The following is a 144,179-nucleotide window of genomic DNA, read 5'->3' as shown; positions in this document are numbered from 1 at the left end:
TGACAAGTATAGAGGAACCCCTTACCCTAAATGCTTCCGCAAGAATAATCTCTCTATGGTTTGATAATGGCATGCCTGTGTATCATGATCAATTTCTAGCTTTTTCTTCTCATTAACCACGAAATGGTATTCTTTTCTCCATTTGTTACCCTTTTGAAGAGCCGTGGTATTTTGTAACACACACACACACACACACACACATAGTTTATATTTACCCTTAGTAGATGGAATCTTTCTGCCTCATTCCAAGTTCTTGTTTGGAATCCCTATCCTGTATTTTCATTATGATTATCTTTGACAAGGGTTGGTAGCCCATACCCATTTCCGTTCTTGTTCCATGTTTAAAATTTCCCCCGGTGGATCTTATGACAAAGATGCCAAAGTTTTCTCTCATTATCTACTCCTCTTGCCACATGGTCCGACAGTATTGATCACATGCATTCCGTTTGTCCCAAATCGGGTGCATGGCACCTCTTAAATTGCGTATAAAGCATGATATACTTGTACAAATACACATTTTGTTAACCTGCACTTAACTCATTGCATGTGCACTCATTTCTTGATCATTTGGCATATGAATACTAGAGACTAATACTATGCCGATTTTACAATTTCTCTCATCCACCGTATTAACCTCCCGCGGATGCCTTCATCACTGGAACATGCAAATTTGGTGCCGAGTTTATGTGGCTACCCTATCTACACACATATGCAAAAATGTGTTCCCGCATGGCTCAACTGCCGTAGATACATTTTACTTGCTCACTTACTTAACCGACCCTAGGAATTTCAGAGACCGCCGTCTCTACTCACCTAACTAGCTCAAAGATGATGCATGAGGATAATTCAGCACGCGTGCACACATACACATACACACACACACACACACACACACACACACACACACACACACACACACACACACACACACACAAACACACCCATTCCTGCTCAAAGAGGACCCGAAACAAGGTCAGGATGTAACATTTAATGGTCTAGTAACTTGTTCATAGCGAAAAATAGCATAAACATAGTGAGCATTTCATTAGAATAGATTCCTAATGAGCATAGAAAGAGTGCTTGGATGGAGGGAGCAACAAAAGCATAACACCTACTTAGATAGGCATGAACAATACTTCAAAAAGAGAGAGAGCAATTAAGCTATTGACAATAGTTGAGGACCGGATTTTCATGGAGCTGATCCCCCTTCCAAAAGGCTTTGTATTATAGGTTTCCCCCATCAAGGGAGACATTTTACAATACAATATTTTGTGTTCCTTCAGTAACTTGCTGGTGCAATGAAGATGGAAGATTCAAGCACCAAGATCACACTTGTAAAATACAACATCAATTCCCTCACGGTCTCAGACCCAAGATCTCACACACCTTCGAAGATGGTGAGAGCTAGCGGGGTATGGGAGTGGATCGAGAGGAAGAAGGAGTATTCTTATGAGAAAGAAGTATGTCTCCTCACATAATCACTCATAATAGCTTAGCATAGCTGAGTAATTAGCATGGTAGAGGAGATGAGCATGCATTAGAGCTTGGCTCTTGGTTGGATTTGCATCACAAAGCCAAGAGTTGTTGGTGTAGGTCTCCCTTCTCACAAGCTTGGAGTAGATGATGAGCTTTCCATTGAATCTTGAGGAGAGAGAGTCTTCTTTACTTCACACATGAGATTGTGTGTGTGTGTGTGTGTGTGTGTGTGTGTGATAATACCTTGCCAAAATCAGCCCCCCTCTCTCTCTTGGTCGATCCCTCTTGCTCTTTACTCATGCTGGCATTCCATTGGACCATGCAAAGCTTAGCCAATTATAATTAAGAAGCATAAGTGATAGCCTTGTGACATGTGTACCCCTTTCCCCTTTTGTGAGAGCTTTAGGTAATTAATTAATGCAGTTAAACTCTCATTGGACCCCTTAGTCTTCTGGCCAATAGGAATCAGGCAAGTCATTGGGCTGTTGAATGCTCATTGGACCCCTTGGGAGACTGTCCAATAGTCTTCTAGAGAGCCTAATTTCTATTGGTTTTTTTATCAAGTGCTTTAAAATGAATTAAACTAGATTTACTCTAGCCTAATTCTCATTGGTCCACCTCTATGGCCATCCAATAGGATTTGAATGCACCTTGGGGGCAACTGGCCTAGGGAGCTGACATTTGTTCACTATGCCCTTTGTGTAAAGGGGCTTGCAAGAGTGTGTGTGTGCGTTTGTCTCTCATCCCCTACTAAAAGGGCTCGCCCCCTCAAGGATAGGGATGTGGGAAGACTTTTGAGTCTTCCCACAAGCATCCAATTTACCCTAAGTTTGACCATTGGACACAACCTTTGAATTTTGGAACCTTAGCATTTTGGAAGTCTTAATGGGCTGAACGTTAGGGTCTTTGAAGCCCATTGATTCACATTGCTCTTTTGCAGATGCCCGCCCCCCATTGGATCCCTATTTTCCCTCCTTTGGATCCCTACTATGACCGGTCTGCCAACCTAACCAATATTCTAGCTTATTCTCCCCTGGTACTTCCTCATATTAAATGATCAGTTTAACATGACAAAATCATTTAGGAGAATTAGATATTAGTTATTATGACACAAAACCATAACTCTCACATTTCTACAAATACTCAAGCACGCTCACACAATCTTTGGATTGGTGGATAGATGTCTTTGTCAAAGGAGGCTTTATTAAACCCATGTAAAGGTACTTTTTTTGGTGTTAGTTGCTCAATTGTACATATTGATGATATCTCACAAGGGCCAATAGTTTGGTTATCTCCTCACCACATGTTTTAAAAAAAAAGGCTTGCACATAAGCCTGATCTCAGCACACGCAGTGTCATTTTCTGCTACTCACTTGCACAGTGAGCATCCTCTGCACTCATCACATCCGTCCTCACGGCTCACGCCATGCGAAGAGTGTTGACACACACACACACACACACACACACACAAGCAACATGCTTTTGAAAGTTTGCACTCCACATTCACACACACACACACACACGTTGTAGCTCTCTCTCTCTCTCTCTCTCTCTCTCTCTCTCTCTCTCTCTCTCACGGGCGCGCGCTCACACGCGCACACATTCATACACTTGATCTCTTGTGCTAGAGATGATGCAGGGGAGAATGAGTTCACACACACATACACACACACACACACACACACATCCTCTCCAGATTATGCAACTGTGAGGTAGGCACTTAGCCGTCTTCACATGGGACAGAAGGCAACCATTCGTGATCTCTTGATGGTGCACTATAATCAAATCCCCAATCTTCTCGGCTATGAACAACATCATGACAGGTAGGTGCCCTTGCACCTATTCGGAAAACACACACACACACACACACACACACACACACACACACACACACACACACACACACACACACAAAGGTAGATACATGATACAAATACTCGGTTTTTTAATACGTTATTTCTTATGTCTATTTCGTTAATTTGTTCATATGGAGATGCTTTTTATCCAGGATTGGTACTTGGAGGTTGAGTATGACCTCTTTGTTGATATGGCACATGATTTACAGGCCTTTCGAACATGAATAATAATGGTCTTTTTTTGAAAATATATAATGAGCAAGCAAATTATTGCCATATTTTTGGGGTGGTAATTCATCTATCACTTGTTACTTAAGCTATAGATATTGTATGCCTTTCGGTGTTAAAATAACAGTTAAATCATGCGGTAACGATCATACATGAGGTTAAAAGGAGTGGCAACACTCATATGGTTATGGTTATTGTATTTGGATTTTATGAGGTTTCGCTTGTTGACTTCAAGCTGACCAGTAGGAAGAGAATGGGGTCTAAAAGGGCCTCTTTATTTGGCAGTTTAAGGAAGTCAAACCTTTAATATTAAGAAAGTAATCAAAGAACACTTGTGAATTCAAACAGGCAAAATGGCTAGTTTATTTGAATTCAAAGCTCCCCCCTAAAATGGAATTAAAATCTAACGGGTAAAACCATATCATGTGGCATATCTATGGAAAGAGCACAACGTGTAGATTACAGATCTATGATCTCCACTCAAATTGGATATCATATGTGGAAGTTATGGAAGTCTAAAAACCATAAAATTTTCCACCTCCTTTTTGGGGGAAAAAGTGCATCCTTCGACCACTCTTACACATCTCTTACACACCCACCATTCTTGCACACATGGCGTACACCTACTCGTCAAAATGTTAATCACCTCCATATGCTCACGGCGAATAAAGAGACCCTCCTACACCCCATCCTCTTCCTAATGCTAAGAACCTGACCAACATCATAAAGTTACTTTTGTATACATGGATCGAGACCCTAAACCTTAAAGAAAACTGTGAAATTCATTTTACTGAATGAGATTTAATAGCATGGTGTGAACTTATGCTTTTGGTGGTTGACAATACTTAGTTGATGGAAGGCAGGCCTTCTTTTCTATGACTCTTAAGTGCATCTCCATGGGAATGACATCATTGTTTGGGTTAAAAGAAACATCAAATGAACAAATGAAATTAGAATGTAATAATCATTATAAATGACTATGAGGAGGATCTCGACTTTGAGATAATCGACTCAGGGATTTCAGTTATGTACGTATCAATAGGTACGCATCAAATGATACACATCAGATTGCCATCTACAATTTGCCTCCTTGCGTTGTAGGGTAACATACATTACTCACAATTGCATGTGTACCATCGTTTGCCAATAGCATATACTTGCATATTTAGGAGATTTCTCTAGTTGTCTTACCTTTTCATCTCTTATGGGATCTGGTGGTGATTTCACCTAGTACGACAAATCAAATCCACATTGATAATATTGTAATAATAGGATATGGGATGTGCGTAGCTTATACAACATGAGTATGGCTCTTAACTTATTACATCGTAGGCATACAACTTCCATTGGGTTACCCCCATGGATTGCAGCTTGACACTCAGATTTGGTTTACATAGATAGGGTTAATTTTGAGTTTTTACTTACTAGCTTGAGGTATTATTGATCTTTTGAGCTCAATTAATTATATAGATATGCTTATGCCTCTGGTAAGGATCTTGGAAGAAGTGGTAATGATTGGTTTTTTTTGAAAATACAATCTGTATGTAAATAGCATGCTGCCCAACTTAAACATCTGCCTCGCAACATGGTTTTGGTAGACCTAATTTGGGGTTCCATTGGCACTGGTATTTGCCTAGGTTGCTAACTACATTAGTCATGTGATTAATGAAAGATCTTGAGCAAGACGTTACTACCTATTTCAAATGTCTTGTTACTGCATTTTTTTTGCAGTTGATGCCGACCTTTTTCACATTTATGATGGTAGGTGTATGACTATAGCTGTATGGCTGTAGCTGAGTGCATTTACTAAATATATTCACTTTAGTAAATTCAAAATTGGGAACTGCTTTTCAACAGTTTTCTCTTTGTTGAATAGATGCATAACTTTTGAAATTAGTGTTAGTGGTTTACTTTGAACATACTCCAATGTTTAAAAAAAAAGAGCCTTAATCCTCACATGAGGGTCTCGGATGAGATGGCATTGGACTGGACTTTTTGAAAATTGATTCAAATTACAGAGGAGATGATATCCAATTTTTTTTTGAATTAAATAATGTAAAAATTATCATAAATAAATGTCTCATTATTTAAACCTGAATTTGATCTATGTTATGGTGTTAGTTTTTGTTTTAGGTTTTGATACCAATAACAAGGGGAGGGAGTTGTTGACACATATATTCCCAAGTAATGTGAGTTCTGATAGGCTTGTGTTTCTTGGATGGTGACAGGTAAGAGATTCTTGCCTTGGGATTACAACAATAACTGCAGCAATAACAGAAGATCATCCACTGTTTGGTTATTTTTATTAGTAATAGAGACCCTTCTATATGATTCTTTGATAATAACATGTAATACACTTTTTGTCAGTATCAAGTTTAAAAGACAATTGTAGTCTTGACTTTATCTACTTGTTATCTAATGTATACATAAAGTTTGGTTATTTACACGTTGACTGGTCTCTAGTCCCATGGTATGGTTCAATAGTTTGTGAAATCAAACTATTGCTAGATAATCTTTCTTAAACACAAACACACACACACACACACACACACACACATTGACAGTCATTTTTCTGCTATCCGAAATTGCCATAGTTCGCTACCTCACCCTACCAAAATCACTCAAACACTCTGTTATCCTCACCCTGTCACTGTACATGGACGTGTGTGAGTTAGGGAACTTTTCCAATATCTTTAAAAAAAATCCTCAGTTAGCTAGCTAGTGATTGGGCTAGTTGAGCCAAAAATAAAAATAAAAAATAAAACAAAAAATATATTATGGCCCATTTGGGTGTAAATATCTCATGTATATAGGGCCTAAATATCGTTTTTTAAAATTATTTTGATATTTGTTTAAATATTTTTACCTAGGTGTGTGTTTTATTAGACCTATGTATTCCTTCTTTTATCCTCTTGCACCATAAGTATATTTTTGTTGCCAATGTGTATATTCTCTAATCTCATAAACATTTTTTTATTTTATACAAATTACCCACATTTTTATCCTCACCCTTGTGAAAACAAAAAAACCGACTTCTACTCTTAGTCACTTTTATTGTATAATTTTCATTTACTTGCATACTTTTTCCTCTTTCATCCAAAATAATACAAAAGAGAGACCATATCATATGATTCCCATATCTTTTTCCATATCCATAATTCTTTCATATCTTTTTATTAGGTACTCATCATTCTAACACCATGTGTTCATTGAGCTAAAATCCATGGATAGTCCATACACTAGTCCCACCATGTATATATTTATTTATTCACCAATGATTCTTCTTCATACATGTGTACAGATAACTTGGATGCTTTGTATCATAATATGACTCATGCAGGGACTCACTTTTGGATGCATTGTGCAAATTCAACAAAGGAGGGGACCACTAGAAGACTTTTGTACTAGGCATAAAAACAAACTTTGTGGTGAGATTTTTGGCGCTTATTTCCACTTGGAATTTGATGAAGTGACCAAAAGCCAAAATGTAGTACACAAGCTGAATGATCACCTCAAGTTTTTTTATAAATTTTGGAGCTACCATCTGTGAGATAAGAGTTTTATGGTGGACTCTAGTATGCCCACTTTTCTCACAAGTAACCCATGGTCTTCTCTCACCTCCTTTCCTATTTTCACACACACACACACACACACACACACACACTCATTTGTCTTTATTCCTCACTCAAACCTACAATTTCCATGGTTTTCTCTCACCCTCTTCACCATTAGCCTCCCCTCTCACACCCATAGCTCTCTTTTGAAGCTCTACCTACATCCACCATCTCCATATCTCTCTCTATTACTTCCATATTACAATTTTATTCTACCCTTTCAAGAATTCATAAAAAATCATCAACCTAGCCATACTTAATCTCGACAAAAATGGAGGTTTTTTAATCAACAAAACCCTCATTCTCTTTGTGATGATTCAACTATGGCGACGGCGTGAAAAGAAGAAGAAGAAGAAGGGCGATCACTTTTGACAATCTACGCAAGGGTGAGTCCAAGATTCCTTAAGGATTCATCATCTCAAGAATACACCCATCTCATTTACCCCTCTTTTCTCATCCTTCAAGTCATTTTACCCATTGTAAATATATTACTAACTTTTTCTAGTGGTTGCTAACACTAACTACTAACCTATTAATACAAACACCCATTAATCCAACTCTAAAAAGCACCTTCCCTCAAGACATGAACATATAATAAAGCTCTCTCTCTCTCTCTCTCTCTCTCTCTCTCTCTCTCTCTCTCCTTAAAACTTTACTTTCATCTTATGAGCATCTTATCTACCATCAATAATGTTCTCTTTGGAGCCCACATCCATGACTCAAACAAACAAAGAAGCTCCGTAATGTTTTGATATTCAGGAAAAATCATATTCCTGGTTTGTTATCTTGTAAATTAGGAATTTCAATAATCTTAATGAGGGGTCTCCAACCTCTAAGTAAGCCCCTCTCCTTCTTGTGAATCTATCACATAGCAGCCCAATACTATAGGCATGAGGAGAGACTTAGGTGTAGCAACCACTTTGTGAGCTTCACACTTGTGTGAGAGAAGCTTTGATGCTACACATTGCAAAGTGAGAGAGTGTGAGTGATCTATCTAAAACCACTATTGTGTATGCCCTTAAATTTTCAAAAAGTTGAGGTTTTGGTGCTTCAAAGGCGTGTATTGGTTCTAGAATCGTCATCCTTTCACTTGTGCCGCATGTTTGGTGAATGCAAAGTGACTCGTATATTTTAAGTTCTATCATTTGAGCTTGTTTGAGAAAGTGGTTAGTGTGTTTCCATTGCCAAGTTTCTTATTTATTATAAGAGGATTTTGTGGTGAGAGGTTTTGCACATCCTAAGACAATGTGTGTATGCTAGCAATGTTTACCATTCACTAATGATTGTTTTAGTTTATGAAAGATCCGTGATACTGTGATAGGATACCGCCTTACCTTGCAAGTTGTCAATCCGGTATTTGCATACACTCCATTTCATTTCTCTGTCTCTTCCCTTTTCTCTAGCTCTCTCTTGCTCCATTTGGTGTGTGTCTTGGTGTGACATTATTTGTGTGTGTTTTGTTGCACCTCCTCTTGGTCGTGACAAGATCTCTCTTGCATCCTAGTTCACATTAACTAGGTGGTGCCCCTTCAATTTTTTGGCTGTGGGTTTGTTGTTGTTGTTTCTTGATTCTGGTTGCCCCATCCCCAATTGAGCAGCACAGGAGCCTCGAGGGGTGTTTAGAGGTATCCTCTCTTGTTTCCCGCCCCGGACCGCCTCAATTTTGGTGCCCCCACTGAAGAGGGCTTGTGTATGTTGTTGTGAATACTCAGTCTTTAAAATAGTCAAGTAGTTTTCATGAATCACAAAAATTTGTATGACTTATTTGTTCCCATTGCAAGGCAAAAAGTGTATATCGTTGTAAGCACAAAATTACAATTTCAACAAGTAATTCATAGAATTCTGGGCCCTCTTAGGTTGGCCGGCATAAACGCTTCAATAAATCCTTTTATTTTGCCTCTCATTAGGTACGACCTTAGTTTGGATGTCTATATTTTGTTTTCTTTTTAAGCATTAGGACATACATAGACCATGGATAATGGCCCAAAAATAGAGGTTTTTTCCTTCCATTTCACTCCACACATTAGAATAAACGTTGCAATTAGTAGAAAAATCCATGTTTAGCAGCATATGGTGTCCATGTTTGGTGCTTAAAGAGTAGGAAAATTCTTGCCTCTTGTTGACTATCATAATTCATTTGATGTGCATATTTTTATTTTGTTGTAGAATAGATTGTAATTTAGAAAAAATTTAGTGCAAATATTTTCAATAAAGAAAAAAAGAAACAATTTGTCACTTTGAAAATGTTTGAATGGAGGCCCAATGCCAAATGTCAAGATATCCTCTCTTTTTTGGAGAGCCTGGCAAGGATGCCGAGCTATTTCTAGCAAATTTCAAAACGGCTTTCCGCATAAAAAGAGTGATAGGAGATGAGGAATGCTTAGAAATGTTTGAGGTAGTTCTAAGGAAGGATGCTAGTACTTGGTTTGACTCTCTATCTCAAGAGGATAAGGGAAACTATAAGGAAGTCATTCATCATTTCAATCAATACTTCTTTGACTCTTAAAACACTCAAAATCTATGGCAAGACATCATTTCCCACAAGCACAAAGACTTAGATGACTATTATATGTACAAACAAGAGTTTCTACGTCTATGGATTGTATGGGTGATAAATGTTGTCAACGCTAGTAATGGTGCAAAGTTCCTAAAAAAGGAGAGATTCATAGCCGATATCTTTCCCAAACTCAAGATAAAAGTCAAGGCTACCTTTGATGCAGCTGAAACTAGGGATGTTGAGAAGTATAGAAAACTCAAGTGCCTAAAAGGAGAGGTTCCAATAGAGGGTCCTAGACCCAAGGGAAACATGCAAGCACCAACATCTAGAGAGATTCCTGAGGTAACAGTTGAGGTGATTGAAAAATTAAATGAATCCTTAAGAAACTTGTCAATTCATCTTGCACAAGCTGTAGGTCCCAAGGGACAAACAAAGAAAGCTGAGAAGCAAGAGCCACGACCTAGGAAACTTTTGCAACGTTGAAATTGCGAGAATTCTGGGCATGGGATGTATAATTCTCCTTGGTCCCATGGGGAGCCAAGGAGACCTAACTTGAATTACTCAATGAGAAATGCAAGTAAAAGAACTAGTCAACAACCAATGCTTCTGCAAAGACCAAATGGGGCAAGACCACCTCCACAAGGTGTAGAAAGAGTTCCACCTTTCCCAAATCCAAATGTGCAATCGTAGAGGTGACAAATTCAAATGAGGTTGACATGGAAGCAAATGGTATTAAGTGTGGCCATGGAAAAGGTAAGTAGAAAGACGGAGTCTCATCATAGAGTGACCATGGACAAGGCAAGAAGGCAAAGGAGACGAAGGAAGCCAAGAGGACTTGACATCGTATCAACCTCTAAGAATTCCCTCTTGGACATGGTATGGCTCCATACAACTTGTTGGAAGACATGAGAGGTAAGGGTCCTGAAATCTCATGGCCTCAGTTTCTTACACTATGTCCACAAGTTATCTAACAAAGGTAGTTAGCACTAGGAGAAAGGTAAAAGAGAGTGTGACTATTGTAAAAATTGCACAAGCTGAAATGAATGAGGACATTGTATCGGTGCTAGATTGTTGCATCAAAGGAAGCTTAGTTAGGAAAGATCTAGTGGATGGAAGTGCACAAATTTGCATTATGATAGAGGGAATCATGCAGAGATTAGGCATGCACATCCATGAGACACCTAAAATCAAAGTAAAAATGGAAAACAATAGCAAGGCTAGGTGCGTAGGCATTTGTAAAAATGTTTTTGTGGAGGCCTTTGGCATTAAGAAGGGAGTGGATTTCTATGTTATGTCTACCAAAGGAAATGGTTACCCATTTATCCTAGGAAGACCATGGAGAATGAAAATGAGAGCTTTGTAGGATTGGGAGAGTGGAAAGTTAATTTGTAGGAATGACAATCATAAGAAGGTTGTCTTTGCCATGAAGGATCAACATTAAGAGGATCTCCATGAAGAATCATCTCAAAGTGAGACGAAGGAAAATTGGACCGATAAAACTTTAGAAGAAGAAAGTAGCGGTAGTATTACTGACGAGGAGTCTTCCATCAAAGTCATGGGGATAAGGTTTAAGCCAAGCAACCAAGAGACCTCTTGTTAAGGCTTGGAAGAAGTAGGTCCTCAAGAGAACCAAAATGTGCAAGATGAAGGAATGTTAGAAGGTATGTTATCTACAACACTTACAAAGAACGGAAGAGGGCAATTCAAATGTGTGCTAAGGAAGTATCCTAGAATTTTTGCTAAAGACTACACAAATGTGCATGGAGTAGATGCTGTTCAACACAAGATTGAGTTAAAGCTTCAGGACACACCTAAAGCTCAGAAGCTATGAAGGCTAGGAGTTATCAAGGAGAAAGCTCTACTCAAGGAGGTAAGAAAGATTCTAGCAGCACGTTTCATTTATCCAGTGGAGAATTAAAAGTGGGTGTCTTCCGTTGTTGTCACTCCCAAGAAGAACAACAAGTGGAGGGTGTGTGTGGATTACCGTCCATTGAATGAGGCAACAAAAAGGTATCACTTTCCCCTCCCATTTCAAGATAAGATATTAAACGAGGTAGATAGTCACGAGAAGTACATTGTGTGCGATGGCTACTTAGGTTACTTTCAAATATGTATTACATTGGAGGATCAGTTGAGAACAACCTTCATTACTCCTTGGGGTTGTTAGGTTGTTATGCTTTCAGAGTCATGCCATTTGGCCTGACAAATGCTCTTGCAACTTTCCAACGCTTCATGAACATGGTGTTTCAAACATTTTTTGGAAAGTCTATTAGGTTTTTTATTGTTGACTTTTGCATTTATAGTTCAAAATCATTGCATCTACAGAGGGTAGAAGAAGCTCTATGACATGGGAGGTCAACTCAACCCTGACAAGTGCCACATAGGTGAGGATGAAGTGATCTAGCTTGGTCACAAATTTTCTTACAAAGGCATGGACGTGGATCTTTCAAATGCAAAGGCTCTTATTGAGTTACCATCACCCAAGAATCTCAAAGAGGTCATCTCATTCATTCAAAAGGTGAAGTATATGTCACGCTTTATTCACTTAGCCTTAGAGTTACTTCACCTTTTGCAAAAGTTGACACAACAAGTAGAATTTTCATGGGCTGATGAGCTTGAAGAGTACTTATGTAACATCAAATTAATTTTGTCAGAGCTACTAACACTCATGCCTCCTTGTTGGGAGTATACATTCTTTGTTAGCTCTAGTATTGGGAAGGAAACAATTGGTGAAGTTTTATTACAACAAGATCCTCACAATATTACGATGCGACCCATCTACTTTGCTAGTAGGGTCATAAATGCTTTGCAGAGAGGCTACCCAGAAACAGAACTCATGATGCTTTCTCTCATGTTTGTGATGAGAAAGTTTAGATCCTACTTGCTACCAAAACCTTTTGTAATTCTCACTGTAGAAAATTTGTTCCCTTGGGTGTCATCTCAAATAAATCTTAGTACTAGGATCTCAAATAAATCTTAGTACTAGGATCTCAAAGTGGATTATGGAGTTGCAAGAGTTCCAATACTCTTTCAAAGTAGAAGATAGTGTGCGTGCACAATTGGCAGGGATTCTCACTTATAGCGTACATGACAAGGAGATTAAGGTGCCTGAAGTAAAGACCCTACAATTGCCACCACCAAAAAGTATTCCTAATTCTTTTACCTTGTTCTTTGATGGAGATTTTCAATGAGCCACATGAAAAGCAGGGGGAGGGTAGTGTTGCTCAACCCAAGTGGAGAGGTGGTCATAAAAGAGAAGGTCAATCTACTAGGTTCAACTAGCAACAATGAAGAAAAATACAACACACTATTTCATGGTTTAAATATGTGCATTGGCCAATGTATACAACGTCTCATGGTAAAGTGGGATGCACTTTTCATTGTGAAGTATATTTTAGGCATTTGGGCTTACAAGAATGAAAGCCTAAGGACAAAAGTTCATGCCATCCGTAGGTTGTTTAAGCAATTTGAAGAGGTGCAATTGTATCATATTCCTAGGAATCAAAATGAAGATGATGATTTACTTGCACAACAAGTAGTTACATATGTTGAGAAAGAAGTGCAGGGTATCATGGTGGCAGCAAATGTCAAGCAACTAAGGTACCAGGGAATGGAGTCATTAGCTCCCATTATTGCCTGCATTTTGGAGGGCGAGTTTCCACAAGGCTTAACAAAGACTCAAAAGAGGAGGCTCATAAAGAAGGCAAGCGTCTATCTCTTCCTAGAAGGATCCCTCTATCAAAGAGGAAAGGATCAAGTGTGCAGAAGAGTACCAACTATTGAGGAAATTCCAGCCATTACAAAAGGTTTGCATGAAGAGGCATGTGGTGGTCATTTTGCCCAAGAGTTAATTGTGAAGAAGATTTTGCTTGCGAGGTATGTTTGGCCAAGTCTGCATGTGGATGTCCAACATTGGTGTAAAAGTTATCACAATTGTCAAGTAAATGGAAATAGAAGATTGGTATATGGTCGAAGGCAAATTGTGCTTGCAAATGGACCCTTTGAAAAGTGGGGTATTGATGCTATGGGTCCTCTGCGTAGAACAAAAAATGGTAAACTCTACATTCTAGTGGCTTTAGATTACATGACTAGGTGGGTAGAGGCTCAAAGTGTGGCAAGGGTAAATGGAAAACAGTGAGCAGGTTTTTCTACACTAATATTTGTTGCAGATTTGGCACACCTCTAGAGATTGTTCTGATAATGGTCCAAGGTTTAGGAAGGGTTTACTCATGGAAGTTTGTGAAGAGCTTCACATTCTACATCGTCATAGCACACTCTACTACCCACAATCAAATGGTTTGGTTGAGAAGGTTAATGGTATCATTGCAGGCATCATTAGAAAGATGGTGCAAAACAAGACAAAGTTGTGGGATGACTTCTTGGATGGTGCCTTGTGGGCATATTGAACCACATATAGGGAAGCCATGGAGTTCACACCATTTCACTTGATCTATGGTCAAGAGGCTTTACAACCAATTGAGCTCAACATTCCAACTATGTAACTTCATGGCAAAGCATCACAAGATAATCAAGGAGCATGGATGGATTGACTTCTTACTTTACCTGAGCTTGAGTGGAAAAGAGAAGCAGCTTACGAGTGCTACAAGCGAAAAGCTACACTAGGAAAGGGAAAGCTTGACAAGTAACTCAAGGACAAAGGAATCAAGGAAGGAGATCTTGTGCTAAGGTATGACAATCGACTTGATAATTGGTTTGATGCCAAGTTTGAAGCTAGATGGCAAGGTCCATACATTGTGAAGAAAGCTTTAAGGTGTATGGATATCGGTTAAAACCCTACTTGAGTCGCATCCTACCATCGAAACTACAAAAGCAGGATCAAAGATCTACACCATCATGTAAGTATTGTCAATCGACACATGTGTGCACCTCAAGCAAAGATGATGATAGGATACAAAATAAAGATCTCAATAAGCCAACAAAGATCACCAAGATATTGGAACCACTTTCATTGGAAAAGATGCCTTTTGATGGTACATGAATGTACCATCATCTTGGGGGAGGATCAATGATAGCCATTTTTTGGCTATCTAGAATTTCCATAGTGAGCTACCTCACCCTACCAAAATCACTCAAACACTGTAGCTATCCTCACCCTTTCACTGTACATAGACGTGTGTGATTTAGGGGACTTTTCCATTATCTTTGAAAAAAACCCCCAGCTAGCTAGTCATTGGGCTAGTTGAGCCAAAAATTAAAATAAAAAATAAAACAAAAAAATATATTAGGCTCCATTTGGGTGTAAATATTTCATTGTATATAGGACCAAATATAGGGATTTTCTAATTATTTTGATGTTTATTTAAATATTTTTCCTTAGGTGTGTGTTTTATTAGACCTACGTATGCCTTCTTTTATCCTCTTGCACTATAAGTATATTTTTCTTGCCAATGTGTACAGTCTCTAATCTCATAAACATTTTTTTATTTTATACAAAACACCCTCACATTTTTATCTTCACCCTTGTGAAAACAAAAAAAACTGCTTCTACTCCCTTAGTCACTTTTATTATATTTCATTTATTTGCATACTTTTTCCTCTTTCATCCAAAATAATACAAAAGAGGGACCATATCATATGATTCCAATATCTTTTTCCATATGCATAACTCTTTCATATTTTTTTATTAGGTACTCATTATTCTAACACCATGTGCTCATTGAGCTAAAATCCATGATAGTCCATACACTAGTCCCACCAAGTATATATTTCTTTATTCACCAAAGATCCTCCTCCATACATGTGTAAAGATAACTTGGATGCTTTGTATCATGATATGACTCATGCAGGGGCTCACTCTTGGATGCATTGCGCAAATTCAACAAAGGAGGGGGGCACTAGAAGACTTTTGTAGGCATAAAAAACAAGCTTTGTGGTGAGATTTTTGGTGCTTATTTCCACTCAGAATTTGAAGAAGTGACCAAAAGCCAAAATGTAGTACACAAGCTGAATAATCACCTCAAGTTTTTTCATAACTGTTGGAGCTACCATCTGTGAGATAAGAGTTTTATGGTGGACTCTAGTCTGCCCACTTTTCTCACAAGTAACCCATGGTCTTCTCTCACCTCCTTTCCTATTTCCACACACACACACACACACACACACACACACACACACTCATTTCTCTCTATTCTTCACTCAAACCTCCAACTTCCATGGTTTTCTCTCACCCTCTTCACCATTAGCCTCCCCTCTCACACCCATAGCTCTCTTTTGAAGCTCTACCTACATCCACCATCCCCATATCTCTCTCTCTATTACTCCCATATTATAATTTTATTCTACCCTTTCAAGAATTCATAATTCACTTTGGTTTACGATGGAGGGACGTATTCTGTCCAATTTTCTTAAGCGACAATTTAGCGGTGTTGACATGTCAGAGCTGGTCTTTTGCTTTTGGTCAGTCATTTGCAGGTATTTTAGGGTGACATAATGCTTTGTATGGTGAATTCTGAACTACTTCTCATTCGTAACACTAAAAATGTGTGCTTGAAGGCATCACTGGACTCTTTTGGCTCTCTACATGAGTAGGAGAGCAAGGCTCCTCCGATTGCCTGGCAAGAAGCACTATCTGATTCATTTTGATTCCCTTAAGGGTTTGACAAACCCTTTTGAGTGCCTAGAGCAAGCGCAAAGGTTGGAGTTCATCATGTGATTGTTGTGCCCAACAGATGTGGTTACATTCAGCTAACCTGGTTTGTTGTATGGCTGCACCTTAGTGGCCTTCAAAGCCTGGCAGAATTTGTACATGACAACAAAATTCGACGTGCTTTGGTTGATTCCAAGGAAGAGATTGAGCTCAAAGTTGTGGATGTGCCTCAGCAGACAAATGCGATCGATTGCGGATTTTATGTCATGAGGATCATGAGGTGAGATCATGCTACACTATACAATAGTGTCAACAGGTTGTTAGGGAGGGTCATTGGATGGACTAACATAATGCATTTTCTGTAGGGAACTGATTGCAGGTGGATTGGAAGACCGGCCTGGGCGACATTGGCTTACAAAGGATTGGTTCGAGGACGTGGACATATGCACTCTGAGGGTTCAGTTTCATGATTGGTGCTTACGTTGTTTGGCGAAGGTCTAGAGACGCATGAGCAATAGCACACTTGGGGGCTGGTGTTTTGGGAGCATATCTATCATATGAACTCATTGACACTATACTTATACAACGGTGTACTTTATGGATTTTGAACCCTCTGTTTTGAGCGGATCTAAGTGAATGTTTTTTTTGTGGATGGCTTACCTAGCTACGCATTTATGCGCAATGTAGCACACCCTTTGGATGTTTTAAGTCTATGTAATGGTCAGCCTTATGTTTCAATCTCATTGTCAATTGATCGGTCATAGTGCTGTTACTTTGTCAATTTACAATTGCTCATTATGTGTTGTGGTATGTGTTGGTACCATTCGTGAGTGTGGTTAAGTTGAATCAACTGTAATGACCCGGCTTAGGTGTTGTAGTGGTGAGATGTTATTGGTGGTTGTTAGTATTGCTAAGGTGTTTGGAGCATGCATATACTCTATTTTTTAATCTCTTTAAGGGTGGTTGTTGGCTCAGATTGCGTTGTGGGTGTTGAGAAGCTCCATGAGTGGTGAGAGCGTGACATTGTCATAGCCTTTACTGTAGTCCAAGTGGGATGTTTGTTGAGTTTACACATATGGATTTCCTTTGCTTCAGATTTAGCAAGCGGGTTGAACACATTTTAAGCTCGTCGTAGCTAAGTTTTTTGTACATTAGTTGGAATCTCTTTCTTGTCAGAATGTCAGTGATTGAAACTCTCCCTCTCTCTTTGTAATGTTTTAATAATCTGATTGCTCATGGAGAATAGCAACTCTTAACTTCCAAATTTTATCTTTGGTAGATTTATGTATCCTCGGAAAAGCAAAGGTGCTTGTATTAAAAATGACAAACTGACAACCCTTTGTTGGCATACCATGTAGGCACATTGTGGTTGCAAACTTAAAGGACGATACATAGTATTTGCCTGCATTGGCAGAGCATTTATTTTGGTAAATGGATTAAATTGTCACCTGACCAAGCAAACAAATGCATGGCCATATCCCTTTATGAATATTAATTATACATACAAATAGTGCAACCAAGGAGTGAAGTTCGTCTCGCCAAGATGTTAGCGCTACAAGCCCATGATGCAGCACAAAGTTCATCTCGGCATGGCTGTGTGAAAAATGCATCATATAAATGCAAAGGCATTATTCACTACATGGTTATGACACAAACCCTAACAGAAAAACATCTCAAACCTTGCACCCTGAATGGTCAAAATATGGTGAAAGTATACGAAGGAGCCACTCTTCGCAAGGGTCTATGCTGCCCAATATAAGTCACTGCAGTAAGCATTCACTTTCTCCAGCCTCTTAAGCATGAACCGGCAAGAAACATGCCATAACGCTCACAAAATCTAGTGGGAAACCAGCCGCAGTGCTCAAGAATGGTCAAACAAGACATCAGCCTTCCATCCCCAGTAACGTAAATAGTCAGCGATCGATCGTAAATGTCTTGATCTCTGGTGCGGTAGACACCTCATATATGCGTGGCAAAACAACTCACTTGCATTCATGGCAAGAATCCAGAAAAGATCAAAAAATCAAAAAGGAAATCAACCCTCTAACCCAAAAACTGTACATTGTTGGATGCCATAAATGCTTGATCTAGGCAACAAAAATCACGACATGTGTGGCTGGCAAAACAATGCACTTGCATTTGGCAAAGCAGGTTCCATAATGCCCACAATAGATCAAACAAGTCATTGATGCTTGGGATACCAAAAATTGTAAATAATCCGATACCAAAAACGCTAAATGTTTGCAAGTGAAATCAGCTGAGAAATCAAATCATCCTCAATGCCATCCAATTAGGGCAGCCTTAGTGCTCAGAGATTGTACACAATCGGACAAGAAAAATTGGCTGGCAAAACAAGACATACATCTGGCAACAACCCATCCGTGACTCTCACAAAAGGTCAGTTTCAATGCCATCCACTTAGAGCAGCCGTAGTCCATGGAGATCGTACACAATTTATAGGAAAAATGTATCAAGTTGGTAAGCTGAAATGAGCTCATGACAGATTGACATAATAACTTTTCGAAACCCAGCCGTAACGCTCACGCACGATCAAGCAAGATGCCATCCAAAAAGATCGGCCTAATAGCCTAAACAAGGTAAATAGTAATCAGCCGAACATGTTGGAAGTCTACAGATGGAATCAGCTCATAGCTTGCTCCCAAAAAAACTCACAAAATCAGTCCAAAGATAGTTGCAAATGGGCTCACAAGTGACTGCCCAACGCTCATAAACTGGTCATCAGATCAGCCCAACAGATTGCATAAGGGAGAAAGAAGCTACATGTCTCTCATGTAGAGAGAACCATTCGCTGTTTGCTGGGACGCAAGGAATGCCTCGAGTACTGACCCATCAAGCAAGAAGATCATGAAGATTCTCTCTTATGTGGGAACCTTGCCAGCTTTGCAACAGACAATCATCCCTTTTTGGATGCTCTCACCAAAGAGGGTGACATGATGATTAAGCAAGCTCGACTCTGCTAGCATGTCTGAGCAATAACGGAAGGAGGGCATGGCATGTATGGCATGAAATGCTCTCCAATGGATTGAGCATGAGATTTTTGCTGCAACAATGAGGACAATGTATTCAAGGCTTTCTTTGAAAGCAGACTCGACTCCGTCCACGATGATGCTTGCGTCGCAAAACACCAGTAGTTGGAACTTTAGATGGTGGCAGGTCGGCCTCGAGAACCTGTTTCTTGCTGGCTCCACTTGATTCTACGGGCATCCCATGCCCGAGTCAAGTTAGAGTAACGTGAGCTTGGACTTGCTTGATCGAGCCCTTTGTTGGTAGCTCAATCTCCTTTGGGATGATCAAGGCGGTGAGACTATTTCGTGAAAGATTTAGTTGCATTAGTATGGCTGGCTTCAAAGAGCTATCACAGTGCACCAACTGATCTTCTAGACTCTGCAACATGCTTCTCATGTCATAGATGTAGCTACCAATCTCATTGTCTATGTTGTTGGCAACTATCTCAACTACATCAAAATTGTCATGCTCTAGTGCTATATTGTCTTCCCCTGCTCCAACTATGGGTTGTAGGCCCACATGGCTCAAAGCTTGAACACTATCTACGATGGGGAGAACTTCGTGAAGATGAGGAAAGTGCCTCTCAATTATCAGTCAAAGTCCATATAGATGCTTACATTCTGATCCCCAATCCGCACAATCGCAGTAGTTGGATTGCATGCTGACATGACCAGTTTGAGGCCGAAGTAGTGCTAAGGACTTTGAATCGCATGTGTCCTTCCTCTATCACTTCAAGGGTGCTTGGATCCACCTCAAATCGTTTAAGAATCGATTCGCCTGCTACTAGCTTGGCTGCATGTTGCTTGCTTGATCCAAAACGACTAAAACACTCGGAATCAGCTGAACGGTTGTCAAATTGAAACAACATGAGCTCAACATTTGGCAACAGCAAAGGCATACTCTCAAGTGAAAGAGAACCGCTCTTACCAATCTCTTGGTTTTGCTTGAAGAACTTGAGAAGAGTTCCCCCAATATATGTCCCATGCACTGAATCACCCACCAACACATTCAACAAGAACAAAAGAAACCTGTTTATCTGTGCATTAAGCAAGGTATACTTGACATATTTCCATAATTGCTCAACCAAGTTTGTAGTATCCACATTCCCATGTTGAAATAGACGACCGAATCTTGGCCAATAGCTTCGCCACATACATGTGATGCCACACCAGCCAGTGGATACATACCGTCGAATATTTTCATGTGCCTGATACACTTGCAATAGCTCATGGTACCTTGCATCAAATATATCCTCTCTAGTTGCATGCATCAAATTTGACATGCGATTGTACACATTATCGCGCTTGTCCTTAGGGACCTATGCACAACAACACCATGTGAGTACGACAGTCAATTCATAGACATGAGCTGACACAAAGAACACATCAAAGAATGACCTACTTGGGGCAAGAGGTTCTCAACCCATGCCTTCTTGACATGAAACCAGCATAGAAAAACTTTGCATGCGACTTGTTTCCACATTCCATCCTTGTCTTCTCTCCAGCAAAAAGAATCTTGATCCACAACCTTGAGGATGGCTTTGAGCTCTTGCTAGATCTTATCAATGACAATGGCTGCGGGCCGAACGTCACCTAACCTTGCAAAGATCATCTTGAACGTGAGCTCTAGGGCTGGCTAGTACCCACATCATTGCTGCATAACATCAGCCATACCGGAATCCCTATGCTGTTTTGGTTTGGCAAGAAAGCACCATAGAGCGGTAGACCATAAATGTTTGTCTTGAAAGTTCTATCCACGGCCCATGAGTTCCGACGAGAGAAACGAAAAGCGACTTGTAGCATCCACTCGTCTTGAATGAGGAGGATGAATGGCTGCTTGTTCTCATCAGGGTTTTGGGGACTGTAAGGCTGCACAAAGATTATCTGTCCATACGAGAAGTATACTTGAGGATGCATGCTCACCCATCCAGCTTAAGAAGTTGAGAATGTAGTATTACCTTCTCCAATTCTTGAAAACATAGAGCCTCTGCAAGCATCACACCCCATTCATTACCTACAAAGTTACCTACAATCAAAAGAAATGTTGGATCAAATGCTATCAAAAACTCAGCAAAGAAAAGGCTTCTTAGAAATTCCAATGGCAAGCTAAGTACCACCAGTGTGCATTTGATGAAACAGCATTTGCACCTCTTTTGGTATCATAAAAAATCTGTAGATTACACGATCTAGCTCAGATGCATTTACCATGTGAAACCTTTCCTTGGAGATCGACATCCCAACATCAAACAAATCATCCATACAGCATGCAACTACAGTTGAATGCATCGGCAAGTGGTAAAGGTCAGCACGTGAGCTAGGTATGTGCCTAGTGTGATCACCATGGATTGCGATAGTCACCCTATCACCATCATGACAGTGTTGAACCACCAGCCTAAACATGCACCCACCCCTCTTTGACTTTCGTTGTCACCGCTTATCCGCATCTCTCCGATCTATGATTCCACCTCGATGGCAAATGTATTCTTGTAGCCACTTATATGCTCTATGCTTCTTTGAAGATCTGACTAGGACTAGCCGTGTGTGATGCTTTATCATGATTCTTGTCAACCGTTGCTCGACTTGAGATGTTGTTGTCTCGATTGAGAGGTTGGGCAATTTGCGGTTCTGCTACTAATAGGCATCACAGCTACATCACGATCAACGATAAGCATCCACATGCAGTGATTGAGTCTTTTATGTAATCAAGAGGCAACCCATGTTGTCTCTTGTCTGTGCACCATTCCTTCTAGACAGACTTGAGAGAGGCAGCCACTCCAAGATGATTGTCATGTGTCAAAGGGCAATGGGCTGCATGAACAATGTGTGCCCAATCTTCCATAAAGGCAACCTTTAGGCCAGTAGATTTCAAGTGCAGGCAGCGTATTTCCAGCCATATACCTGGACAAAGCATCAAAGAGTCTTTTCATCCTATTCCACTTCTTTAAATCAAACAATCCCCGACCATCGAATCGCTTGAAGTATTGCTAGTGACATGGTCTCTGTCCCTCCCAAATCTTTGGCCATTAAGGAGTATGTCATCTCATCAAAGAAGAAAAATGTTTTTGATGTGTATGAAGACGGATCTAAGGCAACCCAAGAGCATTGTGAATGCCAACATGCGACTGAGCTGGAACTACCTCCATTGTTTTGTGGCCAGTAATCCATGCCATCATCCTCGTTGATGGGCCAGTCATCTGACGATTCTCCTTCAGTTGTTGTTTCACCATTAAAATATCTACTCAATGGCCGGTCTTCAATTACATTGATGGGAGGCATCTAATACACAACATCTCTCCCTCTCTCTCTCTCTCTCACACACACACACACACACACACACACACACACACACACACACACACACACACACACACACACACACACACACACACACACTACCTGGTTCAAATCCATGCTGCCTTTGAGCTTCCAATCTCCTATAGAGTCTTCATCTGATTCTTGTCTCAGATACCAGCCTCCCCTTCTCCTACTCTCATCTCACCTCCGATTACTCATTCTTGATCTAATCTCTGATTACCCTGCATTCCCACGAGGGAAATTTGAAAATGGGATGCCCGCGCAAGGCTCATGCCACGTTGGCCCACCATTTGCCACCTGGGACTCCACCTCAGCCCATTCGCGCCACGTTTCTAGTCCACGCCACCCTCTCGTCCGAGTTTACCTCCTGGCGTCCCCGTTTACCAAACCCTGTCCAAGTTTACTTTTTTAAGCCACGTGTAGCGTCCCAATGGCATCAATCACGACGCCCTACTTCTGCGCCCTTGATCCCACTGTTTGGGCTTCCTTAAAGCTCCCATGCCCCTTAGTGTTGAGGGTGGTGCCCGTTCACTTGTTTGGCTGTGCGTTTATTGTTGTTGTTTCTTGCTTGTGGTTGTCCGAGCCCCAATTGAGTAGCACGGGAGCCTTGACGGGTGTTTAGAGGTCGCCTCTCTTGTTGCCTGCCCTGGATTGCCTCAACACACACACGTGCATGTGCGTGCGCGCACACACACACACACACACACACACACACACACACACACACACACACACACACACACACACACACACACACACACACACACACACACACACACACACACATGCGATGTGCAATAGGATTGCATGGGATCATTACACAAATGGGGTCTGAAGGCTCATATGGAGAGTATCTATGCAAACAAGACAAAATCTGGGTGCTTACCTTTTTGAGTATATTATAGGCATCACTTGATCTTGAGGTACCCAAAAAGCTACACATAAAGAATGTAGCCTTTGGGAATACTTTCAAATAGATAGAAGAGTATGACACACAAGTGAACCTACTCAGTAAATTTTGGGTTTTCTTAAATTTTTTCTCTAATTTGTGTTATATGTAAAATATGAAATTGGATGTATGGATATACACACACATAAACTAGTTTTTCTGGTTCTCTCCTACTATACCCTCACATGAAGTAACAGGAAACCCATATAGTGACAATTATCTCACACCGAGAACCATGATGAGGAGGCTTGACAAAACTATCTGCATATCAAAATGCTAGCAGATTTTTCAAAGTTTTGTGGCTTCACATGTATACTCACATATGAAAATGAATGATAGATGATGATACTCTTTGAAATCTACTTGATCTTTTTAAGCCTAATAAGAAAATGCAGACGTCATGTTGCTTGATAGCACTCCTATCTAGCTACGATGCTAACCATAAAAGATCTTCAATAGATTTATAGAAATAAACTTTGATATGGTAGTTTATGGTGGGCTTTTAAATCCAATAAACTTTTTGGCTTTACATTTGCATGCCTTAAAACCTCGAATGAGGGTCTCTCAAGAGATGGAAATAAGTGGTTGAGGTGCTTTGGGATCTTGGATCATTTAAGTATAGCTAGGATAAATTACTGACTATGTCTGTATTTTCCGCATGACATAATGTCAACTAGTTTTTTTGATGGCTTTTTTTAATGGCTATCATCTTGTTTTTTTGGGTATTTCATATGCATTACAGTCGTTGGAAAACTAAGAACTACCTTTTGACAATTCAGATAAATGTTTCCATTTTTAATGCCTTGAATAGCTCATTTCTAGCTTGTACTCACATAGATATGGCATGTTTTTCACACTAAAATAGTGTAACCAACAATTCATATCTGGATAGGAATCACATAGTGGTAGCAGTTTTGCTGGGTAGCTCATGTTGTTGATAGGTAAACCTTTTTACTAGAGAGGTATATGGTTCATTGATTTTTTTTCTTGGTTGACCATGTGTTGAGAGTAACGTGTATGGTGGATGTATACATCATTATATTAGAGAATTATACTAATAAAGTTTTTTGAGATGTTGACTAGCTGTTTGTATTTGGCTCACACTCCCATAAGAAGGGATGCAATATGGTTTTCCACTTGTGCTCTAGATGGATCATTTCAAACTTTCTCACATAAGGTTTTGCAGTTACTAAATAGTTGGGCTGACATATCATTCGGATTGACCTTGCACGGTTTGTTTTGACAAAAAACACATAGTTTTTTGGACAAAAGGTTTTTTTTTTTTTGCTAAAACCAAGTTGGTTAGCTTTCAAACTAGTCCTCTGTTTGAGGACAGATTGAATGGGCAACCAACTCGTAGGACACCACATTTGTACTCTATTAGTTTTCCGAGCCAGTGTAGTAATACTGGGTGTAAATCCTGATTACAAAGTAGTGGATCAATCCCCTAAGTTGTAATGCTGTAATGATATTTGTAAAGGTCCGTGTGAGCCGGCCACTGGCCATTGAGAAATCCCTAGGTATAAAGGTCATAACCTTAATGTGAAAGGAAGACTTATCTTTAGAGAGAAGAAGGGAGCTCTGAAAACGTATGCTCAAGCTACGAAGTTGTTCCACCTTGTAATCATCGCAATTAATGAATGGGTAATCAGATTTTAGTTTTGAAACTTGCATTGTGTTTTGTGTTCCTCTTTCTTTGCTCTTCCATTCTAGTGTAAGCATTGTCAGTTTTGCTGTGGGTCACGACTACGTGTTAGTGAGCCTTAATTGAACATTTGAGTGCTTAAAACATTGTTTTTAGTCGTTTTGACCATAGGAGAGTGTTCTTAGACCATACGATGACCTTTTTGGACTGATCTATTGCAGTTTTCAAGACCTTTTTCATGATGAATCGTGATTTTGGTACCTTGTTGGATTGCGATAAGAGTTGGTAGGATAGTGCCCCTAGGTGTCCTAGGGGTCTAGGACACCTAGGGGCACTATCCTACCAACTCTTATCGCAATCCAACAAGGTACCAAAATCACGATTCATCATGAAAAAGGTCCTATAAACTGCAACAGATCAGTCCAAAAAGGTCACCGTATGGTCTAAGAACACTCTCCTATGGTCAAAACGACTAAAAACAGTGATTTAAGCACTCAAATGTTCAATTAAGGCTCACTAACACGTAGTCGCGAACCACAACAAAATTGACAATGCTTACATTAGAATGGAAGAGCAAAGAAAGAGGAACACAATGCAAGTTCCAAAATTGAAATATGATTACCCATTCATTAATTGCGATGATTACAAGGTGGAACAACTTCGTAGCTTGAGCATACGTTTCTCACAGCTCTAGGTCATCACGCCAATTTGGCACTCGAACGGACTCGAAATGCAACGAAACTTTAGGAGGAGGTCTAGGACACCTAGGGGCACTATCCTACCAACTCTGGTTGCAATACAACAGGGTACCAAAATCACAATCTATCATGAAAAAGGTCCTAAAAACTACAATGGATCAGTCCAAAAAGGTCGCCCTATGGTCTAAGAACACTCTCTCAAGGTCAAAATGACTAAAAAATAGTGATTTAAGCACTCAAATCTGCAATTAAGGCTCACTAACACGTAGTCGCAAACCACAACAAAACTGACTATGCTTACACTAGAATGGAAGAGCAAAGAAAGAGGAACACAAAACACAATGCAAGTTTCAAAACTAAAATCTGATTACCCATTCATTAGTTGCGATGATTATAAGGTGGAGCAGCTTCGTAGCTTGAGCGTATGTTTTCAGAGCTCCCTTCTTCTCTCTAAAGATAAGCCTTTCTTTCACATTAAGGTTATTGACTTTTATACCGAGGGATTTCTAAATGGCCAGTGGCTGGCTCACATAGACCTTTACAAATATCATTACAACATTACAACTCAGGGGATTGATCCACTACTCTGTAATCAAGATTTACACAGAGTATTACTACACTGGCTTGGAAAACTAATGGAGTACAAATGTGGTGTCCGGCTATGTGTCCAACTAGTTGGGCACCCGTTCAATCCGTCCTCAAACATTCCTTCCTAATTTGTGTCGTCCCTTGACATGACCTTGTGCAATCTTGTCATAGGGTTGTCTTTAGCTTTGTCTTCAGCTTGGGACATGCGTTGTCGTTAATGACGTTCCCCCTTCCTTGAGTGATGCGTAGCTGCCATGTTGTTGACACGTGATTTGATCTTTGATTTTTGAGGCAACTTTTCTTCTTGTTTCTTTGTTGCCAGCCTTGGCCACCATGAGGAAGGATTTTAATGTTTTTTAGTTTATAGAACCAATCCTCTTTTTGGAGTGGACTTTATGATGGGTATGCTTTCTATGTCCATTGTACTTTGAGTTGTCTGCAATAGGCCACCAATGTTGAAGCATTGTGTGGGCTACTTTTGATTGTTATTGATCACTCTCTCGTGGAATTTATCATTGCTTGTCATTGTAGGTCCTTTTTTTAACTTGCCATTTTTTTATGGAGCTATGTTGTTGCCCTTGAAGATAAAAGATGCTCTTGATAAGCATATGGAGACTTGCAATGTTTTCACCAAGTCGTTGTCGATTGATTTGGATAGCCATTTCCTTATTGTTGATGTATAAAAATATATACAAGAGTGTGGTGATGGGTGTCTCTAGATTAGGGTCTTAAAACCTGGATGACCAAAGGGAAAAACTAGTGGGAAAAAAGTGCCTTTGGTATACGCTCTTATTGGAGTTGAGCATTTGGACTTGAAATACTTGTCATGTAAGGTGAGTGTTTGGGAGAAACAAAGCAAGAGTGCCTAATGCAAGTGTCAATTATGGGATACTCTATATGCTTATGAGAAATTTTTCAAACAAAAGCATGTAGTGTAAGAGTTGGAGTTGATGGGTGCTTCAAGGAGCAAATGAAGCACATTGGACATCAAAGGACGTCTAAATAGTGAGGCGGTCCGGGGCAGGCAACGAGAAGAGCAACCTCTAGACACCCTTCAAGGCTCCCGTGCTGCTCAATGGGGCTGGGGCACAACACAACACAAACCAAAACAACGAACCCACAGCCAAATCCCAACTACACCAGGGGCACCACCTAGTTTAAGAGCGAACTAGGACGCAAAAGAGGAGAATCGTTAGAGCAACCCACAAACAAGCAAGGAATTTACACTAACCCTAACACCAATGGAACACTCTCACACACTAAAACACGAGAGAGAGAGAGAGAGAGAGAGAGAGAGAGAGAGAGAGAGAGAGAGAGAGAGAGAGAGAGAGAGATAGTGATGGTGCTCGGGCTGCTTTGAAACGTATCGGCAATGATCAAGCAAACACAACTATATATTTAAGAAAGAGAGAGAAAGGGGGAGGGGGTGCTTGTTGCATTAATACCTTCTCACAAATCTGTCATGAAAAATCAAAGTGAGATTAGTATTTGTTCAACATAGCTTGCGTAAATTTCACCACAACACATCACAAGAAAAGCCACCCCAATCACTGTCTTAAGGCCAGGGGAGTCCTCTCCACCCTGTTGCCCTCTTACAGTATGTGGGACTTATGGCTAGATTGATGACAACACCAGAGACAAGCTATCAAGAACTTAACAAAAAACACCAAGACACTTACACATCATTGTTGTCCATTACTTCACGTTGGAAGGGAGACAAAGTATCCAAGCTTAGTCCAAATCCACCCTCCTTGATTCAGCGAATGTTGGGCTTACACTAGTAGGAGAAATGATAGATTTCCTACTCTCAATTGAATGATCACTCTCTCTCTTACAATGGCATAGAGTTCCCTTGCTAATCCCCTATTACAACACATGCACATGCATAAGACAATGAGCTTCCACTCAAGAGCTCCTTCTAGAGAGGTTGAGCTTGGCTTCTCAAGCTATAGCATAGTGCTCTTGCTTATGGCTCCCCCTTTGTGCTAGCTACACCCTCCTTTTATAGCAATTTTGAAGGCTAGGGTTACTCCTCTAACCATGGTTGGGTTAGATTTTCAGCAATTTATCTAATTTCTTTTGCTTGGAATTATCAAGAAGTTGGTGAGGAAAGAGAGAGGAGAGAAATGGAGGTGATAGGACTTTTCATAGTGGGTTAGTGTTAGTAGTGTTAGTATTAATTTACAAATGGAATTGGATATTTACAATGGGAGTATCCATGTAGGATACAAATAAGGAAGAAAAAAACTCTTAAGAGGTAAGAAAAGGTGGCTTTCTTACAAGGTTGATGCTCCAAGTGTCTTGAGTAGGGCCGATTTTGACGCCTGTTGACGGTCCACTAGCTTTGACGGTACATTTTTTCTCCACTCTTGACCTTCCTTGAGAGACAAGGTAATTGAAGCTGAGTAATCAACCACCATGATGCTGTCTTTTAAGAGAAGAGGCTGAATTTTGTGGTTTTTTTGATAGATATGGGTAATTTGGAGGAGGAAAAATGAGACTAGGTGGTCAATTTTGGAATGGAATTGTGTGTGGGAGGTATGAGTTCACCATGGTTTCTCTTATTCTTCAAGGTTGAGGAGAAGGTGAGTAGTGTGCAGAGAGGAGTGGTGAGAGATGGGGATGATGAGTGGAGAAGTGTGTGTGAAAGAGGAAAATGATAAAGTGGAAGAGAGAGTGTGGCTGCATAGCATGGGAAAATTGAGGTCCACTAAAAAAATCATAGCTCACAGCTCGTAGCTCAAAAAAATATGAAAAAATTTGAGGCAAAATTTCAGCCCACGAGCTACAACTTTTGTTTGTATCACCTTTTCAAATTCGGAGAGCAAGTGAACTTTAAAAATTCAGCAAAACCGATCGTTTTTTTCCACTGCAAAGGTCCTTGTGGGGTCCTTCTTTGGATGATTCTTTTGAATACCTCCAAGAGTGAGCCCTCCATAGTGCATGTATGCATGCCACCTACCCTTGACCTTATTTGGTAGGTCTATAATTGAAGATATTGTTGAGATTAGGATATAAGTGAATAGTACAACTAAGAAAATCAAATATTGAGGGGTCTAAAAAATATGTACATGTCAAATATAAATAATATAAGTGGAAAAAATATAAAGGGGTCAAAAGAAATTTCTCTCATTATAAGGCTACCATAAAAAGATAAATATTTTTGGTGTTCTAATTTTTTAGAAAAAAACAAAATAGATGTAGGAAGGGAAAAATCAAAATAGTGAAAAAATATACACATAAATAAAACTAGTTTTTTTGGATTTTTGTTGGGGTGGAGTTACACCAAATATAAGAGAAGCTTACATGAAAATATTTCTATATGGAATAAAGAGTATGAAAAATGGTAAGAAAAAATTGTGGTAATGGTGAGGCAATGTACAGAGCATAAATAACACACACCTAGGTAGAAATATTTAAATAAATACCAAAATAATTATGAAAAAATCTTTTATTTAGGCCCTATATATAAAGAAATATTTACATACGCATAGGCCATAATATAATTATATATTTTATTATTTTTTTATTTTTTATTTTGGCTCAACTAGCCCAATGACTAGCTAATTGAGGGTTTTTTAAGAAGATATGGGAAAAGTCCCGTGACTCACGCACGCCTATGTACAGTGAAATGGTAGGGATAGCCACAGTGTTTGGGTGATTTTGGTAGGGTGAGGTAACTCACTGTGGTAATTACAAAGAGCCGAAAAAACGGCTATCATTAGCCCTCCCCCTGGATGATGGTATATTCATGTACCATCATAGAGCATCTTTTCCAAAGAGAGTGCTTCAGAGTCCTTGACGAGATCTTTATTGTTTGGCCCCTCAGAATTTTGGCTAGAGTTACACTCATGCTTCATGTAACAATACTTACATGAGACAGTGGCCTTTTGACAGATCCTTTGGTAGATCCTTTGGTAGATCCTTTGGTAGAAGGCGACTCAAATAGGGCTTCAAGCGATACCCGTTTACTTTCCTGGAGTGCTCTTTACCATTCAAGTCCATAAGCTGATAGTAACTTGAATTGAAAGCCTTCTTGACTATGTATGGCCCTTGCCATCTAGTTTCAAACTTGGCATCAAAACGATTATCGAGTCGATTGTCATACCTTAGCACCAGATCTCCTTCATTGATGCCTTTGTCCTTTAGTTTCTTGTCAAGCTTCTCCTTCGCCTGTGTAGCTTTCCTCTTGTAGCACTCGTATGCTGCTTCTCTTTTTCACTCAAGCTCAGCTAAGGTAAGAAGTCGATCCATCCATGCTTCTTGATCATCTTGTGCTGATTTGTCATGAAGTCGCATTGTTGGAATGTTTAGTTCAATTGGCTGTAAAGCCTCTTGACCATAGACCAAGTGAAATGGTGTGAACTCCGTGGCTTCCCTATATGTGGTTCGATACGCCTACAAGGCACCATCCAAGAAGTCATCCCACAACTTTGTCTTGTTTTGCACCATCTTTCTAATAATGCCTGCAATGACACCATTAGCTTTTTCTACCAAACCATTTGATTGAGGATAGTAGGGTGTACTGTGACGATGTAGAATGTGAAGTTCTTCACAGACTTCTGTGAGCAATCCCTTTCTAAACCCTAGACCATTATCAGAAACAATCTCCAAAGGTGTGCCAAATCTACAACAAATGTGAGTGTAGACGAATTTGCTCACTGTCCTCTCATTTACCTTTGCCACACTTTGTGCTTCCACCCACCTAGTCATATAGTCTACAGCCACTAGAATGTAGAGTTTACCATTTTTTGTCCTAGGCAGAGGACCCATAGCATCAATGCCCCACTTTTCAAACGGTCCATTTGCAAGCACGATTTGCCTTGGACCATAAACCAATCTTCTATTCCCATTTACCTGACAATTGTGACAACTTTTACACCAATGTTGGACATCCACATGCAGACTTGGCCAAACATACCCCGCAAGCAAAATCTTCTTCACAGTTAATTCTTGGGCAAAATGACCACCACATGCTTCTTCATGCAAACCTTTTAGAATGGCTGGAATTTCCTCAATAGTTGGTACTCTTCTGCATACTTGATCCCTCCCTCTTTGATAGAGGGGGCCTTCTAGGAAGAGATATGCGCTTGCCTTCTTCATGAGTCTCCTCTTTTGAGCCTTCGTGAAGTCTTGTGGAAACTCGCCCTCCAAAATGTAGCTAATAATGGGAGTCAATGACTCCAATCCCTGGTATCTCGGTTGCTTGACAGTTGCTGCCACCATGATGACCTGCACTTCTTTCTCAACACATGTAACTACTTGCTGTGCAAGTAAATCGGCATCTTCATTCTGTTTCCTAGGAATATGATATAGTTGCACTTCTTCAAATTGATTAAACATCTTACGAATGGCATGAACTTTTGTCCTTAAGCTCTCATTCTTGCATGCCCAAATGCCTAAAATCTGTTTAATAATGAGAAGTGCATCTCCCTTTACCATGAGACGTTTTATCCCTTGGCCAATGCACATCTTCAAACCATGAAGTAGAGTGTCATATTCTGCTTCATTGTTGCTAGCTGAACTTGGTAGATTGAACTTCTCTTTCATGACCACCTCTCCACTTGGGTTGAGCAACACTAGCCCTCCCCCTGCTTTTCCTGTGGCTCGACGAAAAGCTCCATCAAAGAACAAGGTAAAAGCATTAGGAATACTTTTTGGTGGTGGCAATGGTAGGGTCTTTACTTCAGGCACCTTAATCTCCTTTTCGTGCACCCTATAAGTGAGAATCCCTGCCAATTGTGCACGCACACTATCTTCTACCTTGAAAGAGTATTGAAACTCTTGCAACTCCATAATCTACTTTGAGATCCTAGTACTAAGATTCATTTGAGATGACACCCAAGGGAACAAATTTTCTGCAGTGAGAATTACAAAAGGTTTTGGTAGCAGGTAGGATCTAAACTTTCTCACCGCAAACATGAGAGAAAGCATCATGAGTTCTGCTTCTGTGTAGTCTCTCTCCAAAGCATTCATGACCCTACTAGCAAAGTAGATGGGTCGCATCCTTGTACTATGGGGATCTTGTTGTAGCAACAAAGCACCAATTGTTTCTTTCCCAGCACTAGAGCTAACAAAGAATGTGTACTCCCAACAAGGAGGCATGAGTGTTGGTAGCTCTGACAAAATGACTTTAATGTTACAAAAGTACTCTTCAAGCTCATCAGACCATGCAAATTCTACTTGTTGTGTCAACTTTTGCAAAGGGTGAAGTAACTCCGAGGCTAAGTGAATGAAGCGTGATATATACTTCACCTTTTGAATGAATGAGATGACCTCTTTAAGACTCTTGGGTGATGGTAGCTCAATAAGAGCCTTTGCCTTCGAAGGATCCACTTCAATGCCTTTGTAAGAAACTTTATGACCAAGCAAGATTACTTCATCCTCACCTATATGGCACTTGTTGGGGTTGAGTTGACCTCCCATGTCGTAGAGCTTCTTTAAACCTTCTTCTACCCTTTGTAGATGCAATGATTTTGAGCTATAAATGCAAAAATCATAAATAAAAACCCTAATGGACCTTCCAAAGAATGCTTGAAACACCATGTTCATGAAGCGTTGGAAAGTTGCAGGAGCATTTGTCAGGCCAAATGGCATGACTCTAAAAGCATAACAACCCCAAGGAGTGATAAAGGTTGTTTTCAATTGATCCTCCAATGCGATACCTATTTGAAAGTAACCCGAGTAGCCATCACACACAGTGTACTTCTCATGACCAGCTACTTCATTTAGTATCTCATCCTGAAATGGGAGGGGAAAGTGATCTCTTTTTGTTGCCTCATTAAGTGGACGATAATCCACACACACCCTCCACTTGCCGTTTTTCTTAGGAGTGACAACAACGGGAGAGACCCACTCTGAATTCTCCACTGGATAAATGAAACCTGCTGCTAGAAGCTTTCTTACCTCCTTGAGTAGAGCCTGCTCCTTAATGACTCCCAGCCTTCGTAGCTTTTGAGCCTTAGGTGTGGCCTCTGGCTTCAACTCAATCTTGTGTTGAACAACAGCTACTCCACGCACATCGGTGTAGTCTTTAGCAAAAAGCCTCGGAAATTTCCTTAGCACACATTTGAACTCCTCTCTTTCATCCTTTGTAAGTCTTGTAGACAACATACCTTCTAACATTCCTTCATCTTCTACCTTTTGGTTCTCTTGGGAACCTACCTCTTCCAAACCTCGAGAAGAGGTCTCCTGGTTGTTTGGCTTAAACCTTACCCCCATGACTTCAATGGAGGACTCCTCTTCAGTAATGCTGCCGCTACTTTCTTCTTCTGAAGTGTTTTCAGTCCAATCTTCTTCCGTCTCACTTCGAGATAATTCTTCATGGAGCTCCTCTTGGCGTTGCTTCTTCATGTCAAAGACAACCTTCTTGTGATTGTCATTCCTGCATATTAGCTTTCCACTCTCCCAATCCTGCAAAGCTCGCATTTTCATTAGCCATGGTCTTCCTAGGATAAATGGATAACCACTTCCCTTGGTCGACATAACATAAAAATCCACTGCCTTCTTAATGCCAAAGGCCTCCACAAAAACATTTTTACAAATGCCTACGCACCTAGCCTTGCTATTGTTTGCCATTTTCACCTTGATTTCAGGTGTCTCATGGATGTGCATGCCTAGTCTTTGCATGAGCCCTTCTGTCATGATGCAAATTTGTGCACCCCCATCCACTAGACCTTTCCTAACCAATCTTCCTTTTATGTAACAATCTAGCACAGGTGTAATATCCTCGTTCATTTCAGCATGTGCAATTTTTACAACAGGAAAACTCTCTTTTACCTTTCTCCTAGTGCTAACTGCCTTTGTTAAATCCCTCCTAACTTGTGGGCATAATGCAAGAAACTGAGGCCATGAGATATCAGGACCCTTACCTTGCATGTCTTCCAACAGGTTGTATGGAGCCATACCATGTCCAAGAGGGAAGTCTTGGAGATTGATATGACGTCGAGTCCTCTTAGCTTCCTTGGTCTCCTTTGCCTTCTTGCCTTGTCCATGGTCACTCTGTGATGGGACACCCTCTTTCTCTTTACCTTTTCCTCGGCCACGCTTAATGCCATTTGCTTCCATGTCAACCTCATTTGAGTTTGTCACCTCTACCACATGCACATTTGGATTTGGCAAATGTGGAACTCCTTCTACTCCTTGTGGAGGTGGTCTTGGTCCATTTGGTCTTTGTAGAAGCCTTGGTTGTTGACCAGTTCCTTCACCTGCATTCATCACTGGGTAATTCAAGTTAGGTCTCCCTGGCTCCCCACGGGGCCAAGGACAATTATACATCCCATGTCCAGACTCTCCGCAATTCCAACATTGCAAGACTCTCCTAGGTCGTGGATCTCGCTCTTCAGACTTCTTTGCTTGTCCCTTTGGACCTACAGCTTGTGCAAGGTGAATTGACAGGCTGCTTAAAGATTCGTTTAACTTCTCAATTACTTCCACCGTTACCTCAGGAATCTCCCTCGATGTTGATGCTTGTGACTTACCTTTGGGTCTAAGACCTTCTATTGGAACCTCTCCCCTTAAGCACTTGAGTTTCCTATATTTCTTAGCAGCCCTAGTTTCAGATGCATCAAAGGTAGCAGGTGCACTCGCCTCAACTTTTACCTTAAGGTCAGGAAAGAGTCCGGCTATGAACCTCTCCTTCTTTAGAAATTCTGCACCATCACCAGGGTTAGCAACATTTCGTATCCATAGAGCCCAAAGACGTAGAAACTCTTGCTTGTACAAGTAGTAGTCATCTAAGTCTTTTTGCTTATGAGAAACAATGTCTTGCCATAATTTTTGAGTGTTTTGGGGATCAAAGAAGTATTTCTTGAAACGATTCAAAACTTCTGTGTAATTCCCCTTAACTTCCTCAGGCAAAGAGTCAAACCAAGTACACGCATCTTTCCTAAGGACCACCTCAAACATTTCTACACGTTCTTGATCAGTTATTATCCTCTTGATACGGCAAGACATCTTGAAATTTGCTAAAAATAATTCTGCATCCTCTCTAGGCTCTCCAAAGAAAAGAGGATATCCAGACATTTGGCGTTGGCTCTCCATTGAATTGATTTCAAAGTGATGCGTTTTTGTTTTTTCTTTCTTTAAAAGATTTACACAATAATATTTTCTAAATTGCAATCTATTGTACAACAAAATAAAAATATTCACATCAAATGACCTATGATAATCAATAAGAGGTAGAATGACAGGGTTTAGTGACGCAAGAATTTCTCCTGCTCTTTGGGCACCAAACATGAATACCATACGTTGTTGAAAATGGATTTTTCTACTAATTGCAATGTTTACTCTAATGTGTGGAGTGAAATGAAAGGGAAAAACCTGTATTCCTGGGCCATTATCCATGGTCTATGCATGACCTCATTCTTAAAACAAAACAAAAATATAGACGTCCAAACTAAGGTCGTACCTAATGAGAGGCAAAATAAAAGGATTTACTGATGCGTTTATCTCTACCAACCTAAGAGGACCTAAAATTCTACGAATTACTCGCTGAAATTGCAACTTAGTACTAACAATTATGTGTACCTTTTGCCTTGCAATGGGAATGAAGGGATCATACAAATTCTCGTGATTCATGCAAGCTACTTGATTATGCTAAAGATTGAGCCTTCACAAAACATACACAAGCCTGTCCTCCGTGGGGGCACCAATTTGAGGCAGTCCGGGGCAGGCAACGAGAAGAGCAACCTCTAGACACCCTTCAAGGCTCCCGTGCTGCTCAATGGGGCTGGGGCACAACACAACACAAACCAAAACAACGAACCCACAGCCAAATCCCAACTACACCAGGGGCACCACCTAGTTTAAGAGCGAACTAGGACGCAAAAGAGGAGAATCGTTAGAGCAACCCACAAACAAGCAAGGAATTTACACTAACCCTAACACCAATGGAACACTCTCACACACTAAAACACGAGAGAGAGAGAGAGAGAGAGAGAGAGAGAGAGAGAGAGAGAGAGAGAGAGAGAGAGAGAGAGAGAGAGATAGTGATGGTGCTCGGGCTGCTTTGAAACGTATCGGCAATGATCAAGCAAACACAACTATATATTTAAGAAAGAGAGAGAAAGGGGGAGGGGGTGCTTGTTGCATTAATACCTTCTCACAAATCTGTCATGAAAAATCAAAGTGAGATTAGTATTTGTTCAACATAGCTTGCGTAAATTTCACCACAACACATCACAAGAAAAGCCACCCCAATCACTGTCTTAAGGCCAGGGGAGTCCTCTCCACCCTGTTGCCCTCTTACAGTATGTGGGACTTATGGCTAGATTGATGACAACACCAGAGACAAGCTATCAAGAACTTAACAAAAAACACCAAGACACTTACACATCATTGTTGTCCATTACTTCACGTTGGAAGGGAGACAAAGTATCCAAGCTTAGTCCAAATCCACCCTCCTTGATTCAGCGAATGTTGGGCTTACACTAGTAGGAGAAATGATAGATTTCCTACTCTCAATTGAATGATCACTCTCTCTCTTACAATGGCATAGAGTTCCCTTGCTAATCCCCTATTACAACACATGCACATGCATAAGACAATGAGCTTCCACTCAAGAGCTCCTTCTAGAGAGGTTGAGCTTGGCTTCTCAAGCTATAGCATAGTGCTCTTGCTTATGGCTCCCCCTTTGTGCTAGCTACACCCTCCTTTTATAGCAATTTTGAAGGCTAGGGTTACTCCTCTAACCATGGTTGGGTTAGATTTTCAGCAATTTATCTAATTTCTTTTGCTTGGAATTATCAAGAAGTTGGTGAGGAAAGAGAGAGGAGAGAAATGGAGGTGATAGGACTTTTCATAGTGGGTTAGTGTTAGTAGTGTTAGTATTAATTTACAAATGGAATTGGATATTTACAATGGGAGTATCCATGTAGGATACAAATAAGGAAGAAAAAAACTCTTAAGAGGTAAGAAAAGGTGGCTTTCTTACAAAGTTGATGCTCCAAGTGTCTTGAGTAGGGCCGATTTTGACGCCTGTTGACGGTCCACTAGCTTTGACGGTACATTTTTTCTCCACTCTTGACCTTCCTTGAGAGACAAGGTAATTGAAGCTGAGTAATCAACCACCATGATGCTGTCTTTTAAGAGAAGAGGCTGAATTTTGTGGTTTTTTTGATAGATATGGGTAATTTGGAGGAGGAAAAATGAGACTAGGTGGTCAATTTTGGAATGGAATTGTGTGTGGGAGGTATGAGTTCACCATGGTTTCTCTTATTCTTCAAGGTTGAGGAGAAGGTGAGTAGTGTGCAGAGAGGAGTGGTGAGAGATGGGGATGATGAGTGGAGAAGTGTGTGTGAAAGAGGAAAATGATAAAGTGGAAGAGAGAGTGTGGCTGCATAGCATGGGAAAATTGAGGTCCACTAAAAAAATCATAGCTCACAGCTCGTAGCTCAAAAAAATATGAAAAAATTTGAGGCAAAATTTCAGCCCACGAGCTACAACTTTTGTTTGTATCACCTTTTCAAATTCGGAGAGCAAGTGAACTTTAAAAATTCAGCAAAACCGATCGTTTTTTTCCACTGCAAAGGTCCTTGTGGGGTCCTTCTTTGGATGATTCTTTTGAATACCTCCAAGAGTGAGCCCTCCATAGTGCATGTATGCATGCCACCTACCCTTGACTTTATTTGGTAGGTCTATAATTGAAGATATTGTTGAGATTAGGATATAAGTGAATAGTACAACTAAGAAAATCAAATATTGAGGGGTCTAAAAAATATGTACATGTCAAATATAAATAATATAAGTGGAAAAAATATAAAGGGGTCAAAAGAAATCTCTCTCATTATGAGGCTACCATAAAAAGATAAATATTTTTGGTGTTCTAATTTTTTAGGAAAAAACAAAATAGATGTAGGAAGGGAAAAATCAAAATAGTGAAAAAATATACACATAAATAAAACTAGTTTTTTTGGATTTTTGTTGGGGTGGAGTTACACCAAATATAAGAGAAGCTTACATGAAAATATTTCTATATGGAATAAAGAGTATGAAAAATGGTAAGAAAAAATTGTGGTAATGGTGAGGCAATGTACAGAGCATAAATAACACACACCTAGGTAGAAATATTTAAATAAATACCAAAATAATTATGAAAAAATCTTTTATTTAGGCCCTATATATAAAGAAATATTTACATACGCATGGGCCATAATATACTTATATTTTTTTATTTTTTATTTTGGCTCAACTAGCCCAATGACTAGCTAATTGAGGGTTTTTTAAGAAGATATGGGAAAAGTCCCGTGACTCACGCACGCCTATGTACAGTGAAATGGTAGGGATAGCCACAGTGTTTGGGTGATTTTGGTAGGGTGAGGTAACTCACTGTGGTAATTACAAAGAGCCGAAAAAACGGCTATCAATAGCTTCCACATTTCGAAGAAGGGTTTTCAATGTAGAAGCTTGTCCATGCATACCTCACTATGCTAAGTGTGTGAGTGTCTTTTGGACTTCCTCCTTCACTTACCACTATACTACAATGACTTTGACTCTATGCTCACCTATATTAGCATGAGCGATTGTGAGTTCCCCACTCCGTCGTCTCAAACAAAACGTGGTGGCCACTAGATCTACATCGGAAGCAACAAAGTGGTTTATGGTTCATCTAGTGGACGATCTGTCATCACAAAGTGAGTTGAGTTCGAGCCTAGTAGCATCGAGATCTAGTTCCACCCCGCAAGGGAAGCGTGATTAACTTATCTAGCGATCCTAAGACCCACCTTCCAAAAGGAGAGAAGTCCCGAGTGCCTTTTTCCCCATGTTTTAGAGGCACGTACACTTGAGGCTTCACCGCTCTTGGGGCAATGAGTAATACTAGCGTCGATTTATAACACTATGGGGACGGAGAGTTCTTGACCAATCGGGACCACCCTTCTCATAGGCATTAACAACCCGAGCCAAGCCCCCACTTTCCACCCCATACTCACACTTCCTTTGTTACCTAATTACTACCACAATGGTTGTTCAACATATAAGTTCTTTGTTTATTTTTTCGATTCACAAGTTCTTTAATACAACCCTTCAACCAGTATTGCAAAGCGGCACCAAGACAGTAATTCTAGTAAAAATTCACTCAAAAACTCATTCATTTAAAGTTCCAATGTTCTGGGGGTACAACATCCCTCCCCTAGCGAGAGTTTACTCCTCCCGTTGTCCCCTAGTTGCCCATACAACTAGGTTGTCCACCGTTTAACCAGCAGTCGTGGACTTCCACCGCTTAACCAGTAGTCGTGGATATCCACCGCTTAACCAGCAGTCGTGGATTCAAGAGCCCTTAACCAGGAACTCTAGCTCCTGCGAATAACTTCGCGAGCTGCCCCCTGTGATCAAGAGGGGGTTCGGACTAGATCAACATTGGAATTGAGAATGAACTAGCTGAGCTATATTTTCCCTAGCAACCAATCTTTCCTACTTCAGACAGTATATTCCAAAGCATTCTTTCCTACTTGAATATAAAATACAATTAATTTAAATGCCGTGGTTTCCGTTGATTTCCAACATGTTGGGAAATGTGTTTTTCATCCTACCTTATCGAATGCAATGTTCCTTTAACAAACTTGAATTAAAACTTGACCTACCTCCACAATTTCCTCGTCATTGCTCTGTGAGATGGCTGGTACTTGGTCGACCATGGGAGCTTTTCCCTTTCCATTAGTGTTGCTTGTCCCCACCTCGCGGTCGTGGGAGCCACCGAAACGAGTTCTCTTTACCGGGGCCATTTTATACTCACTACTTAATTGAAAACTTGGAAAAAGAGAGCTAACATTCGACAGTAACATACAACCATGATGACGGATTAGTTTCAATAAGCAAATCCCCTTGTACGAGAGGTAGACTTACTTCAAGACATAGAGAATCCCGATAGCACCATACTTGTTCTATGGGAATAGGCCCTAAGGTTAATTACTTGACCTAGATAATTATGAAATTCAGAATTTTACTTAATTAGTTCTACTAGAGATGAAATAGACGTGCTTAATCACTTCTTAATGCAAGTAGAGAATTGCAGATTTACTGTATGCATAGATGAGAGGATTTCTCCCTTCCTAATGATTAATGATGGATTAATTTTCCCTAATTAAATCCTAATCCATGAGCAATTGATTCTAATTTAATTATTTACACATTATGGAGTAATAGAATGCAATGGACCATTCGCACCTCAAAGCTGACTTGATTTTTAATCACAACGGTGACTAGTGGATGATTCCTTAAACATGCATTAAACTATGATTAAGAGTGACTAATTGCTTGCATGATTCCTAATTAGATTAAGATTTATGCAATAGATCATGGATACAGAAAATTAGAGAGTATCTAATGAGTATTTTGACTATGATTATGCAATAGATCATGGATACGGAGAATTAGAGAGTATCTAATGAGTATTTTGACTATGATTATGCAATAGATCATGGATACAGAGAATTAGAGAGTATCTAATGAGTATTTTGACTATGATTATGCATACTAGATGCGGAATTAAGAGGATATTAGAGAGGGAATTAGAACAAGCATGGATTAAATAGAAAATTACCGAGGTTACGGCTGAATTCCTCTCAAAATTCTGATGCAAGGACCTCCTTGAGACGAGAAACGGGCAGCACCTTCCCTCCTAGCTCCTCTTCCAAAGACTATGTCTGCCGGCAGCACCTCCTCAAGGTGTGTGCATGTGTGTGTGTACTTAGTGTGTGTGTGAGCATATATGTGTGCTTGTGTGTGTGTGAGCATACATGTGTTCTTGTGTGTGTGTGAGCATGCTCTTATATAGGCTCACAAGGTGAAAAATCCAAATTTTCCTGCTATATGCATATGGAGGAGTACTCACTTCATGCATGGTAGCTCTAGTTGCATACTTACCAAGTGTCCCAACTTGCTCAAGAGCTCACTTAGTCTCTCTCTCTCTCTCTCTCTCTCTCTCTCTCTCTCTCTCTCTCTCTCTCTCTCTCTCTCTCTCTCTCTCTCTCTCTCTCTCTCTCTCTCTCGCATGGAAAGTAGCCCACGAGCCTTGTGAGTGTGTGAGGGTGCCCTCTTATGCCAAACTCAGTCTACAGTGGCCTGGAGCCAGTTCCCACACAGCCCCCGAGTCCCGGTGCCTCCCCGCACAACTTTAGGAAAATTTAATTTTAACCTAAGACGGGCAATACGAATCAGAATTTAATGCCGGAACTTTCTATACTAAGATCTAACTAAGGTGTATCAACCTGGGTACCTGCCATATTTAGCAGCCCCCTCGGCGTGCGAAAATGCATTTTTTTTCAAATTTGGGATACGGGTGCAGTTTTTCGAGACAGTCAAAACTGACGGGTCGGGTGACCAAAAACTTACTATTTTTGAAAATTTCCACAAAAATTATTTTAATTCACTTTTGGAAGCTTTATGACATTCTAAACATCATGGCATCGACAAATGTTCAAAAACTGCTAAAAATAGTAACTTTTTTCCATTATGATTGTTTCATGGTACAATGGTGTTCTTTTAGCTCGGGGTCGGCGGAGACCTTACAGCGATTCAACATAAATATGCTCGACTCTTCGAGCTTGAGCAATACCTAGAATAACTAAGACATTAGACCACATAGAATATTACATGAGTTTTGGGACTAACGCCTCACTCATTTAGTGGCTTAGTTGCTCGACTCTGACTTTTATGCCATGTATTTTTAATGTCGACTTGGACTTACCTGGTTAAGGCCAGAAACCCAATTCCATAAGTTCTGGAAATTTAGGCCTCTTCCATTGTGTTGGTCCTTGGATGCCACCATTTTATCGAGTAGGTTGGCATATTTTGGCTCCTCTTAACTTGCTTGTCGTATGTTGTCACTACTTTGTGAAACAAGTTCTTCAACTGTTGTAGAGACTGATGGAGCCTTTGCGTCTATTTCCATGAGAAGCAATTGTCGAGATGTGTGGGTTTTTTGTGATTGAGTTCCCACTAGAGATTTGGGAACCCATCTTGTTTCTGGTCCTTGTGTGACCGTCTTTTGTATTTGCTCCTTTTGCTTGTTGACTTGATGGACACTAGGCTTCGGTATCGAGATTTGATGATTTCCTTCGTAGAAGACTTGATTTTGGAATTGATGATGAGGTAACTATCTAGAGGTTGCAGCAGCTTTGGTTGCAATTGGTTTCCGTTGGATGTTGGTTGTCCTTGCTTGCTTTGGGGTAGAAGCTTGTGATGCATGATTTCTCTTGGTTGTTCCAGGTTGAGCTACAATTTTTGCGAACCATATTTGAGTGTTACCTTCATAAAATCCTTGTGCTTTGAGTAGCTTGACTGGAATCATCCGCCGCCGCTGCTTCATCTGTGTTTGTTGGGTAGCTTGGATAAGGTTTGACTTCAGCACCCATTCTTTTTGCATTGCCGTTTGGAAGGTCTTTTCGTTTGCCTTTTATTGTTCTTTCGCTTGCCTGAGCGTTTTGTATTCTGTTGATAGCTTGGTTCGCTCGTTGTAGAACTCTTTGGTTGAGGTGAGTAGATCCAGGCTATTACTTTAGGCTTTTTGGCTCAAGCATTAGCGTTTCCTTGGAAGTAGCCCTGAGCAGCGATTGACTCATTTGATGCTACCGATCCTATCACTTTTTGTTGTTAAAGTTGAACTTGACCAAACTGAATCTTTGACTTTGATCTGCTCTTTGGATACCAATACTTGGTTGACATTCTTCGGCTTCTTCTGGATGCTTCTTTGTGATGGAAACTTTGGTTGATAGACTTTTTGCTTTGGTTTCCATTGCATTGTCGATGGTGTAGCCCTTGAGGTAGAGGCTATGCGGGAAGTTTGATGGAGGCTCGTTGAAGGTAGAGTCATCTTGTAAGATTGATCTTCTTAGAGTTTACCTTAGCTTTACCTTTTTTCGTGATGGTTAGCAATTTCTTCTCCGCATGGATTTGAGAAGCTTCATGGAGTCTTATCATTGTCGTGGTTGAAGCTTTTGATTGTGGTTGAAAGAAGATGTTCCTCCAGCTTTCTATCAAGACTAGACTCTCCTTGATGTGATGGGATTCAATTATGTGGAAAGTATCCTTATACTCCTCGGTACTCAACTTGAGTACGGCTTCTGCTACGCCAATGCTAGGAATCACCGTTTTAGAACTTGTATACACTATCTCCTCTAGCTAGGTGATTGGCGGCTATCCCATCGTTATCCACGTATCATAAGACATTAGATTCTTTGCTGCTTCTGGATCTATCACTGTCGAACATGTGATTTTAAGACCTGTTTCTCCGCTTATGCTGAATTTGATCATTGTAGGAGACAATTGATCTTCTTCCTTGTCCCTGTTCTTCTTAGGATCTTCCATTTGCTGAACACTTGACGTTGAATTTGGAAACATTTTTCCTTCATTTGCTTTCATTTGCACTTTTTTTTGGAGTTGGCTTCTTTGAAATAGCTTTTGTTGATTCTTCAGGTATGTCAATGATGACATATTCTTGTGGTTGCTCTGCTTTCTTGCTTTTCATTTTTGCCTCATGCTCCATGATGTAGCTATCTATCTCACCTTTTGTGCTTTCACACTCATAAACCTCATTAGCTTCCTTCAACACCTTTATTGTAAATAAGGGAGTCATATCATAGCCATCTTCATCGCAAAATCTGGTAAACGTTACCTCATTTACACAGACATCAAGAGTTGCCAAATTTAACTTTTGGTTTAGTGCAAAAAAATCCATTTATCTGCACTTACACTCCCTCTTACTTTGGGCTTTATTTATAATTTACCCCTTGGCCTAGATGATTAAGCTACCCGATCTATTTTGTGTAACTTATCCCCTAAATTGGGCTTTTGTCCCATTTGTCGGACCTTTCTCTTAGAATATTATTGCTCACTCCTTTTGAATAGCTTCATATTCTCTTGTGTGGCATTAACTCATGCCCTCTTCCATGCGCTTACTTCTGGAAACTGTAGCTTTGTCTGCTTCTCCCTTCTACCCGTCGAGCGATCTTGCAAACCTATCGTCCTCTTGATATAATTTCCCCCCCCCCTCTCTCCCCCTTGCCCTCACATACAGGTGCACACATACTCCTTCTCTCCCCTATAACTTCTTGGATATTGGCTTTTGTTGCAGCTCTATAGATCATCTGATGCTTTAGTCCTTACAACCTTTGATTGCATCGGGATTTATCACTAGATATGTTGAATGCTTTGCAATCTTCAAGGCTATTGGAAGTTTATTGGCTCAACTAGTGCCTATATAAACAAGTGAGGGTTTTTTAATCCCTCACTTAGCCTTGATGTGTTGTATTATGATTACAATAGAGAGTGAGGGTCGTTGCATTTTTTGCATTCCTGAGTACTACAATATGGAACTTAATGAGAAAACTATTGGCTCTTAGGTGAGCATTCTATCTTTACTTAGAAATTGTTTGGCTTAGCTGCTATTTTCATTACTCAAGAACTTGGCTTCCTCTACTCGGTTGACCTGCACAACTTAGTAGTTTTTTGTATAGGATCATTGGAATGATGCCTCATTCTTATTATATTGCACAAAAATGAAATTAAATAGAGTTGTTTTTGTACAAATCTCTGTCTAGTTATCTAAAGTCAATTGAATTTTGGATGTTATGTTCTTTTGTGTATATGTATTAAGTTTAATACAACAACACACCCACACACCCACACACCCACAAAAGATTAGACTAATGCTGTACTACTGCAACTAACTTTTGAGTAGTTTTTGTGAAATATTAATATGGTTGCTATTTTTTTTGGTGGCAGTCTCTCATAGTGTTGATTGCACATATATGTGAACACACTTTTTTATCAATATGGAATGCGTAGCTAAACTCATTGGGTGCTTAATTTTGATCCTAGGCAAAGGTATTTAAAATAGATTCTATAATGTACGACATACCATTTGGGTCATTTATGCACACCTTGTTTTTTTTTTTTGCTAAAGAAGGCATATTTGTAAGGCCCCTGTTATGAGGAGAAGCCATCGTGCATGAGAAAAATCACTCATCAAAAAAACAAAAATTCACACCGTTGGAATATTCTTTTTCACCAAAATTTTATGGCCAAACAATGACCAAAAAATATTGAAAATTGACTGATTTGTTGGTTGATTGGCTAGTGGCCGGTAATCAATGGCCGGTGGCTGAATTCAATGGCCTATGGATGAGTTTCAAATGGACTTGGATACGGCTACAAATGGGCAAATGGCCAATTTCTAGGCGGACTTTCCTAATCAAAGGTGGCCACACATGGATGCATGGGAAGATTCTACTTGAACTCATCTACACAAGGGCGGCTCTACACACGGGTGTGTCTCATTAGAGAGGGCAACCCTTTTGGCCTACAAAATGAGGCCTATTCTACACACAAAATGTGTGAAGGTGTGAGTTGGTCAAGTGTGAAGTGGTGGTGAGAGGGAAGCAAGGTGGAAGTTCCATAAAGAGTTACTACTCCCTTTGTAATCTACTTCAAGTTTGAAGTGCAAAGCCATTAAGTGGCTGCTTTCTCGTTGGCATATCCCATATTGGGTGAATCATGTATATTGTGTGCTCTCTCTCTCTCTCTCTATTATCTCTCTTGTGTTTGAAAATTATCTCCCTCCATTTAGTAAAACACTTTAATCCCTACTTAGCTACACTTCTATTTCCTAACAATTTATGTCACAAATTAATTTGTTGTTTATATTTGGATTCATACTGAGAATGTACATTGGCTTAAGTGGTTTGATAGCATTAAGGTGCTCACTATACACCCTCATGAATTAAAAAACAATCTACATATGACTACCCTTTTCCCCCCCGCATGTAGTGTGGGAATGCGCGTGCGTGCACACACACACACACACACACAAATATCTCAACCATCAAAATTTTCAAATTTTGAACAAAAAATTGGAAGAGTTTCTAGTAAGCCCTTTTTCCATCTGGTTGGAAAATTTTGTGTTGAGTCTTATTCCACATGCATTTGCTTTGCCACAATGAGCCCGTTAAATAACCCCACTTTTCCCTCTCTATATCCCTCACTAAATGTCATCCATCTCCTATAGGTGTAATCCTGCTAACAACTCAAGTGACCAATTTTCCTTTGCCAACTCATGTGCCCCTTAAAGGGTGGATCTTTCCCTCTCTCAAATCATGTACATTTTGCTAGTTTTGTAGTGATTTCAATTTCTTATCTCTCTCTTGAGTTCAACTCTTGTTGGATAGATCTTTGAGGTCTCTTGGGATAACTTCCTTTGATGTTAAATTTTTTAAATAATCATTATTATTCTTATTCCTCTCTCTCTCTCTCTCTCTCCCCCCCGCCCCCCTTCCATGAACACTATGGTGGGCACTACTCGGGCTCATTAAAAAATCAGTTGTCTTCATAACACAAAACTCTCTAGCTGTAATATGCTCCTAGGCATGGTGGTGCTATTTAATTAAATCCATGTAAATTAGGAATTGGATTTGTCTCTCTCTCTCTCTCTCTCTCTCTCTCTCTCTCTCTCTCATGCTTCCCTCAAATAGTGATGTGAATGCGGGTTGTGCTCATTAAACCACTCATCGAGTCATCCTCTATAGATCGGCTCTCTATGTCCATTCACCCACATCGATTGAAGGATTTGTGCTCGGCAATCCCATGCAATTTCATGGGCATCCTTATCCCTCATAGAACGTGGTATTCACATACACACACACACACACACACACACACACAATTGCCTATGATCTCTTGCTAGCACACACAAGTTGCTTTGTCATTTTCCAATCACGTGCCGTTATTGGTTCGTATTTTTCTCGCCCACAAGGAATATTCCTTCTGCAAACCCATGCCTAATCTAGTCATAAGGTGTGATATTCAACACACACACACACACACACACACACACACACACACACACACACACACACACTGTGGTATTACTAAATGCTTTATTTTGACCCTCCTTCTACATATTCCACCCCCCCCCCCCCCCCCCCCCCTCTTCTGAAGCACTCATGGGACACTGACTCATAACATGCCACTCATGGCCGGTGGGACTAGACCCTTGCATAAAAAAACTCCTAAAATTAAACGTGAGTAAAAACATTGGGCTCTCATGAGGCGGCCTGCGCATCCTGGGCTGAGATCTCCCCTTGCAAAGTTTCTGTGCATCACTTGAAGACGCTTAACTGGAGGGCGGCTTGCCTCTCTCATCGATCACGCTCAGGAAATGAAGCTCAACCTCTATAAATAAGGTGAGGGCGCACCTTGCCACTCACTTAGCTCTGGAGTAGGTATTTCTTTCGATTTTTTTTGCTAGTGTCTGATCTTGCCAACATGGAGCTCGCAGCTCAAGTAACACAGGTACCTTACTAAGCTTAGGATTTTGTTCAAGTAATGTTGCAATACCTTGCATAGTAAGAAAGGAATGAAGTCGTCTGAGCTTTACGCTGTATACTTCTTGCTTTGCCTAAAGCACTTGAGAAAAATAATGGATTCTTTCACCTGCATATAATCGACTCAGAAAGTAGCCGCTGCATAATTTCGACTACTATACTGGGAGGTTTTTTTGAGCCTTGGGATTGCTTGTGCAAACAAATCATCGGGTTTTTCTTGCAGACCGTGTACAAATGTTATTTTCTCTTGATGTTCTTTTACAAAGCTTGATATGGTAAACCTAGGAATATTGCACCCCCGCCTTGTATAAAGGCATCTCCTGACCTTGGACTGAATAGGTCGCCTCTGTAGTATATTGAAGGATATGTCGATTCTTGTAAATTGTTGCAGTTCATGAGCTTGACTGGTTATTTTGCTAAAGCCTTGACATCATGGTTGGCCTTGGGTCTCTTGTGCATAGAAAACGTTGGTCGGTGGTTGTTTTACAATAAGGGTAGCCTCAGGAAGGTATAAAGGGCTTCATCTCCGCATAAAGCTTCTTGTGCATATATGGCAGTATGTGTATGTATGTATATGGTTGTGAACATGATGGTTGGCTTGATGGCCGTTCCTAACACATGCTACAGTTGGATGTGTATAAAGAAATGGGGACTGATACTATGTCCCGACTGTATAAATGGTGGCAACATAGGGGTTATGACCAATGGGCCACTTGGCTCTGACTCTGGCAGAAATAAACTGCTTTATGACTGGTTTTTATCACTGTTATAACTGGTTGTTTTTTTCTCTCTCTCTCTAAGGAGGCAGATGCATCTAATTGATTGGCATCTTTCAAAAATGGTTGGTTTTTTTTGTGATTAACTGGTTATCACTGAGGCTTATCACAATTGGGAGCTCATATCAGGCCGGACACTAATAGTCCGTGATAGCCTGGCATTTTGTGAAGGTAAGTATACAGTAGCTCACACATTCTTTTTGGATTTGGAAAAAAGCTATGGTTGGTAGGGCCGGACATTACTGTTCTTGAAAACTGCTAATGGCTGATGGAAATAAAGGTAAGTATATGGCCGGGTTTATTTTGGCTTGGGTATAGCTCCGAAGCTTTTGCCAAGAAAAAAGAGGTTTCAAAAAAAAGAGGGGGTCTTACTACTCTCTTGACCGGTTACAGGGTTGTCTTATTGGTTTTAAACATAAAGGTTGTCACCACCCTCATCTTTGACCTTTGGTTGACAAAAAGAAGTCGGATTTCACATCTCTTTGTCTAAAGAAATACCTTTTTGTACCATGGGTTCTACTGATCTTGAAGGTAAGTATATGGAGGTTGCTTTTATACATAGCTACTAAGCTATTGCTCGTAGTTTTACTTCTGATGGACTTCACCATAGACTATAAAGTGATATGAAAGACTGCTAAACATACCAAATCTAATGAATAAACTTGCTTGTCTAAAGAAATTAAAACCTATAAGATGGACATGGATAACAACTGATATAGTCCATTGATACCTGTAAAACACATCCAAGGCTAACAAAATTGTTGTCTTGTTTGGATGGATGCAGGTAAGGACTCTATCTTATCTTGGAGGGTTTTCTTTTCTTTGGCAAGAAACATTACTGTGATAAAATACCCACTGAGGAACGGGGAAGTTTTTTTACTACCAAACCTAATGAAAGAGGACCTCTTTCTTACAATCATTGTACCTAAATAATTCTGATACTGAGTTATTTTTGTACATATCAGTTCATTGTTCCTTGGCCAGCTATCTTTTGAATGTAAAAATTCAATTATGTCTTATTAGTTAAGATTTAAACAGCTACACACACACACACACACACACAAAAAAAAACAAAAAAACACACTTGCATCCCTTAATCTATGGATCAACAAATGGAGGCGTTTGCTAGTAGCATCAATTGGGAGCAAGTAGTGACACATACGCTGAGGGTTGCCTTTTGAACTCAACCCATCCCTTCTATGGAAACCCCCCCCCTTCTCCAAAATTCTCAAGTGCAGGGCGTGTGAACGATCACTTGATGATCAAGGTAGCGATACTATGCCTGACATCACATTAGGAGAAAGTTGGACTCACTTTTGGGCCTTGTAAGAAGTGCCACGTCAGCTTAGAGAGAGAAAATGAAAATGTTAACTTGTGCATTTTATGTGATACTTTTTTGCACAACAAAAAGCCAAAATGACATTCTTTGGTAGGTAGCCGCCGTCTTTATCATTCTTATTCTTCGTTCTCTTGTCAGGAATCCAACTAACCGTATGACTAATGATTTGAAATGCCAACTTACAAGCGTTCCCTCCAGAAACATAAGCCACACGAACTCTATCAACTCTAAACTTGAGAATATGGCTTTCCCTCCCAAAACCTGAGACATTTCTCCGTCTTCTTCTCTATCAACTCTAGGAATGGAGAACGCATCTTTTCCTGATGAAAACACTAATTTGAACTTACAATCCTTGGCCCCTTCATCTCTAACACTTACCCAAAGAAAGAACACACATCATCTTCATGTTGATGTATTGCAAGAGTACGCACCGTTGCAGAAACGTAGGAGGGACTCTTTCTTATCTCAATGGGAGAAAGAACTTAGAAGGACAAACAAGGAACATCATTTGGATTTGTGGACCGATGGGTCTATTTATCCAAAGGATCCTACGACAAATGCGCCACCTCCCTTTGCTAATATCACTAACCTCTTACATTTCACAGGCGATGGCAAGGATGGGCTATTGGGATACACCGAACATTTGGAAATGAGAGGATTGAATGCGGAAAGGCAAAGAAACTTCCGGGCAATGGAGAACATGCAGCTGAAGAAACTTAATGAAGCATGCTCTCAAAAGATTTCATCAAACAAAGAGACAATCCAAGGCCTTGAGAAGAAGATCACAAGTTTGCGAGAGAAAGACACCGTGCTTGGTAGTCGGAAAAGAAAACGAGATCTGTGCAACCTTGAGAACATGAAGGTTGGTAGTGGTGGCCTGAAAAACCGAATACGAGCTTTAAGGTAACTCGAAGTTTGTTTCTTCAATGTGCTTCATTAAGAAGTGGATACACTTACTGTCCTATACATGATCATAACGCATTGTGCTTTTTTTGGCAGGTCTTTACTGCATCCAAAATTGAATGGTGCAGGCTTCAATGCCGGAGTGCATTACAGCCGTCTAGTTCCAAAAGAAGTAGTTGAAGAGATGATAACTCAGAAAAAATTTCGTAAGTTGAAAGGGAGGCTACTTACCTCCTTCATGAACGAGAATCAGCTGGAACCAATGGAAGTGCAAGCAATACTTGATGAGAGTGGCATCTCGCAGATGGGATACAGGGCACTCTTCAAAGCATTAGCTAAAAAATCTCAAAATAAACTACTGAGAGGATCATTGTTGCCAAAGCCATCACATGTAAAGGCTGCTCACCGGCACGTAAACATGAGGTCTTTGAGAAACCTGGGTCACCATTCCATATTGAAGCAACGTTCTTAGGCAAGGGCGGCAGAAAGGTATAGTTTAACGAGCACAACAACCTCTTCATTGATCTTGAAGCATTGCAAAGGTATGCAGTTCACTTCTTTGACATCAGTCGAGACGAGTGCGGTGGGGTTCTCAAGTTTGTTCTGAAGCTCGACGAGTGCGAGGTCCTGAAGAACAAGAAGTTGGAGAGAGTCACCATTACCCTCATGAACAGAGCTCTGGATCCATCAATAACGAAAGAGGATCCACGATACTTCAGCGTGCAATCAGAAAACAACATTCTATCTCTAGGATCATTTCAGGTATACTTTGTTCAATATCTGATAACAAAAATATTGATTATTTGGTTGTTGATTTTGTGTTTTCATTTTTCACTGCAGGTTGATAAGGAAAATTTTGAAATCCTCGATTGGGTTTTTAGTCAAACCCAAATTCCTTATATCATCAGTGAATAAAGAAACGGAGCCGTTCTTTCAGTGGAAGGATTTGGCAACTACGCAGTGGAATGGCACACGGATTACAACATAACACACGGAGCAGCTGTGGCAAATCCATGCTTATATTGCATGGCTGATGCACAATCACTTGAGAGTGTGCAATGGATTAGAGCTCCCAACAGACATCTTCACGATAAAACTTTTAAACCAGTGCTTGATATTCCTTTGAGTAGAGTTTACGTCTGCACACTTCATGCACTCTGTGGAATAATTGAAAAGGTGGTTCATTTGTACATATGTTTTGCATGGACATTAAAGCCAGAGAGTGAGTCGAAAAGAGTGATCAAGCATTAGAGGGAGTGCTCTCAGACATTGGTTTGCATAGAGGCAATGTCAAAATCGAAGAGGACCCTAAGATGTCTCAAAGTCGGTACAAGGTACCGAGGAAAGCATCGATAGGCGGAGTGAAGGCAAGAAGGTTTCTTGGGTTTAGCCTCAAAGATTCAGATAGAGAAGAAAGGAGAATCCTGTTCAACAAATGGAAACAGTTACATAAAGTGGTTAAAGACAATGCTGGTGGTGGGGCAATCCAGAATCACAAAGCGAACGTGTGGAAATAACTAGATAAAATTTTCCACTACCTTGAGCAACATTCTTGGGACCAAAGTAAGCTCACACATTTCAAGCAGCCTTGCTGGATTGGAAAAAGGCTTACCTTACAGGGTGGGGTGGGCAACATATCACACATTACATGGTAGGTTGGCATTCTACGTATACAAAACAAAATTTTAAATTGTACTCAACTGACCATTTTGTTTTATTTCAATGCAGCACTTACTGTTCAACCATGGTCCATATTTTTCCAAGACATACGACTCACTATCAATATGGTCCACACAAGGCATGGAAAAAACCCACTACATGGCAAGAACAGGTTATTTTAAGCACACTCGGCATGGGGGAGGAAAAGAAAAGGCCAATAGCCTATTAGAGTTACACCAATGGACTTATAGACGACTAATTCATAGAGCAAGGCAGAAGGAACTTCTTAAGAGTTCAGAAATTACACGGTCTTTATAACACATCCACAAAGAGAAGAAACAGATGGCTTGGGGAGCTTCAAATGTGGTCGAGTGCCATGCGAGGTGGCGCCGGTCAGGAGTCAGGAGCAGGAGAAGATGGACCTGAGGCCGTCGTTTTTATCCTCTTTGATGCACCTCCTCCTCCTCACTTTGTACCTCTTCGATGTGCAAGCTTTGTAGACGAGCTCGTTCCTCTGTTGATGGCAGCATCCCTACGGGCATCATGCGTCTTCTTTCCTTCAGAAACAGCCGCTTATTGTATGGATCTAATCTTTCCGGGTCTTCAACCCCTGCAGCCAGAGCCTGAGCTGTGTAGGACATGAAATAGGGGGCTCTGAGTGCCTGGCACCCATACCCAATGCCAAATACACGTAGAGCAAACTGTTGTTCAATAAGAATTACTCTTTCTGCGTTTAGTGGGAGGGGGTGTCAACCACACAATCTTGTAATAGCTTTCATTGCAAACAGAGGGAACTTTGCATTATCATCGGAATATTCCTTGTGGTATATTATGATCTACATAATAATTGCAATGAATTTATGGGCCGTAAGTGAGATGAGTACAATTGTCAAGTACTTGAATTGTTTCTACAAACCTTTTTGTGGTTGAAACGCCCGATGTAGTGAGACAACGCCGCATCCTTGCCTTGGACTCCAGTGACAAGCCCTTGGAGTCAGCCTCCCGCTCTTCTAAGGAAACTATCGTCATACACTAGCACCTGGTAGCAAAAAAAAATGTTCATGATATTTTATCACTCGGCCATCTCTAATACCATCTGAATGATCGACAAAAATAAACATCTGATTCTCGTCCATTTCCAGCATCGACCTCCCCCACAAGTGAATAGACTGACTATTCATTACATGATCTTCGGGTGCCACGTGTCTACCCATGTTTTCCAAGCCGAGTTGTTTTGTTGTCAATTCAAACTGCTCATCTGTTGGAAAATTGGCCTCTCCGGAATTCGCCTCATATAACGTATCTTTAATTAGTTGCGACCCTGAAGTGAACTGTGAGTCACGGACAACTGTGTCAGCAATAAGATATTGGTCCACTCCATCATAGTCCACAAACCCCATGTCTGCTTCACAAAAATTTGCAATTGCCGCTAGGCAGTAGTCCTCCCGTATATTGAGCTCATGCATGATATCTGTGAGCAGAATATAGGGGGTGTCGCCCGCCATAGCAAAGATGGGGGCACAATTGAGAGGCAAAGTCGTTTCCATACTTGGGCTTTCTTGCCTGTACCCTATTGCTACGCAAGAGAAACAAGAGTTAAGCCCGCATCAAATGTTTCCTTTAGTACCTCTTCCCGCTCTTCTTCTGGATTGAATTGCACCTCCACATCCTCTACCTCTTCCTCCGGCGCCAATGGACAACTACCGAAAGTTGTTGACTGCGAAGTCTCTGACTCGCCATCCGTCTGCAAGTATAAGTAACACACAAACCCATGGTAGAATTCCAATAATTGACATTTTTAAAAGTGCTTCATACACCTGTCTTGTACAAGCTGTGCATCGGAGGGACACTTTTCAAGACAGCGATTCAGTCTCCATGAAGCACTCTTGTTAGGGTCAAGGTCGGCAGGGTGCACATATCTCACGCCATCAACTGTCATGGAATTGTCACAAGTGACTGCCTCATACTGTTGCAAATGGTTTTGTAGGTACTCAAAGGAGCAATCTATAATCCTCTATATAGAAAACTCTACATTGAACATTCCTGATAGTTCTGGAGCACGATGATGAGCACGGGCGTTATATAAGAATGTGAATAGTTTTTCTTCACATGTATCCTCGCTCACGTCTGTCTCCAGGACTATGATCCCCATGACTGAAAAAAAAGAAAGCCAAAACTATTTGGTGTCATAACAAAGTGAATGTTGGGCCTCGAGTACCCCTCAATGTCCTATTTTGCTTGGTTCGGCCCCGTGCGCTCAAGTCATAAGAGGTGACGTTAGTTGAGTCAAAACCAAGCGTGCGAGTAGGGTCCCCAAGAATTTCCGAAGGACCCTCTTCGCTTGGTTCTGTCCCGTGTGTTAAAGTCATAAGAGTTGACGTTAGTTGAGTCAGAACCAAGCGAGTAGGGCCCGCAAGAATTTTTGAACAACTCTATTCGCTTGGTTATGTCCCGTGTGCTAATGTCATATTGACGGGTTATGTCCCGTGCGCTAATGTCATAAGTGGTGACGTTAGTTGAGTCAATACCAAGCGAGTAGGGCCCCCAAGAATCTCCGAAGGGCCCTATTCGCTTGGTTCTGTCTTGTGGCATTCGAAACAGGTGGATAAGAACAGAGCATATTATGTTATCAGTGATAGATTTATAGGCCTACTCACTCACTATGCCCAAACTCAGGCATGGTCACATAAGGAGTAATTATTCCAACCATGAAAGCGATACGGTCACCACATAAGGAGTAATTATTCCAACGATGAATGCGATACGGTCACATAATGAGTAATTATTCCAACCATGCATGCATTTTTACCCTAACGTAGTGGCTTCGGTGCGCACACAGTTAACAACACACATGAAGGGGAGAGGCACGGAGAAAGAACTTGTCTCTGCAATATCCAATGGCGTCGAGTTGGATGGTGATGTCGCAGGCCACGAACAGCAAGAACCAGTAGGGGGGCGATGGCGATGGTGACGTGGCAGCAAAGGACTCGACCTAGTGGAGGTCACTCAACACAGGATCACGAGAGCTGGGAAAGGGGAAGAGCGCAAAAAATGCAAAGGCGATGGCGAATGCAAGGGCGATTGGCGTCTGACTCTAAACGTAGGATCATGAGAGCTGGCCAAGGGGAAGGGCGCAGAAAAGGCAAAGGCGATGGCGAATGCAGGGGCGATCGACGTCTGACTCTAAACGCAGGATCACGATAGATGGCCAAGGGGAAGGGCGCAGAAAAGGCAAAGGCACGAGAGCTGGCCAGGCAGAAGATGCGAGATGGAGATGGAGATGGCAACTGCAAGGGCGATTGGCGTCTGTCTGACCCTTAACGGTCACTCAAAAAGGCACGTGGGCTACGCTCTCAAGGACAACCAGTATTAAATGGTCTCAGATTCCCATGCAATACGATTTACCAACCGCAATCTCATGCATAAGTGAAGTTGTCACCCTCTCTGAGGTAAGCATTCTAAGTTGAGGCATTACCCCCGCCAAACATCTCAAGTTTCAACTATTTAACCTCTTTTCGCGTCCTCTACTATGCATCATTCTAATTAACTCTACCCCCATCGACGGTACGCGGTAAGCAAACTCCATCACCTCTTACTCTCGCTCATCCTCCTTCTCTTACTCTTGTTCTGCAGTCCTACAGCAACGCGGAACTTTACACACAGTGAAGAGGTATGCTACTTACTACCCTTCTGTGCACTTGTATTTTGTGTAGTTGGTCAGTACCAAGCGAATAAGGTAAGGTCACTTAGTCCGAAAGGCCCTATTCGCTTGGTACTGACCAAAAGAAAAGTTAAGTGATGTCTGCTAGTACAGAGGTCAATACTAAGCAAATAAGGGGAAGGAAACCCCTGCTTGTTGCGGATTTAGGGCTTTCTTTTGCCAAATACGCGTTTTGATTTCGGTCCAATGCGCTTGTATTTTGTGTAGTGGTCAGTATCAAGCGAATAAGGTAAGGTCACCTAGTCCGAAGGGCCCTATTCACTTGGTACTGACCAAAAGAAAAGTTAAGTGATGTCTGCTAGTACAGAGGTCAATACTAAGCAAATAAGGGGAAGGTAACCCCTTCTTGTTGCTGATTTAGGGTTTTCTTTTGCCAAATACGCCTTTTGATTTTATAAGAAAGAAAAAAAATTACAACTGAACACTGGGTTTGAGTTAGAAAACACTTCAAAATTTACAAAGAGTGGCCTATTAATTTCCGGGGGGTTTAGGGTTTAGGGTTCACAGCCAGGCTATCGCTTCGCAAAGCATGTTTGCAAAGTTAATGGCTTCCTCATATTTACTGGCTAGCTCAAGCACTTCATCCTTCATTTCCTAAAGCCAATTAATGATTGCCTCCATAGAGCCATTCTCGGCGAGCAATCGCTGCATGTCTTCAGGCCTTCTTGCTTCTAGAGAGTTTTTAAGGATTGAGACCCTCTGCCTGACGATCAGCATTTGCTGCAGCTTCAGGCTAGCATCCTGCATAGAGCATTTAGCAAGTAAGCTCTTCAAACTAGGAGCTTGGAAATTGGGAGCAGAAAGAAAAGAATTACTAGCAACTTACCTCAAGAATTGACTCCCGTGTTGACAGCAGCCACTCCCGAGGTGTGTCGATTGAGAACATTAAAGGTAACATCGGGGGAGGGCCAAGGGGGGACCTCATGAAGAGGGCCCGGATGAGGTGTTGCTGGCGCTGTGGGAGTATACCTTGGAAAGGCATCACCACTATCCTAAGCTTCTTTTAATTGCTCTGCGAAACCCTGAAGGAGGTTCTGAAACAACTGCTTCTTAAATAGACTTTCAGACATGCCTAAAAAGCAGAGCCTGGGCTCTGGCTTATGCGTGAGTGGTCTGTGAGGGGTGGTACTGCCATGAGGTTTCATGAGAGGTGGACGTGGGAGAGAGAATCAATGGTATCATCCCCCCGATATTAGGGGAGGTGATCGGAGGGAACGACATGACAGTTAGAACCGCATCGATTTAAGATCTCCTTCACATTGCTATTTTGTATCAGCGGATGCAAACCTGTTCTCTTGCTTGTACACTTTTCTGAGGTCACCACCCAATGAATAAGGTATTTTTTTGCAAGGGTTGCAAACCTATTCGCTTGGTAGTGATATCTGCTATCACTATTTTTGAAGTCACTACCGAGCGAATAAGGCAAGGCAAACTCTTTCCTATGCACCTATTCGCTCGGTAGTGACCTCAAAAAATATAAGTCATGTCTACCTTTACTATTTTCTGAGGTCACTACCGAGCGAATAAGGCAAGGCAACTCTTTCCTATCCATCTTTTTGCTTGGTACTGACCTTTCCTTAAATCTGAAGTCCTTTGTGCTGACAAATGAATTGTCTTTTGTTGTTATTGTATTTGTAGAGATGCCTCGTGTAAAGGCCTGCGCTAGGAGGGCAACAGGTGAATCTTCGAATGCTCAAGCAAGAAGACGCTGATATGAGGCGCACAGAGGTGTACTGCAAGAGCTGTGCAGGATAGAATGACACGTTCAACCTGCTATTCCACGTCTCCCTTTCCAGCGAGTAGTGCGGGAGATTTGCGAGCAGTGGAGAGTTGGCATGCGATGGGCCAGCAATGCACTCCTCTGCCTTCAAGAAATTGCTGAAGACTACCTCGTGGAATTCTTCAGCGATGGATATATCCTGGCTGCCCATGCACACCGGGTCACTATCATGCCGCAGGATTTTGATACTCTTCGTGGGCTTCGTTTCTGCTACGATGGGCTGCTTCAGCCAGTGCCTATCCGAGATAGTAGAACCATGGATATTCTCAACATCCCCCCTCTCCATCCTCGTGCACGACAGACAGAGCCGTCTAGGGCTGAAACAAACAGCAGAAGGACCCGATCACGGGTCGAGAGAAACGACACAGATGGGTAGGCTGAGATAGCCGCAGAGGGCCAAGAGCAAAGCCAGAGTGGACCCCGAGGCAGTCATGGAAGAAACAGAGACAGTTATCGAGGAGCCAGCTAGACACCAAAATGAGCAAGTCATGGAGGATTCGCAGCCCATCGTGGATGATGAGGGACAAGAGCAGGTCAGGGTGGAGCCTGAGGCATCTATGGAGCAACCAATATTGAAGGAAAATGATCCGGAGCTTGAGGTTGTTAGGGAGGAGCCTCAGGCAGCCAGCTCAAGAAAGGGAAGGGCAAGGCTCTGTATCAGAAGGGCCATCCAACGTATCGGATGAGTCAATTATTTTAGAGCAAATCAACGAGGAGAATGAAGAGGAGTTGAGAATTTTGTTGAGCTCAGCGCCTCTGCATGCGCACATATAGCTTCCTGCAAGGTCAGAGGAGGCCTGCATTACCAACCTCGATAATGTAGACTTCATGTGCATGCGCAATTTCACCGACTCGCTCGCAACAAATGAGGTCGTCAATGTTGCTTTGTGGTAATTCTCATGCTCGTTAATTCTTATGCTCATTAAATGGGTCTCTACCAAGACATGGGCCAATACCAAGTGAGACAGTGGCTAATGAAATTGAATTTTGGTACTACTCGCTCGGTATTGACCCATGTCTCTGTGGAAGTTGCCAAGTTTTTCTTTATAATGGTTCACTACCTTAAAGACATGAGTCAATACCAAGCAGGTCAGTTGCTTATGGAATTGGACTCCGTCGCTGACTCGCTCAGTATTGACCCATGTCTTTGCGGTAGTCGTCAAGTTCTTCATTTCAGCCAAGACAATGGTCAATACCAAGCGAATCAATGGCCTATGGAATTCGATAGCTGCCCCACTTGCTCGGTATTGACTCACTTGGTGTTCAAGTCTAATCTTTGCCATTTGTTCATGTTAGCCACACTGGCTCGCTTCTGCCCCCTTAGGTTCAAGAGAAAGTTTACGTAATAGATCCGCTGATATCGCCTTATCTGCAGAACAACTCAGTTTCCTTTTTGAGTCTGATGAACTGGTTTAGCAGAGTCAACTTTGATTTAGCGCGCTTTCTGGTCACTGCGTACAATCAATCGTGAGTATTTCCTTGCCTTGTAAAAAACATCTTGCATTGCGAATCTCTCCTAATCTTTGATGGTGTCTTTGTCGTGATCATTGGAGTCTGATGTTATTTGACATGGAAGCTAAGATTGTTTACTACACAAACTCCGGGCAAAGCAGGGCGTTTCACGATCGTGTAAAAACGTAAGGTCCATTTGGGTACATTTGGAAAGCAGTGTAGTGTCTCTTTGGAATGTGTTGCTGACTCAAGTGGTTATGTATGTAGTGCCGCGAAAAAACTTGTATGTTGTGTAGAGCATCTTTTGTTAGAACATGATCTAGGAAATGTAGTCAAGCACGAACGGGTAACCGTGCCCACGCAGACTGATGACTATAGCTGTGGTTGGTTGGCGAACCTGTTTGAATGCCGTGTTGCTCATCAGTCAAATTATGGATATACCAAACGTAAGTAATCTACTGTTTTATTGTTTGCTACAACGTATGTATGAAGCAACAGATGTCTGTATCATGCTTCTACAGGAACTTCGATTACATAACTACACCAACAAAGATGTGCGACATTTTTCTGTAATGGCCATCCAGCATATTATAATCTCGGTAATCAGACGCACAAGAGAGGAAGCGGTGAGAGCTGACGAGTTCGAAGAGGCTCGCATTAACGAAATGACGCAACACCACAATCAGACTCAAGAAGAAGTTCGAAATATGCAAGAAGCAATACACCAATATTATGCGGATGCCGCAGAAGTAGAGGAATGGGCTGCACGTCGACGGCAAGAGCAAGAACAGCGGGAAGCTTCACAGGTGCAAGAAGCATGGGAAGCCATGGAAGAGGCCCATGATTTCGAGCGACGCGAAAGGATGCCCGAGACCAGCGTCCCCAGAGGCAGAGGCAGCAGAAACCGGAGCAGAGGGCAGGGGAGCAACCGGAGCAGAGGGCAAGGGATGAGTGGCGCAAACCGGGGGAGAGGACAGGGGACGAGTGGCACAAACCGGGGGAGAGGACAGTAGCTGGGAAAGGGAGCAGATTACTCTTGACAGAAACAACACAATATGTAAAGTTTTGAAACATTGAAAATGTACATTTTTGAAACATTGTTTGACCGCCAAAAAATATCTCTGCATTAGTCATTTTGAAGAGTACATCATGGTTTGCATGGCATCAAAGCTCTTTGCGTGCACAAGGTATGTGACCTAGCTTCTGGTGGAAGCAATTAAGTGAAGTGTATTTGTTATGGACTCCTTGCACAATGTTGTTTTCTCCTTGCGCCTTGGAATCTGAAAAGAAGAAAAAGTTAGATTCAGTCATAGTGTATTAAAGACAATCAAAATTTATCGATTTAGTAAGCACCTTTCTATTGTTGAGACTGAATGCATACAATTCCGGCAAAAGTGGAAGTTCTTCACATGTAAGATCTATCCTGAGCTGTGCCAGAGTTGTGCTTGACATTGTCTCCATCACAGTAAGTAGGCTGTCTCGAAAGTAGAGCTCCATTGATAAAGGTTTGTTCTCGAGGCTGTTCTTTGTATCTTGGTCGAGTGGAATAAGCTGCCCACTAAGAAGATGATATCTAATATAGTGAAATGATACTAAGAAATTTTGAGAGCTTATAATGAACTTGCAAATTATGGACTTCTTTTGCAAAATACAGATTTTGTTCTGTGATTGTTTCCTATCCCATTTATCATCTAAAACGTCCAAACAGCTCTCAGACTTGCAAATGAACATTGTTGCGGTAGTTCTTATTTGCTCATCGAAGAAAAAATCTGCAAACACTTCAAGAGGCATAAATAGTGCGAGCCGAACTATTTTTGTGGCAATTGAATACTTGAGGGACTTTTGTATATCCTAAAACAACTTATTCCTGAAGCTTTCACTAGTTTGTGAAGTAGGCAGGGACCAATCCTTGCTGTCAAAGGATGGAAGTGACAAAAGAGCTACACGACCCCAACCAATGGAAGTTCTTGGTTCCACATATGACATATCATAAGAGAAAATTCCATTATCTGCAAGTTCCTTGTGTTGTCTTCCTCGGTACATTTGCTAACCAATAAATGCATGGAAAGCATAAAAAATCCCAACTATACTCTCAACTGGTTGCCAATCTGTCCTATTCGATGGATAAATATCTGAAACATACCAAAGATGATATCCACCACTTAATATTCGAATATAATCATGCACTAAGCGAGATGCTGAAATAACTTACAGTTGGGTCGATGCCTTGGAAAACTTGGAGGAGATGTTTGCAACCTTAAGTCTGCATGCTGGAAAGCATGTTGTATGAGGACCTCTTTCACCCGCTTGCTTTGTGCACACACTTTAAACTCTTTAACTTGACCCTTGAAAGCCTCCACGAAATCATTGTGTTGCCTCCTCTTCCTCCTCCTAGTTTGCAGTAGAACCCAACTTCCAATAGTTATACGAGATGGAATCCATGCTTGATCGTGTGTAGTATAACTGTTAAAAATGCTAACAGAGTCAATGGTAGTGCTAGGCCTTGGAGAAGTAGACATGGTGTGTAGTAGAATGAATACACATAAAGGTTAGCGCAAATATAAAAAAGGAAAGAAGTTTTGAGAGGGAAGTAGAGCTACTCAAAGTCATATTTGGGCGGGAACAAAGTACTAGATAGAGTCTTCAATGAAAGTTCTAAAATTCCTAGTTTTTCCTCTAGAACTGAAAGGCCCAAAAGTGAGTCCAGCTTTCTCCTAATGTGAGTTTCCTGGACACAAGAGAGTGTCCTAGGGATCTTACCAAGGGCCAAAAGCAGTGGCTTGTGCGCAAGGCAACAAAATACCACCTTATCAATGATGACCTCTACTGCAAGGGTAAGGATCAAATTCTTAGGCATGTACCTCTCTATATAGAGATATTGCCATGATGGTGTTTATGGAGGACACTTTGCACTTGATATCACTAGTAGAAAGATTGTACAAGCCGGGTTTGTATGGCATTAGTCTAAAGAGGGATGTGCACCATTGGTGTAAAACATGCAAGGAATGTCAAAAAGCAGGGGATAGGAGGCTCACCTATGAGCCACAGACTCCTATAATCTCTTATTGACCATTCAAGAAGTGGGGAATTGATTCTATTGGGCCTTTGCCAAGGTCCCAATCAGGTAAATTGTATATCATCATGGGTATAGACTACATGTCCAGGTGGGATGAAGCAGTAACTACCACCCAGATTACAGCTAAGGAAGTAGCAAAGTTTGTATTTGAAAATATTTGCTGCCATTTTGAAACTCCTCTTGAGATAATTTTTGATAGGGGACTAGGTCTCCTCTGGGACTAGGTTTTAGAGGATACCTAGTAGGAGAGCTAATGGAAAAGTTGGGCATTTCACGACGACACTCAACTCCCTACTACCCACAATGCAACGGTTTGGTGGAGAAGGTATATGGTATGATCTGCAAGATCATCACTAAACATGTAAACAATCACAAAAGTGATTGGAATAAGCACCTTATGGTTGCACTTTGGACTTATCGCACTTCATTTCATACATCCCTTGGATTCACACCATATCACTTGGTGTATGGTAAGGAGGCCATTTTACCCATCGTAGTTCAATTGGCTAGTCTCAGAGTGCTAGCTAGGCAGATGGAGCACCCTAATACTCATCTCCACAACCACATTCTAGATCTAGAGAGGCTCCAACTAGATAGACAAGAGGCTATCAACTACTATGCAACTCAGGCAGAGCAACGACACCTCACCTTCAACAAAGGGCTCAAGGAGAAACGTCGCAAGAAAGGTATGGTATGACAGCATGTTTGACTTTAGGAAGCATAAGAAGTTTTTACCCAGATGGGAGGGGCCATTCCTCATTAGAAAGCGCTACAACTATGGCAATTATCGATTGATGGATGCAGATGGTAGACTTCACACCTGTTAATGGATGGAGCTAAAGAAGTACTTTTTAAGGTTTGAGCAAGCACCTATGATGGATGTTCCTGAGGAGGAAGAATCCTCCACTTCAAATGAAGAAGAATCAAGCATGGAGCTAGAAGCATAAATGCCTCTAGCTTGAAGGGGAGGGATGCCTTTTGAACTCAACCTATCCCTCTCTATGGAAAACCCCCCCTTCTCCAAAATTCTCAAGTGCAGAGTGTGTGAACGACCACTTGACGATCAAGATAAACAAAATATTTAGTAAAAGCTTTCACTGAAGCAGAAAATCTTGCATGGTGAGGAGCCTTTGTCCCTAAGTACCGGTGGAGCCAAAAATAATCATTTTCTCCCTCCTTCATTTTCTCCTCAAAGGGCTCCACTTTCAAAATAATTGATAACTATATTAGTAAAATAATAGGGCACTCAATGGTTTGTACAACCATGGTTACCACCTTCTTACAAAAGCAAATAAAGGGGGGTCTCCTTCTCATTATTACCTCTCTCCACCTTGTCCTTTTCCATCCATGGATCCCTCCCTCTCCTTGTCTTCTCTCTTAGAAGGACCGTTTTGTGGAAAACTTAAAAGAAAGTCTGAAGTTCAAAGTTGACCTGAAAAGGCTAGCCACCTTCGAGGAAGCAGTCCCTATCGCCAGGGAGAAAGAATAAAAGGCTTAAAGACTTAATATGGAAAAGCGGTCCCCGTGCAAAGTAATGGTGGCCAAAATGAGGGAAATCAAGCAAAGGCTAGAGCCCAATTTGCTCAAAGGGTTGCTAAGACTGGGCATTTATAGTGAAATATGCAAGACATGATGACCATGATGCAGGAATTGTGACTCAGTGTTCTTGGAGGTGGAGGTGGTCGTGGACGTGGTAGAGGAATGGCCCAAGCATGTGAATCTCAGTCTAATGCTAATGCGGGTTGTGGACAAGCGTCTTTAAGCCACTTCGGAGGTTCATCCCTACCTTTTATAATTGTGGTGAACTTGGTCATATCAACACTTATTGTTCAAAGCCAACAAGGATGGGAGGTGATATGTTTCCACTTCCCCAGCAGATTCCTAACAAGGCTAATGATTATGCATTAATTATACGGGGAGATCAAGGTATTGAATATGAAAATTATGCCTCAACCTTTGGTGATCATGTGGGTATTGTGTGGGTTGAAAAGAAAGAAGAAGATATTTTGCCGGTACTCTCTCGCTTGGGGCTGAAATTTTCACTTTTTTGTCCCTTCTCTCTCTCTCTCTCTCTCTCTCTCTCTCTCTCTCTCTCTCTCTCTCTCTCTCCCCCCCCCCCCCCCCCCCCCCCCCCCCCATGCACATGCTCTCTTATATATGCACTTCGCGCCAACGGCTTCAATGAAGTGATGACCACTGTGAATAACCGCAAAGGCACTCGACTATGACACTACAAACGACATGACGCAAGGAAAGCTTGTTCGAGCAAAGAATCAAGTTATGGAAGCGTCAATTAGGTGGGCCATGCCTATGCTCATCAATTTTGAACAGCAACATCAACCTCGTAATCATCTTTTACTCCACCTACACCCCTTATAATCTCTCTTTTGTGTGTTAAACAAGATCATTGTATAATTTTCACTCTAGATTTGAAATCTAGGGCATGAGTGGTGAGAGAAACAAAGCCACATTAAATAAAGTATTGGTCAAAGTTAGAGCCACTACCGCTATAAGTGGCGGATTTATCTTCTCCAATGACAAACCACCTTCGGCAACCTCTTGTAAAAAACCCTCTCTCATCTCTCAAATAAGCTAGCTACAACTAGCATACCTTGTAGAAACCCCATTCCTCTACCCTCCTTTCCCCTCCATCTCTCTCTTCCCCTACTATTTTCTCTTTGTTGACCTCTATCACAAGTATCATTGCATCAAAGATGGCCGACCCACGGTCACATGGTGTAGGTCACGTCCCAATAAAAATATAGGAAAATTCCACCCTCTTTTCCTATATAACTTTCATGAGCTTCTGCTCAGGAGGCACCACATACCTAGCTAGGTACGATTGGGGGCAGGGGACCACCGGCCCCCCCACAGGGCCGGCGGTCCCCTGCCCCCAATCGTACCTAGCTAGGTATGCGGTGCCTCCCTCAAAGAAGCTCATGATGTTGAGGTAAGTCACAATGTGTGAATTATTGTGAGAACTTGTCCAAAACTTCTTGTGCATCTGATCGGGATATAATTCATGACCAATTTTCTCATTATCCACCTCAAACGCTCTTTTGATGTCGTATGAACACTAATTCAACTTCACTAAATTATACCTACTATTTTAAGTATAATAGTAAGCAAGAGAATTGAGCCAATAATACAAAATTCATGATTGTAAGAATGTTAACTTGCATATGTATTATGAAGGTTACTAAATATGATATGCACAAAATGTGTACATCCCTCATAATCTTGGCCATAATTTATGAAGGATTGGATAAAGGACCTTTCTCTGTAATCATTGCAATTGCATGGGCTGCAGGAGCAATGATTTGGAAGGAAAGGTAAGAAAAGGATCTTTCCCTACACCGTCAAGGTCCAAGGGAGGGGGGCAAAGACTAGTCTTTGAGTACGAAGGTCTTCTTGCCGCGCAACACACAAAAACTCTCCTACAACATAAGTAAAGTGCTTTTTTTATTACAGACATTGAGTTGTCCAAAATCCGACAGCTCAAGTACTAGATTATAATTTTTGGTCGGGCAAGGGACGCGTACCATTGGGCAAGAGCCACACATAGGCATCACCGTGGCCACCTAATTGATGCACAACGTGCTAGGAACGACGGAGAGAACTCGTAGCAACCAGCTAGGAACCTCCTCCTTGGGCGAGGAGGATGTACTCGAATGTCCAAGGTTAAAAGCAATACAAAATTCATGATTGTAAGAAAGTTAACTTGCATATGTATTATGAAGGTTACTAAATATGATATGCACAAAATGTGTACATCCCTCATAATCTTGGCCATAATTTATGAAGGATTGGATAAAGGACCTTTCTCTGTAATCATTGCAATTGCATGGGCTGCAGGAGCAATGATTTGGAAGGAAAGGTAAGAAAAGGATCTTTCCCTACACCGTCAAGGTCCAAGGGAGGGGGGCAAAGACTAGTCTTTGAGTACGAAGGTCTTCTTGCCGCGCAACACACAAAAACTCTCCTACAACATAAGTAAAGTGCTTTTTTTATTACAGACATTGAGTTGTCCAAAATCCGACAGCTCAAGTACTAGATTATAATTTTTGGTCGGGCAAGGGACGCGTACCATTGGGCAAGAGCCACACATAGGCATCACCGTGGCCACCTAATTGATGCACAACGTGCTAGGAACGACGGAGAGAACTCATAGCAACCAGCTAGGAACCTCCTCCTTGGGCGAGGAGGATGTACTCGAATGTCCAAGGTTAAAAGCAATACAAAATTCATGATTGTAAGAATGTTAACTTGCATATGTATTATGAAGGTTACTAAATATGATATGCACAAAATGTGTACATCCCTCATAATCTTGGCCATAATTTATGAAGGATTGGATAAAGGACCTTTCTCTGTAATCATTGCAATTGCATGGGCTGCAGGAGCAATGATTTGGAAGGAAAGGTAAGAAAAGGATCTTTCCCTACACCGTCAAGGTCCAAGGGAGGGGGGCAAAGACTAGTCTTTGAGTACGAAGGTCTTCTTGCCGCGCAACACACAAAAACTCTCCTACAACATAAGTAAAGTGCTTTTTTTATTACAGACATTGAGTTGTCCAAAATCCGACAGCTCAAGTACTAGATTATAATTTTTGGTCGGGCAAGGGACGCGTACCATTGGGCAAGAGCCACACATAGGCATCACTGTGGCCACCTAATTGATGCACAACGTGCTAGGAACGACGGAGAGAACTCATAGCAACCAGCTAGGAACCTCCTCCTTGGGCGAGGAGGAGGATGTACTCGAATGTCCAAGGTTAAAAGCAATACAAAATTCATGATTGTAAGAATGTTAACTTGCATATGTATTATGAAGGTTACTAAATATGATATGCACAAAATGTGTACATCCCTCATAATCTTGGCCATAATTTATGAAGGATTGGATAAAGGACCTTTCTCTGTAATCATTGCAATTGCATGGGCTGCAGGAGCAATGATTTGGAAGGAAAGGTAAGAAAAGGATCTTTCCCTACACCGTCAAGGTCCAAGGGAGGAGGGCAAAGACTAGTCTTTGAGTACGAAGGTCTTCTTGCCGCGCAACACACAAAAACTCTCCTACAACATAAGTAAAGTGTTTTTTTTATTACAGACATTGAGTTGTCCAAAATCTGACAGCTCAAGTACTAGATTATAATTTTTGGTCGGGCAAGGGACGCGTACCATTGGGCAAGAGCCACACATAGGCATCACCGTGGCCACCTAATTGATGCACAACGTGCTAGGAACGACGGAGAGAACTCGTAGCAACCAGCTAGGAACCTCCTCCTTGGGCGAGGAGGAGGATGTACTCGAATGTCCAAGGTTAAAAGCAATACAAAATTCATGATTGTAAGAAAGTTAACTTGCATATGTATTATGAAGGTTACTAAATATGATATGCACAAAATGTGTACATCCCTCATAATCTTGGCCATAATTTATGAAGGATTGGATAAAGGACCTTTCTCTGTAATCATTGCAAATGCATGGGCTGCAGGAGCAATGATTTGGAAGGAAAGGTAAGAAAAGGATCTTTCCCTACGCCGTCAAGGTCCAAGGGAGGGGGGCAAAGACTAGTCTTTGAGTACGAAGGTCTTCTTGCCGCGCAACACACAAAAACTCTCCTACAACATAAGTAAAGTGCTTTTTTTATTACAGACATTGAGTTGTCCAAAATCCGACAGCTCAAGTACTAGATTATAATTTTTGGTCGGGCAAGGGACGCGTACCATTGGGCAAGAGCCACACATAGGCATCACCGTGGCCACCTAATTGATGCACAACGTGCTAGGAACGACGGAGAGAACTCGTAGCAACCCAGCTAGGAACCTCCTCCTTGGGCGAGGAGGAGGATGTACTCGAATGTCCAAGGTTAAAAGCCCTAGCAACGCGAACACCAAGTGAGCACAAGGTGTCCCTCTAGAGTGTGACCCAACAGGGATTTGAACCCACAACTTGTAGGTTGAGAGGCCAAAGCCTTACCGTTAGACCAACTCTTTGGGGACATTAACATAGTTTTTTTCGTTGGCATGTCCATAAAACTGTGAGCTCCTATGGGTATGATGGCGGGTAAGTGATAGTGGTGGTGCTTATTATGATTACAAGGCCCTTTTTTTATAAGACACATGAAATCATAGGGTACAATATAAGGCTCTTAATGCCTAGGGTTCACATGATATGAGCAAATGCTGAACTCTTTGTGCTATTAGCATTAGCTCAAAACTATATGTTTCATATGTCTTCCCCTATTGGTGCACCTTACTCTTTTGCTCACACAAGATGGTGGGGTTTAGGCTAGGTTCACATTATGTGGTAGTATGTCTGGTACGATTTTGAAACGTTTCTTTTGAGCGAATCAAGGAAGATGCTCCGAAGGTTTGTGAATAGAAAAACCAATTGAAGGGATGTTGATCTTTGGTAAAATACCTACATTGATTATAACTTTTATTCTATACCCACCAAAACATTAGCAACCTTTGCGCCATCTCATATACTAGAGAAGCTCATTATTATATGTAAGCCCTCCATATCACATGTCCTCATATTTTTCATGAATATAACAAAGCCTTTTCCAGTTCAATCATTGTATATCCTCCTTTGATTGGTACCCTTGTGTATGTTAAAAATCCACACAAAAAAAGGAGAGCTAAATAACCCCCCCTATTTGTTGAGCTCACGTGCTATGGCTACATTAGCGAGTGACCCCCCTCCTCCCTCTCTCTGGGCCGTGGCTAATGTATAATGCACGGGGGAAAAAGAGGTGGACAAAAGTGTCTCCAAGGGTCGTAAGTGTGTCTAGACACATTACTTCCGAAAGATGGAAACAAAGAATATTCTTTACAAGAAGAAGACGTGGTTAGATTCTTTTTTTTTCTCTTTTTTTTTTTTTTGGGCTGAGGAGGAGAGACTCCAAAGGAAACTATCACAATTATGACTTAAAATAAATCATGTGGAAAATGTAGCTATTCAATAACTTTTGAACACAATTATGACTTAAAATACAATCATGTGGAAAATGTAGCTATTCAATAACTTTTGAACAATATTATTTGTATGCCCTAACACATTTGATGAATTTTCCAAAACCAAGCTAATTTCTTGATAAAGTGTATTCTCTTTTGAGTGTGCATTTCCACAAGAGAATGTTGCTAAGACTATAAATCATATCAAACTATCATGATGGATTGCCCATTATCCTTTACATGGAGAAGTTTCTAAGAGAGTAAAGGTCAAATTATTGAAACCCATTTTTGCATTTGTGTAGTTTTAGTACTCCATCAAAATGTCTTATATTTTTTTAACCATACTCACAATTGTGAGTGATAGAGTTATTATATTATCTGTATAATTAAGTCTCAAGCACATCTTCTGCCTTGAAGATTAAAAAGATACAAAAGATCTCTACCTTTTCATACCCACTTACACAGTTTCACTTCAAGACGAGAATCCAATGTTGAAGAGTGCTTGCTTTCACTCCTCCGAGTTTTTTCCAATAGAGAGATTCACTAGGTTTCTTTCAAAAACTTATGGTTTCTTGATTTCCAACCTTGTTTGAGATAGCATAATCGGACTATCTGTATGCACACCAGGATGGCTTGATTTTTTAGAACCATTCCTCTTACAATCATACCATTCTTAAAAAAGTGGACCTCCTACGTCTTTCTGCTAGACCTATCATGGCTAGGTAGTCTTTTTTAAAGATGAAGAGGATCTTTGATTGCTGCTTTACATCCTAAGTACACATCTGAGCTTGTCCCTATGGATTTTACCTCGATCCCAGTTTGTATTATCCCCCAAATCACCTTCCACAGGAAGATCTTCATTATGCTAGACCATGGAGGATCTTAGATATTACTTGCAACTTGTTAATTTTGTTGATGTATGTTCCCTTAGTTTGTGGTAGAGCAAAGTTCCTGTTGTTGGGCCAATGCCACTTTTCAATAAAATTCTGCCTCATAATGTGCACTGGAACCTTGCTTAGATCTTCAACCACTTTGTTGACCAGTAGTCTTTCATTTTCTTTGAGGTTGTACTAGGTAACCAACTAGTCAGCATCTTTCTACCTCAGGCTAGCAGCCTATCCCAAGATTGTGTTAAATGCTTTAATCTTTTGTTGTTGATTCTTCTAGTTACTTCTCTCCAAAATGGACTTAGTAAAGCACTTCTAGCCTTAGATAGCTAGGGGGACCAATGAGTGATGGAGTTCTTGAAGTATCTGGTTGCTTCTCCCCATTCCAAATGCTTTTGATGCTTTGGCACATTTTCATACTAGCATTAGAGAAGAAGCTAGGCATATACTTCATATTTTACTATTTCATATGCTGATTGGACCTACTTTTTCATGTGAAGCATTGAAATCTTCTTTTGTTTTCAGTTTGTCAAAAGGTCCCTTTATTAATACCCAAATGAAATGTTGATATAGAATAAACAAGAATAACTTTTTGGATATTGTTGTTATTCCAATGTGCTTTATAAAAGTGCCCAAATTAACACATGAGAGCTATTTACATACTTGACCAATTATGTAAACTAGTACACAACCAACATGGTCTATTCTTGATGCACAATTGCACTCTCATTTTAATCTCACTTGTATAATTTAATAATCACTTCTCTTCTCTTCTTAAAATATCCATCACTACTATAGGAATGAATGCCTCTGATGATTTTTGACTTAAATACGTTTTTGGCCTGCGAAAGACCTCAAAAAACCTTTGAAAGCAATTGTGGATGGCATGACAGCTTGTCAATTAGTGCCACAAAGCAAGTTAACAATGGCCAACTTTTTTTTTAGCATTTCTTGTAAGAGGGGCATTAACTAAGAATAACTCAGTATATGTAGGCAATCTTATGTGGTAATTGACATGTTTCCCTATTGCGTTCTAGAGGAAGCCTTAAGAGGACAAGAGAGTTATGCAGACATTTGAAACTTTATTGTTTCCATTACTGATTGACCCTACCTTTTCATGTGAATAGTCGGAAACTTCGTTTGTTTAGTTTGTCAATTGATGGGTTTTTTCATTTCACAACCTTGGATGACTTTCCTTTCATGTCTTCCTTTTAGAATGCCAATGTGAAACTTCACCTTGTTTTTATTACATGGGGTGTGAGGTAGTGGGTCACACACATTCTTTCTCATCATGTAGGCCATTGTGACTTTTCACCTTGTTATTTGCCATGTTTATGAAAAGGATGATTGCCTTACAAGTCACAAAGAAATTCGGATCTCAATATAGAAGTGTTGCCAAAATCCACCTTGTCAAACAACCAATCTTTCAAGACGTATTTCCATATTTTCAAGGCAATTGTGTAGTTTGTGCTTCTTAAAAAATTGCTAAATTGCCCTTTTAGTGATCCTCACAAGCACTACATTACCATGTCCAAATGTAGAAAGCAAAAAAATTGTACACTCCATCAAGTGTCCTGAAAATGGCAAGTTGATTGTCCTGAAAATCCATCCAACAAGCTGTAGGCTTGCTTTCCTACTACAGATAGCATCCACAAGTAACACCAGAGACACATTTCTTACCTTGGTAAGCAGCAGCAATAAAGCTATGGTCAGCGGGGAGTTGCATGTGCTGAACTGACATAAGGAGAAACTTAAAAATTCTTTTCTGCTACCAAAATCTGCAGAGGTTGGAGCATTTCAGAACTAAAAACCTTTGATTTAATTGTACATCATCTTTGATACTCATAGTGACTCGTGTCAAGACTGTTCATATCGTACAATTCTTGAATGGGGAAAAAATGTTGGGCTTGAGCTATAATATAATGAATCTTAGTAGTCTCCTCATGTCAAATTCACCCAAGAGATGTTTGATAGAAGAGAGAAAAATCTACAAATTCAATACTTTCTGGTATGGTTGCAGGAGCGATCTCTATTGGTACAAAAGGCCTTTGCAGATCAGACCCAAATGAAACTTGCACATTATTCAACAGTAGGTTGGAGATTCTTTCAATGAAAATACCGGAGTTTTGATGGTCGACGAGGCCCTGACATCCTGGCCTATAATCCAGAAGGCCACCCGTGTAGTTAGTGAATCTCTGCAGCTGCAATTGTATATTTTCAAGCATTAGGTCCCTCAAAAGACCCCCCTCCGGCCCTGACATAAAAATTCCATTTTCTGAAACTGCAGTTATATTCACAAAACTGACGTTGTAAATTGAGCCTACGACTGTTGCCGGTGACCTTGGGCAAGACGTTACATAGATCGGTTCTGCACGTCCCCACCATGACTGATCATAGTACCTTGTCATGATATTGAAATTCGAGAAAATGACATCATAGATATTTCCTGCGTCCACACCAACATAGAGTTAGGAGACCATACACCTATAACAAAACCTTTGCAAAGAATCAACGAGGAGATAGAAAACTAAAGGAGACTGAATTTATCTATGAGATGAAACATACAGATTGGGCGTTACCCATAATGGTAGTGCCCAAGAAGAATGGTTAATTATGAGTATGTGGGTGTATAGATCAATAAGTGGCCTTACTACTTCTGTCCCAGACATATAGCTAGCAAGCTGGTAGCAACCGTATTATGCCCAAACTGGTTGACGTCGGTAAAAGCTTAGCTTGACTAAAAAGCATTGTCGGTGCCTGATGGTGCATTCACGACTAGATATCAAAGTGAGCTCTCCCACACATAGACAGGTCCATGTGGTGAGTTTGTGCGATCATGGCTCAAAGATATGGCACAATACTCTGATCTAAAAACAAACAAGGTGAAAAGTCACAATGGCTTACATAAGAGGATCAAAAGAAGGTGTGTGACCCACTACTCAATGCCCCCCTCTCTTTAGGAAAACAAATGTCAACAATCTCTCACAGTGGCACAAAAGAAACAGGAAGAAAAAATGTTTACCATCATAAACTTGCCATGTGGCACTCATCGACAAGCTTTATCCAATGGTTCACAATTGCTCCCAAGAGTTTCATGCTTTACTAAGGCCTTGGGTATGCCAAAAATAAGTAAATTTTGTAAAGATCAGAAAGATCTGTAGTTACATTACAGATGGGACTAAAACACAACAGGTATTTGCTTACATATACATAGACAAGAAATAAAAGAAAAAAAGAAAGAAAGAAAAAAAATGGAACAAATGTTGGAAAGTTGAGGTTAAGGGAGCAGAAATTTGCAACCCATTCACTCATGCACCTCTGGGCTCTCAGCATTCAGGAATAATAAAACACCACCCTTCAGAGAATAGCGATATAGAAAACTATCATGACAACCACTTGCCCCTGGCCTTTGTTTAGGTTGTTGCTTAATTGTAGGAGGTCTAGCTCCCTGATTTCCAACTATACATAGCACAGAGCGAACAAAGAAAATGCAAGTCCTACTGACCTGAGTCCCTGAGCTGAAGTCCAATTCCTCGATGGGACTCCGTTATGTTTATCCAATTAAATCTAAGGCCATAGAAATCAGAAGTGCTGGCACTTCCAAGCTTCACTCCACATGATTTGGTTCTAATCCAACAACGTGATACAGTAAGGTTGTGCACAGGACCATCGTTTGTCTTCGGACAGATGGCATCATCACCTGTATCTATATTGCAGCTATAAATGGATGTGTTGTTGGAAGAGTCGATGTCAATACCATCATTGTTGGGAGTGTCAAAATCTCCCAGAATAGAGACATGGTGTATGGATATATTGTTGGAGCGAACCACATGGATGCTGCAAAGAGATCCAAAGTCTGACTCAGAATGTCTTGAAATAAATTCATCTGAAAGCCAGAAATACAGATTCCTTGCATCCCTCGTACTAAATTTCATGTAAAATCACAGTTGCAAGCATTTGTTGTATTTGTGCATTTGCATTTGAGAGTGCCAAGTTTGCAAAAGAATGCATCTTGTGACAGGAAATTTAAAATTTGAGACTTGGCATTCCGAGATTGGGAGCTTCAAATCAAAGCAGACATAATAATGTTAGATTCACACTTAAAAGCTATTACATTAAAACACTGGAAACTGAAAGTTCAAACAACAGGTGAGAACTGCAGTGCCATGTCGAGAGAACAATAGAACCCAACCAAGACTCACAAGTGTACAAAATGTACTCACATCAAAGAGTAATGTAGACTGAACTCCCAGGCCCAAAAAGATGAACATTAAGAAAACTGAAATTTTCTGTAAACTGCAGACGTGTGCATGTGAGTGTGTCCCCTCTCATGGATCACCCTCCCTGTTGCCAAGTAGTATTTGCTTCCGACTCGTAGAAACCCTGTGTACACAAGATTGTACCTGATACTCACGCAATCATAGTCTATTTGCAGATCCAGGAGATAAATGGCTTGGCACCACTTATCCCCTCTCCGAAATGCTTGAATCTCCTTCTACAAGCAACACCCTTATAGAGATACCTATTGGGAATAGGTTAGAGACTCTAGACTATCCTCTATCTTAGCTGAAAATTCCCTCCTAATGAGCTGATCCTGGAGTAGCTATTGCATGATCTACCTCTGGTGTAGATTCTGGTCTGTAGGATACAGCTTTTGTCTTCTAAGTTCTTGGAAGCTTGCTCAAAGCTTCCCATATGAAGGGCTGATCTTGTAGGTCCCAAAATACAAGCCCTGCATGGTGGATTGGCACCCTGACTGGCTGATTGTTGGGCCCTAGAGGAGACACCTCTGTGGCTGTGGAACAATGCTACAGAACAGTATGTCACTAGGAGGTGTATCTTTGTGTCTATTTATTTTGGTTTGTTTTGTTTATTTTTTATATATTTGTTCTCTCTCTTTTGACTTGAAGCTCTTGAAATGAGCGAGAGGACAAGACATCAAATGCGACATTTTCACTCAGAAACTTAGCCTTGGTCAAACTTATTAATAAATCATTTTAATGATTTATTTTATAATTGTAACAATATCTATATATATACCTTCATAAGTTTAGAATAGTTTGAACTTACGAATTATAAGAGCTAAAAGCAAGGGACACAAGAAAAAAGTAAGGTGCAGCGGAAGTGAATGTTGAACTTTGCTCAAGCTCCAAACTGTGCTCAAGGGTTCCTTTTACTTGCGGAAGGGAGAGCCTTCCGTTCCTTTAGTGAGAGAGTGCAAATGATCACAAACAAAGTGGTAAACACTATGAATGAAGGTGCATGAGACTGAGAGATAGAGAGAGAAGAATACGACACCAAAATGTTGTCAAACCCTCCTTCAAGGCCCCACTCTCTATGGCAAGAGCGGTCTACTATTGATTTCACAGATCTCTACAATGCAATGGACTTGCTGACGACGACGACGACGACGAGACGGTCTGAAATCTGAAAACGCTAGGGCTGAAATCTGCAAATCTTGTATCTGCTGAATTTTGACTCTATGTCGGTGACAACGGAGATGACGACGATGCGACGACGACGTGCTGAAAACGCAGATGCTGAAATCTGCAAACGCCGGCTGATCTGACCATGCGGCGAGGATCTGTTGCGGGAAGGGGAGATCTGCGAGGTTTGGGGCTTGATCTGCGGAGTCTATACGCTGAAAACTGAAAACGCTGATCTATATGCTGGTTCTATCGCGGGGAAACTGCAAAACGCTGCTGCGCCGAAAGCGACACAAAGTCATCTGTGGCTCCTTCAATCATAGTAACAGGGAATGGCCGTTTTCAGGTCTCCGTTCCCCGTTCCCATTCCAAGTTCCCATTCCAAATCCTCGTTCCGTGTTTCAAACGTGAGTACCCGTAACAAGGAATGGCATTTTGTTCCGCGTTCCCGTTCCCCGTTCCCGTTCCTGGTAACTATGCCTTCAATGCTTCAACTTCGTCTATAGTCATGTGTGTACCTTCTTCAAGAATCTCCGAGGATGCAAATTCTTGAAACCACTTCCAACACAAAAACATGAACATACCCATTCCATGTAAAGTGACTGGAAAAATTCTAGTCTTCTTTAAAGACTGTGCATGCAATGTAGATGAACACAGACGGAGTGCCAAACCGTTCATCAAACACACGCAAACAATGGGGTCGAATCTTGACTTTCTGATCTAAATCAATCAACTGTGGCAAATCACAATGAAAATGCCGATCGCGAATTTTGCTTTTGCTTTTTTTTATTTTTAAAAAAAAAGGGAAAAGACTCTAAGAGAGAGAGAGAACTGATGCTTTTGATTTTAAAAGCTTTTGGGGCTCTGCTTTTGGGCATCCCTTGTAACCTTTAAATTAGTGGTGAGGGCCTCACTTCTCAGAGCATCTGGACGCAGAGTCTGAGAGTGAAACCCTAACCGCTCTCTTGTACTTTGATGATTGATTAATACAAAAAGAGATACCGAAAGGGGCGCCAGTCTTTGGGGCCAATATCTCTAGGCACGGAACTCCGCCGGGCCAGTGCAAATCTATTGTGATCTGTGAATTGTTTTGAAGTGGTTATTTGGTGCTGTCGCGGTTGATTCTTGACTTGGAGTGTCCAAGTTTGTTACAGTGGTATCAGTTAGTGGTGAGGGCCTCACTTCTCAGAGCATCTGGACGCAGAGTCTGAGAGTGAAACCCTAACCGCTCTCTTGTACTTTGATGATTGATTAATACAAAAAGAAATACCGAAAGGGGCGCCAGTCTTTGGGGCCAATATCTCTAGGCACGGAACTCCGCCGGGCCAGTGCAAATCTATTGTGATCTGTGAATTGTTTTGAAGTGGTTATTTGGTGCTGTCGCGGTTGATTCTTGACTTGGAGTGTCCAAGTTTGTTACAGGATCACAGAAGGACGGTGACTAAATTACAAGAAAGCATCACAAATGAAACACTCGAACAAATACGTGCTGACTAATCATTCGAACACAGAATACTTCCTGTGGGGGTTCTTTGGACCTCGACTCAAGAGCAAGATCGGTCCTTCGTGATTGATTGAATCGACAATGAGGTTAGCTTCACTAGACAAAGTATCAACTAAACCATCATCCTTGTGAACAATCACATCATTATCATGCAAATCATCATGCTCGTGAATAATCACATCTTGATCATGCAAATCATGTGTGTCGTGCTTTGGAAAAGAAGAGACTGAGAGAGTCTTATTCTCCTGATTCTTTTCAGTCTTCGCCTGCACATTAGAAATGAGAGATAAAGAATGAACAACTTGCTCTGCACGAATGACAATGTGAGAGTCACTTTTGGCATTGAAAGTGAACGTATTTTCTCCCCAATCAATGAGAGGGTTATGCTCACGAAACCATCAAATGCCCAAAAGCATATCACATCTTGAAAGAGGAGAGACTACAAATTTTCTGCGGAAGGACGCTAGTTGAACAGTGAACAAAACATCAAGGCACTCTTGCGTGATGAGAGAGTCTATACCGAGAGAGAAGCCCAACACCTCGAAAGGAGATGTCTTGCTAACCTCCAAGCAGGCTCTTTCGACAAGAGAGTCACTAATCACATCATACATACTACTTGGGTCAAATAATATGACAAAACGCTGACCCTTCACATGGCCATAACACTTAATGAGAGACTCATCAATGGGACGATCATGAGAAACTTGGGTCACACTCGTGTTCTCATTTATTGCATTGACAAAGGAAGTGGATTCTGTGGGTTCTTTAGATTCATTAGAGTCAAGCTTAGGACATGTTCTTTTTAAGTGACCCTTGATGTGACAATGATAACAACGACCTTCCCTAGAATAAATGCTTTGCTCTTCCGACGTGATGTATCCTCCTAAAATTCCTTGTTCTGGCTTTTCATCTGGAGTGAGCTTAGGTTTAGCAATTGTGTTTCCTTTACCCTTAGGTTCATTTTGAATGTTCTTTTTTGAGAGACTAGAGGAAGATTGGTTAGAAGGGTTACCATTCTTATCGCTCTTACTGTTCTGAGGGTTCTGAGAAGTCTGAGTGGTACTTGGAGAAGTCTTGTTTTCCTTAGGCTTTTCCTCATTGTGCTTCATCTCCTATGCGAGAGCAATCGCTATCGCCTTGTTGAGATTGATTGGATCGAGTACCTCAACATCAAACTTAAAATACTCGTCCAATCCATAAAGGAATGCCTCTTTGCGTTCATCATCCGATTTGCGTAATTGGGTGCCGAGCTGCAAAACACAATTAGAGAAAGACATAACGGGCATACCATTTTGCTTGAGACCGCGCCAATCATCTTTCAACCGTGCTAGGTACTGTGGTGGAAGTCGGCCCAATTGAAGGAAAGGGGCGCGTCTCCGTCGGCTTCCTCTAGGTGCGCGGCCAACTGTGCCTCTTGCCATGCGTGGTACCAATTAAGGGCATCAGCGGCAAGGTACATAGCTGCCGTCAAGACCTTGCTATTTCCTGTCTTCTTAGTTGTCGCAAAATAAGCATTAAATTGATGCAACCAAGAATGAATAATAATAGCATCCATCTTACCATCACACTTACTGAACGTCAACCTCTTGGTGATGGGGTTGTTGGAGTCCGAATCTTGGCTTCGCCACTGGATGAACCTCCAACCTCTTTGGCCGGCTCGGGTTTCGAGGTGAGTACCTGTAGGATCAACTCTTGCATGCGTTGGTCTCGCAGCGCGTCACGCTCTAACTCCAAGGCCGCTCTTTTCTCTTCGCATTCGCGATCCAATTCTGCTTTTCTTTCTTCGCGCTCGCGATCCAAGATTGCCTTTCTTTCTTTACGCTCTTCGCGCTCGCAATCCAAGATTGCCTTTCTTTCTTCGCGCTCGCGCTCCAAGACAACGCGATTCGCTTCTTGTTGTGACATCATGTCCATCATCGACTTGACCAAAGCCTCCATAGGATTTGGTACAATCCTTCGCGTAAATGGGGAAGGGGGAGGGTCGGAAAAACCTCCTGGTGGGGAAAACTCTTCTTCGCCACTTCCATGCTCACCACTTCCATCCGAAGTATCCATTCCGCTTCAGGTGATGACCATACACTGAGATCTTGGGTTCTTAAGTTCACGAGGAACATGGGTTCTTAGGTTCTTGAGTTCTTGAGGTTCTTTCTTTAGCTTGCAATCTGTGTTAGAGAAGAATCTTCTCTTACCCGAGCTCTTCTCTTTCCCACGGGCGCACCCCTTGGCGGCCTTGCGCTCACACCAAGGTTGCTTTTTCCCACCTCACGTCGATTGGTCGGCCGCTAAGTGCACGGTCCGCTCTCAATAAGTGAAAAGAGGCACAAGGGGAGGCTTGACAAGACCTTCTTTCTTGGGTTTCCTGTCACTCTTTAAAACACGATTAGAAATTGGCACGCCCAAGTGGACTTGGGTTATGTGCGACCGCAACAAGCAAAAAAATTCTTGTGGTTTTTTCCTTGAGTGATACAGAACACTGCCAAAGCTCTGATACCAATGTAAGGTGCAACGGAAGTGAATGTTGAACTTTGCTCAAGATGAGTGCTCCGAACTGTGCTCAAGGATTTCTTTTACTTGCTAAAGGGAGACCCTTCCGTTCCTTCAGTGAGAGAGTGGAAATGATCACAAACAAAGTGGTAAACACTATGAATGAAGGTGCATGAGACTGACAGATAGAGAGAGAAGAATACGACACCAGAATGTTGTCAGACCCTCCTCCAAGGCCCCACTCTCTATGGCGAGAGCGGTCTACTATTGATTGCACAGATCTCTACAATGCAATGGACTTGCCGACGATGTCGACGACGAGACGGGCTGAAATCTGAAACCGCTAGGGCTGAAGTCTGCAAATCTTGTATCTGCTCAATTCTGACTCTATGTCGGTGACGATGGCGGTGACGACGGTGATGATGACGATGCGACGACGACAGGGCTGAAAACGCAGATGCTGAAATCTGCGTTTCCCTGGCTGAATCTGCAAACATTGGCTGATGTGACCATGCGGCGAGGATCTGCTGCGGGAAGGGGAGATCTGTGAGGTTTGGGGCTTGATCTGCGGAGTCTATACGCTGAAAACTGAAAACGCTGATCTATATGCTGGTTCTGTAACTGCAAAACGCTGAGGCTGAATTGCTGTCCGAAAATGCTAGGCTGATTTGGGGTCCTGCTGCAAAAATGCTAGCTGATCTTCTGCTGTCACCAGGTTGATCTACAAATTGCAAAACGCTCGGCTGATCTACACTTGAGAAAACCGTTGGTTCTATTGGCTGAAAACGCTAGGTTGACTGCCCGGGGGTCTTCCCGAGAAGGTACACTGTTGAACACAAGGTTCCTGCTGCCTCTTCTGCCAAAAAGTGCTAGCGCTGGGTTTTCTTATATACTTGCTTGTCAAATTGACCTACCCAGTTTCCCAACAAAAGTCACTTAATAATAATAAGTGAAAAATGGCTAAAATAGGGAAAATAGGTATGTGCATTGTAAAAATGCTCCTGATGGATTCTGATGGTAATCTGATGATCATGTTGTATGCAACCAGAGGATATGCATCTACATTAAGTGCCTGGACATGCACGGTCTGCAAACACACACAAAAGTGCCAGAACACTTCCTAAGCTAGGCTAAATGAACTGAACTAAACCCTTGTCATGAAGTAGCTTGTCCACATACACACAGGGTTAGATGTACACGTGACAAAAAGAAAGAGCAAAAAAAAAAACTAAATCACTTTATTTCTTAGGAAACAAAACTAGCTAATACAAAACATTATTAACGTAAAAATGTTTTTAGAAAAGGGACGCGCAAAATAAGTTGACGCAGCTTACTTGGCTAAAACTTATAACAAGTACTCAACTTTAAACAAAAAAGGAAAAGACATCTTAAAACCTTAATCCTAGAAATCAAACTTCACACAACAACTTCTAAAGGGACAAATTCTTAAGTCCTCACGTAAGCTAATTACGAAATCGAAAAATGAATACTACTACAAACTACGAAGAAGAGGCTCCAAATAACCAAAGTACAAAGATCCAAACTTGATAATAAGTGACCTCAACTTTGCTGCTTGTCCAAATAGGAAGAATAAGATTATCACCTTTATCATGCATAGCTTGAATAACAGCTATGACATCCCTACTCACCTCGTCAATCCCCTAGGGCAGGTGCAGGTTTGTATAGAGGTCATTCATGCTTTGAACGTACTCTACAAAACCAACGAGCTGAGTTTCTATCACCCTCCAAAGGTGATGGGCATACTTAGCCATGATGAAGGCTAGCATTTGTCAAGCTAGAGTAAAAATACAAGAAGCACTAGAGATCGAAACAACAAAATAGTGTGTTACTAAGTCAAACAATAAGTGGGCTTTTAAGCTCCCCACTTTTATTGAATTTACTACTGATTATCTTGAACATTCCAAAGGAAGAAACACTAAAAATAAACTTATTACGATGCAAAAATGAACAAACGTTTTTCATGATTCTTTTGAATGAGTATCCTTTCTCAACGAGTAAAGAAATAAGATGGCACGATTGAACAACAAAAGCAGATTTACTAGAACAAAGACGAGAAAATCTAAATAATTGAGAGCAAATGACATCGTACTTAGCTAAAAGAGAGATGTTCGAAGAAATGTGAGGCATACAGATGATATTTAGATTGGCATATTCTGGTTCAAGGCGCTTATCATAGATATCTACTTCTAAACCCAAGGGAGTCTAAAAAAATCTTAAGGTCTAAAAAGGCACAACAATCACTATTTGTGTAGAGTTAAGTTCACAAAACTCCTTACGATAAATTCCTCCACCTACAAAACTCGAATTCAAGTACATAAAATCTTGAAAAGAAGGAACATCAGGAACAAAACGATCATCTACAAAGCATCTTACATTGCATAACTTGTGCAAAAATGTTGGGCAATTGTTAGCAAGGACAAGACGCTCCATAAAATCAAACTCATAAGTAAAAAGATAGAAATTAGCAAGAAAAACAACACAATTTGTGCCCATAGGGATACCAATTGTTAGCTTGAAAAGAGAGTCACCGACGGTTATATATAAATTGTCCAAAAAAAAATCTAACCAAGATATGATATCAATATCATCTACAATCCAGGTGAATCTCTTTCTTCCTTTGTCTACATTTACATTCTTACTTTTTAACCATAAGAAGTCCAAGTTCAAGGCTGTCTTTTCTACTAGCAATGCCTTGTATAGAAGTCTTTGTGAATAATTAATTTATTTACCAGAAAATAATTATCTTATAAGTAATAAATTTATTTACCAAAAATAATTATTTAATAGTTGTGTGCATATCAAAATAGAACTAGTAGTTCTAGGGCCTCAGGTGTGTCTAAATGTGGGCTAGAACACCTCAAGGAGACCCTAGCAAAAAATATCATGAAGCCTTAGTGATTGAAAAATCAGGCCTTCAAAGGAGTAGACAATAGCCTCAGATTTTAAGCACAGAAAAATTATGCAAGTCAGTGTGAGCACAAGAATGAGATGGGATCCTTAGAATAGTAATCGTAAGGTCTTCATTATTTTTAATAAGGCCCTAGGATAATCAATTTAACTATCTGTGCTCGGGCAAGTGTGAACAGGTAATGCGGGAGCAGTGCCGGTGCGGCATTGTGTCGGGGAACCTTTGATGTTCTCGTTGGAAGAATTAATGTTAACATCTGTGAGTTAATTGCACACTATTTAAGTGACTTGGGCACTTTTAAAACTTAAAAGTTGAAGGGTTTTTAAGTTTTAAAAATAAGTGTGCCAAGTGGCATACTTACTCATGCAAGCTCTCTCTCTCACCCTCCCTCATCTCCTAGTGTCCCATTCTATCCCTCCTGTCTATTTAAGAGCACGACCCCTTCCCTTTGGGAGGTTGACAATGCTCCTACCCCCCCTACTGTGAGCGTGCTCTACGTGGTGGAGCTCTCCGTTAGAGCTTGAGAGCAGCCCTTGTGACATATGTGGTAGCTCTAAGCTCCCATTGTCTAGAACAAGGACTCTCACGGCCATAGCCACCTTCTCGAGAAGTTGAGTCACAAAATGGTGACGTGTCATGATTAGAAATACGGATGTTGACAGATCTGCTGACGTGGCAGAAATCCGGATTTCACGCTGACTGCTGACGTGTCAGTATGGACATCTGCAAATTGGGCTGACAGCCAAGTGACGTGGCAGAACTCTACAGAATTTCGAAAATTACGTTGATGCTTTTTGGCAGTTTTTGAAGACCGGTTGCTTTTGGGACAATTTGCTTTTGAGTTTAACTGCTTTTGGGGTTGTGCTTTTGGCATCCCTTGTAAGAATAAAAGGAGCCTGTGAGGATTAGCGGTGCTAATCCTATAATTAAGACTTAAAACTTCATACTTAAGATCAAACTAAGACTCAAGAGACTAAATGTGTGTTTGATTGATTGAATGAATGCTTGAAAACTGAGTATGATAGGCTCCTTATATAGGAGACGAAGAGACACAAATGAAAAGACACGTCTCATGGTGAAGAGACGTGACTTTAGAAGTAAAGACACATCCTTTCGGCGAAGAGCTGCAACCATTGGACGAAGAGTCGCAACCGTAGAGCAAAGGGGTGTGACTAGTCGTCGAAGAAGTGTGGCTTTTGGCGAAGAGGCATGTCTCTTGAGCGCAAGGTTGTGACCATTGAAGCGTAGGGGTTCTCCTTGGCATGACACTTTGCGTATCTACAACTAAGAGTAGATGTAATACTGCAACATAGTCACAATCGTGACATTCCCTCCCATTTAAAATGAGATCCTGTGTCAAAGAAATGACTTTTGATGTTGATAGAACTCTTGGAAAAGCATTGAATCTCTGAAAATCTTCAATCTTTGAGTTATTTGAAACCTTTGCTTCTTGCGAAACCTTTTTGCTTTGATTGCTAAATCCCATATCATTGCATTGTTCAAAGACTTTTTAGAGGAATCTAGCATAATCAGGTCGCCTCCAACAAGAGGTTGATCTTCAAAATTCTTCATATGATGTAAGAATTCTGGTTCAAAATCTTCCAATAACTGTGAATAGTTGGTGAAAAAGAAATCTTCTCAAGACATTCTTCGGAGGGGGTAACTTCAATGTTACTAATCACTGGAGAGGATTTTGAATTGAGATTGCAATCATCTTCCAATAATGAATCCCAAAATTCTTCAGAATCGTCTTCAAAAACTGCGACTTCATGACTTGCAATTGGCACATCATCATCCAATAAAGAATTAAAGAAAGCATAGTCGTCTTCAGACTCGCAATCTGCAACCGTGTCCTTATCTTTGTCTGGTAATAAGTATCACTTGGAAAAACTTCTGCATCAATAATAATTATTGCATCTGCATCGGAGATCATATTCATTTCATAGTCCACTGTATCATGCTGTTTGACTTATACATGTGAGGGGCTTGAATCACTCGTTCCGCATGATAAAGCCCGTGTAAAATCAATTCACGTCCATCTTTGAACAGATTGATAGTCTGTCCTCAAAAGCTAATTGTTGGATCATATTGGAATAACCAATGCTGACCAAAGGATCATGTCGTAATAAGATAGAGGCACGACTTCAAAATCTAGTTCATCTGCATAATTTTGAATACCGAACTGCAATTGTCGAATTGTCTCATCACAAGTTAAAATTGATCCATCTACTAATTCCACATCATATAAATGAGATGCCTTCTGAGTTGGCAAGCCAAGCTGTTGAACTATCTGAGTGCTGACAAAATTATTCGAGCATCCACTATCCACCAAAACATTGATGGAGCGACCATTGAGAGTACTAAGGAGGCTCAAAACTTGCTTTGAGAGAGGCTCCAAAACTTAACAATTGCACTGAGCATGCTTCAAAAGAATAGTTGTATCCTCTTAGACATGAATTGTATTGACCACCACTTATTTTCCTTTATCTTGGGTAGAATTGTAAGGTGCAGCAGAAGTGAATGTTGAACTTTGCTCAAGATGAGTGCTCCGAACTGTGCTCAAGGGTTCCTTTTTGCTTACGGAAGGGAGAGCCTTCTGTTCCTTTAATGAGAGAGTGCAAATGATCACAAACAAAGTGGAAGAACGCTGTGAATGAAGGTGTTGAGACTGAGAGAAAGAGAAGAGAATATGACACCAGAATGTTGTCACACCTTCCTCCAAGGGCCCCACTCTCTATGGCGCAAGAGGTCTATGCTATTGATTGCACAATCTCGTACAATGATCTAAATGCAATGGACTTGCCAACGATGTCGACGATGATGAGGACGGCGAGAGACGGCTGAAATCTGAAAACACTAAGGACTGAAATCTGCAAATCTTGTATTTGCTGAATTCTGACTCTGTGTCGTTGATGACGGCGATGACGGCGACACGACGACGATGTGCTGAAAACGCAGATGCTGAAATCTGCGAATAGCAGGCTGAATCTGCAAACGCTGGCTGATCTGACCGTGCGGCGAGGATCTGATGCGGGAAGGTGAGATCTGCGAGGTTTGGGACTCGTTCTGCGGTGTCTATATATTGAAAACTGAAAAACGCTACTGCAATGAAGGTTCTTATTTCCGGGAATATGCAAAACGCTAGCATGAACTGCAACTTGCAAAAACGATAGGCCTGATCTGCTGCTTGCAAAAACGCCATGGTTGATTTGTTGTCTGCAAAACGCAAGGGCTGATCTGCATCTGCTGAAAACGCTAGGCTCAATCTGATGCCAAAACGCTGGTCTTGATGAGAAGGCGCACTGCGAGCATGAATTGCAAATTGCAAAAACGCTAGGCTTGATTTGCTGCTTGCAAAAACACCATATTTGATCTGCTGTCTACAAAACGCCAGGGCTGATCTGCATCTGCTGGAAACGCTAGGCTCAATATGATGCCAAAACGTTGGACTTGATGAGAAGGTGCACTGCGAGTGGGTGGACTCTTGCTGCCTCTTCTGCCAGAAAGTGCTAGCGCTAGCTTTCTTATATATTTCCTTAGCCAAATTGCCCTACCCAGTTTCCCAACAAAGTTACTTAATGATAATAAGTGAAAAATGGCTAAAATAGGAAAAATGGGTTCTATGCACTGTAAAATGCTCCTGATTGGTACTGACTGTAATCTGATGATCATGTTGTGTGCAACCAGAGGAAATGCAACTACTCTAAGTGCCTGGACATGCACGGCCTGCGAACAGACTCACAAAGGTGCCAGAACACTTCCTAAGCTGAACTGAACCCTAGTCATGAAGTAGCTTGTCCACATGCACATAGGGTTAGATGTGCACGTGACATCCCCTCCTTGTTAAAGTGAGGTACTTGTACCGAACTGTATGGCGTCGAGGGAGATCGCCAACAGCGTTTGGATGAATCCTGGGAAGGACTCTTCGCCGGCCCACTCTGATGTGTGGGTCGTGCGATACTTGACCTTCATAAAGGTCTGCAACGCTTGCTTCTTTGGGCCGCGCCGAAAGCGACAGAAAGTCATCTGATACCAATGTCAGGTGCAACGGAAGAGAATAAGGATTTTGCTCGAATCTAGTACTCCGCACACAAACACAAGGGACACTTTACTTCACTTGAAAGAACTGAACTAAACTGAAAGAAAGAGAGACGACACAGGGATGTCAGGTCCCAACCCTCCAGAGCCCCCTTGCTCTGTTGCCGGAGCAAGTACTTTCTTTATTCTTGCACAATACTGATACAATGACTAAACGTTGAGATGCTGATGCTAATGGGTATTGATGCTATTGATGCTGGGTACTGGGTACTGAAGTACTGAAGGGGTACCGAGGTATTGAGGTTCTATGTCGAAGACGGGGAGGTCGATGACGAGGTCTATGTCGAAGACGATGAAGTCGACGACAAGATACTAAGGGTCTTTGTCGACGACGATAAAGTCGATGACGGTACTATGTCGGAGACGGTGAAGTCGACGACGGTACTATGTCGAAGACGGTGAAGTCGACGACGGTTCTGTGTCGAAGACGGTGATGTCGACGACGGTTCTGTGTCGAAGACGATGATGTCGACGACGGTGAAGTCGACGACGGTACTATGTCGAAGACGGTGAAGTCGACGACGGTTCTGTGTCGAAGACGGTGATGTCGACGACGGTTCTGTGTCGAAGACGATGATGTCGACGACGGGTACGGTTGGTCTATGTCAACGACGATGATGTTGACGCCGACGGGGTCTATGTCGAAGACGATGATGTCGACGATTACGGCTGGTCTATGTCAATGACGATGATGACGATGGTGACTGTGACGATGACGACGATGGTGTCGTCATCAAGTTTGGAATTGCGATGACGATGACGAAGGTGTCCTCGTCAAGATAGGGATCTGCAATGACGATGGCGATGGTGTCATTGTCAAGATAGGGACTTCGACGACAATGACAATAGTGTCGACGACGACGGTGTCAAGGCTGAAAACTGAAAACGCTGGGCTGTCTACTGAAATCTGAAAAGCCAGGTTGATTTGGGTCTTCTTCTTCTTCTTGAGAAAGCGCTAAGGCTCCTGCTAAGGTGTTGCCTGCCTGCTGGGTGCGGGTGCTTGCCTCCTTGTGTCCCTGCTTCTCCCGAGTGCCCAATGGGTTTCTTTTATAGATCTTTAGCAATTTGCCCTACCTAATTTTCCAACAAACTTACAAAAAGAATTTCAAAAATCACTTTCAATAAAATGACTTATAAGAGGTGGTTCACGCGGTAAAATGCCTGCATGATGAAATGAGCGTTCTTGTGCAAGAGAGGGTATCCAAGTGTGACCTGCCTGGGCATGCACGTCCTGCTAGAGGCTCACAAAGTGCTAGACTCGGTCCTACGCTAGACTATGGCAGAAGCGTGTCCACGTGGGCAAGTGAAGTGCGCACGTGACATCCCCCTCTGTTAAACGTGAGGAACAACTGTCAAACTTCTATCTGTACTTCTGATGCTGACTGATGAATGCTTCTGATGTTGTGGATGCATCACCATGATGAAAATTCCTCTGAAATTAAGGACCGATGGTATTGCAAGTGCTGTGGGTACTGCTAGCGATGCAAACACCGTGTAAGGGTCACTGTCTAGCCTTACTACAATTGCCGAATATCAGCCTAGGCTCTATACCAGATAGTGCTGACTCTGCCTGCTGTAGCAAGAGTTGTTCCCCGAACACTGACTGTGGTGAAAACATTACCGGTGCTGATGGATTGAGGTTTGGTTCCGGAGTCCTTTTGAAAGGTTCAATGATGAGGAAAATGGATGCACGCTACATGCGAATGCGAATGCAGAAGAGGTTAGGGATCCTGTCTCCAACTCCTTCCATATCCGCATACAAAGCTAGGAGATCTTGGTACTCAAGATCTGGGTTTTCGTGGATCCGATGTCGACCCTCCTTCAAAGACATGACAATGAATGGGATCTGGTAAGTCCATGGTCGGGACTCAAAGATTCTTCAAGAAAAAAAACTGGGAGTGGTTCTTTGGTTCAACTGAAGTTCTTGATGGTTCTTGGTTCTTGAGGTTCTTGATTCTTCTGGGGTTCTTCTTTAGGTTCCTCCCTTGAGTTCGCGAAGCCGAAGCACGCACAGAGCTCTGATACCAATGTCAGGTGCAGCGGAAGTGAATGTTGAACTTTGCTCAAGATGAGTGCTCTGAACTGTACTCAAGGGTGCTCCGAACTGTGCTCAAGGGTTCCTTTTTACTTACAGAAGGGAGAGCCTTCCATTCCTTTAATGAGAGAGTGCAAATGATCACAAACATAGTAGAAGAACATTGTGAATGAAGATACTGAGATTGAGAGAAAGAGAAGAGAATACGACACCAGAATGTTGTCAAACCCTCCTCCAAGGGCCCGACTCTCTATGGCGGGAGAGTCCTATGCTATTGATTGCACAATCTCGTACAATGGTCTAAATGCAATGGACTTGCCGACGATGTCGACGACGATGAGGATAGCGACGAGACGGCTGAAATCTGAAAACGCTAAGGGCTGAAACCTGCAAATCTTGTATTTGCTGAATTCTGACTCTCTGTCGGTGACGACAGCGATGACGACGATGCGCTGAAAACGCAGATGCTGAAATCTGAGAATAGCGGGCTGAATTTACAAACACTGGCTGATCTGTTCGTGCGGCAAGGATCTGTTGCGGGAACGTGAGATGTGCGAGGTTTGGGACTTGTTCTGCGGTGTCTATATGCTGAAAACTGAAAACGCTACTGCAATGAAGGTTCTTATCGCCGGGAATCTGCAAAACGCTAGCATGAACTGCAACTTGCAAAAACGCTAGGCTGGATCTGCTGCTTGCAAAAACGCCATGGTTGATCTGCTGTCTGCAAAACGCCAGGGCTGATTTGCATCTGCTGAAAACGCTAGGCTCAATCTGATGCCAAAACACTGGTCTTGATGAGAAGGTGCACTGCGAGTGGGTGGACTCCTTCTGCCTCTTCTGCCAAAAAGTACTAGCGCTAGCTTTCTTATATATTTCCTTAGCCAAACTGCCCTACCCAGTTTCCCAACAAAGTCGCTTAATAATAATAAGTGAAAAATGACTAAAGTAGGGAAAATGGATTCTATACACTGTAAAATGCTCATGATGGGTACTGACTATAATATGATGATCATGCTGTGTGCAACCAGAGAAAATGCAACTACTCTAAGTGCCTGGACATGCACGGCCTGCGAACAGACTCACAAAGGTGCCAGAACACTTCCTAAGCTGAACTGAATCCTAGTCATGAAGTAGCTTGTCCACATGCACATAGGGTTAGATGTGCACGTGACAAGAATTTGGTTGTTCAGCATTCGATGATGCTTCCGCGTTGGAATTTCTTTTCAAATTAGATGGATTTGGTTTCTTTGGACATTGATACAATCTATGGTCACCACCATCCTTCTTTGAAGTCGAAGATGCATTTGAGAAAGAGCTTTGTTGAGTATTGGAACGTTGTCACAAATGGGTGACGTGGCAGCAGACCCGGACACACATTGACACGTGGCAGCAATATGGACCCCCGCACAATGCGCCGGCAGGCTGACGTTCCGAAAAAAGCGGCAGAATTTACGCAGCTGCTAACGTGGCACTGCATATGGAAATCCCTGCTTTTACGCTGGCTGAAATTTGCTAGCTGATTTTAGCAAAGCTTTTGGGGATTATTGCTTTATTTTAAGAAGCTTTTAAATGGCAGCTTTTGGGGCTCTACTTTTGGGCATCTTTTGTATCAATAAATAAGTGGGCAGGGCCTCACGTCTCAGAGCATCTGGATGCAGAGTCTGAGAGTGAGCACCTACCCACTCTCTTGTACTTTGAATATAGATTAATACAAAAAGAAATACCCAAAGGGGAGCAAGTCTTTGGGCTCAATATCTCTAGGCACGGAACTACGCCGGGCCATGTCGACTCAATTGTGAAATTGTGATTGTTTTGAAGTGAATCTCTATTGTGTCGCCGTAGAATCTTGACTTGGGGTGTCCAAGTTTGTTACAGGGGTATCTCTTCTACCGGGAAATCCGATCCTTTTTTCGCGACACTTATGGATTCCAACACATATCAGTCGACTTCTTCTGCATTTGGGAATGCAGGAGATCACGAAGAAGATTCTCATGAAGAGTACGGCCCACCTCGGCATACTCAGGCTGAGATTGAAGAGATGGAACGTCGACAATTGATTGGCGACACAACAAAGATGATGATTAACATTGCGAAGGATCCAAAATTTGCAAAATTTTTGACTCAACAATTCTTCGAAGAAGTGCACACCTAGTGGCAGAAGGCCACAGAGCCACCCATCAAACCGGCACTCAAGAAACCTCCTTCTCCGCGGATGTTTACAGAGCAAGAATTAGAAGAGGTGGTTCAGAAACAGGTCAGCCTCCTTTTGGACGCGAACAATAAAGCCAAAAAGCACGACAAAAGGCAAAAGAAAGGAACTGACTTCCCGGGTTATTTGGGTCGTCAATCTACTTTTGCATCGGCAAGAAAGCAAAAGACTACCCAGTTCTTCTTCTTCTTCTTCTTCTTCTTCTTCTTCTGACAGTTCTTCTAGCTCTTTTGACTCGAGCGAAGAAGATAGAAAAGGGAAAAAGCGAAGCTTCGGAAAGGGCAAGAAAAAGGCAAAGAAGCCTAATAGTAAATTTCGCCCAGTTTCTAGCAGTCCTACAGAGGACTCATCCTCAAATAGTTTGGACTCCGATGATCACATGTATTATGCAAAGAAGAAGCATTTTCATAAAGCCAACCAATATGACTTCCTCGAAGATAAAATTAAGAAAGTAAGAGAATTCAAAGAAGGTGGACAGTCAATTAAGTTTGACTCTTTTTCTGGATTTCGAGATGCTCCGAGGGCTTTGGCCTACAACAGTTTGACATAGCTTTCTCTGGAGGACATTACTCAGAGCACTCCAAGATTTGGAGGGCTACCTCTTTCTTCAAGGGAAATGCTCGAACATGGTGGTCCACCCTTCTATTGAGAAAGGAAGCTCTGGTTAAATAATTGAAATTCAAATGGCTTTTTTATTTCTTCTTGGCTGACTCGGGAATACGAACGAGATATACGAACTGCTTGGAATCATCTTCGGATGACCAAGGGAGATTCTTTGGACGCCTCTAGAGATTTTGGAGCTCTTTACTACTAGCTTCTTTATTTAAGAAGGTCTCGTTTAAAGAACACATTGAGTGGTTTTGCTGCGGACTTCCTACAGAGATCTGAGACTATTGCTTGGAACAAAAGTCAAATTCTATTCAAGAATTGATGGGTCATGCGAAACGGGGTTTTGTCATACATTCACGCAATCTGACTTACCTCACAGATGAGATCTTGACTCAGAGAACACAACAGGCTTCGAATAATGAAAGTAGAAAGAGAAAGAGCTCCCAAGAAAAGAAAGACAAGGATTTACGACCCCGGCTCACTCTTTGAGAGAGGGCCAACTACATCAAAGAGGGGAAGTGTTTCGGATGCGGGGAACATGGGTACGTCTCCGCGAAGTGCCCTAAAAAGGCATGGCAAGAATAGAATGAAGACAAGCCAGAGAGTTCGAGAGTAGCTGAGCAACGTGGAAGAAAAGGCAAGATGAAAGCAGGACTGGTTCCAAATTGCATGAGTATTGACCCAAGCACGATTGATGAAAGTACAGAACTTTGTCGAGCTTGGGGCAAAGTGAAAGATCAAGAAGCCCTAATTTTCTTTGATGGAGGAGCCAAGGCCAACTTCATTTCACCTGAATTGGCCACGCGGCTCGAGATTACACCCACTCGGATGGGATCACAAGCAGAGGCAGTTCTAGCGGCACCCGGACTGGACGTAGCCATTACACCTGTCATTGGAAAACTTCGGTTGCATTGTCAGCGGTATTTGGGGCATGAGGACTACTACATAGTGTCCTTGGAAGGTTGTGATGTCCTCCTTGGAGTCCCTTGGTACCATAAGAACAACGTCGTGGTCGATTATCGGGCGAAGAAAGCGACGTTGACAAATGAAAAGGATTGAAAAATTGTACTTAATGTGAAATTGAAGGGCGAGTTTGTCCCTATTGTATTGGCTTCGGCCGTTTCAAAACTAATGAAATCTAGTCTGTTTGTTTACTCGATCTTTTTGAAAGAGTTAAATGATGAACACACGACAAATATGTTTGAACTTGATAAAGAACGCCAAGATTTTCTCCACACTCATGCCGATTGCTTTTCTGAGGGCTTGCCAAGCGAGTTGCCACAAGCTCATCCTGAGGATCATGCTATTGATCTGATACCTGGAAGCACACCACTGAACCGGCCACCTTACCGAGTGAGTCGAGCCCAAAATGAAGAGATTATGAACCAAGTGAAAGACCTCTTGGAAAAAGGTCTTATCGAGCCAAGTACTTCACCTTACTGCTCTCCAGTGTTGTTGGTTTTAAAGAAAGACGGATCTTGGAGAATGTGCATTGATTATAGAGCTCTCAATAAAATCACCATCAAGAACATATTTCTGATTCCAAGGATCGATGATATTCTTGACCGACTACAAGGATCCTCTTGTTTCAGTAGGATCGATCTGAAGAGCGGATATCATTAGATCCGAATCGCGCCGGGAGATGTCTACAAGACGGCCTTTCGGATGAGCTTCAGTTTATATGAATTTTTGGTGATTCCTTTTGGCCTTACCAATGCTCCAATGACTTTTAACCGAATGATGGACAGGATTTTCAGAGAGTACAGATCTTTTGTTGGCACTTTCTTTGATGACATTATAGTCTTCTCCAAGGATGACTGGGTGCGGTCTTAATGCAAGAAGGCCATGTCATTGCCTATGAGAGCCGATTGTTTTCAAGGCCGGAATTGAAAACAATGAAGAGATTATGATCCAAGTGAAAGACCTCTTGGAAAAAGGTCTTATTGAGCCAAGTACTTCACCTTACTTCTCTCCGGTGTTGTTGGTTTTAAAGAAAGACGGATCTTGGAGAATGTGCATTGATTATAGAGCTCTCAATAAAATCACCATCAAGAACACATTTCTGATTCCAAGGATCGATGATATTCTTGACCGACTACAAGGATCCTCTTGTTTCAGTAGGATCAATCTGAAGAGCGGATATCATTAGATCCGAATCGCGCCGGGAGATGTCTACAAGACGGCCTTTCGGATGAGCTTCAGTTTATATGAATTTTTGGTGATTCCTTTTGGCCTTACCAATGCTCCAATGACTTTTAACCGAATGATGGACAGGATTTTCAAAGAGTACAGATCTTTTGTTGGCACTTTCTTTGATGACATTATAGTCTTCTCCAAGGATGACTCGGTGCGGTCTTAATGCAAGAAGGCCAAGTCATTGCCTATGAGAGCCGATTGTTTTCAAGGCCGGAATTGACAGCACAGATTTATGAGAAAGAGCTTTTGGCAGTTATCCATGCTCTTACTCAGTGGCGACATTACCTACTCGGAGCCGATTTTACGGTCACTGATCATCAAAGTTTACGCTACTTCTTGTAACAGAAGCAGCTATCGGAAAAGCAGATGCGGTGGGCTAACATCTTGTCACAGTTTCACTTCCAGATTGTCCATGTGCAAGGACAGAAGAACTTGGTGGCAGATGCTTTGTCCCGAAAGCTGTTGGTCTTGGCTATTTCCGTGATTCATCATAGAAGCTTCGAGGAATGGTCGATCAGTACGCCACAGATCTAGATTTTTCAGATGTATTCAGTCGAATACAGAATGGGGAGGTAGTAGCGGGATATTCCATTCGGGATGGCTACTTGATGAAGGAAACGATGTTGTACGTTACACAGCCGTTGAGGAAAAGGTTCGAAGTGAATGCCTGTCTCCACCATTTACGGGTCACCGCGGCATTGATACCACCTTGAAAGGTGTGGAGCGATACTTCTTTTGGCTGAGACTCAAGAAGGACGTGGACAATTTTGTACGCAGTTGCTTGGTATGCCAGAAGGTCAAGTTTGACAGGCATAAAGCACAGGGATTGTTACAACCTTTACCCATTCCCACCCGCCCCTGGGAAAGTATTGCTATGGATTTCATTTTTGATCTCCCGAAGACACAGAGTGGGCACGATGGTATCTGGACTGTTATTGACAAATTTAGCAAGCAGGCTCATTTCATTCCAGTGAAGAAAACAGTCAAGCCGGATCATTTAGCAAGACTGTTCATTGCCTAGATATTTAGATTACATGGCATGCTTGAGACAATAGTCTCTGACAGAGATCCCAGATTCACGAGTTTGTTTTGGAAGGCTATTTGGGAGAACATTGGCACACGGTTGCAGTTCTCGTTATCTTTCTACCCACAGACAGATGGGCAATCTGAGATTGCAAATTCAGTCGTACTGGATTTATTGGAGTCTTACATTTCTGATCAAAAGACTCAATGGGAAAAGTTTTTGTCCTTGGTGGAATTTGCCTACAATAACACCACCCACTCTTCGACGAGGAAGGCGCCATTTGAGATTATTGAAGGTGCTATGAAGGTCCCACCCTTCCTAAGCATGAAAGATAAGACTTTTGAAGCCGACCACTACACGAGGGACTTGGACACTGCTTTTGCCAAGGTCCGGGAGGCTTTAGCGAAATCTCAAGAAAGACACAAGAAGGCAGCAGATCGACACCGTCACGATTTGAAATTAAAGGAAGACAATTGGGTGCTCTTACGTTTTGAGAAGGCACGCCTGAGAAAGAAAAAGGGATAGGAGCGGCTTTTTCCAAAGCTTAGCATGAGATACTATGGACCTTTCCAAATAAAAGAAAAGATAAATCATGTATCCTTTAGACGATAGCTTCTTGGAGAACTCATAATGCTTTTCATGTGAGTCTCTTGAAGCCTTTTAAAGGCGATGTGCCCGATGATGGGGAGCCAGATGATACTCGTTCCAGAAGAGATACTGACACATAAAGATAGAAAGATTAAAGGTAAAGTGATTAGGCGGTTCTTGGTTAAATTCAAGAACTATCCTGAATTGGATGCGAAGTGGATGGAGGAGGAGGACCTAGCACATACTCCTCAGATTGTGGAACTTTACCTTGAAACATTCGGTTTAGCATAGTCTGCTCCGATAGAACCTCGATTTTAGCACGGGCGAATCTAGTGCAGCGGGTTTGCACAAGAGGAGAGTCACTCCGCTCCTTTGTCAACAGATTGCCCTGATTTTTGATATAGAGTCATTGATGTCCCTTTGGGTTTCAGGAATACTGCTCGGCTCACAGTATTTTGCTGTATGACTTTATGAACTGGAATTCCCGAAAATGAATATGATACTGGTTGATTTGTACTTGACTTGTTTGAGTGCAGGAATTGACTGCAACGTTTCGATCTCATAAATCTCTACAGCCATGATTGCAATATGGATTAGTTAATCGGGCATCTGTGAGGTCCCGATTGGATCTAGATGCGATTGCTAAATACGTTGCCGATTGATCATGGTCTGAGATTTCGAATGAATTTGAATGTGATTTGTCATGTGATGTCCTGTGATGTCAAGTGATGTCCTGTGATGTCTTGTGATGTGACTATCAATTGGTACATGTGCTAGATGTGTTGTTCCTAGTGTGTCGGTACTAACAGTCGGTGTCTGCTAAGACAGTTTATGGCCTGTGTCTGTTTTGCACGCGTAATCGAGGGCCGTTACAATGCTTTCAAGAGGGGGGCATGTCACAAATGGGTGACGTGGCAGCAGACACGGACACACATTGACACGTGGCAACAGTATGGACCCCCGCACAATGCGTCGGCACACTGACATGGCCACTATACGGATTTTTCAAAAAAAGCGACGAAATTTACGGAGCTCCTGACGTGGCACTGCGTATGGAAATCCCTGCTTTTATGCTGGCTGATTTTAGCAATGCTTTTGGGGATTATTGCTTTATTTTGAGAAGCTTTTAAATGGCAGCTTTTGGGGCTCTGCTTTTGGGTATCCCTTGTATCGTAGAGTCTGAGAGTAAGCACCTATCCACTCTCTTGTACTTTGAACACAGATTAATACAAAAAGAAATACCGAAAGGGGCGCTAGTCTGTGGGGCCAATATCTCTAGGCACGGAACTACGCCGGGCCGTGTTGACTCAATTGTGAAATTGTGACTGTTTTGAAGTGAATCTCTATTGTGTCGTGGTAGAATCTTGACTTGGGGTGTCCAAGTTTGTTACAAACGCCGATCTTGAGAAAAATCACGTTGGTACACAGCTGAGGATGGTCGACCTATGGAAGTGCAAGAAATCCGGGCATGGCAGTTTGCAGGCAAATGACAGGGACCTTGAGCAGGTGTTTGATGCAGTTAGGAGACATGTACATCGAGATGGAGCACTCGCTAGTGGAAGCTGCAATTGTTTTTTGCTATCACAGATGACAGGAGCAAATGCATTAGGAAAAAATTGTACCCCCTTGGGGCCATGTAAGGATTCCTAATTTTAAGGAATTAAGGCTAGTTTTGTAGGGGATGGAGGGAACAAAGACAATAAATAGGGCTACTTTTGTAGCTCTCTCTCTCTAACTTCTCTCTAGATAGGAGAGGGGGGGAAAGTACAGAATGAGGGTGGTAAAGTAGGAGGAAGAGAGGAGGTAAAGTAGGGGAGAGAGAGGGGTAAAAAGAGAGAGGAGTAAAAGTAGAGAGAAGAACCATTCTCTCTCTACCTATCACCAAACAAAGAGAGTAAGTAGCTATGACAAAATCCCCTTTTCAGCTCGTGCATCAATTCACCCCAGAAAATGATTTTTTTATAAAATCTTCAAAATGGATCTTTTAAGCTTTAAAAAGGTCTATATATATATTTTTTATTTTTTTATTTTTATTTTTATAGAAGAATCTAGCTTTTATAAGCTCCAAATCTAAAATTCCTTGGGTCCCTCTCTACATTAATTCCAAGAATAAATAGATAATGCCACATCATCAAAACGTCCATCTAATAAAGCCTAAAAATTGAAATTTTTAAAATTCAAAAATTTTCCTCTTTTGAGCTCAAAAATTGAACCTATATATATCTACACATGAAAAAATATATTTTTAAGTCTTTTTATCACAAAAATTGTCTATTTATCCCAAAAAGTATATCTTATCTATTTTTTTCTCCATCATAACTTTCTACCATGTCTCTTCGCGACATAACCAATGAATCACCTGCGCCGTCATCTACTAAGTCAACTAATGTCAGTCTGCGTCTATCGATCGAATTTGCTCCCACAAAAAAAAATGACGAGAAAGCAATCTCAACCGGCATCCGTACGACTGTTTCGAGGAGAAACCAATGTTGACTTGTGGCTTGATGGAGGGTTGTATCCAAAAGATCCGCTCGTGGACTGTCATCCGACATTCCATACACTCCCAAGCTTAATCAAATATGTGGGAGAAGGAAAACGCGGTCTTCTTGGGTATTGTAAGAGATTGGACTCCAATCACGCAGGTGCGTCGGCATGGTTCCGACAACAATGTCAAGTGTTACACATTCATTCCACAAATCTCCAACAACAACTACATTCCACAGAGAAACAACTCAAAGATCTTAAAGAGGAGATGAAAGCTACAGAAACAGAGGTAACTAAGCTACAGATTGCAATGATGCACCTAAAAGCCACTCCATTTGGCATGCGTGAGCGTAAGAGGGAGTTCTCTTCCATTGAAATCTTAGCCTCTAATGGAGGGGCACGTAAGAAACGGATCACGGCAACCAAGTATTTTTTTTAATTCACAGTATTCATCACTTAGAATAATTTCCATCAATTTGTAACTCGTTCACCTTTTGAAATAGGACATAAATACAAGTATATCTTCTATGTAGATGTTTTTCCTTCTAGCCTTGTGGAGGAGGAACCGCTCTCGTGCCTTTCAGGCACATTTACGGCCATGCATGCAAGTCTTGGGGATATGCTCTTCCCCAACACAACTTCATTAAACCTTGCACGACAAAGGGTGTTCTTCTACACCCACAAGTACATTGTATCTACAGATGAGCAATGCTACGGAGATCTACAACCTTTGGAGGCTACAACCTTGCATAGCATGGAGTGGCCAAAGCCAGATGCATTCACTGTAATGTCTTTGAAAGCCAAGATTGTACCTGATGTGAGAGCATCATTAAAATTTGGAAAAGCCTCGCGTTCCGTTGGGCTTGGATCGTGTTGTCCTGCTCATGTCTTCGCTAGCATATTCGAATCTTTGCCTTTCCATCATACAAACACTATGTATGTTTGCAAAGATCTACATTACGATACATTGGAAGTCATCTTTGGCGAGAAGTGGGGGTATCTTGAAGGACTTCACAACGGAGATCACTTTCGGTGTCAAGTTGGAAGTTTCAGCATTGCTATCCGTTTCATCAAGGTGCGCTCCATCCTTTACGTGCGGTACTTCTATGAAAGATGGATGTGCAAGCTTGGTGAATGGATTCCATTGCAATCCACCGATGCTACAATTGAGGTATTTGAAATTGCAATCAAATTGTCGAGTGGTGCTGTTGAGACCGTCCAAGTGAACAAGCATTGGACATTGGCCAATGTGCGGGAGCACTTAGTGATAATGGGTTTAGAGCATGGAGAAGCTACAAAGTTTTGCATTGGACGACGTAAGGTGAATGATCTTTCTCTCTTAATTATGTAATCTTTATGTTCTTTGGATTATTCCTCACTCTAAGGAGGGTATGCTATTTCTTATTTTTTTGCTAGATTGGTAGCCGCATGGAGAGCACGATTCAAATTGAAAAGACGTGGATGACGGAAGAGAATCTGATTTTATCATTAGAGTAGTTATGTTTTGTACTTAAATTTCTTATAATATCACAATTGTAAGTTCAAACAGATGGTTGTATCAAATTTTGGCAATGCACATTATTTTAAAGTCGTAGTGATGTGTTTTTAGAGTTAAATGATTGTAATTTAATTTGAAAGTTTTTTATACCTTCTTGTTATTTGTGTTACTGTATGAAAATTGTTTAATATTTTAATTATTGTTATTAATTTTGGAGGGGGGGAGGGGCGCTATATAAAGCCTCCTAAACCCTACCATTTTCACAATTCACCTGCATAGCCAGTTCACACTCTCATTTGAGGTCTAGCACTCTTTGCATTCCTACCTTAGCAGCTAGCTTCATGGCATCCTCCTCCACCCCTCCCGAAGCCACGGTGTTTCCAAGCGTTTTTACAAACAACCGAGTGGCAAGATCATGACGATCTTCACAATTTCTTTACCCAATTCCCTGATGTGAACGGAACTATTCACCTAAACATCCAATCTTTTCAGCCTATCTTGGAATTTTTTGAAATCTGCGTCGACAAGTATGTTGTACTAATTGTCAGACCAAAGGAATTGTGGATTCCATGCGATTTGCTTCGCTACATACACAAAGGCGATCGGCCTTTCACCCAACGGCTTTAGCAATTTTGTGTAATTGCGGGTGAGGTAGGTCAGTATATTGAAGATTCACGTTTGATAAAGAATAAGGTCGGCACCCAGTTTCTAAGTCGCTTGGCGATTTTTGTGTTTCTTCTTGCGGACGAGCCTGCAAGATCTGAGGTGAGTTTGCCTCATTTGCGCCTTGGGGGTGTCGTCAAGGACACAAAGGAGCCCACTACAACGCCCTGGGATGCAAGCAAAGAGGGCAATATTCTTGCCCTAACCTACCAAGGAGGTGTCATGCATGCCGCAAAATCCATGGGTGATAAGGGTGCAGAAGCATCCTTCAAGCCCGCTGCAGATGCGCCGGAGGAGACATTAACTCCGGAGGTTTTTTTTTAACACCTCTCCCCAATTGTTATAAATGGAGAGGAACATTTGTTTTTACATGATCTTGAAAAAACTTTTGACATCCGCATGGATTAGTGCCTGACCATCCTCTGTGCCACTGTAGAGTCCTCTGCCATTGACCCCTCCGATCCACTGGATCGAAGCCTCCTACCCCTTGGAGAGAGTGTGGTAGATACAGTGGAGTTGGCAATGGTGGCGGTGACAGATGCACCGCACTCATCTGTGTCGGAGGATGAGTTTTTAGCTACACGCGCATTGCTTAAAGCCCAACGCACTCCTATGCCTGTTCATATGGATGAACTTCAGAGTGTCGCTATGGCTCCCAATTCATCCATTTCTCTTGACAGCAAACGCATAAACGATGAGGACGACGAAAAACAAGAGGTATCAATTAATTTTTGTTTTGTGATTACGTTAATTTTCATTGTTGCATTCTGAAATCTTATTTACCTATTGATTTCTTTGTAGAATGTTGTGGAGCTGGATGAGCATGCAGGTCGAGGAGGAGATGGTAGGCGCCAAGCTTTCGGATGGCAGTCATCCTTTGCGCATTACCTTGGCAAGCTCCCCCAGGACGGCTTTGCGATAATCCACAAGTACACTCCTTGTGGTCAATTTTGGGTGTCAATGATGAAAGCAATGAGCCGCATCATATGCCTGTCAACCATATCTCAAGCCTCCCAAGTCATTTATCTTGTAAATAAATCTCTGGCCAGTGCTGCATTTGCGACACACATTCGTGGTCGTGTACTTTGTAACGTGGCCTTAAGCCAAGCTGTATAGGTCTAAGCAATGTGGAACAAATTGCTTGGGATGTGCTGCACAAATAGCTTCCCTACGCCCAAGAACTACGAGAAAACATTGCTCACCATATCTTAGATGGCTCAAGCACTCAATAGCTGTATATATCTTGTAATTAACTCTTTCAAATTTGTAATGGGACTTGATTTTAACTGTGAAATTCTGTATTGAGTTTATGGTACGATAGACAGTAGGTGATTGGCTCTATATTGTGGTATGATTGTGCAATTCTCTGAACCAAGATGAAGAATTTTTTTTTCATATAAATAATAAAAAACAGACATAATATCATCAGTGCAACCTGACAAACCTAGCCAAGAAAAGGTGAAAAAAAGTTGTCTGTGGGCCTGCCGCCGCAGAGGCGCGCGGGAGGGCGAAAGTAACTGTTACTTTTGCCCCCCTGCGCGCCTCTGCGGCAGGCCCCCGACAGCTTTTTTTCACCTTCTTTTGGCTAGATTTGTCAGACTGCATTGATATTATGCCTTTTTGGTTTTTCAATTAACCACATCGGTTGATTATTTTATCATCTTGAAAATCTCAATCGATGAGAAAATGCAGTTGATTATTGATCTGGATATATACAGCGACTGGATACAATATTTCATTTTGCTAAGACTCAGGACATTCGCCAGGCTGACAGCTCTTTTAATTACCTTCTCTCTCTCTCTCTCTCTCTCTCTCTCTCTCTCTCTCTCTCTCTCTACCTAGTTCTACTTAAAATCATTTTTTCTTTGAAAGCCATTTCAACCACAAGAACTCACTTTTGAAAGAAAGAACCGACATCTAGAATAAATCTCGCAACATCATATTACTTATAAACACAAATGTTCAGTACGATGGAAAAGAAATCGCTAAAGCCACAACTTGTTATATTTGAAAAAGATATCTTTACATTGCCAAAATGGCATAAAAGTCAACTTTAGTTTCTCTATCCTCTTATTCGACGCGCAAGAGCTATATCCTTGGGCATTATTGTCACCCGTTTTGCATGAATAGCACACAAGTTTGTGTCTTCAAAAAGAGAAACTAGTTGATATTCTGCCGTTTCTTGCAGAGCTTCTAAGGCGATACCTTAAATTCGATACGTCATTTGATAACTTTGCATGATCTCTTTCACCAAACGTGCGAATGGTGCCTTGCGGATGAGAAGGTCAGCAGTCTTTTGATAGTGACGAATCTCTTGCAAGGCCTTTGGAATGCGTCGCTTCACAGCAGGAGCCCGTTGTTGAGCGATGGTAGGATTTAGGACATGGTCCCTGCGAGGGCGAACCTTGAAAAACTTTTTCTTTCTACAAGAGGGCTTGCGATAAGGAGCTTGCGTATCTTCAAGCCCACCATGTGCTCCAACTGGCTCTTCGACCCACCGTGCGCTCCAACTGGCTCGTCTTCTACATCCTCAAAATCCTCTGCATTTAGTAACCCATGATCACGTCTAGGCTCATCTGACGGCAGAGCTCCCAAGCCACGTGGCAATGTCTTCCCAGCCGGGACTTGATGATTGCTTGGGATCTCCTGTCCGCTCCATGGTGGGCTTGGTGCTTCGCTGTCCGTCTCGGTTTCAGTGTCTGAAGTCACTACCCGTTTCTTCTTGCATGAAGGTTGTCTATCTTGTTGCTCTTCACTTGACCATTCCCTCTCCATCTCTGCTAGGAGCTCTTGTTCGTGTATCCAAGGTGGTTTTTGAGCACCTTGGACGGATGAGAGAGGGCGAGCAAAAAAAGGTTGATCTTTTCTTGCTGTTTGCTTTGTACGTGCCATTGTGTAAGAAGGGGCAATATTGAAAATGAGACTCCCTCTTCTCTAAAAGCCCCCTATTTTTTTTTTCTTTTAAATCTCTTTACACTTGACCAGGCCACTTGAAAATGGATACCAGGCCTTTTCGCAACCTATGATGTAAAGTATATCTTCCTTTGAGATGCATCCTAGGAGAAGATTGCAACGGTCCTCTTGTCTAAGACTTCTATACACATCTTGTATATATGTCCTATTTCAAAAGGTGAACCGAGTTACAAATTGATGGAAATTATTATTAGTGATGAACACTGTGAATTAAAAAAAATACCTGGTTGCCGTGATCCGCTTCTTACGTGCCCCTCCATTAGAGGCTAAGTTTTCAATGGAAGAGAACTTCCTCTTACGCTCACGCATGCCAAATGGAGTGGCTTTTAGGTGCATCATTGCAATCTGTAGCTTAGTTACCTCTGTTTCTGTAGCTTTAATCTCCTCTTTAAGATCTTTGAGTTGTTTCTCTGTGGAATGTAGTTGTTGTTGGAGATTTGTGGAATGAATGTGTAACACTTGACATTGTTGTCGGAACCATGCCGACGCACCTGCGTGATTGGAGTCCAATCTCTTACGATACCTAAGAAGACCACGTTCTCCTTCTCCCACATATTTGATTAAGCTTGGGAGTGTACGGAATGTCGGATGATAGCCCACGAGCGGATCTTTTGGATACAACCCTCCATCAAGCCACAAGTCAACATTTGTTTCTTCTCGAAACCGTCGTACGGATGCCGGTTGAGATGCTTTCTCGTCATTTTTTTTTGTGGGAGCAAATTCGATCGGTAGACGCAGACTGACATTAGTTGACCTAGTAGATAACGGCGCAGGTGATTCATTGGTTATGTCGCGAAGAGACATGGTGGAAAGTTATGATGGAGAAAAAAATAGATAAGATATACTTTTTGGGATAAACAGACAATTTTTGGCAAAAAAAGACTTAAAAATATATTTTTTCATATGTAGATATATATAGGTTCAATTTTTAAGCTCAAAGGAGGGAAATTTTTAAATTTTAAAAATTTCAATTTTTAGGCTTTATTAGATGGACGCTTTGATGATGTGGCATTATCTATTTATTCTTGGAATTAACGTAGAGAGGGACCCAAGGAATTTTAGATTTGGAGCTTATAAAAGCCAGATTCTTCTAAAAAATACTATTTTATATATATATATATATATGGACCTTTTAAAGCTTAAAATATTCATTTTGAAGATTTTATAAAAAAAACATTTTTTGGGGTGAATTGATGCACGAGCTGAAAAGGGGATTTTGTCATAACTACTTACTCTCTTTGTTTGGTGATAGGTAGAGAGAGAATGGTTCTTCTCTCTACTTTTACTCCTCTCTCTCTTTTTACCCCCCTCTCTCCCCTACTTTACCCCCCCTCTTCCTCCTACTTTACCACCCTCATTCTGTACTTTCCCCCCCTCTCCTATCTAGAGAGAAGTTAGAGAGAGCTACAAAAGTATCCCTATTTATTGTCTTTGTTCCCTCCATCCCCTACAAAATTAGCCTTAATCCCTTAAAATTAGGAATCCTTACATGGCCCCAGGGGGTCCAATTTTTTTCTAATGCATGCTAAATTAAGGGAGCAGAGCCAATTGGAGAAAGCATGAGGTGGCGCTATCAACAGGTGTTGGGGCCATGCCAAGTGAGTGGCCAAGCTTGGAGATGAAGCAAGGGACGAGCTGCATGCCGGGGAGATGTGGCACTACACGAGAGTAAGCAACCAAGAGGGTGACGGGCTGCAGCACGTTATACAGGGCCAAGTGGCGCCATGCATAGGGGCCACCAAGGAGCCAAGTGACAGGCGGTTAACGGGCTGCAAATGGAAAGAAAGAGGGGGCTCGATCGCGAGCTGCAGGGGGATGGCAACCGGATGCAGGGAAGGATGAGTGGATGCACAGGGTGACTGCAAAAGGTCGAGAGCTGCATGAGGACGGAAGGTAGCCAGTGTTAGTGGCCAAAGAGAGAGGGGGTCGCCTTCAAGAACAGAGGAGGCTTTCAGGGGTTAAAGGGACGCCAATTGCAGTCAAAGAAGGAGAGCCACGAGCTCAAGGGAAAAGGTCACAAGGTGGCGCTGCATGACAAAGGACAGGGAGGCCACCAATTGAAGAAAAAACCATGCATCAGACGACAGCGGGATCGCCAGGTAGTGACTAAGGAGAGTTGCGAGCTCAAGGGGAAGGCCACGAAGGGTTACCCAAGGAAATATACAGGCTGCTAGCAGCCTGTGAGGGCTAAGGAGGGCTGCCGAGGTGCTGAATTGGAAAGCCAAGGTTTTGGAGAGCCGCCAAGGCAGCCAGGGGGACTCGCCATCAAGTTGAAGGGCTGCATCTCCTACAGAAGGAGAATCATGGGCCGCAAGTCATGAGCAACAGGCGAAGGTCGTGAGCAGTTGCAAGAGGAGAGCAGTTTGTCATGGCCGTCAAGGGGTTGTGTAGAAGGTTTGCGTAGTGCTATTCTGCATGAAAAGGTGCAGCCCATCAAGTGGGGGTCAGCCAAGGAGGAAAAGCACTTCATTTGAATGAAGCTGAGGCCGAGCTTTTCGAAGGTAGCATCATCAACGAAGAGGAGGGATCCGACAATCGGTAGAGAAGGTGGAAATCGGCTACTGCAATTGAAGAAGCCACCACTGCTAAGCTCGAAGGAGAGCCGAGAGCTAAAGGCAACGGCTGGAAGTGACTAAGGGCTGCATAGAGAAGAAGAGAAAGCAAGAGAAGGATTGGCCAGCTAAGAGCCATTGCACGCGTAGAAAGTAAGGCCATAGCAAGGTTCGCACCAAAGGAGGCATTTGGTCGATGCGGTCATTGTACCTAGAGTTTTTAGGTTGATGCAGAATTTGTCTATTGGGTTTTTTATGGCTCAATTGTGATAATCTACTTCGTCTCATCTTGTGTGTCTCGCCCGTGGTAGCGTTGGCTCCGGGTCTGTGTGTGTGTGTGCAAAGAGGGAGGGAGAGAGATTGTGCGGGTAAATGGTATGTGTGGTTGAGGCGTGTGTCGCCTCCCTGTGTGAGTGTGTTTACAGTATTGAGATGAGTGTATGCATTAGTGGGTACAAGTGTGGGATGGTGGGTTGTCGATAAGTGTTTGCGGTTATGGCAGAGTGTGTGTAGCCATGATTGCTCGTAGGCGAGTCTGTGCTGTGAAGGTTGGCAGATAGTGTGCGTTTGTGTGAGTTTCTGTGTGGTTAGGGGTGCGGAATTTATCATGGGCTATAGAGAGGCAAGCTTGGAGTGTGCTGGGCTTGTTCCCCCTTCCCCCTTTCCAACGTCCTTTACCACGATTAAGTGGAGCATTTGAAGAAGATCTGCTTTGAGATTGTCGATCTTGAGAATAGAACCTTGAAGTTGAATAAGGTTCCATTGCTTGTTGTCTGAACTGAGATTGTCGTTGTTGACTTCGGCTATAACTTTCTCTGCGATCGTGCTGTGAAAAGCGAGCGCTGCTTGAAGATCTATCACCAAGAAAAAAATTCCGTGTAGGGCGCCAATTATCGCCAAGACGCTCCACATAGGTAATTGCAGCATCCATGGTGGTAGGGTTGTATTTGTGCACATCGTCCTTCAGATTGGGTTAAGTTTGTCCATAAAGCTGTGAAGTTTATCAAAGGGATTAAGGGTCTCTATCTCCAGAGTTAGCCTTTGGAACTTTGTGATGTACGCGGCAAAGGAACTTGTTTGGCTCAGGCGGCGAAGAGAGGACCGGGCATGAAAATCCGCATTGGCAGGTTCAAACGCCTTGCGAATAGCACGCCGGCATTTGTCCCAAGAAGGTGTGTGTTTACCGTTAGCAACCTATCGTTGCCACCAAAGAAATGTTGTGTTCTTGAGCAGAGAACTAGCAAGCACAACTTTTTTACTCTCTACTAAGTCCGTAAGTAGACCTTCATTTTGAATAGCCATTGGTTCAGCACGCGCTTGTCGCAGCGGCCATTATATGGCTCCGAGAAGTAGTAGGACGACTTTGAGAAGTGTTTTGCGTCTGCATCTCATCCAAGCGAGTGTGAAGTGATGGGAGGCTTGTGGAAAGTAGTGCCATTTGATCCTTGATAAGAGTAAGGGCATCGTCAAATTGACCACCTCTGTCCTGAAAATCTGGTATGGTTACGCCTCGGAACTCTCGAACAGGTGCTGGGACGGGTACTCCGGGAGCGGAAAGTCCCTCTGGAAAAAGTTCGCGCTCTGGAGTCAGGGAATCGGGAATAATTATCACGTCCGGCTCTAACAAATCGAGAATCTCAATAACTTCTGGTTTTGGAGTATCCATAATAATTATGACTTCGGTGTAGTAGGAATTTCCGGGAGAACGTTGTCAAGAATCTCCTCTATGTAAGAAAGATAAGGGATAGGCACTTTAAATTCCACGTCAGTCATGGGTGCGGTACCAATGGTGCACGGAGGAGAGGACGAGTGCGAGTCTCTCGCTGGCTTTCATTTGTTTTTTAAAACGTAAGTTTATTATGTGAGAGTACTTTCACATGAGGAGTTGCTGGTTTGTGAGCTGGTGCCTTGTTTTTTTTTTTAAATGTAACTTGTTTCTCTTGATGGTTGAGATTACATTGGGGTTAAATTTGGGTAAATTTTGGGGGAAGGCTGGCCAGCCAATGTGAAGGTTTTAATAAACTAAGGAAATGGCTGCCAGCGTTAAAAGAAGTCCAGTGTAGGGAATTTCCAAAAGGATGCGCTGCCGATGTTTTACATAAAATAAAGGCCAACGATTTGATGTGCCCTTTCAGCCCAGCATTCAGTTTTCAGCATTTAGGCCAGCGCTTTGCATTTCGAACCAACATGCAGCAAGGGGTGCCATCGCTTGGGTGCCACATCCCAGGCGAACAGTTGCGAGGGCAAGACCCTTTCACATGAACGAGTACACTCACAGGAGGGCGAAGAGGTGCAATCCTCTGGGAAGGGATGCCAACGCAAATGTTTAGTTCAGCCTAGCATTCAGCCAGTGCAGAATTTCAGTGTTTCAGCAGTCCCACCCTTTTGAAAAAGGGTGCGCAAAGGGGCACGTCCCTTGGAAAGGGTGTGAACACGGAGAACAAGGAGCATGTTGTCTACTGTGTGCCCGTTTGCGGGAAGGGGTGCGAGGGCGGGTTCGAAGGATTACCACCCGAGCAAAGGTGCACGAGGTTCTCCGGTTACGCTACGCACACACATCTGTGTTCTGTCTTTACTTATAGAATTGGAACTAGAAAAATTCAAGTTACCTCATATGCTCGAGCGCATGTGTGTACCACCTTTCTTTTGCTTCCATACAACTCCGAGAGAGGGGGGGAGAGGGTCGCGGCAAGGGTGAGAGGCTCACAACCTTCGGGTCCCAGAAAAAAAATTGCTCTAATGTCACTGTGAGGATTAGTGGTGTTAATCCTATAATTAAAACTTAAAAACTTCATACTTAAGATCAAACTGAGACTCAAGAGACTGAATGTGTGTTTGATTGATTGAATGAATGCTTGAAAACTCAGTACAATAGGCTCCTTATATAGGAGACGAAGAGACACAAATGAAAAGACATGTCTCATGGTGTCACGTGACACATCCAACCCTCTGTGTCCGTGGACAAGCTACAGCATGACCAGGGTTCAGCAGTTCAGCCAAGTCAGTCTAGAATAGGACGTGATCTGGCACTTTTGTGAGTCTGTTCGCAGACCGTGCATGTCCAGACACTTAAAGTAGATGCATATCCTCTGGTTGCACACAGCATGATCATCAGAATTCCATCAAAACCCATCAGGAGCATTTTTACAGTGCATAAACCTATTTTCCCTATTTTTGACATTTTTCACTTATTTATTAAGTGACTTTTGTTGGGAACTAGGTAGGGCAATTTTGCTAAGATAATATATAAGGAAACCAGAGCTAGCACTTTCTGGCAGAAGAGGCAGCAGGAGCACTCGCTCAACAGACAACTTCTCAGTAGAACCCCCAAGAACCCTAGCATTTTTGCTACCTGGCAGAGGCTAGCGTTTTTGGACAAAACCTCAGATCAGCCAGCGTTATGACAACAGCCCGGCGACAGCAAAAAGCAGCAGACTCCTCAGCGTTAGCAGATTCTCCACAGCAAGACCATTTTCAGCCCTAGCGTTTTTGCATCTGCAAGACACTTTAGCGTTTTTGCAGATCTTCACGATGGAATCCCCACAAGCATCAGCGTTTTCAGTTTTCAGCAATCAGACTCCACAGTAGAACCCCCGAACCTCGTAGATCTCACCTTCCCGAATCCCGCAGCAGTTCCTCGCCGCACGGTTAGATTCTGCAAGGTTTACAGATTCAGCTCGGAAAACGCAGATTTCAGAATCTGCGTTTTCAACGCGCCGTCGTCGCATCGTCATCATCAACATACAGTCAGAATTCAACAAATAAAGATTTGCAGATTTCAGCCCGTCTCGTCGTCGACATCGTCGGCAAGTCCAAGCATTGTAGAGATTTGTGCAATCATAAGTAGACCGCTCTCGCCATAGAGAGTGGGGCCTTCGGAGGAGGGTTTACAACATTCTGGTGTCGTATTCTTCTCTCTCTATCTCTCAATCTCATGCACCTTCATTCACAGTGTTCATCGCTTTGTTTGTGTCAATTGCACTCTCTCGCTAAAGGAACGGAAGGCTCTCCCTTCCGTAAGTAAAAAGAACCCTTGAGCACAGTTCGGAGCACTCATCTTGAGCAAAGTTCAACATTCACTTCCGCTCCACCTTACATTGGTATCAGAGCTTTGGCAGTCTTCTGTATCACTCAAGAAAAGAACCACAAGATTTTTTTTTTGCTTGTTGCGGTCGCACTTAACCCAAGTCCTCTTGGGCGTGTCGATTCCTAATCGTGTTTTTGAAGAGTGACAGGAAACCCAAGAAAGAAGGGCTTGTCCAGTCTCCCCTTGTGCCTCTTTTCACTCATTGAGAGCGGACCGTGCACTTAGCGGCTGGCCAATCGACGTGAGGTGGGAAAAAGAAACCTTGGTGTGAGCGCAAGGCTGCCAAGGGGTGCAGCCGCGGAAAAGAGTAGAACTCGGGTGAAGAGAAGATCCTTTTCTAACACAGATTGCAAGCGAAAGAAGAACCTCAAGAACCCCAAGAACCAAGACCCCCAAGAACCCAAGAATCGAAGAACCCAAGAATCCAAGACCTACAAGAACCCAAGTTCCTTGTGAACTTCAGAACCAAGACTTCAGTGGATGGTCATCACTCGAAGCGGAATGGATACTTCGCTTGGAGGTGGTGAGCATGGGAGTGGCGAAGAAGAGTTTTCCTCACCAGGAGGTTTTTCCGACCCTTCCCCATCTACGCCAAGGATTGCACTAACTCCTATGGAGGAGTTGGAGCAGATGTTTATGGACAGCAAGTTAGAACGCGAAGCAAGAAAAGCAGAAATAGAGTGTGAACACAAAGAAAAAATGGCAGCCATAGAGCATGAGCACAACGAAAGGAAAGCCGTCTTGTTCCGATTCTTTTCTCAAGTGCAGGCACAGATGCAAGAGATTCAGGATGAGGAGACTCTTTCAGTCTCTTCTTCTCCAAAGCATGAAACACAAGATTTGCATGATGATAAGCATGATGAATTGAATGATAATGATAAGCATGCTGATTTGGATGACAATTACAAGCATGAGGATTTGCATGATCAAGATGTGATTATTCACGAGCATGATGATTTGCATGATCAAGATGTGATTATTTACGAGCATGATGATTTGCAGGAAGATGTGATTGTTCACAAGAATGATGGTTTAGTAGATACTTTTTCTAGTGAAGCTAACCTTATTGCAGTTTCGATCAATCACGAAGAACTGATCTTGGCTCTCGAGTCTAGGTCCAAAGAACCCCCTCAGGAAGAACCGATCTTGGCTCTCGAGCCTAGGTCCAAAGAACCCTCACAGGAAGTACTATGTGTTTGAATAAGTAGTCAGCACGCATTGTTCGAGTGTTTCATTCGTGATGCTTTCCTGTATTTTAGTCACCGTCCTTATGTGATCCCTTTTCAAAGGCATGTCATATTGTACGTTGAGCTGTATGCGGATTTCTCATGAAAAGCTGAAAAGTATGCACCCAAGGAATTCACATTCCATGTCTCTTCCTTTGCATGACACAGTATCCGAAAGAGCACAAGAAGGATTGAGAATCAAGCATAGGCATTTCCATTGTGTTTTGCCACAGTTGATTGATTTCGATCGAAAAGTCAAGATCCAACCCCATTGTTTGCGTGTGTTTGATGAACGGTTTGGCACTCCGTCTCTTTGTTCATCTCCATTGCATACACAGTCATCTCGAAAGAGTAGAATTTTTCCAGTCACTTTACATGGAATGGATATGTTCATGTTTTTGTGTTGGAAGTGGTTTCAGGAATTTTCAACCTCGGACATTCTTGAAGAAGGTAGACGTATGACTATCGACGAAGTTGAAGAATTGAAGGAGCCACGGGTGACTTTGTCGCTTTCGGCACAGCCCAAAGAAGAAGGCATTGCAAACCTTTATGAAGTTCAAGTATCGCACGACCCACACATCAAAGTGGGCCGGCAAAGAGTCCTTTCGAGGATTCCGGATATTGTTGGCGATCTCCCTCAACGCCATACAGTTTGGTACCAATACCTCACTTTGAAAAAGAGGGGATGTCACGTGACACATCCAACCCTATGTGTCCGTGGACAAGCTACAGCATGACTAGGGTTCAGTTCAGTCAAGTCAGTCTAGAATAGGAAGTGATCTGGCACTTTTGTGAGTCTGTTCGCAAACCGTGCATGTCCAGACACTTAGAGTAGATGCATATCCTCTGGTTGCACACATCATGATCATCAGATTTCCATCAGGAGCATTTTTACAGTGCATAAACCTATTTTCCCTATTTTTGACATTTTTCACTTATTTATTAAGTGACTTTTGTTGGGAACTAGGTAGGGAAATTTTGCTAAGATAATATATAAGGAAACCAGAGCTAGCACTTTCTGGTAGAAGAAGCAGCAGGAGCACTCGCTCAACAGGCATCTTCTCAGTAGAACCCCCAAGAACCCTAGCGTTTTTGCTCCCTGGCAGATGGGCTAGCATTTTTGGACAAAACATCAGATCAACCAGTGTTTTTGCTTTGACAAAAGCCTGGCAACAGCAAGACGCAGCAGACTCCCCACCGTTAGCAGATTCTCCACAGCAAGACCATTTTCAGCCCTAGCGTTTTTGCATCTGCAAGACACTTTAGAGTTTTTGCAGATCTTCGCGACGGAATCCCCACGAGCATCAACGTTTTCAGTTTTCAACATTTAGACTCCACAGTAGAACCCCCGAACCTCGCAGATCTCACCTTCCTGCAGCAGTTCCTCAACACAAGGTCAGATTCCGCAAGGTTTACAGATTCAGCCCGGAAAATGCAGATTTCAGCATCTGCGTTTTCAGCGCGTCGTCGTCGCATCGTCGTCATCGACATCGTCATCGACATAGAGTCAAAATTCAACAGATAAAGATTTGCAGATTTCAGCCCGTCTCGTCGTCGTCGACATCGTCGGCAAGTCCAAGCATTGTAGAGATTTGTGCAATCATAAGCAGACCGCTCTCGCCATAGAGAGTGGGGCCTTCGGAGGAGGGTTTGACAACATTCTGGTGTCGTATTCTTCTCTCTCTCTCTCAGTCTCAAGCACCTTCATTCACAGTGTTCATCACTTTGTTTGTGTCCATTGCACTCTCTCACTAAAGGAACAGAAAGCTCTCCCTTCCGTACGTAAAAGGAACCTTGAGCACAGTTCGGAGCACTCATCTTGAGCAAAGTTCAACATTCACTTCTGCTGCATCTTACACATGGTGAAGAGACATGACTTTAGACACATCCTTTCGGCCAAGAGCTGCTGTTAGGAAATAAGACGTAGCTAAATAGATAATTGAGTAGATTACTTAATGGAGAGAGATCACACACGATATACGTGGTTCACCCAATGTGGGCTACGTCCACGCGAAACAGCCACTCAATGGCTTTAGTACTTTAAACAAGAAGTAAGTTACCAAGGGATTATACCCTTTTGGAGCTCCCGTCTTGCTTCACTCTCACCACCTCACATACACCTTGTTGCATCAACTTCACACTACAAAATGTGTGTAGAAATGGCCTCCTTTTATAGGCCAAAAGGACTGCCCTCTCTCATGAGAGGCAGTTGGTGTAGCCGCCCTTGTGTTGACAAGTCCTACTTGGACTCTCCAATGCGCCCATGTGTGGCCGCCCTTGAGAAAACAAGTCCATCTTTAAATCGGCCACCGGCCATTGAATTCGGCCACAGCTTATTGGCCATTGACTTCCAACCACCGGCCATTGATTACCGGCCAACCGATCGGCCGTTTTCCGACCACTTTCTAACCGCCGTCCAATCATAATATTCCGATGAAAAGGAATATTCCGGCAAGTGATTTTTCTTTACGCACGATGGCTTCTCCTCATAACGGGGGCCTTTCAAATGTGCGTTTTTAAAACAAAAAATTACAAGGGGTAAATCAGGCTCCATACTTAACAATCTCCCACTTGAAGACTGATCTCCACACCAAACCTATGACTGCTTTCCATCCTGGCTTCTTATCCTTGAATGTCGATTGAAGATGAGCAGAAGCTCAACTTTTCCTTGTTGACTACCTTTGTAAACATGTCAGCAGGATTTTCACTTGTATGCACCTTTCTTAGCTTTAGATGTCCCTCTTCCAAAAGTGTACGTATGAAGTGATATCTCACCTCAATGTGCTTTGTCCTTGAATGAAAGGCTGAGTTCTTCGCAAGATGAATAGCGCTTTGGCTGACATGGCAACTATACGGATTTCGAAAATGCGCTAACAGCTTTTGGACCAAGTGCTTTTGAGTTTGAAGCTTTTCATGTAGCTGCTTTTCATAGCCAAGGGCCTTTAAATATGGGCCAAGGGCTCATTCTCTGGCATGCTTCCTGGAGAAGGTACAGAGTTTGGAGTACAGGCATTGTATTGAGTTCAAGCAAAGCAATATAAAGAAATACCGAAAGGGACGCCAACCTTTGGGGCGACTGCTCTCTTGGGGTGGAACTCCAGTCTCCACCACTCCCCATCTCGTGTTGTCTATCTCTTTCAGTTCAGTTGTTAGTTGAAGTGCTAAAAGTCTGTCAATCTGTTCTTTTCCGTTGGCACGTGGTGCCCGTCTCGTGACACATTCATCTTATCATCATACTTACTGAAAATCAGCTTCTCAGTTGGTGGTGGTTGGAATCAATCTCTACCCGCGCTACATGATGACTAGCCAACCTCTTTTGAAAGGATGTACCCTTGAGAAGAGGAACTGATAGACCAATTCTTACATGTGTTGCTCTCTCAAGGCCTCCACTCTTGCTCCATAGCTACCCTCTTCTCTTCAGTAGCTATACGTAGAGCTTCGCGTTCTCCCTCTAGAGTCATTCTTTTCCTTTCGACTACAGCCCGCTGAGCCTCTTGATGTGCATATCTCCACCATGGACTTCAAAGTTCATCCAAACCTCCACTGAGCTTGGTGCAATCCGTGGCGAAGATGGGGATGGAGGAGGATTCGGAAACAGTCCTCCTGGTGTAGGGATTTCTTCTTCTCCAATTCCACTCTCATTATCTTCATGCAAAGTATCTATCCCGCTTCTAGTGATGACCATGCACTCAGTTTTAGCAATGGATGCCACATTATCTTGGAGCTCCTTGTGCTTGATCCTTCCACTAGGTGAAAGGTTAGAGATCCCCTATCGCTCTGTCAAAAGAACAACGGCTCCTTTAAATACATAGATACAAAGAAGGATTGCTGTCACAAGACTGGCACCACGTGCCAATAGAAAAGAACAGATAGAGTAGACTTTTAGCACTTCAATCACAACTGAACTGAAATAGAGAGAGAGACGACACGCGACACAGAGTGGCGGAATTCCACCCCAGAGAGTATTGGCCCCAAACCTTGGCACCCCTTTCGGTATTTCTTTATATTGCATCAACACAAGCCGATACTCCAGACTCTGCACCTTCTCCAGGAAGCATGCCAGAAAATGAGCCCTAACCTCATATTTAAAGGCCCTAGGCCCCAAAAGCAGTTTACAGTAAAAAACCTTCAAACTCAAAAGCATCTGGTCCAAAATCAAGCCAAAAAGCTATCAGCGTAATTTACAGAAATCCGTACAGCTTGCCACATCATCAGCCAGCACAAAACGCGGAAATCCATACAGCCTGCCACGTCATCATGTCAGCGCAATTTTCGGAAACTGCCAAGTCATCAGATGCGGGTCCTTTTTTTTAATCTTTATGTCACTTGGGGCCCCATCGTATGGGGTCCCCATAAGTTGGTAGGACTTCTTTTGTTACTTGCTCCTCTTAGGGTTTATGCCCCTCGGCCGGCATCTATAAGTTGGCTCCATTCTTTAGGCTTTGACACGTTAGCAGTTTGAGACATCTCCCCTTCTTGAAAGAGAGTAATCGTCCGCGATTACAGCATATCTGCAAAACAACTCAAGTTAGCTCAAAAATTTCCGAGGGTCGTTCCGAGGGACAATCAGTTTGCTCTTTTTGTTAAGGAGTTAGCTTCTCCTTTTGGCTCTTTTGATGAAGGAGTTAGCTTCTCCTTTCAGCTCTTTTGATCAAGGAGTTAGCTTCTCCTTTCGGCTCTTTTGATCAATGAGTTAGCTTCTCCTTTCGTCCAGATGGGAACTCTTGATATTCCGACGTAGTAAAATTAGCCATCACACCCAGACCGTACTGATCTTCCACGAGTGTCTTGATGCACTAAAAGTACATACCCAGGCAATCTCATCCAATTAGGAATATTCAGTAATTGGCACATCACAATGCAGCACAAATGCTTACATATGCATGTTACAAGACACAACAAACAGCGCCGCTGAGCACTCCCCCGAGACAAACGGTCTGCGGTATGAAGCTACTCAACGACTACCTCGTCACCACCCTGCAAATAACCTAAAAAGGTCCAGGCCATGAGCTCAAAGGATTGTACAACCAAACGCTCCCCAGACCGCAGTCTGCGTCGCTTGGAGGTTCAAGCATACAACCAAACGATCCCCAGGCATCGGCCTGCGTCGTTCAGAGGTTTTCTAGCATACAATGGAACGCTCCCCAGGCATCGACCTGCGTCGTTCCGAGGTTCAGACAATACCAAAACAGTATTTCTCACTTCTCCAATCCGGAGTAAAATCATCAATCATTGAAACCAATATTAAAACCATAGTCAAACAATTCAAATCGGCACCAAGGCAGGTTTAAAACAGATAGCATGCATTTCAAACAAATTCCAAACAGGATCACCAAATAAGTTCTCAAACAGATTTTAAACTTAAAAGGCAATCTCGACATCAGCCGAGCTCGAAAAATCGACTGACTTTCCATCATGAAACCTGCACCAAAAATTAGGGTTAGATTCCTTCCATAAGGTTGTAGCCGAGCACACCATGGTCCATCAGCTCTTGGACATACAATGTTCCTCTGGCGGCGATGGTAGTCCCAAGATAGCAATCACATCGAACCTCCAAGGTTATCAACTCGAGAAGAGACATCTACTAAGAGATGTCGAGAAATTTCAAGATATAATCTGCTAGGGTTTCCATGGGAAGCATTTCAGGATACCCCACTCTGCCAAAAGTTGCACTCCGAAGGAAGATGTCAGAAACCATATAACTTCAAGTAAATTTCTTTTCTTGAAAGCTTGCCAAGTACTTGGAGTATGCTGCTTGGTAGCTATCAACATCTGCGTGGTACTGTCTCCGAGAAGAACAGCAACTCAAAACAAATCTTGGATCCTTCTCTTGCAAGTGATCTTAATGGCTTATGCTCTGTAAGACATGAGCGGTGAAGACGGGAGCGTGCCCGATGCGCGATGAAGTAAGGGTGGGAGTGGCTAATAAGTCAGGGGTCGGAGGCCAAAGATACCTCAAACAAAATTCCAATAGCTCTGTATGCTCTTTTGTAGGACCAGTATGGTTTCAGAAAAGCACACGCCTGATGCTCTGATACCACTGTCACAATACTGGCACCACGTGCCAATAGAAAAGAACAGACAGAGCAGACTTTTAGCACTTCAATAACAACTGAACTGAAATGAGAGAGACTACACGCGACACGGAGTGGCGGAATTCCACCCCAGAGAGTATTGGCCCCAAACCTTGGCGCCCCTTTCGATATTTCTTTATACTGCATCAACACAGTACAAGCCGGTACTTCAGACTCTGCACCTTCTCTAGGAAGCATGCCAGAAAATGAGCCCTAACCTCATATTTAAAGGCCCTAGGCCCCAAAAGCAGATTACAGTAAAAAGCCTTCAAACTCAAAAGCATCTGGTCCAAAAGCAAAGCCAAAAAGCTGCCAGCATAATTTACAGAAATCTGTACACCTTGCCACGTCATCAGCTAGGGCAAAACACGGAAATCCGTACAACCTACCACGTCATCATGTCAACGAAATTTTCGAAAATTGCCACGTCATCAATTGTGGATCCTGCTTTATTTTAATCTTTATGTCACTTGGGGCCCCATCGGACGGGGTCCCCATAAGTTGGTAGGACTTCCTTTGTTACTTGCTCTTCTTAGGGTTTAGGCCCCTCGGCCGGCATCTATAAGTTGGCTCCATTCTTTAGGCTTTGACACGTTAGCAGTTTGTGACAATTGCACCACGATTAGGGTTGCGCTATACTGGGAGAATTATAATCACATAGGTGTGAGTTGCACTGCTTGGTTGTTCGTTTCTTTAGCCGAGCAATGAGCTCCAATTGCTTGGAGCATTATTAGAAGTTTTTAGAAAGTGAATTTTGTTATTTATATATCATGATACCCATGGAGGAGGCAATTCTTGTAGTGTATTGCTTTTATTTTTGTAAATCTCGATCCTTGGTAGTGACACTCTCTTAAATAATGAATTGTTAACATAGTAAGTAAGAAGTAGTGGCAGTCATGCATTGCAGGTTGGGTGGTATAAGGCCAAGTGGCCACTTTTATAAAAGGAAGGTTGTTTGTGACTAAAACAAGGTTCATGCTACATGCAAAATGGGAGAGAGGAGCTATATTTTGGTGTTGCACAAGAGAGGAGAAGCAGGAGAACAGATTGAGAGAAGCTATGTTTTGGTGTTGCATGGGGGAGGAGAAGCAGGAGAACAGATTGAAACTGAGTTTTGGGCCAAAAACATGTTCTCATCCGGAGTCGTCCAGAGTCGGACCAGAATGACCCAGTCTTTTATGGGATTTTGACACGCTCCAGACACGCTCATGCATAAAGATTTCTCAAATTCTGAGGGTAAAGCTTTTTGTAACACTCTTGGGCAGTGAATTGAAGCTTTTTGGATAGCTTTTGTTGTAATTGTGTATCCTTTAGAGTTCTTTGGTGGTTTAGTATATGGCTGCTAGGTTTTATGGCTGAGGATCATCTTCTGGTCTCTTATTAACGCTATTAGCTATGCTTTAGCCTATCTGTGCAATATCATGATTTGGGGATTTGGGAGGAAAGGTGCTTGATTTCCTGTGTTTGGTGAGGATTCATGCATTGATGTTGTTTCAAAGTAATATGTATATACATATACATATACAACGTCTACAAGCACATTGCCTCTATAAGAAATGTCGTGGGGTCAAGAGTGCCAATGATCTTGTTCAGTTGAGTGCTAACTTCCACAAGGACTTCACAAAGAAAGTGGATCTCATTATTGAGTGGAATCCCTCCATCGCCAATGAGCACTGATGGGGCCTAGCTCGACGAGCACAACCTTGACAACTATGACTTTCACAACGTTGAGATTCATATTCCACCTTCTCATGAGGCAAGCACTTTTGGAACATGATGTGCCCCCTATTTAAATAGTTAGGCTTTAGCCTTTTGATGCCTCTGTAATTCGGAGCCCTCCAGGCATGTGCTTATCTAGTTGTATTCGTCATCATCCATCGATGATACATATTCACACGCTAAGTATGCGATACTATGGAACCTTCGAAATTTCAGAAAAGATAAACGATGCATCCTTCTGACTGAAGTTGCCAGGAAGGGCCCACAATGCATTCCATGTGAGTCTATTGAGACCTTTCATAGGTGAAATGCCAAAGGAACAACCAGGGGTAGAAGAAACTGAGGAGATTCTTATACATGAGCAAGTCCTAGCACACAAGGAAAGGAAAGTGATGAGAAAGCTCGTCCAGAAATACTTGGTCAGTTCAGGAACTATCTTGCTCTTGATGCATTGCTAGCCGAGTAATTAAAAAATGCCACTATCTGACCCAAGTGTGCTGTTTAAGGCTACTTACACACCCCCAAATCCCAGTTAAATCTGACAGAGGGCAGATCTCCCACACCCATAAATGCCAGGTGTGAACATCATCAGACAAGAAGGCTGGGTCCACAACTCAAGTCCCACCACACGAAGAGGGTCCCAACCATCCAGAGCAAGAGAGGCCCCAGGAAGAATGGTCACAAATACAGAGTAATACTGACTCCGAGACTGCTGAGAAGAACATGTGACCAAAGCGAGTAGTAATAGAAGTGCGGGTGGCATCAAAGAGCCCACACAAGTCCCCCTTGCGCATGAAGGTCAGCGGTGCCTTGTATCACCTCTCTCCAAGCAGGGAAACTCACACAAGCATAAATCCCTCTACATATAGAAAACTCATCAGCAATGAACAGTGCATCCACATAATGATAAGCGTATCCACTGAGAGTGATGCTACACACATCTGCCCCATCCTGCAAAATCAATATCTGTCCTCTCACCCAGCTGGCGCCCCTCATAATCATGAACATGGGAGTTCCATATGAAGATCTAACGTCCAAACTCCTCTATTGTCATGGGCATCTGTCTGAGAAGGCTTTTCCTCATGCCAAACCATATCCTGAAAGGCAGGAAATAAAAGGTGAACATTGAGAAAACGACGAGATTCTCTGAAGACAAACCGTACAGAGTGACGCCAAGTACCTATACGCCACGCACTGTCTCTAGGACCATGTCGCCACAACATGATGCCAAAAAAAATTTGAAGGCTCATAGCCTGAGATAAACCACAAAACGATAAACTTGGAAAGCAAGGCACAATTTTGCATCTCTGGTCCCCAAACTTCCCTCTAATTTGGGTATCTATCATCTGTTCTGCACCTCCAAAAAGGAAGTTCTAATAAGGCGACACAGTACAGACAAACTCCCTGCATGCACTATCCAACAAGATGCTGTAAACGAAGCTGTAGCCAAAAGTACCTGGTTTGCCACAAGGGCACAACCTGCCAGTGACAAATGCGACGATGACCAATGACACAACTTGCAACCAATGGACTGCAAAACCAGAGTGAACTGCTGCTGAGGGAAAACATGTATTCTAACCTGGAAGCCCAAACAGCACCATGTCTGACCCGGCAAAAATGAGGAAAAGCCATCTGCCTTGCCCCACTGGCAGTCATCCTAAACTCATAAAGCAAACCCATGGGATTTGCCCCAATTGATAAAAGCACCATAAAACCTATCTAGAGTCTCCCTCAAAGTATCCAAAACTGGCACTTGGTATTCTGCAAAGATCATAGTGTCATCTGCATGCTCCTGATCAAGCAAAGAAACACCCTCCCCCTCTGGAAGGAGCATACTGAGTGCTCTAATCTGTGATACCCGTAGTCACAAGTAAGAGCAGGTAATCATGTGTGACAGGGGTAGGGCATGGCGGTGCAAATCATTGGCCCAGCTCAGCAAGTTTCATCTGGGCACTTGTGTCTCACACAGGCCTTAAACTACAAAGCCCCACTCAAATAACCAGAAATAAAAAACACTGCCAAACAATGGCACTCATGATGTAGTAAGAGCAGAAGGCTTACCACCAATATGCTGGTTGATGTAGCTGAATGTTCCAAATGTGAACCCTGTCACAATCGAGAAACCCCAGGAGACGAGGCCGGCACTCATCACCATAACAAGCTCCCGTCTGGTTCCAGCTTACCATAACATTTTTTATGCTGTTGAAGGACTCGACAAATTTGCAGCTCTGGCCATCAATTACCCCTACATCAGAGCTGGTTGCACCAACATCGGCTGGGCCAGGTATGCCCACATCAGAGCCTACATTCGGTTCAGTGTAGCCTACATCGGATCCTGTAATGCCTACGTTGGAGACATTCTCAGCGAGGATAAGATACCAACGGGACTCAAGAGCAGGATAGTGATCCTGGGAGGGGCTGGCAAGAAGGGTGGCACCGGGGCTAATGTGGAGAATGGTTCGAGACCTCAGGAAAAGGGTGCCAGTGAGGTAGCGACCCGGAGCTGGGATAATGACAACGGCAAAGTCATCCCCATCTTGCTCGTTGATCTCTGCAGCACAGGAATCAATGGTCTGCTGGATAGCTGGGGTGTCGTATGAGACTCCGTCACCCGTGGCACCGAAGGTCGTGACATTGCAGGAAATCTCTGCGTCTACAGCACCCACGAGAACGATAGTAAGGGCGAAGAAGATGACCGCCATTTTAGGACTCTCTGCGCTTCATGCCTGGCTAAATCGGCGGGCAGTGAAAATTTAGGTGCTCAGACCAACGGATCAATCCTATACAATTTCTCAAGCGAGTATATACCTGAATGCATGTATGTCTTATATAAAAGGGAAAATTACCAAAATACCCCTCTAATTTGAGGAAATTCCCAAAATACCACCCCTCAAATTTCAAAACTTCCCAATATACCCTCGATATTTTGTCATAAATTTCCAAAATGCCCTTCAAATTTTCCAAAATTCCCAAAATACCCCTTGTTGTGAGAGTAAATTTCTCAAAAAAATAAAATTTCTCGAAAATAAAATTTTTTGTAGGTCTTCACAAGAAGAGTGATTGTCTATCGTACAAGATGCTAAAACTACAATTTGAGTTGGTTACATAGGCTTTGGAGACGTATTGCTTCATTATATTTAGACAAAATTGCCTTTTTTGCGATGGTAACTGGTGACAAATTACATGCTGAGCACTCAAAAACGGATCTCAATTGTCAAAAACGAATGAAGATTAGAAAATCTTGAACAATGCAACCAAAATAGATACAAGGGTATTTTGGGAATTTCCTCAAATTAGAGGGGTATTTTGGTAATTTTCCCTATATAAAATTACCTTGCCTCTAATGACGTCAGATAAAAAAACAGAGTGTTGACGTCAAATGCAAAGAAAAGTGGCTATTGTGTGTTGAGAACAATTGTACCTCAAAGTATCCCATTAAAAAATTAAGTAAGATATCACGTCTTACCATGTATTCTTACCTCTACCCATTTGCAATCTATCATATATAAGAATCCAATAGAAGAATTCTTTCATCTCTAACGCATGGATAACCTAATGAATTAGATTGCAATTGCTTAGAGTCTATGCAAGAAAATATCGCAGCCCCATATTGAATAGAATATTAGCCTAGAGCCTTACATCATTTTGAGGATAAATGATGTAAAAGAGGATGTTTTGTATATACAATTTCAATATTCCATCTGTGCATGCTTACCTTACCCCCTTGCATTTGTAGATTGCAACACTTCTTTGAATACATTTTTTGGAGATTGAGTTAACTCTGCTTCATCATCATCCTTGACCACAAACTATAGAAATTGAGGCTCGCACACATGACATTGCCACATGTAATTAACCGTGTAAAAAAATGGGTGCTCCCAAATACAATGCCAAGAGGCCCAACGTATATCCTTGTGCTTTATTTATAGTCATTTTAAATGGTATCCTTATAGGAGACTATCTACACCTCATTTGGCAAGGTAGTCCTTGAGAATTTCCAGCACAATGAAATCTATCATTGGAAGAAATACTCGGTCTCCAAAGTTGAAACCTCTAATTATCTTTAAGCAAAACTACACCAAATAGGCTATCTGCTTGTAAAACATCTTTGGAGTGTTCTATCTATTGTCTCAAAAGCATGATGATGAGGCATGGGTGCTTCATCCCATGTAATCAAAGCTTCTCTTCTTAGCAATTCAACAAACTGGCTATTCACTTTTATATTGCATGTAGACTTTAAATTTTAATTCTAAAGGAATCTTAAATCTTGAATGTGCAGTTCTTGCACTACCAGATGATGCACATGCTGATGCTACCTTACATTCACCTAGAACCTGTGTAAGCAATGCAATATAAAGATAGGTTTTTTCAGACCCCCGTGGACCATCCAGAAAGAAGATACACCTTCCATTATGCTCAACTACTTGTAGCACACAATTGTAAGCATCGCATTGGCCATTTCTTAAAGACCTTTCCATCTGTTCCGCCATACTACATTGTTTGGTAGTATCATACATGATCAATTCTGCTAACACAATACTACTACTTAAAGACATAAAACTTGGATCAATTGGAGGCATCCCGGGATAGTGAGAGAACCTCTTACCATATTGTTGTAGCAAGGAATGCAGATAGCAAAGTGCCTAACGTTTAGCAACTTCTTATCGAACATTGCATCAAGCACACACATGTTTAAAGCATATGCATAGTCTTCAGAAAGTTCAACACAAAAGCTATCCCACAATGTCCCTTGACATAATGGCTCACAATATACGAATATAATAGCAAACAATTGGCACAATTGTAATCCAATTTGAAAAGAAGAGGCTTGTTCCAAGCATGTGATCCACTCCTCATCACTTTGCAATAACACTCTAGCATTGCAAGCCTCTTTGAATGTAGCATAAACATGTTTGCAAGTGATCATAACATTTGCATCCTTTACATATGGTCAACAAAATTCATAAATAGAAAACATCTCCTACAATGGGGGAAATGTTGTACATTCATCTCTATGTCCATTGCTTTTGAGTTTTGTTCTAGACATATATCGTAGGGAAGTCAATATATATTTGCTCGTAGCTCAAAGATCATGGATGTCATGTTCAGTTGACTGATGAGTCTTACTCGATGAGGAGAGGTTTGCTTGTGATAGCGCAAGGCCATTGTGGTGCTTGTTCGGCTCTTCTCTACGTTCTTGGTGTCAGAGATGCCATAGTCTCTGTGAGTTCGTTGCCATGCAGACATTCATAGTCTAGGCGATTACACTTTGCTGATGAGTAGCGTGACATCTCTCTTCACTCGTTGTGCATGCAGGGTCTGAGGATAGACATGTAGAGCAAGACAGCTTTTTGAGTGCACAACTAGAGCAATCACTGGTGGTGGTGATAGATTTTGATGCTTTGCCAGTTAGGGAGTAGAGCAGTAAGTCACACGTGCAAGATGATCCAGTCTTAATGACTTTGCAGACATGTCCTCAACGAGAGACTAGACACATATCTTTCGTGGATGAGCTCCAAAGTGTTGTGCACGACAGGTCTGTAGATGCAGAGTTAGAGCGGCCATGCTCTATCGAGACACAACGGATTGATCCTCTTAGGACATGGATGCCTTCGACCACGGGAGATGAGCGATATGGAGTTCTTTGACATGCTCATGCTAGAGGCTGATATGGTGATGCCACGACATGTGGATACAATCCATGTGGATGATAAAGGAGTGGCAACTACCCTATAGCCAAAATTGACGTGTCCATATGTGACTAGTTTTGGTAGTGATGCAGTGAGTGTTGAGATACCTATTGCAGATAGATTAGCAGAGGTCACTGCACATGGCGTTGATGCGATTGGCATGGATATACTAGCAGAGATTACGCGTTTGTCGTCATAGCAATTGCATTGGGAGAGTTTGTAGGTGGGAGTGATAGTCGTGCGATGATTGACACTATAATGATGCATCATGGAGCAGTGCAGGTCATTACAAGATACTTGTAATGACACTATAATGATGCATCATGGAGTAGTGCAGGTCATTACAAGATACTTGTAGGGTGTGCATGTTAATTCTAGCAGGGATCTACAGCTAGAGTCTATACGACGACATGCATCGGCTTCGAGAGAGCCAGTAGGCATACGTTGAGACGACTTTCCTCTCTATACCTCAAGTACATACTACTAGGTCCTATAGTAGTACCACTTATCGACATATTTGCCTTTAAGTGGGAGATTGTTGGGGTAAAGACGGTGTGCCTCTTACCCAGTCGGACACACTAGAGATGTCCGACCACCCAGTACTTGTACACACCTTATTCTTTACTAAATAGAAGAATAAGGGGCTCTCTCACAGACATTGTTGGTGAGCTACTCCACCCACATCATGTGTTCTCTCTCTCTCTCTCTCTCTCTCTCTCTCTCTCTCTCTCTCTCTCTCTCTCTCTCTCTCTCTCTCTCTCTCTCTCTCTCTCTCTCTCTCTCTGCACATGCACTGCATTCCTACACTCACAATTGCAACATAATTCAAGGGTTCAAGTGATCGACCTTTGACATAGTCTACGTTTACAAAAGGATTCAAAGAAATTGGAGATAAATGACAACGTGTTTGATCAATCGATGACAAGCATGGCTTGCAACGCTTGGGTGGTGCAATCACTCAAAAAAAATTTCGGTTTTTTACTCTTGAATTAAACACTCTCTTTTTTTACGGGTGTTTACAACGTAAACAAGCTCAAATTGCAATGACATTTCTTTGCGACTTGGCGGTATTGAAATTAGCATGGCAATTATCTCTAAGTGCGATGGTTCTAAACTATTTTCAATCGATGACACTTTCTTTAAGTCGGTCAAGGGCCTAGTAAATGAGTAGACTTGAGTTTCTACACACCCCAGTCTAGGCGGGAGCACACCTGGTATGCGCGAGCAAGGCTCCAATCTGGAGGGGTTGCACCTTCTCTCCCGAAAAGAGGTGGACGACTCAAGTTGAAGAGTACCAAGTCATCTATTTTTAGGGCAGAGAAAGGAAACGTAACAAAGATACGATGAGAATACTCATGAGCAAATGGGATGGGATTCATGATCTTAGATGCACTCCAGATGTAGTCAAGGCATTGCAAACGACTAGAAGATAAGGACTACAAATGGTGGATGTCTCTCAAGGAGGACATCTTACCACAGCCATGGGCAGCCTTCCAAGATGTGTTCAAAAAAGAGGAAAGGGAATGCAACAAAGATACAATGTATATATTCTTGAGAACATGGGATGGGATTCGCGATCTTAGATGCACTCCATATGTAGTCAAGGCACTACAAATGAGTCTAATGCTAGAAGGCAAGGCCTATAAATAGTGAATGTCTCTCAAGGAGAAGGGCATCTTACCACAGTCACAGCAAGAATGTGTTCTAAAAAGAAGTTATGCCGACCAATGAAGAGGACAAAAATTGGTATGCATGGGACAAGTGCTCTATGCGTCGCATGAGACATTGTTAGAGTACATCTTGCACTATCGTGATGTCATTTTCAAACTAGAGGGTCTTGATGCCTTCTAACAAGTATTGGGTTTATCCGTGGGTTGACACCAAAGCTTAAGAAGCATGTCAAAACCCAAGACCCCAAGACGCTTGAAGAGGCTATAGTGTAAGTGCATATACACGACGATCCCGATGAGAAAGCATTGCATAACTCTCATGTGCCTGACGTCGCACATGGAAATGTACGCACACAACATGGACACAATAAAACAAAGTTTATAAAGCTGCATCTAAGGCATCCAATGGACCCAAGGGGTCTAGGGGCCCTCTGTTTAGTGAAGAATTTGAGAAGGCTAAAAAGGAAAATTATATTTTACATGTTTAGGGAGTGGAAATGGCAAAAAGGATTGGCCCAAGGGGAAATCTACTGCCCAAGGTAAGGAGAAAGCAGTGCACATGGTGCAATTGTTACCTCTCTCCAATGTGGATATAACACACACCGAAGCGGTACACGAGTGCTGTATAACAAACTCAATGTGGGACCCGACCTTTGGTCCGCATGAGTTGGTGCATATGCATGGGTCTATCCAAGGGCACAAGGTGCGGATATTGGTGAACTATGGTGCTTCACAAAATTTCATTAACTATAAGTTAGTGAAATGGCTCAAGTTTCCCCAGACTTCGAGTTCTCACCGTTACAAGGTAGCGATGTTGAACGGCCATGATGCCAAGGTGTGGGGTACTCAAGTGAAAGATGTACCACTAAAGGTTCAAGGGTATCACACATCCTTGAATTTTCAAGTCATGAGCATGGAGCGGGAAGATGTGGTACTTAACCGAAACTGGTTACATAGTCTAGGATCATCACTTAAACATAGCTATGAGCACAATAGTTTGATGTTTGAATCCAATGGCGTGCAAGTGCTACTATTGGGAGAGAAGGATGTGCCTTCCTTGCCACTCATTTGTACAATTGATTTTATGAATCTCTCTTCTCAAGATGAAATAGAAGAACTCTTTTTGTGTTATTCCATGTGTCATTTTCTTTCAAATGTTGATAATGTTTTGAATGATAATTCCTTAGCGCCACATGCTTCTCTCTCTTCTTTTCCACCTATGGCTACTATTCTCTATCCTGAACAAGCAAATGTTGCTAATAATTTAAAAGATTTATTAATGGAATACAAATATATGTTCCCAAATGATTTGCTATCAGGGTTATCGCCGGCATGGGCTGTGCAACGTGGCATAGACATGGTTGTCGGCACTATGCCCGTAAGTAAACCACCCTATAGAATGAACCATTTTGAAACTACTAAGGTGGAACGTCAGCTTGCTCACTATCTCAGTAGAGGGTTTATTCAACCCAGTTCTTCACCATGGGCCTCTCCCATCTTATTGGTGAAGAAAAAAGACCGTATGTGAATGTGCATAGACTATCATGGTTTGAATGTGGTTACTATTAACAACAAGTATACACACATTCTCGTATCTTTACAAATATAGATTTGTGGTCAGGATATCATCGAGTATGCATTAGGCTTGTTGATATACCCAAAACTGCATTCCTAACAAGGTTTGGACACTATGAGTTTTTGGTTCTGCACTTTTGGTTAACCAATGCGCCCGCAAGTTTCATGACACTTGTGGACGATACCTTGAAACCATATTTGGGCAAGTTAGTTATTTTTTTGTCGATGACATTTTAGTGTATAGTGCCATCTGAGGAAGAGCACTTCATCTGAAACATGTGTTTGAATTGTTACAAGACAATACTTTATATGACAAAGAATCAAAGTGTGATTTTCTCAAGGAGGAAATTCATTACTTAGGGAATGTTATTTTAGCTGATGGGCTATACATGCATCAATCCAAAGTGGATGCCATTCGGAGGTGGCCTTCTCCCAAAAAACTAGAAGAGTTACAAATTTTCTTGGGGTTTGTAGGTTTTTATCAAAGGTTCATTAAAATTATGCTCATATTGTTGTTCCAATGATGGACCAACTTAAAGTCAAGGGGAAAACCTTTCAGTGGAGCAAAGTTTAATAGTAAAGTTTTGATGCTCTCAAGGATACATTAGCTACAACTCCTATTTCAGTGGAGCAAAGTTTAACATTAAAGTTTTGATTCTCTCAAGGATCCTTTGAAGCCATTCGTTTTAGAAACGAATGCTAGTATTCGTGCTATTGGAGCAGTCCTTTTGCAGGAGGGAATGCCAATTGCATTTGAAAGCAAGAAGCATGATTCTGCTCAACAAAATTATTCTGCTTATGAAAGGGAACTCTATGCAATAGTGTCGGCTTTGAAGACATGGTGCATATACTTAACTACCATGATCTACGTATGCATCATCATGTCCATCGACAAGAAATAGTCAAGTGGAAAGATAGACCTGAGGAAGGTGCCACTTGGGAAAACATTAGTGTTTTTAAGAAGAAGTTTTTCACTTTTGTTTTTGAGGACGAAAATGATTTTCTAAGGGGGGAGTAATATCAAGCCAAGGTCCAAAGGCCACAAGTCAGTATGAACGTAGCTTGAGGGTGCCTATAAAGGGTTATGATTGGGTGGAGAGTTGGCATTCAGGCTCCCAGTGGTCTCTGAACTCATGTATGGAAGAGTGGGTTAGTTTAGAGTATCATATATGTACGATTTTGTGCGATTTTTTCTATGCATACATATGCGGATATTGAATATGCTAGTTATAGCTCGCAGGTGGCAGATTCACAGGTATAATGGATTTTGGATAAGAATAGTTGTCCATAGAGTTGCTCGGGTTCAAGCGCGAGTTAGATTGCCAGGATTTTGGCAGTTTATGTATACCATATGTGGATTTTCTAATGAGACACTGAGTGTCTATCTATAGTCTATGCGACTTTGATGAGATTTTTCTTACACTACAAGAGGTGCTTAAGGCTTGTGATAGCTTTAGCAACAAAAATAGATGGGGATATTTTTATCCTCGGCGTCGCTAAAAACGTCGCTATTAGCGTCACAACAAGATTGTTGCTATGGGCGTCACTATGATCGTTGCTATAATTGTCTCTATATAGCGACACCTACAGTGACAGTTATATAGCGATTTTGCAGGTCCCAATATAGTGATGTTGATAGCAATGCTGCAGATCCCAAAGTAGCAACGCACCATATTGAACATAATACAAAAGCATAGAATTGACAAAAGCATGGTGAATTGACAAAAGCATATAACTGAAAAAAGCATAGCATAATGAACAATTCATGGACAAATAAACTTGAACACATTGATTGATTGTTAAGTTGGATCAAAATGTACGAGTTACAATTAATACAATTGCCATCTTGGAAAACTATAGAACTAAATTACATTCTTGTGAGTCATCTACAAAATTGACATATACAGATAATCTCCTAATATATCCTATATAGAAGTAAGACTAGTGCTAACTAGGACTAGTCTGACATCGGCTAAAAATCTAACAATTTATTATTAAAATACAATAAATTTTGGAGCGTAAAGTTAAGTGATTACCAAGCCGGGTCGAGAGCTCAGAATGTACATAAGGGCGTTTAATACCTTTTTTCCCGCATACTTGCGCTCGTACGACGTGGGGTCACGTCCGATCATCGACCATTGTTCATTACATTTATATTAAAATTTAAGATTACAAATACCCAAAACTACTAAACCTAGAAAACAATGCAATAACACTTACAAAGTCGGCCTCAAATGATGCCCATCCACTGCTCCCCATGTGGTGCGAGCTCCTTGCCTCTACTCGCGCTCTGGCCGCCTCCTTTTGTTGCTTCCACTTGTCGAGATTCTCGCGGGCTTCTCGCTTGGCAATCTTCCAATCTTCTTCAGTCAGCCAAGTTGTGCATCCGCACCCTCATTAAGTCTTTATTGAAGCGCTCTTTCCAATTTTCCACGAGAAACTCATCATGCAACATGCTGTCAACTCTGTCTTTCAGTTCATTGGGCACTTCATTCCATTTGTTTAATATGTAGTGCCAAAAAACGTGAGAGTATAGGTGACGCATGCGCAAAATCACCTTCTTGCTGTCCTCATCCAAGATCAAGTTGCCGCTGACGTCGATCGAGTATGGCAAGCCCTCTCGCCTATTGCGGCGGCTGAACCTAGGTGTCACTATAGGCGTCTCGAGTGGTGTCCCGATAAGGGTCGTGAGTGCAGGCATCTCCACGGGATTATGGGATCTGAAGCAAGGAGTGGCGAGTAGGGTGAGTCCCAAAGGAGTAGCTAGTGGTGTGTAGCCAAGAGTGCCCGATGGTCGTGCAAAAGTCGGAGTAGAGGGCGATGCCGTGGTCGGTGTGGGACTGAGAAAAGAAGGGTGAGGTAAGGAGCCTTGACGACTACGAGGTGGTGTGGAAGCGTTACCCTGATGCCTTCTCCACAGAAATCACTGCCTTCACCACTAGAGCATCGATTCCTAGAGGAGTGTGTAGTCCGTCTAGTCGACACCAAGCTCTCAAAGCACGCTGATCGCTCCGAAGTAGACGGAGACTCTGAAGGAGTGGAACGACGCACCTGTGAGCGGCGCCATGGTGGAAGTTATACCACCTCCTCTGCTCAAGATCCAAGGAAGCATAAAATGCATCTAGATCATACCTGCATTAAAAAGAAACGCATTTGGAGTTAAAACATGTTAATGATAACAATTTTAAAACATATTGATGTCAAAAAGGAAACACGGACCGATTACAATTTGATTCACAATTTAAGTTTCACAAGTTTAGTAGATAGACAAGAGGGACCAAAACTGCTCAAATACAATATCTATGACTTTAAGAATTCTCTCTCTCATCCTCGCATAACTCAATATAACTCCCTATGTCTATATAGAGCTCTCCGTCTAAGAAAATGTCAGGAATTTCATCTAGGACGTCCTCCACATGGATCCCTCTTTCAAAAGCAGTTTCAAGCTTGTCTGGTGCCACATCCGTAGCTTCTTGTTTGTTTTCCTCTCCGGTCTCCTTGATGGATGCCAAGTGATTGGAAAATTGTAGCCCTTGTACACTCGTGCACTGCGTGGGGCTATCTCTATAACATACCACCAGTTTGGCTGCAACTTTGTAGGATAGAATATCACTTGCAAGAGCGATGTATCTTACATGAGTGGTCAAGACACACAAGTCCTCTAAAGTTGGATGAGGAAAAATTTATCGACTTACTTGTTCACAATGATCGGGTGATACAAAAGTGTCTCGAAGGTCGGTCCACTTTTTGGTTGAGTCCACCTTAAGGAAACTCAACTTTCCTCTACGCATAGTAGCATGCTTGATGCAAGATGGCAGAGGAAAATGTTGTAGCACCTTCTACGGCACTTTTAGTCCGTATCTTTCGGAATCACATTTTGGACACTTTTGCATGTCCACATATTCCTCTCTGAAAAGAATACAGTCATTAGGACAAGCGTGAATGGTTGTAATCCATCCCCAGGGTTTGCAGGGTCTTTCTTGCATCCTCTTTGGAATCTAGCATCACATTATCACCTGCCAATATGTGCTCCTTTAGCAATCTACACAAAGAAAAACAATAACATCTCTCGTAATTTGGTACATATACATGTGTAATTTTTAATTGAAGTCGACACATTGCAAGAGATTACCTAAAAAGTTCTGTGACGCTAGTGTCACTCCATCCAAACTTTGCTTTGCATGTTGAGAAGAACCAAGAGTGCCTTCAATATAGATACTCATGCTCCATCATACAAGGGCGTGTCGGCCTCATGATTCATGTCATTGTAGACAATCCTTTCCAAATCCATGATCATCTCGATCATTTCGTCGATCTCGGGCTCAAACATAGCCTTGTTGGGAGGATGTGCTCTGCATGGTCACCGTCCGAGCTTGAAGAGGGTGCATTTTGCACCCTCAAGTACGTTGCTTGAGTAAAGCACATTCCAACACATCTATTAGGTTGCAGAACCAATGCTTGTTGGCCAATATTAGAGTTCGACGAGTTGTAATTTGCAACAACTTGATCTATAATAGATGGGTTGAACTCACAAAACTCACAAACATGCTGCAAAGAAACACGCCTTATCCGTCACACATCATGTTTGCATTGATTTCAAGGACATAAGATCCTTATTGCAAGATAGGTGTCTCGGTCGGGCGGCCCTACACATCCTCACTACTCATAATGACTGTAACTACCCTGAACCCTAAATTAAACATAAATTTATTCTTCTCTCTTTCTCTCTCTCTCTCTCTCTCTCTCTCTCTCTCTCTCTCTCTCTCTCTCTCTCTCTCTCTCCAGTAGCAATCAAGAAACCATTAATCACATTGTAAACTACCTCACATTCTCTAGCCATGCCCGATCCCCGCACACCTCGGTCTAGAGGTGCACAGAGATAAGGACCACCCGTTATAATCTCGTCTTTATTGGTCAATGTCTATATTTGTGGGTGCCGAGTGCGACAAATTTGCACCCCACGTCTAATGACAATGCATGTAGTGGGAAAAATCACTTTGCCTCTTGTTCAACTCTAGCCATGCCCTAGCTAGTGTAAACTACCTCAAATTCTTAGCCATGCTAGATCCTCGAGATGCAAAAACACGTCGAACTTCAGAAACGACTATATACCTAAACCCATGGAAGCTACATGTAAGGTATTTGCAAGCTCACATGCACAAACTGCTCACGGACAAAGCGTTTCCAAAGTCCGCAACATTTTTGGGATGCAAAAACGTAGCGAACTTCTGAAACGACTTTCTTGCAAGCCGTTTGTACATGTGAGCTTGCAAATGACTATATCCCTAAACCTAACAAGCTACATGCAAGCTATTTGTAAGCTCACATGCGTAAACGGCTCACGGACAAGCCATTTTCAAAGTTCGTAGCGTTTTTGGGATGCAAAAACGCAGTGGACTTTAGAAACGACTTTCCCACGAGTCGTTTGTGCATGTGAGCTTGCAAACGACTACATACCTAAACCCATGGAAGCTACATGCAATCTATTTTCAAACTCACATGCGCGAACGGCTCGCAGACAAGCCATTTTTGGAGTCTACAACGTTTTTTGGATGCAAAAATGTAGTTGACTTAAAAAACGAGTTTTTCGCGAGTCATTTGCACATGTGAGCTTGCAAACGACTACATACCTAAACCTAATAAGCTACATGCAAGCTATTTTCAAGAAGATAGCGATCACCATCCTTGCCTTCTTCTTCCTCTTACTCTTTGTCGTCATCCTCTTCCACCCAAGAGAGCAGTGACTTGCCCCCTAAGAGAGCAAAGAGAAGAGGTAAACAGAGGAACTTTGTGACATGGAAGAAATCATGTAAGTTAAAAAGTAGAAAGAGTGAGGAAAGAACATCACTTCCCTTACCAATGATAGAAGCTTTGGAGCAAATGATAAAGTGTTGGCTTTTATCAAACAAGTTGACACGACTTTTGGAGATGATTTCTCAAAATCTTCAAAGCTCCAAAATGTTCGATGCATTTCCAAAAGTCTACCCATCAATGATGGGCAAGCCTATAGGCCCAAGGTGAAGCTCCAAAGACACAGAAAGCTTTGAACACTGCTATTATGAAGCAACTCCTTGCAAGCGATGCCATAGATAAAGTCCTCACAGAACTGCAAAGCTTGAAGAGGGCCCCATAGAGTCTATTCAAAATGTGGATAAGTTTTGGGAGTTACATATGAAAGCCACTATCTACAAGAAGATAGACTTTGCAGAAAAAAAGCGATATTTTGTGTAGGCCTATCTAAGGAGATGAGTGAATATGTCAACTCGAAAAGATTTAAAACTATCTCGGTGGTCATACATCACACTATGGTCACCTCAAGGATTCATTTCCAACAAGGGAATAAAAAGGGCTCAAAGCCAACAAAATCTAAGGAACCAATTGAGACATAAATACGACATAGAATTTTCCCAAGGTTAATAGTAACAATAACAATAAAGCAAAGGTGAAAGACAAAGGCTACAAAGATAAAAACAAACTTTCACCTGAAGAGGTAGAGCATTATTGTAAAGATAACAAGTGCTTCAAGTGTGTGTGTGGGGAGACATGTTTCTCGGGTGTGTCCTAAGAGAAGTGAATGTAATGACACTCCTAGAGCTACCACACTGGAAGGTTTAAAAGAGGAACACCATTGCAAAGGAGCACCACTCTCTGATGCTTGGGGAAAAGTAAGAGAGAATGATGCTTACATACTTTTTGATCTTGGTTCCACCCACGACTTTATTTCTGTTGAGCTAGCTACTAAGCTAGGAATCCATGACTTTGAGATGGGGGATGCGGTGAAAGAGGATGGAGCGTTCAAAGGGAAAGAGGCCTCAATCACTCCATTGTTTGGGAAGCTAAGGATCCATGTGCAAAGTTATGTCGAAAAAGAAGATTTCTTCATGAAAACGAATGTGATTCTGGTAGAAACGAGAGTGAGCCATTCATGGTGAACTTAGTATGTTAATTACAAAGAGATTAGAGAGAGAGGTTGACACTCATACAAATGACAAAATATGATTAGATTAATGATAAGCTAAATGCAAATGGTGGGTACAAAGTAAGCTAGAGTGATGGTAATGAGTGAATATGATTTCGATACAAAGTGTGTAGCTTAGACTTCTTCTATAGAGTTGGGAGAGAGATTCCAATGATGTTAGAAATGATGTCAAATGTGTAGACTTCCAATGTAGAGGGGATCCTCACTAATTGGTCATGCAGATGTGTCACACACCCTAGCAAGCCTCCCCATGTGTGTCATAATAGCACCCAGATACAAAGTTTCCTCCTCTAGAGATTGTCAACTAGGGTGTAGGAGTCAAAACATCTATCATAGAGAATTTAATCGTAGGATTAGACCAAGGTGCCTCCCCTTGAGAGAATGTATGCCAGCCAAGGTGGTCCACTAAATACAAAGGTGCTTGTACACTCCCAATGTCGGAGAGCCAAAAGTGATGCCTACTTTTTCATTATCTTTGTCATTGTTGTCAATGGCCGTTGCAAAGTGTCATCGGAGTGGAACTCAAAGTCTCAAATCACCTTCCATAGAGACCAAGCTAGATCAGGACAAGACTACAACAAAAGCATGACAAATACAAAGAAGCAGTGAAGATTCATTCTCCAAAATGGTCATGTAGTGTAATTTATTTATTTATTTTCAGCCATTGTAATATTTATAATGGGTTACGGGCTCGATGAGAGCTCCAACATGTAAATAATAGATCAATTAGTGTGCCTAGGCTACAGATTTAGTAAGATGTGGAGCCATAAAGACCTTGGATGCCCAAACATTGTATATTTTGACCCTAGGTATATAAGGTAGTGTGTAAATGGAATTAGTTTTCTAAGTCTCATTTGTTGAGACCACTCTTTGGTGAGAGCTCATGAGTTGTGTGGCTATGAATTCCTTGAGCTTCTCCTTGCTCATGTGACTTGATTAACACTAATCAATGCTTAATTCTGCTATATTCTCTCATACTCTCTATGATTTCCTATGATGCTTTGATTAGCTTGATCTTAACTAATTAGTGATTAATACCGCTCTAATCTTGTGTGGTATTCTTTGTGTGTGCATGTAGGTTTGATTGGAGTGCAGATGCTCAATGGATCTATGTGTGTGAGCTTGTGATTAGTGTGCTGCATGGTGATGTGTGTGTTCTTGCAATTTTTAGTGCATGTGATTGGGTTGATTTGAGGTGAAGAGAAGTGGATGTGGAGAATGTCAATCATTGTGACTTAGCTCCTCCATAGGTGAAGAAGCTCACCTCACAAAGTCACCATTCATGTTGCCATGATTAGGTTACTAATTGTGTGAGTGTTTCCATGCCCTATCCAGGTAGCTCATCACTTTGGATTGATAATTAATGTTGGTCATTGGAAATATTCTACAATGGTCAAAGAAAATCTTATTAAATATGTTTCATCTTCAACCAAGAAAAACTCGAAAGAGCTTAAAGCAGATATGACATCAACAAGTTTCATTTAAACAGAGCAAACAACAACCATGGAAGCTATTGATCGGAAAGAGCCACCAAGACCAAAAGTAAAGAAGATCAAGATTGTAGACAACCAGCAAGCAATAGGAAGTCCAAAGATTTGTCAAACATTGACATTTGAATCAACCAATGTAAGTCAGAGTGGAACTCAGAGTCTCAAGTCACCTTCCATAGAGACCAAGCTAGATCAAGACAAGATTACAACAAAAGCACGACATAGATCTTCTCTAGAACCAGCAATGAGAATATCTATAGTCCTTAGCAGTGCAAATGGATCTACTATCAGATGCAATGCTCTATTGGATAAAGAAGAAAAATTACAATATGCTTTCAGCCAACATCCAAAGCATTCTAGAGATCACTCCATGCAAGAAAAATAAGAAAGAAATCATGGTTATGGCTACAAGTCAAGAAGAAGTGGTTGCTATTCTTAGCATCGAGAAGCATGAAGAGCATATAAAGTTTCAGATAAAGCCTTTAAAAAACATGCCTACAGATGTCATCCTTGGACATCAGTGGTTAGACCAACACAAGGCCTATAGAGAAGAAATAATGCTATTAATCTCCCTATCACCTCAAGGGAAGATGCTCCATCTAGAGAGAAATTGGGATCATCATCTAGTGGGTATGCGGCAAGGATGCAAAGACAAGATCATACAATACACTACACACCATGTCACACAACCAAACATGTTATGAATTGAGACACCAACTCACACCACATGTGGCATACAACGGTGGAAAAAACAAGATGGGAGAGAGAGCGAGTCAGAGAGTGTGTGTGAGTATAGGTGCATGACTTGTTATTCATACAAGAGGTGGCAAACCCGCACACCTTAACATGCAAAGAAAAAGAAAGAACAACCATAGAACATACTCACATGAATTTTCTAGCCAATTAAACACAAGGAATGACACAAGAAAGAGAGTATATTATCTGAAGGAGTGGATATAGTGGTGGAAAAGGGTAAAAGAGAAGGGAGGAGACCATGGGGTGCATAATTGATGGATGGGAGATGATGGCAAGATGGCCTTCATTATTCTTGTCCATACCAAATGTTGAGTCCTTCATTGCAAGTGCACAAGGGTGTGTGTTGATGATGATGGAAGGGTAGGGTGTGTTGCATAGCTCTTCCTATGTGTATGCATCGCGTAATGCATTATCTATATGTGTGTGTGTGTGTGTGTGTGTGTGTGCCTTCATGTGTGTTCTACGTGTGTTGCATGGCCTCCTTATATAGGGAAGGAGAAAAGGATTTAGCATTTTGTTTGAAATATAAAAAATATAAGTGACTAGAAAAATGTGATAAATGATCTTGTCTCTTGATTCTATAAAAGAATATCTTAGTCGAGGGAGAGAAAAGAAGAGAGAGGGTGTATAGAAGTTCAAAAAAGGGTCATTTACTTGAATGGGTTATTCTTGTCTGGTGCCAAGATTATCAGGGAGAGAGTAGAGAGGAAAAAACATTTACAAGACGAGTTATCGGAGGTGGAGAGTTTCTAGTGAGGTTGAATTTTCCAAAGATGATGGTACCACCTCCATGGATTAGACAAGACCGCCATAAAGAGGCTCTGTCTTCTTCCAGTCATTCCCCTTGAAGATTTGTAGCACCACACTCCTGGTAGAGTGTGAGACTAAAAATGCCCTATGTCAACAATTTGTGAGCAAACAATTATACACCCGTATCCATAGCTCTAAAATTTTCAAACAAATCGAGTAAAATATTGAGATTACAATCTATAACTTTGATTTTGAGCATTTCTTCAGATTTGAAGGTCTTCTATACGCCAAAAATTTAGCCAAATAATTTTTTTATTTGAGCCCTAAAAGACTTCTGGTGGTCCTCGCTTTGTTGAAATTTGCCACATGCATCCCAAAAAGTCTTCATCCATGTGTGAAAACACCACCAAAGGCCTTTAATTTCCTGATGAAAATAAAAATGAGGTCTCGTTTATTAATATTTAAAGACCTAGCCCATATGCAACTAGTCAACATAGTAGTTAAAAACTAGAAAGTTAGGATCAATATTTACATGGTGGAATAAATAAAGTAAATAGTCCCAAAAAATTTTATAAAGATATAAAAATAGATAGATAAAATAGTAGTAGTCATAACATTTATTTTTTAATGAATGTATAAAGTATAAAGTACAAATAAACTTAGTTAAAGATAAATAATGAATGTTGATGCACGTATTTTTGAACACCCTGTTTCTTGTAAATTTGTATATATGGATATGACGCCCGATGTCAAAAGGGTGTGTGGGCTTTCTTTTTGTGGATGTTTTAGCTTGCTTTAGCAATCACATGTACATGCAGGGCAAGTCGCTAGGGTAGCGCCAGCTGTCGGGTTACTGTAAGTGCCTGTAAGTGAGTTTTTTGAAGCGAAACTTGTGTATAACCAAAACTCATGTAAAAACAAGTTCAGCCAAAGATAAAAAAATTGCAGGTTTTAAGTTGTTTGGGCTTCTCCATGCTTTTTGATGTAGTTTTTTGCCCTCGCCTTACATCCTCTACATGTAATCGTACTGGGACTGCTCTCTGTTTGTGTCAAATTTTCACATAGAGATGTGTAGAATCAATTTTGATCATCTTCAGTTTTCTTTCCAATAAGTTTTTAAGATTTATCCCAAGCTTTAAAGTGCCCTAATTGGAGTTGTGCTCTTCAAGTTACGACTAGTTCTATGAGGCTTATGGCTATGGCAGCCTGGTGGAAATTTGTGTGCATACAAATTGGGAGGGCATGTATCTATGAATTGTGGAGTTGATGTTGAAATTTTGAGTTTGTTCAATTGTGAAAGGGGAGGCCCTTGTCTTTATATGCATTGGTCGACGTGTGCTGTAAATTCGTGCTTTAACACGGTTTTGCTCCTATGTACTATGGTCCTTTGGGGAGGCGTGTACTTATAAACTCCCAAGGGAGCATAGGCCGGGTTTACTAAGAGTGGATTTGGTATAATTTTTGGTGCTGAGGTTGAATTTATAACGCTCTTGGGCTATAAAGCTATAAAAGTGTTGCAGTCAAGTTTCCTGAAAAGTGACCACCAGCTACGCCCATGTGTACCTCTTGTAGAATATATAAATACTCATCCTCGCGGGCACAGCGTCTAAGAACATCATCTTTTCCTCTCTTATAGAGAGTTCCAGCCAGTAAGCAATAGGGTTCGCATTCCTTGATTAATTTTTGAGCTATATCTTTTCGCAGTTCTTTGGGTGGAAAACCATTAACTAAGAAGTTAACAATCTTTTCACTCCATTCAGGCATTGTCTCAACAATGAACAAAGGAGTATCAGGCAATTCATCATCAACCCCCGTAGGAGCTTCGCCATTAGGGATACAAGATAAATGATCTGCCATGACATGTTTCCTCCCAGGCCTCACAACAACGGTGAAGTCGAACTCAAGAAGAATTAACAACCATCGTGTAATTCGACCTGTGGAACACGGCTTGTTTACCAAATATAGCAATGCTTGATGATCAACATAAAACACAAACTTGGTAGCAAGAAGGTAATAGCGAAATTTCTTTACTGCGTAAATCATGGCTAGACCTTCGCGCTCTGTAGTAGTGTAGTTCATCTCGGCATCATTTAATTGGTGACTTGCAAAGCTAATAGGGTAGTCCAATTTATGTTCTCCTGGTTGAGTTAGAACACACCCAATAGCAAAATTTGATGCATCAATATGCACATGAAAAGGTACATTGCAATCAGGTGTTCGCAGGATTGGAGCACTTGTTAGGGCCTTCTTTAATAACTCATAAGATTGATGACATTCTTCCGTCCAGTGAAACTCGATAAGAAGCTTCTACAATGGACGCGCTATCTCGGCAAAGTTTAAAATAAATCTTCGATAATAACCAACATGGCCCATAAATCTTTGAACTCCTTTATAGTTAGTAGGTGGTGGCAAATCGGCAATGGCTTTAATCTTACTCTCATCTGTGGATATCCCGTTCTTGGACACTATATGCCCTAGAATGACTCCATGCTTAACCCAAAATTGGCATTTGAAAGGGTTCAATGAGATGCGATAAAATCTGCACCTTTCAAATATTTTTCGTAGATATAACAAATGCTTCTCGCAAGAAGAATAAACACAAAGGTCGTCTAGGAAAGCTTCACAAAACTCCCTTAGAAATTCTTTAAACGCAGTGTTTATTAATCGTTGGAATGTAGTAGGGGCATTTGTTAAGCCAAAAGCCATAACACGAAATGCAAACACTCCAAACTCTGTGATAAAAGCAGTTTTAGCTTGGTCCTCTAATGCAATTGTGATTTGATTGTAACCAGAGTACCCATCTAAAAAGCTATAATCTTCCTTGCCCGCAACTCTTTCAAGCACATGTTCTGAATATGGCAAGGGATAATGATCTCTCCTAGTGGCTGCATTAACTTTCTTGAGGTCCACGAACACTCTTAGTTTCCCATTCTTTTTTGGCACAATGACTATTGGAGAAACCCATTCTGAGTGCTCAATAGGGTATATGAATCCACATTGGATAAGTTTTTCAATCTCCTCTTGTACACTTTTGGCGTACTTAGGATTCATTGGATAGGGTCGTTGCTGGATGGGTTTAGCAGTGTTGATCATGGGAATTGTATGTTGCACCACAGAAGGTGGAACGCCCTTCATGTCATGATATGTCCAAGCAAAGATATCCTTGTATTCCTTGAGGAGCTCCTTAAGTACAGCCTCTTCAGTTTCGGTAAGGTCTTGAGCAATAAAGACTGGTTTAGACTCCTTACCTGGTTCTGCTAATTCTATCTCTTTAACTACCGCTGGACCATCATAGACTCCACTGCTTTCATTGGTAGGTATTCGTTGGGCCTTGGCATACACAACCTTTCGCTCCCCTGTGGTATAAGATTTAAAATGTTCAGGAGCCGTATGTAAGTTAGCAGGCTCTTGTCCTGACGGAGACCTTTCTTTTAGTTCTGCCTCCTTTTGTTGTTGTGCTAACTCTCGGTTTTGACGTCTTCTCATAGTTCGACTCAATTTCGGCTCTGTAACCTCCAATTGAGCGAGGTCAATGGGTCGTGGGCTGCACCACATGACACTCTGGAGATGTTCACCCCAATTGTCTACTAGCTTTCGATGAGCATCACATGCCCCTAGATAGCTAAGCCATTATGTAGTAGATCTTTCCTTGTTTATCCTAGCTCTCACATTTGCTCGATATCGTCGTCTCTTATATGACCTTTGTTTCTTGTTAAGGTTTTGATTTGGGTAAATGTTTGAACTCGACTCGCTTGATAGGTCTTCGCTTGTATCTTCTTCACTCTCATATAAATTACCATAGATGGTCGTACTAGACCGTGAGTGTTCAGTTTCTATACTTGGCTCACTCGATGTTTCCTCAGGTTCTGAATCCATTTCTCCCTGAGATTCCGTTTCTGATGTGTATTGGCCTGAAGCCTTTGAGGAATCATCGGTTTCACTCTCAGGTAGGTGTGCCTCTTTCTTATCATTGGATGTTACATGCGCTACACCTAACATGTTTACTGGTGCAATGTGTGGTATCTCTTCTCCATTTGGTGTTACCCAGGTTGTTCCTCTAGCTCCCCATGTATCTATAGTTGCCGCTAGGTGTACCCAATCGACATTGTCTGACTCAGCCATTCCGGGTAGGATATCCATATAAGGAGATTTCTCCCCAATATCCGTGTCTTCGTTACACGTGTAACAATACTGTAATGGAGCTAAGTGAATTGTTGTGTCTGATCGATTATCAATGATGAATTTATTTCCTAGAGGATGCGTTCGACCACTTAAAAGATCAACTCGAATGACAGAGTCTTGGAACTGTAAGTAGACGTGGTTTTTGGACCAGTCATGCACTATTTTTGCTTCCCTCATGAATGGACGCCCTAAGATCATCTCAAATGACATAGGATGCTTGGAAAAATCCATAACAATGAAAGTCTGCCTTACCTTGTGTCCCAAGACCTTGATCCTGAGATCCTTAAGCATTCCAATAGGCGTAACAATAGATCCATTAGCCATTTTTACCACTACGCTTGTGGCTTCAAGGTGAGGTCACCCCATAGACTCCCAACAACTCTTTGTCACCATGCTGACTCCCGCACCACCGTCAAGGACTCCCTTTACAGTTAATCCTTTAGTAGTGATTGGCAGAGTAGCATTAGATTCATCACCTTCAAAGTATTGCCCCAACTTGTTAACGGGTACTTCAATTACAGATTCATGTCCCGCTAGGTCAGATGGTGGTGCTAAATGTTCCTCATCATTCATTACCGAGTCAGGTTTGTTCATATGTGCAAACTGTGGTAATCCGGCCTGTAATTCTCCATTGAGGAAGGCTCGAAGAGCTGAGACTAGCTCAGGGTCTTTATATAGTTTGGACATGATGGTGGTTCTAACTTTTGAAGACATGAAATCCATCAATTTGGCAACATTTAATGGCATCTTGTGGGACGTAGGACCCTGACAAGAGAATGGTGAAGATGGAATCTCCACTTCCTCAAGGGGATCGGGCATTCCCTCACCAAACATTCTCTCTAGTAGGAAAGGTGTGTGTCCACTTTCAGATGTCCTACCCTCACTCTCTTCTCGAATGATACTGGGTATAGCTAACGGCCTGTAGTTCTTGTGAGGTTGAACTTGTGTGGGAAACACTGTGTCTGACATCTGGATATGTTTGGGTTTAGGTTCTAATGTTCGTTGAGTTTCTTCCACCAAACCCCTCAGTTGTTGGACTCGTTCAATTTCCACTGTTGGGTTTGGATAGGTTCCAATCTTTCTCTTGCAATCCTCATTTTTCGTCTCTCGTGGCTTATCTTGGGGGTTCGCAACTGGGTAGTTTAACTTTGAATACTCTTTTGGTGTTCGTCGTAATTCCCTCTCGTGATCCTCCTCACTGGCTTTTTCCTTTGTAGTAACAGTTTTGGTCTGCGTGGTCTCTATCGAATCTGAGTCATCCTCAGGGTCATTCATATACACGGGATCCTCTCCTGTCCCTATGTTAGTCTTTGAACTAGGTTTTGAGCTAGAAGCATTAAGGGATTTCTTTCTTCGTGTTTTCTTCTTTCTCGCTCGGCCAATGGATGCAGCATCTCTCTCTTCGAGGATGTAATTTTGCTTTTGGAGCATCGACCATGTGAGTGCATTCACTGGTGCTATGTTTATAGTTGGTGGTGTCCCATCAACAATCTCTATTATGTTCAATGGTGTGATTTTCGGTGCGTTTGGATTGTTAGGACACTGTGTGATCAAATGATCTATGCCACAACGATTACAAGTGAGTATTGGCATTGCCAATGCACTCCCTTGACTTGTTTGCATTAGTGCGGCATTCTTTTGCATTCTAATGGGGCACTCAGCTACTCGATGTGGTCCACCACATTCGTAGCACTGAAGAGGTGGTCTCCTGGCAAAACTATTAATGTTTTGGCCTCTTGCTGCTAGCGCAGTAGCTTGATATACCGGTTTGATTTGTCCCCAATGGTCTTCCATATAGTACATGGAACACTCCTCAAGCATGTCGACTCCATAGGTGCTACTAGAGTCTATGTCCTCTTCGCAATCTACATAAGTACTAGATGACTCACAACCTATTTGGTTCATAGGTGTAACTCTTGGATGAGGGGGTTGCGGTCCTAGCACTGGAGGTGGCAACGGTGTGGTTTGGACCACATTTTGGGTTCTAGGGACCATGTGTTGTAATGGAAATTGTTGCTCCATGGGTGGGGTAGGCATCAATGCAGGAACTCGAGGTGAGTCTGCCCAAGCTATAGGCGGTCTATTTTCCATGATGCGTTTAAGCATTAGGTAATCCTTCGCTTGATGGCCATACCTACCACACGCGTTACAAGTCCCGTTAAACTTTACTCTGAAAGTAGGGCATTCACTCGTATTATGTGGGCCCAAGCAAATTGAGCACCATTGTTGCTCCCTTCTTGGATACATATGAGTGTTCTGTGGAGCTCGATTACCCCTAAGGCTTTCTTGGATGGCCTTTGTGAGATCTGCCAAAGTCATCTCAGATATCGTTTGCTCTT

The 144,179-nt window shown here is 41.9% G+C and overlaps 1 protein-coding gene and 1 pseudogene across 2 annotated transcripts; both read right to left on the bottom strand.

The window, feature by feature from the left end:
* Nucleotides 1-19,918: 19,918 nt before the first annotated feature.
* LOC147452385 (uncharacterized) lies at nt 19,919-21,539 on the bottom strand (annotated as a pseudogene).
* A 50,626-nt stretch (nt 21,540-72,165) lies between these two features.
* On the bottom strand, nt 72,166-121,524 carry LOC147452384 (Pectin lyase-like superfamily protein). 2 transcript variants are annotated; one of them, XM_086518099.1, is made up of 4 exons: nt 120,810-121,524; nt 73,876-74,207; nt 72,677-72,816; nt 72,166-72,571 (listed from the first exon to the last, which is right to left on the bottom strand). In XM_086518099.1, the coding sequence occupies exons 1-4, from the start codon at nt 121,448-121,450 to the stop codon at nt 72,323-72,325; spliced, it is 1,362 nt and encodes a 453-aa protein (XP_086374225.1). In that variant the 5' UTR covers nt 121,451-121,524; the 3' UTR covers nt 72,166-72,322. The 2 variants fall into 2 exon arrangements, with proteins under 2 accessions (XP_086374225.1, XP_086374224.1); XM_086518098.1 differs by having other exon boundaries at nt 72,166-72,816.
* Between the last annotated feature and the right edge of the window lie 22,655 nt (nt 121,525-144,179).

This window comes from Adiantum capillus-veneris, chromosome 8 (assembly GCF_014529385.1).
Source record: "Adiantum capillus-veneris isolate H3 chromosome 8, ASM1452938v2, whole genome shotgun sequence".
NCBI lineage: Eukaryota > Viridiplantae > Streptophyta > Polypodiopsida > Polypodiales > Pteridaceae > Adiantum > Adiantum capillus-veneris.
The sequence above is the reverse complement of the archived record's forward strand: the minus strand, read 5'-3'. Positions and strand labels throughout refer to the sequence as shown.

Bases quoted from the DNA above. Each gene is read 5' to 3' on its own strand.
- LOC147452384 (XM_086518098.1), bottom strand. From the start codon at position 121,450: ATGGCGGTCATCTTCTTCGCCCTTACTATCGTTCTCGTGGGTGCTGTA. The intron at 74,208-120,809 runs GTAAGCCTTCTG...ATCTCTTTGCAG, and splicing joins CATCAACCAGCATATTGGTG to CATCCATGTGGTTCGCTCCA. The intron at 72,817-73,875 runs GTCAGTAGGACT...GTGTGGACGCAG, and splicing joins ACTTCAGCTCAGGGACTCAG to GAAATATCTATGATGTCATT.